Below are 129,853 nucleotides of genomic sequence, written 5' to 3' on the forward strand. Positions count from 1 at the left end.
GTAATGTTGTTACAAAATGGCCGTGAAAAACGTCAGATTTGTGTCAAATTAGAAGGGGAAATTTGTAATTAAGCGTAATTAACACTTACAAGATAAAGATGTATAATTTGGGTATCGATGTTGCCACGGGAACGGTGTGACGTCACATACACCGGAAGTCGTCACGGCATAGTGTCCTCGGCTTTCGCCTCTCAACACTTTAGTTGCCAAAGTGTCCTCGCAATTTTTTTTTACTACAAGATCAATTTAATGCTGGCAGAGTGAGCTCACGACAAACAAGTCAGCGCCCGTCGTGTCTTGTGTGCCTCGTTCTGTCGATTTCGTTTTCGCTATCCATGTAAGCTTGCAGCTCCTTTTCCTAAATTCAATGACACCCAAGGTGGCTCTATCCAGTCGAAGTCACATGTGCTGCAGTTTGTTCGGTGGCCGACTGTAGCGCTCTGCTGCATTAATTCGCGAATTCATTTCTTGGCGCAGAGACTGTGCTTCATATGAAATGTGCTTCGACGATCGAATCACGATAAAATTTGCAGAATTCCGGCTATTCCTGGTTAATATGATGGTATGCTTATAACGCACCTGGTAGCCGATAGTAGCTTTCACATGGGAAGATCTATGCTAGTCATGTCTAACATTCTTGGACAAAAATTTTGAAAATTGGAAAACTGTCATCATCATCATCAGCCTGACTACGCCCACTGCAGTGCAAAGGCCTCTCCCATGCCGCTCCAATTAATCCTGTCCTTTGCCATTTGCGGCCACTGTATCCCCGCAGACTTCTTATCTCATCCGCCCACCTAACTTTCTGCCGCCCCCCCCCCCCCCGCTACGCTTGCCTTCTCTTGGAATCCACTGGAATTTTATTTTATTGTTATTATTTTTGTTTCGTTTTTATTTCTCTTTTATTTTTATTTATTCTTTCTTGCGTGTTTATTTTTATTTAAAATTTTATTTTTGAATTTTTCATTTTTATTTCGTTACATACATGTTACTCAATCAACTTTTACATTTTATTTTATTTACCATACAACTCATGATTGAGAGTTCATGCGGACAACTTCCGTCCACAACTTCCGTCCACGCCACTCAAGAGCCAAAAATGCGTCGTCAGAGGCGAAATTCCCTAATTGGTTGGAGGATAATGACGTCACCAGATCGGAGTATGTCAACTGGCTGGAGGGAATTGACGGCACCAGACCGGAACTGGCGTCATTTCCGGTAAAGGCATCCATAGCTTCTAATAATATAGCAATGCCAACACATAATATAATTAGGTATTCCTGTGAGTTTTTATTTTTGTTTACGATGAAGTGCTTTGTGCAAATGGACTGCCACCTTCCTCTTTCTCCCTCACCAACCGTTCTCTCTGGGATAATCCGGTCCTGACTGAAATCCACGTTAATCCACCATCTTTCACTCTTGCCATTCATACGCCATGAGGTTTTTTCAGCCGCCGAAGTTGTGCGTTGTGCTGATAATTTTCCAGTAGCGAACAAGGTATGCGCACCTAACGATTAAACGGCTGACAAAAAAAAGCGGCAGTAAAAAAAAACATCCTCGCGAGTATTATCCGCCACATGGGACTCTTCCAAACGCGGATCTGGCACGGCGCAGGCAGCGTCTGATCAGCCGACAGCATCGAGCGATCGAACGTCCTTGGCCGACGGCCCTGACAGACTCCTCGGCGAGCCCAGACGGAGAGCGTCTCTCTGCCAAACTCGCCGAAACGTCCCGGCGCTGTGAGTCAGCCAGAGGCGTCTGGGTAGTGCCTCTTGATGTGGGTGCGTCCGGGGTAAGGAGGATGAGATCCCGGGAGCATCAAAGGTTGTTTTTTGTTGCTGTTGTTGCTTCAACTCAGTAAAGCGGACTCAGCCGTCGGTATACGAGCGGGTAATTTTGTTTCGTTACCAGGAAGAACTACGCTAGCGCGCTTCAAAAGGATTTTTTCGTGCTTGGTTGACTACCGCCACGAAGTCGACGTCAGCTAAAAGCTGGAGCCAAAAGCGATGTGGACAGCGAATGGTGTCCCAACTGGAAATACGCGATGCGCATAGCGGAAATTAAGAGGCGGGGTGGCCGCCGTTCCCTCTAAGGTAAGAGTTATGATTAGCTCGTAAATGCGTAGAAACACTTAATCTTGGCTATGCATGACGCGAAGAAGCGGTAGAACGATGCTCGGCGTTCCGTTTACTCTTGACGTCATGTGTACTACGTAGCCCGGAACGAATAACGGTTTAGGAAGGACTTGTTTGCACGCGATCCCGGCGAGAAATACGGAGCGATTATGTCCTGTTCTCTTCGTACCTCCCGTTTCGGAGCTCTCTTTATTGACATAAACTCGCTGGTTTATCGTTCTATGATGACATCGGCAATGTGTTTTTGCACAGAGCGCAAAACTGACCAGTGAGCGACAGATACCCCTCCCTGGGTAAATTGTTAGTATAACTAGTATGCACAAAGCTTGAACGGTTTTCGGCAGAATTTCGCTCTCTTTCTATGAAAATTAACAGGAATTTTGTTAAGCTCGGGCCGTACATGTTTTTACATTCGCGGCATAACCAGTGATCCATTACAACAGGAGATCAGACAACAGATGACCGGAAATGTGATTGGATGCGGCACTTAATCGCGGGGGTTATATACGGGGTTATAAAATTTGCAGGCATGAGGTATACAGGGTGTTTCACTTATGGCATTACACATTTTTTAAAAATAGGCTTTGCTTGATAGATGAGCGAAGAATTAATTTCTAACTATTACTGTTAGGCTTCTTAATTACTGAGAGACGTATAGCCCCCCCCCCCCCCACGTAATGAATGTCCATATCAGTTTTAGAATTTCTAAAACGAGGTTGCTCTGGACGCTGTAGCCTAACAAATGTTGCATACATCGCGACAAAATTCACGCGCTTTAGAGAAGCTTGGAGGCAAAGCAACCTCTCCAGTGCACGTAACTTTTCGAAATAGACAAAATTTGTCGGGTCACAGCACCGTGAGTAACCTCGATTTCGAAATTATAAAAACTGATATGGGTATTAATTACGGTGGGCTACACGCCTGTCACTAATTAAGGAGCCCAACAGTAATAGCTGAAAAGTGAACTATTCATTATTAGTAACCAGCCTGCTAGTTAGCACATCTTAGTTGTATCCTGATGTACTACATCACTGACAATGATATGCCGAAAAAAGCGCTCCTCTTAACTCTAAAAACCTATTTTTTAAAAAATTGTGTAAACTCTTAGGTGAAACACCCTTATAGGCATGAACCAAAGTTAGTCGGGCCGCCGCGGTGGCTCAGTGGTTGTGGCGCTCGGCTGGTGACCTGAAAGACGCGGGTTCGATCCCGGCCGCGGTAGTCAAATTTCGATGGAGGCGAAGTACTTTTCGGCCGTGTACTGCGCGATGTCAGTGTCGGCGTCCCTCATAGCCTGAGTCGCTTTGGGACGTTAAACCCCCTCAAACCATAAACCAAGGTTAGTCGGAGAGCGTTGGCCGAAGTATTTGTCCACCAGTGGACTAAATCCGGCCTATGGTGATGACGGTATCCTCCGTCCGCCTCAACCGGATGTGAGGCAATCCTCAGCCGTACATGCGGCTTGATGCACCATTCACAGCCAGCCCTCTCTCGCGCGCGACAAACGGCCGACAGCTCCGGCGCGACGACCGTCGATATGACGACACAATCACACAATCCTCCTTTTTTTCGCGAATGTCCTCGCTGAAGAACTGTGACAGTGTCCTTTCGCCTCTCACGACGGGCAGGCGTGAACGGACCGCGTTGTTCGGGCGGCGGAAGGTCCTCAGACGTCACGGTCTCGCACGTCGTTAGAGAACGAGACAGCAAAGGCACACAACACGGTGCATGGCTTTCTCGTATGGCTTGCGCGACTGGCTTCTACACTGTAGCGCTCGTTCGGGCGCCTGTCTGCAAGCATTACACCCCATTCTTTCTATTATTTTCTCGACCGCTCTTTATTATACCCCCCCCCCCCCCCCTCCCCAACCTTCCCTTCCCACCACTTGTCTAGTCAGTGAAGGTTTCTTCTAACGAGCTGGACAGTCTGGAAGGAACGTTAACTTCGCGTCGTTCGATTTCAGCTTTATCTGTACATTGAAGAACCTTATGAAACGAACAGTGCTCCATCACGATTAAACTTGTGCGACATTCTGAAACAATTAAGATAAAGTTCTGACAGCATATCCATTCGCGGAGGAAAGGAGGGTCTTGCGACTAGTTCACGCACGTATACGTGGTCTTCCTTGCTTCTTCCTGCAAGCTGGCTTGGGTTTATTTCGAGTCAATCTTTTTTTTTTGTAGTTCTTTCCGAGCCGCGTGCTGCAGTGGTTTCCAGGCCAATTTAGATAACCTTTGGAGCTTTTGAGAGAACATGCATCATCGCCGATCGGAAGTGAGTGATGTATGTAATCCTATCATATCTCAGCGCGTGCGGTCTGCATGCAATTACACACGATCACAGCGCCACCTGTGCCTAAGACATTGCCTCATACGATTCGTATCCTTGGCTATGAAGAAAGCACTCGTTCGGACCACGATATGTCTATTGCATTCGTTCTTTCTTGCCTTCCCACGGCAAGCCCATCAGCGCACATATTGGGAGAGAGTTTATTTTGGTTTCTGTAGAATTAAGTAACCTACCAGGGTAACACAGAAAAAGAAGTGTTACGCGCCGAATACAAAGGCCTGTTCTTTACGATTCGTTAGTCTCCAGATGGCAATGCATCTAACTCTGGACCATTTTAGTACCGAAGCCTTAAACTGTCCTTTTCATTTTCTTCTTGAATTGGAAATGTCTGAACGTGGAACGGGAAAGCGGACATCGTGCCTCGGTCAGCGGTCGCAAGTGAAAGCAGTCGTCGGGTACCAGTTACCTTTCACCCGTTCAGTATCTCGTAACACTTATGCGTAGGGTGAAGCGTCAGGTTACAGTTGTTTCGTCTGAACGCTTTCACTGCATGAAAGAAGAGAAAAATATAATAAGGGAGTAATTACTCATTGACATCCATCCGAGAGCAGCCATACGGCTACAGAGGAAAGCTATACAGCTTTCTCAGAAACTTCGTAGTTAAAGAAAAATTCGTCCTGGTCCGAGAAGCTGTATAGCTTTCCTCTGTAGCCGTATGGCTGCTCTCGGATGGATGTCAATGAGTAATTACTCCCTTATTATAAATCTACTCCACCTTGGGAGATTCCTTTAAACATTTGACCAAGAGAAAAATATGCCTCACTTAGTTACGCTGTTAATTAGGTTACACCGTTACTAATGTATTTTCTGTTGCGAGCACCGTGGTACTATTGTCGGATACAACTGAATATAAAAAGCGGATTTTCCCTCTAAAACGATCCCCTTCCAGCCAATGGCGTCGGCAGATTCTCGTGGACCTACTAGCCTGACAATGCCGGGAGTGGAAGATAAAATCAGATAGTCCTTCCTTTACTATCACGCCACTCCCTGCATTGTCGTGCTAGTTAGGCTAGGAGGTTCATGACAATCGGCCGACGCCATTGGCTGGAAGTGTGTTTTTTTTTACTTCTATACGACTATAGTTAGTCGCTGGTTTACGTACTCGGTTGGTCATCCTTGATAAAATAAGGCATGCCATGGCTTTGTGGTGGATAGTTGAGTGTAAGGCAACATCACGCTGCTGGCCTAGATGTGACGTCCCTAAAACGACCCTACATACATTTATTCTTTTTTTTTAATATGCAAGTCGGCTGGAGCACCTCTGGCGAACCTGAAGGGCACTGAAATGCCATGGAGGGCAGAGCTCACAGACGACGAGTCTCTCTCGCTCAATCTGTAGAGCACGAGCTAAAGCTAAGCTTTGCGCTTTCCCGATCGACACTGCAATCGCGACAGGGATGAGTGCCTGCCTTTGCCCCCCGCCCCCTTTCCCCCTCTGCGAAGCGTTGTTCCCATGTACATAGCGAGGATATGTCACATAAAGCGGATTTTGAAGCAGCTCGGGAAAGCGGCACCATCCATGGGCTCTTCAGGGGCTTCGCCCGACGGTGCCACGTGTTGCGTCACTAGCATGCCTTAAAGTGAACAACTACAAAGGTAAAAATACTGCCCTTTAGCAGAGGACTAGCCCTTGGTGACAGATAGAATGTCTGGAGACCCCGAAATCAGCGCTTCCATGCCGGCGTCTACATACTTCTCTGTCCTTATTTCTTTCCTCTGTGGGAGTGTACTTGCGGGGTGCGTCCGCTTGTTTTGACCGCTCCACTAAGCCATCAAAGCAAGCCTGTGGAACGCCATGCTTCCTGCTTAGGTGAAGGTTCAACCAAGTGCCGTTCCAACGACCCAACGTTCTTATCTTAACTACGCAGACCCCCTGAGGTCAGACACGCGGTGTGGAAGCCAAAGTGGTTTAAACGTCACGTCACTGAATTCCAGAACCGTAGATGATGTTATCTACAATGCCAGCCCGCCCCCTCTATTCCGAAGAATAAATGTTCGTTGAACGTATAGGGCCAGCAAGGCAGTCCGAACGGAAGACACTGTAATTCTGTTCGCCTCTTTCTGAGTCACTGTGCGCCGGTGTGGAATCACGCAAGGTATTCAGCATAACCTCTTAAAAAGCCTAGCACGCAGCCCCCCCCCCCCCCCGCCCCCGCCCTCCACACACACACACACACATCTCGGGGGCAAAACATTAGGCAAAGCATAGGCAGGCAAACAGCGCTATCAGCGAAAACCACGTGTTTTGCCCTCGCTTCGCAACGCGCTTCCAACATGGGGCAACATCCGCCGGCCGCCTCTCCCTACTCTCGCCACCTGCTGTTTTGCTCAAGGAATTATTCACCCTAGTGTCGAAACTGCGTAGTTCTTTGCTCCTTTCAATGTTTGTAATTTATATAGTCTTTCGTGTAGTTCGTATATTTCTGTGCGGAGTATTGAAAAGGAGACATAAATTGGTGCCCTTGCGTCCTTCCCAGGATGCCCCATCGGCAGACGCTTCTCTGAGGCTCCTTCAAGACACTCGCGCTGTTTTGTTGTTTCTGGCACAGAATATACATACCCTCTTCCCCCAGCCAACACTCTGTTAAAGCACTCTCTCTGTCGTTGTTTTCTTGAACGCAATCTTTGCGATCTGCACCGGCGTGTCCTGCCCCCAACACTGCAAACCCATCAGCGGGAGTAGCTCAGTGCATCGCCAAACCCCGTCGCATTCCAGGTCGTTATTTCTGCGGACGACTGGCATCTGTTCGACGGCGGGTCACGGAAGAAGACGAACACGGCTGATCTCAGAGATAGTGCGCGAGGTAATCCCTCTTTAGAGACCTTGCGTGCGAAGCTATGCGTATACCTCGGAGCCACCTGAATATTACATATTTATTTTAGGTAAGGCTGGAGGTAACAGTTTAAATATACGCAGTGCTAAGGATGAATTCTAGAGTGTGAGGAGATTATAATGCTCTTCAACGGCGCCTACCCCAGGCTAGTGTGCAATAGATAGCCCCAAATTTTTTTAAGGAGGCACGGGGGGGGGGGGGGGGGGGGGGGGGGGGGGGGGATGAATAACCTCTTCAGGAAAGGGGGCAATGCTACCATCTAGCAAACGAAATCCCCCCCCCCCCCCCCCCCCCCCGCCAATTTACTCCTGGATAGCTCATTCTATTTCTAAGTGCCCGCATTCGCTGGCAATCTCTCTCTCTCGTTCAACAAAGAAGCGTGCCTGTCAACTGCAAGACTAACCAAGACGAAACGCCTTCCTTTCAATAGACGATATGCGAAATTGCTTGGCGGTCTGGCAACACCGCGCCCACAACTTCCGGTTTCCATCTTGGCTCGGTCGAGCTCGTCGAGCTGGTGCATCGTTTGCTATGCGTTCTTTCTTCATGCGAATGGAATTTCAACAGGCAAGCTTTAGCTGCTGCGTTTTTTTTTCACAGCTGATCTTTGACCAAATGTAGGTGCTTTCAATAGGCGCCAGCTTACTCCTACCGCGTCCTCAGCTTCGCTTGAAGTCTGGCGCTGATGATCGCAATAATCGGCACTCGAAAGTGGGTTGGAAAGTCGAACCGTGACCATGTGCTGTTGTCGTTTTAATGCTCGCATTAAAGCGCCAGTTCAAGCATAACGCATTATTATGGCTATTTTATTCCCAGGTGGACGCGAATTCATCTGGTAGAGTAGCGAGCGGTTATTTTGCGCTGAGTGCACACGTGTGTTGACAAACTTCTGTGACAGTGCGAACTTTTGTTCGCGCCGACGCCAGGAGCTTCGTGCATTGCAGTATAATCACACTAGACCCTCGACCAGCTGCGTAATTCGATTCCTCTACTGTAATGTGCAATGCGCATCCGCGGTTTTCAACGTCACCGTTTCAGAGCCCGGCGTCGGTTGATTTTCGCCACAATTCGTTGAAACCGCGTCCTGCTTAAGACGCAGTCAGTCAGTCGACATTAACAAGAGGAAAGTAGGCATGCACATATAATTCAAAATATTGTTAGCAAAGACGCAGATTTTTTTTTTTTTTTTCAGATAAGAACTGAGCCACCGCGGCGGCTTGATTAGAGAAAGATGCTACAGCTGTAGGTGCATATGCACGGACTCGATACGTTGGTCAAGCTGTGTGTGCAGGGGCGAAATTAGCATGTTCGGTTGCTTCCGAAACTTCCCAAACTTGGACAAATGGCTTTGTTGCGAAGCAAGCTGTTGGAGCTTGCCACAACGATAATAAAATCTGATGGCCTGAAGCGTTTTCAGAACATTGTTGCACGTACTTTCTAGCTTCGAAATGCGTCCCTCCTTCATAATAAAGTAGCTATATTATTCGCTTCTTTTTTTAAAGATTTTTGTCGCCGCAGATATCGAAGGTATAGGAATCCTCAAGAAATAAAGCATTCGCACCTCAATTTTTATTCGTAGGGTGTATTGCTTCACAAAGACTCCTTAACGCGTATAACATATGCGTATGGTCCAGAGGGTTTGCTCGTCCTTCTAAAACTAATTGAACACGGGAAAAACTTGACTGAACACGTAGCAAACTAAGCAGTAATCGGCATATGGTTCTTCGAGTGAACTTAATTCGCCACGGCACGAGCGATTGGCCCGCTCAAAAAAATTGCCTTCTGTATTACGTTGTTCAAGTATGCGTCTAATATATTCACGCCCGACCGGAGAGTTGATAAATGCACGAAATCGGCTTCTAATTTTGATCAGAGACAAAAAAGGTTGTGGTCCCTATCTTAATTTAAACGCAAATCACCTCGAAAGCTTTGTCAAAAATCAGCGCAGAAAGCGAAAGCTGCGCACTGATCCGCGTGCTGACACATGATACCTCGCATGGCGTTTTGTGTTACTAAAACGTTGGGACGGAGTAAAAAAATAGAAAAGCGAAAAGCTTGAACGCACCTAGTTCTGGCAGGCATCGTAGTGTCTTTTCACAGTGGAGAGGGTAGCGCAACACTGCATCGGCATTTTACTTTTCAAACGAAGCGCAGCCGTTTTAACCCAACGCTGGGCAGCAGTTTCGTTTTCTGTACCGAGCCAACATGGAGGACTTAGTTCTCGGAGCGCCGAGAGATGGCGCTGCGCATTTCGCATATCGTCTATTGTCGTTGCTTTACGGCCCCTTGGTTCCCGTTAAAATGTCATGTAGCCGTACACGCGCTAGAGAGAAGGCAGGAATATGGGATCCCTACTACGCAAAACAATGTGAACAATAACTCATGGCCCAAATAGTAGAACTAATCGGCCCAATATTGGAAACGTATCGGCGAACGTCGGTCCAACATAGGCCCAGAGTTGAGAAACCATTCATTTGCAATACTGGGCCGATTGCATGTGCTGCTTTAGGGAGGGGTGGATCAATCCGCTAGCAAACTGCTCGTGGCAAGAGGACTGCGGCTCTCCGTCGATCCTTGTTGGTATAGTGTGAAAGTTTACCGTAGAAGCTGTTTAACGAGGTTTGCAGGATTCGCAGTGTCGCTGGCTGCAATAACCGAGGCCTTTGCCAAAACGCCCATCGCGTGGCCGCCTTGTGTTCATTGACAGCTATATTCTCTTTCTAGCAAAACTGGGCTTAACTTGAGGCAGCACAATATGGCGCTGACGTTAATCATAACAATAGAGTTCCTTCCAGCCAATCAGCGCTTACTATGGGACATCATAACATCACGTCACCCAAGCATGTTACCTTCACCACACTATGCACTTCGTGTAGAAGGTAACACAGCTAATGCTTCAACTCCGCAAAGTGTGGTGGGAAGTCTTGGAGTTTTTAAAAGCGTGGACTGCGTATAAGAGGTATAAACCAAGTTTAAGAATGTTTTCGCACGGAGAAGCCTAAATTGCGCCCCAACCATGTCTCAAGTAATAAATAAATCCTAACCTAGCCCTGCAATCTGAACCACAAATACGTTAGAAATGGCTACACAAACATCAAGAGGTATCGACACTCGTTGTGGTCAGAAGTCGTCGGCAGCTAAACCTCGTTGTGACGGAATGAGCCATTACTAACAAATGAATATAACGAAGGTAATCTAGTTCTCTATGGTGTCTAATGTGGCTATTCCCTATACTAGCTGAGAGAAGCGTGGTGTAACGCAGCTTCGGAGTTAAGTGGAACAAAAACCCTGCGAAAACTTCTTGGGGACACGGGTGTTACACGCACTCCGTGAAAATCCTGTGCTTGTATTTGCATCAGTCTATCAATGCGTGAGAATTAGGGGGGGGGGGGGGGGGGGGGCATGTCGCGGTAATGAGAGTGAAGTCGTAGGAGTGGATCCCTGCGCACCGGATTGTGAAGAAGCTGATCAGCGTGGCAGATGGCTGTTAAATTAATGATTGATCGCTAGAGGTTTCAAGGGAAGAGCAGCCTGGGTTGCACAAGCCCCAGCAATACCAGCACCTGCCATCGCAGGGCAGTGGCGCATCGCTTAACACCGCTGCACCACTGCGCCTGGAGTAGTTTGAGGACTACCAGGGATCTATGAATGTAAAGTAGAGAAAGACAAACTCTGCATATATGGGCATATATGGTAATGACTTTATTCCCGTCGCTTAATATGCACAATGCTGGAGGCCTGCAGAATACGCTGCATTACTTTACAAAGTTAAACAGTTTTATGAGTTTTGTGAGAACGTGTTTCGCTCTGTCTTTATCACGCTCAAAATCAGACTTCCTGGTAGATTACCAGGGTGAGCAGTTTCACTGACGACTTAGAGTGCTTCATCCAACTAATACAGCGTACCAATGGCGGTAGCGAAGCAATCTGAGACCCTTTGGACCACGTTATAAGGCGATTGAACCACACACTGTCACCACTGTCGTCTTCCGAAGCAGCGAAGACAAGGTTTACACGCGGGCCATTGGGTGCAGGTGCTGCCCGAGCTGGTGAGACTTCCGGAGCTTCGTTATTGGGTCAACTTTTTCAGAGCGTAAGCTCTATTGGTCGCGTTTCGAGCCTCCGAGTTGCGGCCCTCATAGAAACGACATTTTAGCCCAGTAGTTGCCATGGTAACCGAGGTGGTTACATAATGGAATAAAATAATAAGCGGCGACAGCGTGATGACCGAGCACAACAACCCGAAACGCAAATATGTCGATCCGGTATCTATATATATATATATATATATATATATATATATATATATATATATATATATCCCTGCCAGGCAGGCGTCAAAGTCTGGCCACCTATTCCCGACATTCGCGTAAAGTTATCGGGCCAACCGATTGCCGCAGAATGTTCCGGATTGGGTCATACGATTCAGCGTTTTGTGCAGCATAAACTCACTAGTTAAGTCAGAAACTAGCTTCCGGCAGGGATTCGAACCGGCGACCTGCGTACCTGCAGTTCGACGTCTTCACGAATCTTCATACGAACATTGCTGCTCAACCGTTCGTTGCACTGTGTTCGGGATGGTGGCATACGATTTGTCGTTTCATGCAGCATAAACTTACTAGTTCAGCAGAGTCTAGCTCACGGCAGGGGCTCGAACCGGCGACCTATGTTAGGAGTGTCAACGCTCGATATTCGATCGCTGCCCCAACGTCGGCTCTTTTTTTTGTTTTGTTTTCATTGTATACCTGCGTTGCGTTTCCGGCACTGCAGCAGGGGGGGCCGCAAAGCATAGAAAGAGAGCCTCAGCAGAACGTATATACCTATCCGAACGGATCTGTAGCTTCGTGTCGACTCGAGCTCTATCGAGCATGACAGAAAGGCCGAATGTGATTCAGTGACGTGGGCCGGTGAGATGAAAGAGCACCGGGCGACGACGGCCCATCGGCTTTCCTCGCCTCGTTTGAAGCGGAGGAGAGAGAGGCCCTCCCTCACTCGCAGGAAGCGTCCCGTAGCTCCGGGCGGCAAATGCGAAGTCACGCGCGACGACGAGATCGGGCGAGAAGTGAAGGTCGTGCCGGGCGAAAACGACCTCCGCGGAAACGAGTGCGCGACGGTTCGGCTCGCGGAAGAAAGCCCCCTCCGGTGTACGGGGTTGAGCGCCGGGCTTCTGTACACGTTTGATTCGTTAGTGGCTATACTGGGTTCTATGGCGAGAGGGCATACACGTGGTTGTCATCACCCTAAAGTAAGAGAGAGAGAAATGAGATAGTAAGGGATGGAGGGAATGGTTTAAAGAACTAACGAAGGGCTCCGGAAATTTCGACCACCTGGCGTTTAAAGAACTCCAGGTGGTCGAAATTTCCGGAGTCCTTCACAACGGCGTCCCTCATAGCCTGAGTTGCTTTCGGGACGTTAAACCCCAATAAACCAATAAAGAACGAACGAATAAGTTAACAGATGCAGGAATCCCGATCTTGCAATAACGATTTGCATGAGTCTACAATAGGTAAGCGTAACTATAGTCGGATACAAGTCAAGAAAGACGGGTTTTTCCCCTTCAGAGGACACCGCATGTCCAATATTCTCTGACAAAAAATTTTGAATATTGGAAAAATCTGATGTGTAACAAAATCTTTCTTTTATAGTGTTTCCATGGATCACATCGAGCAGTTAAGACTGCTCAGCTTCTTATCGTGAAATCTTGCGTTATTTAAAAAGAAAATGCGTTCATAAACTATTTCCCGCTTAAAATTCTGTTTGTCCAGAATTGTTGGGCATGTTCCAGCCAATGGAATATTCCAGTGAATCTGCTATCGTGAGTACTGTGACAATACAAGGAGTGACGTGGTAATGAAGGGAGGGGATTATCCCCTCTCATCTGCCACTCCCTGCATTCTCATGCTATAGACGGGTACAACTCAAGAACACAGCGGCAATTCCCCGTCAAAGAACCCTCTCCCAACCAATGGTGTCGGCTGACTCTCATGAGCTTGCTAGCGTCGCAATGGAGGGACCGGCGCGAGAATGCAGGGAAGGGACTATCCCCTTTCATCTGCCGCTACCTGCATTGTTACTCCGCGCGGTTAATGAGAATCTGCCGACGCCATTGGCTGGAAGAGGGTCCCTTGACAGGGAAAAGCTGCTTTTTTCTTGACTTGTTCCCGATTATAGATGCGCTTACTTATTGCGATGACATGCAAATCGTTGATGCAGGACCGGGACCCTGACATCTGTTAACTTCTCCGTTAGTTCTTTCAGTAAACATTTCCCCCATCCCTTACTATCTCCTTCCCTCTCTCACTTTAGGGTCATGACCACCCCCTGTACGCTCTCTCGCTGTAGAACCCTGCATAGCCGGTAACGAACCAAACGCCGACACTGATAAGACCAATTCAGGAGACTCCATCGCCTGGAGGGCTTCTTTTGAGGGACATTCGCCGCTTCGTTCTTGAGTTGTACCCGACTGTGGTTATCAGCTTGCTCATGTCTGGCATGCTCAGTTTCGGAGATGCCAACAGGTTTAGACTGCTGGCCTGCGCACAATTGTTCTAATAAGAGAGGCTTTCACTTGCTGAGGAAGCGCTTGCTATCCTCAAGGCCACAGGTGATGGACGAGCGAAAACTCGACGCGGCGGCAGCTTTTGAACTCGTTCCTCGCCGACCATCGTTCGGTGCCGCCCGGAAATTAAGAGGGCCATCTCTCCACAGTAGTAGCCGCCTGTAGGCGATCATACAGACCGGACCAGTATAGCAGCCGGTTGTGTCAGATCACAGGGCCGGCCGCATTTCTCCGGGCTTCGGCGAACCACAAGTCCTTTCTGCAGTGCGTTCCAGAATTTCATAAGCGAGCCACCGAAATACCCGCCGCTCGTTTCGAAAGGGTTAAGATGCTGCTATCGTTTCTGCGATGCCCGGCAACCGAGTGCGGAAGGAAGGAAGGATTGCATGAGTCCGAGCGGGGTACAAAACAAAAGCGTATCGAGAGAAGATACCGCTTAGAAAAGAAGAGGAAAAGGGGGGGGGGCAACAAACTCTAAAACTTCAACGGAATGCATATTAAGTGGCCGCTGCGAGGGAATTCCTCAGGGTCGCCGGTGCATTGACTCGAAGAACCTTCCCGATACCAACGTGGCTGCCGCTTCCGTCGGCGGAGCAGCAGGTATACGCAGCCGGCAAAAAACAAACAAACACACAAAAAAGTGAACTTGAGATGGCGGTGGAAGGATAGGGGTGGTTTGTTTTTAGGCGGACAACCAGCATGCAAGTGCACACCACACCACCACGCCACACCAGCGCACAGGGAACACCGCTTCCTCTCCGATACTTATCAGGGACGCATTTGCGGTCTTCTCAGTGGAGGCATGCGGGCTGCGTGTAATTCGAGAATCGCGCCGCCCCGTTCTTCCTCCTCCTGCCCTCCGCGTTCTCTTCCGTTACTCCGAGCCCAGCCCCCCCCCCCCCTCCCTTACCTCCAATCTGCAGTATTGTGGGGTCGAGTGAGAGCGTGCGCATCTTCGCTTGCGTATACGCTAGTTTTATCTGGCGACAAGATCGGTCGCAAAAAGAAAGGAGCTGCTTTCAGCGCCGACCGAGTGTATGGTGACGCTGGCGGTGACCGGAACATCCCGTTTCCCTTCAACCCGTTCCTTCATCTCGCTGGCTTTCTTTAAAATGTTCAGCTTTTTTCTTTTATTTGGAACGGCGCGTGCCCGACAAGAAACTAACTTCGAAGGGTCACCTATAGCGTGGTTCAAGCAGGAAGTGGCGGCGGGAAGTGCATGCGATTGCCGGTGTCGCGTTCCCGGCCGTAACAAGGCTGGGGAGGTAGTGGGCACTTTCGGATTCGTTTTGTGCTAGTTTTGTTATACCATTCGGGCATTTAGAAGGCGAAGAAAAAGATATTGGAGCCTGCTTGAATATTCAATCAACCGTGGGATCTCCGAACGATCTCTTGGCAAATGTAGCTCGAGATTATTCTTGATGGCCAGGATTGGTTTGCAGTAACTGACAGTCCAAGGGGCAACTAACGGTTTGAAGCTATAGGTTTTATTTATGTTTATTCTGCCTGTACGGCCCTGAGCTACGGAGGTAGGAGGGGGGACTGAAAGCTTAAGGGGGCTACTAACGGTTTGAAGCCATACGTTTTATTACTGTTTATTCTACCCCTATGCTCCTGAGCTATGGGAAGAGGGAGGAGAGGACAGGAAAGTGGAAAGCAGGACGATTCTTCTCATAAAGAACAACCAGTGCCCACGTTGAGGTGTCCTGTGGACTGGAGGTCTAAAATATGTACTCGCCCAGTCGAAAACGACAGAACCGCGTCAAAACTACGACAAATCATTTTGTAGTTTATCGTTACGTCAGATCAATCTGTTGTTTGGTAACACCTTTCCGTAGCACTTACGGGTAGTGTGTAGTTTATTTATGTAGCAATTACACAAAATTCTGTGGTTACTACAAATTTTTGGTCAAGAGCATTACAGAAAATCTGTTGTGGCGACTGAAACTTTCCTGCTGTGTTCTTCGACTTGGTCAGTCCTTCACAACCTAGAAAGGTTAAGTCGTGGTTGCGGGTTCGAACCCCAGTTATAAAGGTGGCTGGTTAGTTGTACATCTTAAAGGTATCGGGTTCGCTGTACACATATACTACAAACGGGTTACCGATTTCGCCTCCCTTTCGTTAACCTGTTTGTTTTACGCAGTCGAGAACAATGACAGAACCATGTAAAAAATACGACAAAATGTTTTGCCGTTTAGTCGTAACCATAGATTTTTCTATTGTGTTTTTAGTATTTTCCTGTAGTGGAGTAGTTCCTTCTGTAATCCTTTTCTGCAGTCTGTATTGCTTTTCCGTCGTAATTTTACAAAGTTATGCTGTTAGTAGATGTTCATAAGCAAAAACATTATAGAAAATATAGCCCGCCCGATACATTCCGGTACATGGACGAAATTTTTCTTCGGAAACTTGAGTATGCTCAAAAGCTTCTCGGTAGCCGTATTGCAGCGGTCTGGCGGATTTTAACAGTAAATATTCTCCTCACCTGCAAAACGGCTCACTAAATTACATTGCCTACGCCGCTTCTCCGGAGAGCGAGTGAAAGAGCGAGCCAGCATTATCAGTGCCGTGTTTTACAGCGCCTCAATAAAACGGCCCATTAATCGTTGATCGCTATCGATTTCCACGGATTTCCATCAACTCGGCACTCGCGGAATTGGCAGGCAATCGCTGAAGACGACGACGGCGCCACCTACCGATGAGATTCTTTAAGAGCGCACTGCCTTCAGTCCAATCACCCCTGATACTTTCACAGAGCTCTGCGTGAGGTCGCGCACGTAGCGAAAGATACGAACCTGCCCCTCACCTACGTACAGTGGCCCCAGTGGTTTGGGCTGCGGGAGCACGTCAACCCGTCCGGCGAGGACTTCCTTTTGTTCGTCGCTTTGATTTTTACCCAGCCTCTTCCGGCGAGGGGTTTCCTGAACTGTCCTCACCTCAGGTGAGGAGGAACAGCCGGACGAACCGTTAGTTCGGCTTTCTCTCTCCTAACAGTAAAAGCAAGGTCGTTTAAGGTCTTCGCGGCCCCGTTTTCCTTGTGTAATTTTCTAGCAGAAACTACTTGGTACGGAAGGGTACAGTCAACCGGCCTGACGAACTTCCGGCTCCTGCGGTGGTTAGCGCTCTGCCCAACAACAAGGCTGCTGCCGCAAACACTGCCGGGACTAAACAGCGTTTTGCTGTAACGCGGCGCCGTAAGAAAGATGTGCGCTCGTAAAAAGCAGCGGCGTAGAGAATATAATGGACAAGTTCACGGCCGCGACGGCATCAGTAACGGCGTCGCCCCAAGTAGAGAGCGGTTGTCCTCTCGTAAGGGGACCCATTTGCATGTACACCGTGTCGCGGGGCCTGCCTTCGTTGAGGCTTTCCCTTCGAGCGATGCGCCGTAAATTCTGGAGCCGTCCCGGGTACATGTACGACGTACGGGGAACGCCTGTCTTCGCGAAGGCTACCGGTCGTGTCGTCTTCCGCATTTTGGGCCGGATTCCGCGCACGTCGGGCACGACTCTGAGTGTGTGCGATGCTGGCGTCCCCTGGGAGTCATCAACGTTATTACGCTTTCACCAGTATATATACTTCACTTTGATCTCTGTCTGTATTTACCTCCATTAAGCTTCATGTACAACATTCTCGGACAAAACATTTGAAAATTGGAAAATTGTAAGATACTGCTATAGAAGCATTGAAGGCATTAGTCCATTGTTCTTATATGTAGCAAAATATTTATATTAAAGTGTTTCCATCGATCGCATTGAACAGTGAAGACTGCCAGTGAAGAAGACCAATGGAAAGCGCTTTTAACAGAATAACGTAAATAGAAAAAAAAATCAAGACCGCCGTCGGGTGATCTGCGGATATACTGATTTTTGTCTTACATCTTGCTCTATACCTGTTACTCTATATATCATATATCTTATATTTCTTATAAATCGTACATGATATGAAAAAATTTGGTTTATCAACGGTTTCCCATTCAAAAATTTTTGTTTCGTTTCTAGAACTGTTGGGTATGTACACTGTCATTGGTGTTTTTGGAACTGATCTGGACGTGTAGAAACGTTTATTGTCAATAAAGTGGCAGGGATTTAACGTAGTTAAACCGAGTGGACGTGCGAAAGCACGTGTTTTTAGCCTCTTCGGCTCATGGCCCTTTTTTTACTGGGTCGTCGACAGGTCTGGCGACGATATAAGGCTCAGGTGAAGCTCTGATCGGGATTATGAAGCTCTGATCGGGATTAAGCTGATCCGATCTGTTCGCTCCGCAGATGGAAGTTGATGAAGTCGACGGTGTGCAATGCCCAGAGCGAGAGTGTTTTGCAGTTTAACGCTCCTCTAAAACTGCTAATCTTTTCAACAGTTCACCGCCTCTGTCTTGACCACTCCCCCGTAGTGGGTATGTGCCATTTTACTTGGGGCCAACCAACCAACCAATATTAGGCGTGATCGGCTGCGGCGATAGCACAGTGCTCTCGTGCAGTGACCAGCGAAGTTGATCTGCTCACGCCGCCGCGGGTTCGAATCCCACTCTCAGTGGGTTTGGAATTTCCCTATCTTATCGAGTAACTCTGTTCTAAGACTCCCTATTAGCTCTCTATCGGCGGAGTAGAAATGGTCGAAATTCAATACCCGAAGAATCATACAGCACGGCTTCCCTCGTCGTCTTCGTTTACAGTCAAGCAGAATCCTATAGGCCTCGCTCGACGAGATTGCGGCTCCATTCTCCGGACGCAGCCGCGTGGTCATCGACACTCGATCCGGCGGAGCTAAGCGCGTTACGCATCGTCCCGAGACCGCCACCGTTGGGAACTTCTTCCGGAGCGGCGGCCGAATGCAAAGCAGCTCCGGAAGAATTCCCGCTCCTCGAAACGTGAGCCGCGATGCCCGTGAGCGGCGGAGGCGTGACGTCATGATTGGAGTGACAAGCGTGGCCAGGCGACACTCCGAGGGCGAAGATGACCACCGCGACCTCGGCCGCCGGAGGAGCGTGATGGGAGGCCCCAGCGAGTGGCTGCCACGGGAGTAACGGACCAGACGGTTCCCACCGCCGGCGAGAGGACACCGCGCGCTGCAGTCACGTCTGATTTCGCCGCTACACTGTTTGTGGTTTCCGTTTTGTGTGTACTGCGCTTTGTTCGCCTGGTAGAAACAACTGTGAACGCGCCGCTGCAGGAACGTCACAGTACGTATATCGATACCGTTAGATCAGCTAGGGGATCATTATGGAACGCCAAGTGTAGTCTGACCGCAGTGGCTCAGTGGTTAAGGCGCTCGGCTACTGAGCCGGAGTACCCGGGTTGGAACCCGACCGCGGATGCCCCGTTTCGATGGAGGCGAAACGCAGAAGGCGCCCGTGTGCTGTGCGGTGTCAGTGCACGTTAAAGATCCCCAGGTGGTTGGAATTATTCCGGATCCCTCCACTACGGCACCTCTTCCATCCTTTCTTCTTTCACTCCTTCCTTTATTCCTTCCCTTACAGCGCTGTTCGGGTGTCCACCGAGATATGTGAGACAGTTACTGCGTCATTTCCTTTTCGCAAAACCAATTTTCCAATACAACTCAAGACCGAAGCAACAAATGCCCTTCAAATGAGGCTCTCCAGCCAATGATGGTGACCGGTTGTCGTGACGTCATGATTAATCCGCTTAATACGTGGATAATCCCCTTGCAGCTGCAAGTCCCGCGTTGTCACTGCAAGCGGGTGTCAATGCATGAAGCACGATGTCATGACAGTCGGTCAACGCCATTGCCTGGTAGGTCTACTTTCAGGGGCATTCACGGTTTCGTCACTGAGGTGTATCCGACTGCATTGCGCGAACAGATTTTCGAGGGCCAAATCAAAGGGGGGCGACTATCGCGCACGCCATAGCAGAGGGCGTCGTGGATTAATATAAACACTTAGCCGTATGGCTGCGCTTGGCTGTGTGCCAATGAGCAATTACTTCCTTGTCACAAACAACACAGTTCGCACTTCAAGTTATTGATCGATTCGCTCTCGTCCCACCATATGGTCGCCGTCGCGGTAGAGCGACTGCTCCGGTAAAGCGATGGTTCCGGGTTCTAACCCCGGAAAAGGGTAACATTTTCTGTAACTACGAACTTCCAGTGGAAGCTGTACTTTCATCTGTAGCAGTATGGCTGAGCTTGGGTGGATGCCATTGAGTAGTTACTCGCGTACTTAAAACTAAAATCTACTTGATAGGTAACTCCGGACTGTAATGGATGTTCTATCGAGGTTTAATATTGGCCGGCTAATGCTAGCCACGCATACAAAGCACCCCAATGCGTCCAGTGTCACCTGGTGGCCGGATCCAATCTTCATACTTCGGTATACACAAGCTGGGGGGGTGCTGCGGAGTTCACGGCTATGCGCCAGGTCTCGGCAGTCCTACACAAAGTGACGTATTGACGGGGTCTCCTCACTCCTTAAAGGACAACTGCATCACTTTGTCAGAATTTCGCGATATTCAAGGATTCAAATTTATGTAGGCTGCAGGTGAAGCGTGCTAGCGTTTAAAACAGTGATGTAATCGACGATTGAATTTTGCGCTTCTCCTCAATGCACCGGAGGAATGCAGGAAGTTTCAGTGTGACGTCACGGAACGTATGACTTCAAATTACCGCTGCCGACACCTTCGCATTGCCGTGCCTCGTTTGATGCCGCCAAACAACTGTCGGCAGGCTTTGCCCTCTGTGGTGTTGTATTTTTTCTTTCAAAGCGGGCGTTTATGCGTTGAAAATGTACCGATATCTTCGATAACGTCACCAGCCCCCCCCCCCCCCCCCCCCCCTCCCCTTCCATTCCCTCACCCTCTTGGCGTTGTGTGCTGCGGAGAAGCTTGAAGGCCGTCGCGATTTTAGTCGGCGATTATGCCACCATTTCAAATGCCAGGCCAAAAAGACTTCGCATACTTTTACAAGTTTCACACATTCGAACATTTTAAGCTCGTCGGTTTCTATAACCCATGCAGTTGCCCTTTAAGCATCGTGGGGATGCTTACGGGGTCTATGTAAACTGGTCTTGGTTCTTTATTGTTCACTAAGATACCAGTACATGGGAGGCGTTTTCGCAGTTCGCCCCTATCTAAATGCGGTCTCCGCGGTGGGGATCAAAATCGCAACCTTGTACAAGCTCGGTATAGACCAACACCGATCTGTGACTGTGACGTAAGCAAGATGGAATGGTGCTGCTGTCATCGGGTGGGGGTAACAGCTGGTGGTTACGTCCCATAGGAATGCATGCAAACAAAAGTCTTCAAAGTAGTTTTCTGAATCGCAGTGCGCCTATGGAGGCCGTCCTTTTGTTAACAAAAGCCGAGTACAACCTATAGAACAGAATGTGAAAATAAGGGACGCCAATTTAATGGCGATGTATTTTCAAAACATCACTATACATGCGTGACACAGGCATCCTTGAAAACTAATGCGTGACTCCAGGTGACGGCTTTCACCCACCGAGTTGTGTAGTGCCACAACACTTGACTGATCTGGTCACAAGATCACAAGCGTATGGGTAGCGTATGAAACATGTCTATTGCACCATACACAACGAAGCACAAGATGACGATGAGCCGTCCACAGATAACTATGCACCGGCAGAAAATCTGCTCGGATCAGTTTCCACGTGACACTAAACGCCGAAAGGTTCTCAGTGACAACACAACACAATGCCTTTACAGAAAATCAGTTACAAACACGGTGTACATACTTTCTATTTCTTACCCCCCCCCCCCCCCCCCCCAACGCCTTTTAAGCTTCATTCTTTCATTCTAGTTCTAAGGGTTAGGCCTACTGGGTTGCTGAGTACGTGACTGTAGTGAATGTAGAAATAGGTCGTTTGGCAATCGACAAAGATCTATTTGAGTAAGCCCATGCAGTTTATAATGCTTGTTTACGGGATCCAAACAGAGACGTGACTAACTGTTGACGAGGATCATCTCAGGCATGCACACCATGTACTATACAACTGCTTTTAGCGAGTAAAGTTTCGGAAATAGTCAAACTCTGTGGTGCAAAACTTCCGGCCTTTTCGTAAACCTGCGCCTATCGTCGACCGCGCAAACAGGCATTTCGAAAGTGGCCAAGGTTGTTAAATTCTGTTGGTAACGCCGCACACATGCTGCGTTTAAGATGTTTATCAAAGAAACGCCTTTTTAATCCGCACTTTTTTCTTTCTTCGACGCTGCGTACAAGGCAAAAGGGAGAAAGACTCAAAGGCATCACAATAAAATTAACTTCGTCGCAGGTCCGCGTTCCGCGCACATGAACGACGCGATGAATCAGACGGAAGTTCTGCAACGTACATAATTTCTCTGCCGATGACGTCAACTCCGTCAAGTTTCTCACGCATATACCCATTTGACTTCTTGCCGCCAGTAACAGCGCACAGGTGTTGTTTTCAGCTTGAGGCGCTTATCCGCCAAGATCCTGGGAAGCCTCGCAGTCTTACTGTAGTCGGATAGAAGTCAAGAACGAAGCGGATTTTCCCCGTCAAAGGACCTACTTCCAACCAATGGCGTCGGCTGATTTTCATGAAACTGCTAGGGTGACAATGCAGGGAGTGACAGATGAAAGGGGACAGTCCCCTCCCTGCATTGTCGGGTATAGCCCCTTTCCTGCATTGTCACGCTACTGAGGATAGCAGGTTCGTGAGAATCGGGCGACGCTATTGGCTCGAAAGGATCTTTTGACAAGAAAAAGCCGCTTTTTTCTTGGCTTGTACCTGATTATAGATTCCGTGCAGAATAACGCAGGGACATTTATAACTAGAAACTATTCACGTCATTGCAGCATGAGCACCGTCAACGCATTGCTAAGGTTATCATCGCTTGAACACCGAAGGTCACTATAGTCGGATACAATTCAAGAACGAAGCGACAGATGCCCCACTAAGGGGGAAATCCAGCCAATGGCGTCGACCAGTTTTCATGACGCCACGGTTAGACCGATTAAGCCGTGGTTATACGCATCGTATGCCACCCCCTGTGTTTCACGCTATAGTCGGACATAATTAAAGAAAACAGCTGCCTTTTCCCCGCCAAAGAACCACCTTCCAGCCAATGGCGTCGGCCGATTCTCGTCGATCTGCTAGCCTGAGTAGCAAGGCAATGCAGGGAAAGGAGTGACAATGCAGGGAAGGTACTGCACCTGACAATGCCCGGAGGGTACTGTCCCTTTTCGTCTGCCACTCCCTGCATTGTCACGCTTGCAGGCTCATGGGAATTGGCCGACGACATTAGCTGGAGGGGGTCCTTCCAGCCAGTGGCTGCTTGCTAAAACGCGCCTTCACTGAATGTGGTACTATGGAAAAGTGCTCAGAAATTTGAAGAGAGACTATCATGCCAAAGCGTTGTGAAGCCGTCGGGGGTATGAAAGTGCAATGCCGGACAAGAATACGCACATATATGCTTTTCCGAAGCACGGCAAGCAGCGAGCTTTCTGGGACATACAGCAAACTGTCTTCTCTCGCATGACATCCCGCTGGGGTCCTTTGACTGGTTTGGTCAGAATTAATCAAGACTCCACATCAGCTCTGCCAATTCTGGATAAAAAATAATCTTCAATGAAGTTCTACTCAGAGTGCAATGTCTCGTCAGTGACTGAAGAACAAAAGCAGAGGCCGTAAAACAATGCGTTCGTTATCACTGCAGTAAATTCATGCGCTGGGCATTTGCGTCATTCATATGTCCTGCTGCTGTTTCTACAGACAGCAGCGAGCCGCCAAAACGCCACAACTACAGCGCCCGAGCAGTTCTCAGAGTGCAGGTTTTTACATTGGTTTTACGTTATTTACGGTGAACTAAGCTCAGTGGTGTCTTAATAAGTCGCTGTCCCAAGGCTGTCAAAACTGATCAAGTAAAGCAGTATGCGCAGCTGCTCATCCCCTCAGCATCCTACAGTGCTGCATAGAATATTTTTTTGATCCAACACAAGCATGCACTGCTAGAGGCCCGTGTACAGTACGATGTCAGTGCACGTTAAAGAACCCCAAGTGGTCGAAATTTCCGGAGCCCTTCACTACGGCGTCCCTCATAGCCTGAGTCGCTTTGGGACTTTAAACCCCAATAAACCAAACCAAACCAAGCATGCACTGTTTAAGCTGAAAATTTTTCGGGTACCATGCAGCACATGTCACGATAAAGAGTTGTATACAGGGTGTTTCACCTAAGCCTTTACGCAATTTTTAAAAGTAGGCTTTTTGAGCTACAAAAGCGCTTTTTGGGCACAACATTGTCAGCGGTGTACTATATCAGAATACAGCTAAGATACGCTTACTGGCAGGTTGGTTAACTAATATCGAATAGTTAATCTTTAACTATTACTGTTAGGCTCCTTAATTATTGAGAGGCGTGTAGCCCACCGTAAATAATATCCACATCAGTTTTTAGAATCTCGCAAATCCGTTTACCGTCGGCGCTACGGCCCAAGAGATTTTAGCTACATCGCGGCAAAATACATGCGCTTTCGAGAAGCTTGCAGGCAAAGCAGCCTCTCCAGTTCACGTAACTCGTCGAAATAACTGAAATTTGTTGGACCACAGCGCCGAGGGCAACCGCTGGTTTGGTTTATTGAGGTTCAACGTCCCGAAGCGACTCAGGCTATGAGGGACGCCTTAGTGGAGGGCTCCGGAAATTTCGACCACCTGGGGTTCTTTAACGTGCACTGACATCGCACAGTATACACGGGCCTCTAGAATTTCGCCTCAATCGAAATTCGGCCGCCGCGGCCAGTATCGAACCGGCTTCTTTCTGGTCAGCAGCCGATCGTCATAAACACTGAGCCACCACGGCGGCCTGAAGGTAACCGCCTTTCCAAATGACTGACTCGCCGTCAAGACTGATGATTTAACCCGGCATAGAATCTCTGCAAACTCGGCGCAAATACCAAAGACTGAAAATTCTATCTTTTGCTGAAGAATTTCACGTTGACTACCACTCCTGATTTTAATCTTACACAGCTAACATTCATGTCAACACGAAGAAACCGACGCGCCATCACTAACATCATGCGTTGCGAGAACGAACATCTTCGAATTGTCTGTTATTTTTCTGGTACCATAACTTCATAATAGAGTGGAACCAGCTATCATCGTCTTTTACTATCACTGATTCTTTACAACAGGGCATTAGTTGACTTGCTGTTTTTGTTCATGTTCCGTTTTGTTGTTTTTTTTTTTTGTTAAAAGCGAGAAACCAGCTATCATCGTCTTTTACTAGCACTGATGCTATACTACAGGGCATTTGTTGACTTGCTGTTTTTGTTCTTTTTTGTTTTTTGATAATAGCGAGAAACCAGCTATTATCGTATTTTACTAGCACTGATGCTTTACAACAGGGCATTAGTTGACTTGCTGTTTTTGTTCATGTTCCGCTCTGTTCTTTTTTTTTTTCCTTTTCTCAACGGTGCCTCCCCCCTCCCCCTGTCAGGGTCTTTCACTAGGCCCGCAGTATGTTGTAATAAACAAACAACCATTACTCGTGCATCTCCCAAAGTACTGCTCGCTAAGTATCAAGTACCGAACCGAACATGCAGAGAGACGGGTCACGGAGAGGGGGCTTCCCCGCATCGCCAGCGCCCGCGAGGAAAGGAAGGTCTCGGTCGCCGCGACGAAGGCATTGACCGTCAACCGCGTGACGACGCCGCCGCGTTCGCTTTCAAACCCGCCGCTGCGTTGCGCTCGCGCGAGGAAGTGACCGCGCGGGGGCCAATCGGAAGCGGCAGAGGACCTCCCCTCTCGACCAATCAAATCGCGCGCTCGCAGACGAGAGCGAGGATGAAATTGCGCGGGAGAGAGGGCGCTTGCGCGCGGCGCCTTTTTATAAAACGTGTGCCTTCGGTGGTTCGTCTCCGGAAAAAACGCGGCACCGGAACAGGCCGGGCAACGGTGCGCGCTGTTCGAACACCAAAGGCATCAACCATCATTCGGTCGGTGGCCATGACTCTAGGCGGCTGTTCCTCTCGCTGCTGCATTTGACCCGTGTGTGTGCGCCTGAGTGAAAGAGGTGTGAGTGCAGACGCCAGCTGATCGAACACCGAAAGACACGGGACCACAGAACTTCTGACGTCAGCTGACTGCGAGGCTCTCCGAAACGTCACCGGCGAGCACCAAAGGTTGGTGTCCTTGCCAACCTTGTCGTCATTGCTCTGATTCCTGGGTGTGCGACCGTAGCAGCCATCTTTCCTGGTGTAGGAAAAAATTATCTGGAAATGGGCGATCTTCTATTTGAGTTCATCAATCCTTTTTTCGTATTGTCAAGAACGAAGTTAGGCGCTAATGTTCCTTTAAAACCAAAAGAATGAATTATCAATGCGTCGCAGCAATTACATGCGCAGGACTGAACAAGGCCATTAAGGCCCGGCCACTACGTTCTCCGGATTTCTTTCTTCAAGTGAAAAATTTTGGTAGAAAGATTATTTTTCAGAGAATAATGTGCTCATGGGTTAGAAATACAGTGGCAGTACCTATGGCTGCCGCCTGCAGTTGTGCGCTCAGGGTGGTGAGAACTTTCATCATAGGCGATATTTCGTTATAAGGCAACAAGGTGAAAAACTCAGCTACAAAATCTAGAACAGTCACTGTGTAAATGGCCCCTCATTGGTAGTATGCATGTGGTGAAACCTTTCGATATAACCATGGGTTTGATAAAACTGGATGGTGAAGGTTGCTGAGGCTTCATTTCAAACGCAGTAATATTTTTCAAGCAAAGCAGAAATTATTCCATTGTCAGCAATGCAGTTTCGTTGAGCTGATGAAGTTCGGAATACCCTGCAATTTTCATCAAAAGTAACCATTGTTTACCATGAAAACCGGACTTTAACAATAGTAGTAGAAGACCTTTATTCGGCCAAAATTTACAGGCCGAGCATGTCGACCGCCTGGGCGACCAGAAGTCGCTGTTCTTCCTCCCCTTCAGCGCCAAACCAGTCGAGCCAGGTGGTGATGGATAGAGAGGGTGGGGGGTAGGAACCCGACTGTTGAGCAGCCGGTCAATAGAAAGGTTAGGTTAGGTTAGGTTGTAGTTGTCAATGAATGTCTTCGTCTCAAGGGCACAGGAAAAATTAAGTGGATCCGAAGACGGCTGGATGGTTTAATCTTCGGGAATGAAGGCAGCAAAAAAAAAAAAAGAAAGAAACAGATCCACGGGTCTTCCGAGAAATGGTAACCAGCAGTTTGAAGCTCCTTTCTCGCTCTTAGACACGACTGAGTGAATTGACAGAGCTTTCCGCGACTTCCTTCCACGTTTTTTGTTTTTTTGACGTGGAGACACGTTCCTGCGACGTAGGCTCTGCCGCAATACTTGCTACCGTGTTGCAGAGAACAAGTCACGTCTCTGTCATGCGGGGGTACAAATGACGTTCGAGGAAATTGAGATAACTCGTTTCGATGTCACCTTCCCCGCCTCATCGAACTCCGGTATTGGGAAATCTCACGATGGGCAGTATAGACATCGCGTCCTTGTCACTATTCCTCCATTCTTTTTATTGTCTTATTTTTCTTCAGATATATAATTAAGTGAAACCCCCTGACAATGAACGAACAATGATTTCTTGTAAAGCTTGTCCAAAGGGGTGCTCACCTCTCTAGCAGCCCGTATTTCTCGCGTTCAACGTTCCAGGACAAAAATTTTGAAACTTGGAAAATTGTAAGTTACTGTTATGAAAATATTGAAGGTAATGGTTGAATCTTCCCCCCATATGCAGCAAAACCTTTCTTGTAAAGTGTTCCCATCGATCGCAGCGAACACCAATGGGGAACGCTTTGGACGGTAGCAAAAATGTTTACAGAAAAAAAGTTGCAAGACTGCCATCATCATCGTCATTTATTGTTCTTTAAGGGCCCTGGGTTGAGCGTTACATAAGGGGGGGGGGGGGGGGGGGGGGAGTAACGAGCTAAGTATGCGCGTGGTCATCTAATTATACAGCGACATAAAAAGCTTATCTGCGGATATACTGATTGTTACAGTGAAATCTTGCATTATAAAAACTGCGTTCATAAACGGTTTATTAAGTAAGGGTTTTGAACAGTATACGCCGCAGTAAGTCCGGCTAAACTGAATTATAGCTGACCGAACTGCCATGCGCATGGTTTCCCAGGGAAGCGCTGTGTGGCATTCGATGGCAAAGCGTATTCATTTTGGGATTGTAAATACGTGTCGGGGAAACCGTACGTGCCGTACCGACCGGAGCGCAACAGAGATAATCGATGAGGACGACCTTCGCACTGGTAGAACGCGCCAAACGCCGCTCACCAAGCGTTGACACATTAACGATTCATCAATCAGGAGTGGCAAGGAGGTCGACGCAACGTTGAAAGGGGGTCCTTCCTCGTGGCATTCTGCAGCCAAGCACGAGGTCGCAGGTTCGATACCCGGCAGCATCGCGTGGCCGCATTTTCATTGATGCGAGGAGCAAAAAAAACCTTGTACTGAGATCTCAGTGCACGGTAAAGCGGTAAACTCCAGCGGTAAAGTTAGATTTTAAAAGAGGGCCTTCGACCGATGACACCGACCAGTTCTCTCTCATGATTTCGCAGTTAATCCCCAAGCGTTAAATCGCTGGTGACTGGCAGGTGCCTCCGTGACATGGGATTGACCTCGTCATGACAATCGGCCGACGCCGTTCACTGGAGGCTCTCTTTCGAAGGGTGTTTGCCGCTGCGTTCTGGAGTTGTATCCCACTGCAGTCGAAAACAATCGGAAGACCTTAACTAAGGAGTGAGGCACATCTGACATTATTTTAGGATTATATATATATATATATATATATATATATATATATATATATATATATATATATATATATATATATATATATATATATATATATATATGAACGTGGGTGGCGCTGATGAACACTCTCAAGGTTAGGTTACTTGCAAACATAAATACCCCCGAAAGCAGAAGATTTGACAGCTGTCTGCGTAGCTCAGAGGTAGAGCACCGGACGCGTAATTCGGAGGTCGTGGGTTCGGATCCCACCGGCAGCATATGGTTGTTTTTCTTCTGCTTTTCTAATCAATTAGCTTTAAGCGATAACATATTTAGTAATATTCAAATTGATCAACGCCCCAAAATAAGTAAATAAATATCCCCTGTCTCCCTTGGTTTCTGTGGCTGTTGGCTTCTGTCACACATATATATATATATATATATATATATATATATATATATATATATATATATATATATATATATATATATATATATATATATATATATATATATATATATATATTATCCTTGACTGTACAGCCTATACTTCATAAGCCCTCGGCTATGGTAGCACGCTGAGTGCCACAGAATAGCCGCAGTTGATGTTGATTGTTAAATGAGTGTTACTACTTAATCGTGACAACGCAATAACGTGATGATTTGACATTACATTGGCGCGCTATGCTTTCTCGCTCAGAGAGCCAAGGATAAACACCATCACGAAGGGTTTCACTCGGGGAATTAAAAAAAGTGCGCACCATTCCACGTGGAAATAATCTGGACACGCGCCCAGTCCGTATACACTGCGGCTTCCTCTCTCAGCGGTCTGGTTGTGTGCTTGGCCGTGCCTCGCGCCTCTTTTTCTCCCCGGGCATTGTTCGAGGCGTCCGAGAAATTCTCTCGTAGCGGCTGACCTTACGGCGGCTGCCTTGAGGAACTCGCGGGACGCTTCGTATAAACACCGCTAACGTAATCACTTCCCGGCCGCCGCGGGTCACACTCGCACGCGACTTACCGGCGCGCGCAGAGTTTCCGAGGCGGTCGCCGTATAGTCAGAGAGGAACCGTGCTTGGAAGCCAGACACTATACCGTTCCCTGCGCGAGGTGCCGTAATTGCGGTAGCTTCTGTAGGAACGGCCGGCAAGGCGTACTGCAGTGTCAGGTCGTATTGGCAACAATAACCCTGTTGTCTTTACAGCATGCGGCATAATTTTTCTTGTAATATTGTGTGTTTGTACTTTATTCGCATTGTATTCCTGTTTAACGATGCTGCATTTTATCACATGCCAATCTTTGTTCCTAGAAAGAATCACGCGTGTACTTGCTCAGTGAAAATCTTATATTTGTATACCTTACTTCACCTTATCTGTTACTCATTCTGTTTTTCATTTCTGTGTGCCCCACCTTTAATGTAGTACCCTCTAACGAGGGTCTTTAAGGTATTAAAGTAAAGTGAAGTATAACGATGCTGCTTAATATTTTCATATGCTACATGCGTTGCTCCTGCGATTCCAATAACCTGTTGCAAAGCCTTGATCAAAAATATACAACTCAAATAGTTTGTTCCTAAGCCGTACAGCGGTGCTTTCTAGCGCAATTTGGAAGTCCTATAAGCTTGGGAGGGTTGAGGCATTGCCTCCTAAAGGAGGTGTTGGTTGAGGACGCGTGTCCCTTCTGTCTCTTGTAGTCAGATACAACTCGAGAAAAAAGCGCCATTTCCCCGTCAGAAGCCCCCTTCAAGCCAATGGCGTCGGTCGACTGTCATGAATCTGTTATCGTGACAATGCAGGAATTGGTAGATGAAAGGGGATATCAACTCTCTGCATTACTGTCACGCCATTCCCTACATTGTCGAGCTGCAATCGCAAGGAGGTTAATGAGAATCAGCCGACGCAATTGGCTGGAAAGGGTTTCTTTGATGTGGAATATCCGCTTTTTTCTTGACTTGTGTCCGACTATAGAGATTAGGGTCTCTCGGGATGCAAAACAAACCACGCCGCAGAGCTCGGAAGCAAAAACCTTGCGCTCTACATTTTTGACGAAGGTTGTACATTGTTCTTATCTGTTATATCGTAAATGCTCCCTCCCATCTTCAATGACTTCTGGGCCACGATGGAACATGAATATAAATTAATTAACTAAATGAACACGCATGTCAGTGAGCAACGTACGAACTAACTCGTTGGACTTGTAAAAAAAGCGCGGAAAATATGAGGACAACTGAAAGTACAATTACGGACAAGGTAGGCGCTGAACTTTAATAACAGGCTGGCGTGTCTTTCAAAAGTAAACAGCTTCGGGCACCGACCAAGAACTCAATTTTTATTTGATAGTTTCTGCATTGAGTGCAAGCGCTTGGATGCTTCTGCGCATGCGCTGTGGCCAGGTGGGAAAGCCCACCTACCATGGCGCACGAATAGCGCAGTTGGCCCGTCTCTCGCTACTGTTGTTTAGGATCAGGAACTTTGTTCCTCTTAGGCAGAAACGCCGGTAGGAATCAAACTCTCGGTCCGCTCACAAAGCCGTATTTCTCAACTATACAACTCTCCCCGACCGTGTGGGGGTGCTGCCGCCAAGCTGTCGATTACAGTCACAGGCTGACGTTTCGGTGTCCTTATACGGAAACTTTGATAGCATTACTTGTCGTCTTCATGGGTTACGGATCATGGGATGATGTCTTTAGTATACGCGCCGTAGTGATTTTGCACAGGCATCATGACTGGCGTTCCTTGAGCCAAGGGGGATTTACAGTCGAACTTCGTTATAACTAAAGAGTTTTTAACGAAGTAACGGATATAACGAAGGAATGACGATTCCCATTGGAAGCTCGGTAAACATGGGCTATAACGAAGGTACGGCTATAACAAACTAATCGGCGGACCTCTTCAACTTCGTTATAACAAGGTTCATCTGTATACAGTTTTAACATTTGGAACGTGCTTTGTTGCCTCGTCGCTGTGTATGAGTCCCGAAAAAGAAAAAAAAAACAGAGGGGCCTTTAATTTCCGGTAATTTTGCGCAAGTTATAAAACTTTTGAAGCAACTTTTGCAGCATACTAAACGCCTCAAGAAGTTCGTGACGAAATGCTGCGTTAAACACAACCGGTTTCCTGAAAAGTTTAAGGAGATAAAGATTTAAACGCGTTAAACACAGGCTCGAATTTCGATGGAGGCGAAACTCTAGAGGCCTGTGTACTGTGCGATGCCAGTGCACGTTAAAGAATCCCAGGCGGTCGAAATTTCCGGAGCCCTTCACTACAGCGTCCTTCATAGCCTGGGTCACTTTGTGACGTTAAGCCCCCATAAACCAAACCACGCAATATAAACGACGCATCCTTCTTTCGTGTTTACGTGAATCAGTGAACGTCCCGCAAAAGGAATTGAAAAAAAAAATAAGAAAGTGGCCATTCGGTAAAGCACAGCTGCGACACAAATGAATGCCTGCACGCGGAAACCAGGCGAATATTGATCGCCGCACTTCAGTGCAGGGTAATCAAACTTGCTAGCGTATACGCTATCCTCCGGCTGATGTATCACCATTCGGAGATGGACCGAGCCTCTCGGGCCAACCTCGCGTCGTTTGTGTTGGGGCTTACGTGCGCCCGCTCATTACAATCCCGTCTCGAGCCAAAAGTTGGACTATAGCCCAAGAGGAGGCATAGGTTCCGCTTACGCCGCTGGCATCCTTTGACAGAGCGAGCGCGGACAGTAGTACGATGCTAAATCGGTAGAGTGCAGTTTACCTCGTCCGGTGAGTAATTTACTCCATCAGCGAGTATTTGACAGTTACTAACGGGTTCTTTTATAGCGAGGTCGTCTTCTTATGGATTGCTATAGGCACGACTCCAGGGAAAGAGGCTTTAGCCACGCCGTGCTCAGGTGATATATACCGCTTGCGTTTGGCGTTGTAGCCGCTGCCAGATTGTACTTTCGAGCAGCAAGGATTATGCATAATACACAAGACATTGTTCCGTCGCATTGATTTTTTTCGTCTTTTCTTTTCGTAAGGACGGACGCATATTCCTCGTTATTCTCGAAATGAAATAGGCGATTGACGAATTTGAAGAAAGGAGTGGCGAGAGAGAAAGTAGCCTGCACTACTTCAGTAGAAGGACGGTCGTTGTGGGGAAAAACACAATATGGGAGTATTGCAATATGGGCGTATTACAGTAAGTGGTTACAGCGGACAGAAGTGGAAGTCAATCATTTGAAACACTGACCCCAAGTAGACAAGTGGGATCAGCTGAAGGAAGAAGCGTTTAGAACTTCGGAAGCTTACATAGTCAAATCCGGAAATGCTCAAATATCCGTACGTATGCTAACATTGATTCCTTGAAGCATTACAGCATGAATAGCTCTTTTAAAAAAACAGAAAAGTTATGCTTTCGTGCGTAAGTTTGCGGGGATATGATGGCTGCAGCTGGCAAAGGACAGGGTTAATTAAAAGGAGGGACATGGGAGAGGCCTTTGCCCTGCAGTGGGCGTAGTCAGGCTGAATATGATGATGAAATATCAGCGAGGTCATAGATTACGCACTATAATATGCCACATACAATTCAGCTGTCCATAGCTATATTTGCTGAACTCAAGTATAGTTCAGTATGGTCCTTCCCAAATTTCTCGCGGCAATTCTCTGATATATAATTGCACTACTTAGCTAATACCGGATACAACTCAAGAACGTATCGGCTTTTCCCCGTGAAAGGATTCGCTTCCAGCCAATGGCGTCGGCCGATTCTCATGAACCTGCTAGCGTGACAATGCAGGGAGTGACAGATGAAAGGGGATAGTCACCTCCCTCCATGGTCGGGTATAGTCCCCTTCTTGCACTGTCACACTAACAAGGTCATGAGAATCGCCCGACGCCATTGGCTGGAAGGTGGTCCTTTGACGGGGAAAGGCCGCTTCGTTCTTGAGTTGTGTCCAACAACAGACGGGCCGCCCTCTTTTCGGTGTGGTTCACTACAAATGGAGTTGACTCGTCGGCGTGTGTACGTCAGCAGCAGAAATGCTTACAGAGCGTGATGAATGAGAAAAGGCTTCCGCACGCGATCCGCACATCACTCGACTCTCAAGTGGCGGCGACGCTTGTTTATTTGTATCTACTCCATGTAAACAACAAATCCAGTCCAGCGGGAAGCCATGTCTTCACGCTCTTCTGAACGCACAGCACGTGTGTAGTCACCCGCCCCAACGTACGTACCATCTCCGTAAAAATGAACACCCGACATCCGCATTTTCGTGAATGACCCCATCGGCCGTGTTGTGTAAATATGCCTACCTCCGCTACTGCTTCCTCTTTAACTCCCAAAATTTGCATCCGTGATATCAGCACCCGAGCGGTAAGTCAGGTACTACGTAATGCTTCATGCTGGCTAGCTCTTATGCACGACTGCGCTAGGAAATAAAATGAGCGCCGCGTAGACTGGAAGCTGACGTCGTCCTGCTCACGTGACCGGTTGAAATTAATCAAAACAGCGAAAGGAACCAGGCAAGTTTACTCACATTTGTGAATAAACTGCGGGCGGTTGACAAAATGAAAGTTCTAGACGGAAGAAAAAAAAAGTTTCCCGCATCGCTTCAGGGGATGGCAGATTCAGCGGGAATCCTTGTTCCTTACCGCAGCGCTCTGGGGTCACTGAATGTTTTTGTGTGCAGCACAGCCGAGCCTAGCTTTTTTTTTCCCCCGACAACACATCCCATCGACAGACAGACGAAGAAAACGCGCGATTTTCGTCAACTCGGCAGTGGAATTGTGTGAGCGTCGTGTAGAGGCGGGGGTCATCGAAACGAAAACAAACAAAAAAAAACGAAAAGAAGAAACGGCTGTGAGCTCCACTCGAGTCCACGGGAATCTTTTTTTTTTTTTTGTCTCCCTCGCAATATTCCGGGCGCTTCGCTCAGCTCCGACGAGCAGAAGGCTTGCGGCAGCGGTGGTCGTCTGCACTTTCGCTCGCTACGTCCGAAAGAAGCAAAAAGAAGCAAAGGTCTTTCTTCCTCGGCTGAGGAAAACCGCAGGAGCCCGTCCTCCTCTCTCTCTCCCCACCCCCTCTTACTGCGACGAGCGGCGGACGTGGTCGACGTCGAGTGTGCATAAGAGACGCGGCCAGTAATCCCCGAGGCGCGAGGCAGCTAGCCGAGCGCTGTCCTGATGCCGCCTATTGCGGTACGATTATTCCTGTCATCTTGTCCGCCGCTCTCTCACCTCTCTCTCCCCCTCGGAGAGAGAGAGCGAATAAATGCGAAAGAGAGAGAGAGCGAAAGAGCAGCGCTTCTCCGTCCGCTTTCTTTCATTTCCTTTTCTTTGCTTTCTTTCCTTCTTTCTTTACTTTTCTCTTCTGTGACTTCGCCCCGCGGCCCCGTCGTTTGCATCGGGCCAAAAGCGCGTCGGGATGCGCCGTCGCCGCTCGCGAGCTTTTCCTCGGAGGCGCGTCTTTTATTTTCTGCGCTCTCGGCTAATGTGTCTTCGCTGGAAGGGGAGGCTACAGCAGTACGCGCGGCTGTACGACGCCGCCATCGCTAAGGAAAGGCTTCTTCTGACCACGGGAGGAGAGAGTTGTGCAGTATACAGCGTGGAGACAGCGGCAGCGCAAACAGTAGCGGCGGAGGCAAGAATGGAACGAGTTGTAGCCAGCGCTCGGAGGGGGAGGTATATAAGTGGGCGTGGCTGGCGGCAATGGTCATCCGCTCAGCACACCTTTTGCTCGCCCGGGCAATAACGCAGCGTTCATTAAGGAACGGAATGCCCGGGCGGCCTTCATTTTCAGTGTATGCAACTGTGTAGAGAGCCTGAGGTCGCAGAGTGCGTTGCGTTGCCGGCATTTTTTGCGCTGAGATATTCAAAGAAAATTCAGGGAGGCACTTTGTTGACTTAAAGTGCGGTGAGGCGAAAGCCTTTAGCGCGGTGTTGCTGCTTGTGTCACCGATATATGGTTGAGAGGTTAAGTAAACAATTGTTTCTGAATCTTAAATGCTGGAGACACTGGAGGGCGTTTGGAGCCATCCGTCTGATTCGACGCCTTTCTGCAAATACTATCCAGCGTCCTAGACAAGGAGAACTACGTATGCGTTGGCAGGAAGTAGCGTAGCCATTAGCACGCTCGGCTGCGGAACAGAAGGATGGTGGTTCGAATCCCATCGTGTCCGAAGATTTTCTTTCTGGTCTGACTAGAAAAAGCGTGACACCTCTGCTGACAACCTTCTGTCGACAACGATGAGGCATTAAAGGCTTTCGCCTTAAAACGTGGACTGTGTATGCGTGTGTGTTCTGGTCAACTCGGTACCGTGAAGCCCTGGTCACTCCTACGGGGCCAGGCTATAATGCTGTGTAACGTTGCCTGAAGTAACGACTTGTGTAGACGTGGACGTACAGAACTGGGAAGCGATCATGCCGACGGGGAACTGCATTGTAAGCTGCAATAATACCTTAGACGCTTCAGACGCAGACATCCTGGCAGGCGTGCAAATCGCTAAACAAAGAAGGCCTAAAGTATATATTATATATAAAGTACAGGGTCTGTTCTGAAAGTAGTAGGACTGGATTTTTTTTTGGGCGAACGGGCGGACGAGAGGTGGTCTGCGCGTGCAGGATCGTTGAAGGGGGATATTGGGAATGTTGGGGAAAATCGGCAGTCGGCTCTCGGCCGTTGATGAGAGGAGGTCGCTTGTACTGTGAACCCCTGTCGAAACGTCTCGTCACGCAGAATCATCGAGCGTTTACTAGATCAGCGATAAGCGATAAAATTTTGAGTAAATCTTGGTAAAACGGGCAAAGAGACTCACAACATGATTAAGGAGGCCTACGGTGACGCTTCCATGGGTAGATCAGGTGTTTTTTGAGTGGCACAAGCTGTTACGAGAAGGTAAGGAAAAAGTGGAGGAAGACGACCGCTCCAGACGCCCTTCGACCAGCAAGACCAACGAAAATGTGTAGCGAGGGAAACATTTACTTAACAGTGATCGTAGAATGAGTATCAGAATGATTGCTGATGACTTGAGCATTCCTCAAACCCAAGTTTTTGAGATCGTGACGGAAAACTTATCCATGAGGAAAGCGTGCGCGAAGTTGGTGCCGGGAGTGTTGTCAGAGGAGGAAAAGGCCAACCGGTAGGATCTTCTTCATCAGTTGAATGAGGACCCCGATTTTTTGCCCAGCAAAAGGCGGCAACGCTGCCTCAGCCCCCTTACAGTCTCGACTTGGCCCCGCCAGACTTTTTTCAATTCCCGAGAATAAAATCGACGCTCAAGGAGAAACATCACGGATCGGTAGAGGTGGTTCAACAGGCCGTGACAAGGGAGCTACACAGCATTCCGGTCCAGGCGTTCCTGGAGGCGTACGAAAACTGTAAAACTCATTGGCAGCAGCGTGTAGGCGCGGAAGGGTGCTACCTTGAAAAATTGTAATCGTTTGTACTATTCTCTTGAATAAATTTTGTTTAAAAAAATGAGTCCTACTACTTTCAGAACAGACCATGTATATAGCAACCTAGCTGGAGGCTTTACGTGCCACCCGCAAGAGAATATATTAAGGCACATTTAGCGAAAATAAACACCAATGCACAACTTTATCTGGTTTGGTTAGGCTATGAGGGACGCCGTAGTGAAAGGCTCCGGAAATTTTGACCACCTGGTGTTCTTTAACGTGCACTGACATCGCACAGTACACGGGCCTCTAGAATTTCGCCTCCATCAAAATTCGACCGCCGCGGCCGGGATCGAACCCGCGTCTTTCGGGTCAGCAGCCGAGCGCCGTAGCACAACTTTATCTGTTATGCCCAGAGTGACATCCAATAAAAGAGGAAAAAATAGTTTTGTTTACTGTTTGTTGTAAAGAACGAACATTTTGCTCTCATTTCTGCAAGTCGCACCGAAAACAAACGTCTCTTGTTTGTCTTCGTTTTTTTTCTTTTCTGAAACTTTAGAAATCAGAGCAGTCGGTTGAATGAAAACGCGGCATGAATGTCTTCTGAGGCGAGTGGCCAAATCAGCAACATACTTGATTGAGAGCCTTGCAGTACTGTGCTAATCGTGGGAGGCCCCGCAGGGAGCGTTTCTCCCTCATTCTTTTTCCGCCGTCTCAGGCACGAATCTTATCCTTGACTTCATTCTGAGCTTCCTCATTGCCGCATGATCGGTGAGCTACCGACCGCGAGGTGCTTATGCGAAGGATACGCGACTGTCTCCGTGTCTACACGCAGATAGCTGTTTCCACATAAAAAAAAAAAAAACAGTGACGCTTCTTCTCGTGTGGTTTACTTGCGTCCTGCCTTCAGCCTGCAAATAACGTTGATTGGACCTTGGTCGTAACATTATAGAATCATCGAGTTGAGCGGCTGTTCTGCTAATTATAAAGTATGTACTAGTAATCACTGTAACCATACCTTGACTGAGATAGGTTTCTAGCATATTATGAAGACGGCGATTGCTTAAGTTGTTTTAAAACTCATCTAAGGAAGAAAAAATAAAACGATGTGGTTTCTCTGCGTTTAGAAGAGAGTCGTCCCAAAAGAAGGGGAAGAACGTTTTCACAACGTACCCTCTCTGGCATTTGTGTTGTAACATTAGCGTCTGGTATAAGAGAGCCTGAATTCGATATCTTTAGATGCCTGCATTAGCGGGGTCGCATCACTGGGAACAGTGGTCTGCGGGCCATCTAGCCTCTGCTTAATTGGAACTATGCGGACTTAATTGGAACGATGCGAACTAAGACTCTTCGCGTCATCCTAATTTTCAAAGTGAAAGTGGCGACAGATCCAGTTCAGTGTGGGATGGACCCTTTCATCTTTCACTGCCACTCTTACAAAACTGGATGTCGAGTTTATTTTGAAAATGTATAGGCAGCCTAATGATTCTAAACGACCTCTATAGGAACTAGCTGCCTGTCGAGCCAGCTCATTAAGTACCTAGTCTATTTACTCTTTAACGAGACCTAGCTATGCAATTTAGCTCTGTACGCAGTCAAAACAGATTCTGCAGAATTGGCTCTGTAAGATTTCATAATGAGGGAATTTTATAGAGCTTGCTTTATGCCTTCTCTCGAAGAACTCTCTCTGTTCTAAATCAAAAAAGATTCTATAGAACAAGCTCCGCAAGATTTCAAAATGAGTCGAATTTTATAGAGCTTGCTTTGTGCTTTCTAAATGTGAACTCGATCTGTTCGCAGTAAAAGCAAATTCTATAGAATTGACTCGGTAAGACTTCATAATGAGTCTGCTTTATGAAGCTTGTTTCGTACCTTCGCTAAATGAATCCGCTCCGTTCGCAGTAAAAACAGAATCTATTGATTTCTCTCGGTAGGACTTCATAATGAGGCAATTTTTATAGAGATAGTTCCCTTTCTTCGTTATACCAATTCGCTCAGTTCGCGGCAAAAACGCGGCCGTCCTCTTGCTCACGTTGGCTCTGAGAATCTTGCCAACTTTGCGCCGAAACTTCCTCTCACATATTTTCATATCTGCCGAGCCGTATTCTAGACAACGCTGGCATGTGCAGTCTCTGTTAAAAATATGCAGGCCAAAGGGCTTCCCACAAAACCGTGAATGGGGGCAATCCTGGGTTCCTGATGGTACAGGACGAGATTTCTTCTCATATATTAGAGGAGTGCTGGCAAGGCATAACTAGTCACATTGCATAGTCCGAAAAGCAATTTCGCTGGGCCGCATATTTTTCACGGAACCTGCACGTTAACTGCCCAACTGGTTAACATGTGCCGGTTGCCAGGTCGACAGTTTAGTTGCGCAAGTCGGCTTTCCAATATTTGCGGAACACCCCCGTTCCCAGTTTGGCACGTCAGCTGGCATCTGTATTTTACTGAAAGTTATGTATTCAATATTTAAGAATTCCGCCGGTCAGCGCTGAGTAGCCCGGTAGCAGCGTTACGCGTCCCTTATAAAAATGGTCTGTAGACAGTCTATAGAATTCTTATAGATTCTATTGCCTTCCTATAGATATTTCTTCTTGTCTCTTCATAGTGTACAGACTCTGTACACAAAAGTCGACTAAACCTGCATGGCCATAAATCTACAGATTGCCTACAGGCTCTCATAGCATTTGTACTGCCTAAGACGGTTCTCTAGGATATCTATAGACTTCTTATAGACTCTATTGCCTTCCTATAGATATTTCCTTTTGTCTGTTCATAGTCGACAGACTCTCTATAGACAAGTCTACTAAACGTGTATGGCCATAAATTTGTAGATTGTCTATAGACTGTCTATAGTATTTGTATTGCCTGTAGTCAGTTCTCTAAGATTTGTCTATAGAGTATCTATAGACTTTATAGACAGAAGTGCATGGACAGTCTATAGACAGTCTATAAGAATGTTTGTAAGTGCGTATACGTAGAAGCCGTCACGAGTCCTATTTTATGTTCACCGGTAGGAGATGACATACGAGAGACGTCTATCGCTCTTTGAGCTAACACGATTTCCACACGGGTCCGTTGATGCCCACAGAGTGAAACCCTGTCGTAATTTCGACCCACTGTCGGCGACGAGACAGACAGGCTATTTCCTTCTATCAATATCCGCTGTACGGGTTCAGGGAAATCAGAACCGGTGACGAAGTAGAGATGAATCTTGGTCGTCATCGTCATTCCACGTTTTGAAAGCCACTTTGTTGCCAGGCTCCGGGATTGGCCCGTTTTTAACCGCTGAGCAGGTTCTTCGGCACATGACTCAATGCCGCAGAAGCTTCGCCGATGCTACTACCCCCCCCCCTCCCCCCTTTCCCTCTAGGGCCCGGATGCATGGGGCGAAGGGTTTGTGAGATTCATGACGAAAAAAAAAGGAAAGAAATGGAAGAAAACCCTTGCATTGGGCGACCGGAATTACCGCGGCACGCGGCGAGCGTACGGGTCTCTCCGTCTCGATTACGGGTCCCGCCGTCGTGCGCTAGCAGATCCGCCTCGAGAGGCACTCGCGTCTCTTCGCTGGCGGCGGCGGGGGACAGTCTGTCACGGTCTGTCCCAGGAAGCAGAGTTTCCCAATGCCATGTGCCACTCAGTCTCACGCACATGATGGGCGGGAGACGGCACGATCGGTGTGTGTGTGCGTATGTGCATACGGCACAGTCGTCTCTATACGCTTTCTGATTCTGCGTGTACGGGGACCTAAACGGTACCGTCGCCGACGCTGGCGTCAGTCGCGTCTTGGGCTCCTCCACGTCAGCGGACGATTGCCGTTCGTTTTCAAGGGATCCAGTATTGCTGGCCCGCGCGCACAATAACCGACGCTTTCTTTGTTCGGAGATCGTTTTCAGGGGCGAGACGAAGCTGTGCCGCTAGGCGGAATAGTACGTCTTTCTGTACAGATCCCTCCAATATTAAAGGGATTACCTACTTTGCTCAAAAAGGCGCATTTTTTAGTTATTTCTCTGCTAAAGTTGAAAATTACTTTTCGATGATACACGTTTAGTTAGATGGGCGGATGAGATTAAGAAGTTTGCGGGGATACGGTGGCCGCAGCTGGCAAAAGGCAGGGTTAATTGGAGAGACATGGGAGAGGCCTTTGCCCCGCAGTGGGCGTAGTCAGGTTGATGATGATGATGACGTCAAGAGGAAAACTGCAGTCGGATACAGGTCAAGAAACAAGTGGCTTTTCCGCGTCAAATCATCTCTTTCCAGCCAATGGCGCCGGCCGACTGTCATGATCATGGTTAAAGAATGCAGCGCGAAAAGACAAGGACAAACGAAGAAGTGGACAGGACTGGCGCTGACTATACCCAGTCAGTCAGCTACTACCCAGTCTACTGCCCAGGACTGGCGCTGACTACCCAGTCAGCGCCAGTCCTTTCCATTTCTTCGTTTTTCCTTGTCTTTTCGCGCTGCATTCTTTAGCCATGATCACTGACCAACAAGCCCACACAGCTACTTTTAGTTCATCAGACTGTCATGAACCTGTTAGCCTGTTTAGCTTGGCAATGCAAGAAGTGGCGTGACAATGAAGGGATGGGACTATCCCCGGCAATACAGGGAAGGGACTTTCCCACTCCATCTGCCACTCTCTGAATTGCCAGGCTAGCAGGTTCGTGAGGATCGGCCGGCGCCATTGGCTGGAAAGGGGCTCTTTGTGGGGGAAAAGCCGCTTTTTTCTTGAGTTGAATCCGACTGTAGTTAGAAAACAGAAAATATTATTCTTGTTACACATAATTATTGAGTGACCACTAATTCAATGCTCAAAACTTGTTGCCTTTCATATTAGAGGGACCTGTAGTTCATCGGCTCGAAAACGCGGGCGGGCTATGCAGGAACATGGGCGAACCAAATGACCTCCATATGCTTGGCGAGGTCAAAAAGAGAAGCGAAAGCCACAACTGCAAATGCAGTGAGCTGCTAGCGGGCACGTCGATTCATGCCCAGAATAATAAACCGCGCAAATAACAAACAACAAAGGAAGAAAGAAAGACAGGCGGAAACTGCACCGAGAGCTCAAACATCTAGCTGTTTATTGATGGGGAACGAAATCATAGGCAATATGTGAAAACAAAAATTCTAACATCCTGCAATATACCCAATGGTTAGGCGATTTTTTTTGCATATATTTCCTGCGATTTCGCTTCTTGTGAATAAACAGCTGGAAATAGTTCTTGGTGTCGTTTCCACGTGCCTTTCTTTGGTGCAGTTGTCCAGAGCGCTCTTTACGAGAACTAGGGCTCGGACTTTGACCTTACCATGGCATGCGCATTCCTATGGAGCGCATTTAACTCACAATGATTTCAAAAGCTGTAATGGGCCCGCTATGCAGCGGCAACGGTCATAAATTGACTTTACCTTATCATGCATGGCGGAAGCCAACAGCCAGCGAAACCAAGGAAAGCATAGGGGATGTATTTGTTTTTAATTTGTAGTTTTTCACCACTGGGAGGTTAATAAAAGCAGAAGAAAAAAAACAACCACATGCCGTCGGTGGGATACGAACCCCCGACCTCATGTATGCCATAACGAGCACCTCTTTTTCCTTCACTTGTATGCTTGACCTTATCATGGCATGCGCGTTCCTATGGTTCCTATTTAACTCATCAAGCCTACAAAAGCTATACCTGACCAGCCAAGCAGCGACGGCTGTCATAAATGCACAACAGAGACGCCATTGAAGCGCTTTAAATAAGTATGCGGACAGCTGTACTTGTCTATTGCGCCGTTCACTTTCATAGGAAATTCAGGGTGTTATGCGCAGGATGCAAAGGAATAAGTTGTCGGCTAAACATAGACGAACGCAAGCAGAACGTGAGTGGCCAGGAAACAGCTTGCACCTATGCGAGAGAAAAGTGCATGACCGGCAACACCTTCGCCAATTTACAGAGAAAGACTCCCAAGCCTGGCACGTGGTTGCACTGAGTTTCAGTGTAATGCGCCCCTGATGTGCAGCACGAGAACGGAAAGGCAGAACTGAATTCGTTGCCCCTATTGAAAGCGGCGCATCTAGATGTTCTTCTGTATATTCGAACGTACGTATTCCATCCGATAAATACTAAGCTATGAACAAGTCAGCAGCAATCCCTTACGAAAATTTCTTTAGACAGCCCATAGACTGTCCATAGACTTTTGTCTGTGAAGTCTATAAAGTTTCTATAGACAAATCCTATAGACTAGTCTATAGACAATAAAAATTCTGTAGGAAGTTATGGATTTATCGCCGCACACTTCAGTAGACTTTTGTCTATGAGTAATCTATACACTATGAATAGACAAAATGAAATATCTATAGGAAGGCGATACAGTCTATAAGAAATCTACAGAAAGTCTATAGACCATGTTTATAAGGGAAACGGCTTGCGGTTTGAATCGGTTCGTGCAACAATCAGGCAGCGATGTATAAATATATAATCTAAATCATTAATATCATTAATATATAATATGTATTCTATATCATCGATATCAAGTTCAACGCTGAAATGCTATGCCCCTTGATATCGATGATATAGAGATACACCCGGAACGCAGTTAAATAAAACTGCGAAAGGTTGTTCCGGCATCTTCGCTGAATAGTTTAGCGCTGTTTCGCACGCGTGATTGATTTGAGAGGTTTTGGGGCTTCCAGATCCTCACTACAACTCGATGCACTGCTTTATGATTGAGCACGTCGGATATCCTCGCTCGTCTTGAGGGTACTATTGAGGCGTCCCACTATTCAGTGATGGCATCTACATCTCCACTAAGCTCCGTGACCTTTGACCCGAAGCGTTAGAAGATGGCTCCACTGTCAATGACCGCTCGCACCTTTTCGGCGCCCATGCCCATCATAGAATTGTCCCGGAAGTAGAACGATGCATCCGTCCGCAGAGCTCCTGCATAAACGCACAGCGTCTATTGCACAACACCCGTAATCGACACTCGTCTGCAAAGACATGACTGGGTGGCGTGACTTTGGCGTTTTCTGTCTATCAGGTCCGGCTCGCCGATCCTGTCAAAGATATAGGCTTCGTGACCTGGATTCTAAGACGCATCTTCTAGTCGAAATTTCGAACCTGGCACACGCCTAAGTAGAACAGGTAATCAGCCCAATATCGGAAACGTATTGGCAAAAGGCTCGTCTAACAAAAGACCAGAGTGAAGACATTGAAGGCACCCATTTGCAAATATTGGGCCGGTTGCCTACGCCGCTTGGGACTGTTTTCTTGAAAATAGTATTGAAATAGCGGCGTTGTTACGGGTGCCTACTAGCAGATCAACAAAGCAGGATGTGACAGGAAGACGAGCGAATGTGTTCGGCGAGACTATAGTCATATCTGCGAGAAGACTGTCGTACTTGGTTTTGTGCGTAGTTCCGGTTTCGCCAACGGAAGGCTGGCGAAGGTGTAACGCGTGGACGGGCTTGTTTGTGCTCGAGGCGTGAGGACGTTCGACGCGTAGCAGCTGTCGGCGGCGCACGCCTGATCGAGCATCCTCCGTGATTGGTTTCGGCGCGGGTCACGGATGCAGCCGCCCTCGACAACGGCGAAATGGATGGCGCCAAACCGCGAGGTAGTAAGTGAACTAGGATTTTCGTGATGGTGAAAGTGAATTCTCAAGCGAAATCGAAAGTCCTCTACGCTTGTTCCTACTTGACTGTTAACTATCACCAGCAACACAACTAATTGGCACAATATTGGAAATGGCTAAGGCCGATCCTATAAAGGGCCAGAATGAAACCAACCATTTCCAATACTGGTCAATCCATAGAGTTTCTTACTCTTACCTAGAGGGAAAGCTGGCGGCGCTGCACTTCAGCCACCATGGACGCTCAAGGCATCATGGGACGGTGAGCCACTTGTTGCGGGACAGTCGTATTTTTTCGGGAACACGGAGTGGCACTACTGAGATGTTTCATTCCGAAAACGCTGTTCGTGTGTGCGCAGACGACTTTCGCGCGAACGCAGTGTGCAAAAGCCATAGTAGTACAAACGCAACAGCACACGACGCCAATAAAAGGTTTGACCTTTCTGAAATGCAATTAAAAACCTCTTAAAGCATTTAAGCAGCAACATTTTTTTAAAAACATTTACTTTTAAAAGTGCGCCTGTTAATTACGAAATATTAGCTTTTATAATGTTCAATACTTGGCCAATAGGAGAGCGAGTCGTCTCTTATTTTGGGCGAACTTTGCACTTAAATGCTTTTCTGCTCATTTGTTGCAATTTACAGACAGGATATGGAATGTTAGGACATTCGTATTTATCGAACAGCTTTATTTCTGCATTATTTTTTTGGCCAAAAGTTGAAGTTCTGCAGTCGGTAGCTCACCGCCCCATGATGCTTTGAGCGCCCATGGTGGCTGAAGTGGTCTCGAGGGGCCTCCATGCAAACTCCCATAGACGGGTTGGCAGCTTTCCCTTTAGGTAATGGTAAGAAACTCTATGGGCCAATCCCCTGCGCTGCTTGGGATGTTTACAATGGAAGTTCAGTACGGCGTTAGTTGAACCGGCAGCGACCTTCATACTGCACTCATATCCAGCAATTCTGGACAAGCGGAAAACCGTTTATGACCGCAATTCTTTTTTTTTTTTCATATGAAATATCACTATGACAGCCAGTATATACCGCAGATCACCCGACCGAAGTTTTGAATTTTTTTTTCTATCACCGTTTTTTTCTACCCTCGAAAGAGCTCACCATTGCTTTTCAGGCAGTCTTAACTGTTCGATGCGATCGATGGAAACACTTTAAAAGAAAGATTTTCTAAGATATCAGAGGAATTGGCCATCACCTTCAAAATTTCCATAAAAGTATATTACAATTTGCCAACTTTCAAATTTTTTCTCCGAGAATGCGGGACATGAGTGTAAACACGCGAAGCGGTATCGGAAAAACTGCTCCCAGCGAGTAAGCCAAATATGCTTGCACTGGATTGTCTTGACTCGGTGTGATGTTAAGCTGCGGAGAAAGCAAAGCGCGAAACTTGCGCTGATATTGCAAATCAACATCTGAAGTGTGGTTTTCATGCTTCAGATTACAAGTACCCAAAAGCAAGCATGTTATTATTCCTAAACCGCTGGTACTTCGAAAACTCACGTGAACCACAGGTCGAACTGGTTGAACTGAATTTCGCGAAACGCGCCGTGACACTGCAGCCTACTGCCGTTAGGTTCAGCGTTGTTCGACGTCAGACGGGAAGCTGCGCAGCTGTTCAGCTGAATGGCATTTGAAACTGGCCTTGTAACAAGGGTGGGTAAAGGATTATGTGACGCTCGTAACTTCGATGTAGCACGTAAAGGAACTTGTTTTTTTTGGACGGAAACTCGAGGGTAGCGTATGACATGTAAGCAACAATGAAGAAAAAATTAGGTTGTTTATCTGTCTCGCATGTCCAAACGGTGCCATTTGCCAGGCTTCGTCACCTGCTTCTATGAGGGAAACCTTAACGATGGAATATAACGTTGAAAACTGCACTATTGTGGGCATGCTTGAGGACGCAGCGTATACATGCACTAGAACGAAGGAATTCCCCCAGAAGTAAAGCTATATTGCATATATTGCCTTCGAAGCCCACTTGCAAGGCATCGTATACCCATGCTACTCAAGGAACCAGAAAAGTCCTGAAGGTTGGCTATGCTTCTCAAGGTGTTTATTGCTGTCGCGGTAGCTTACGAAGCTAAGACTGGCTTTGCCTGAATGATCGTGACAACGGAAAACACCTTGCACTGCGGGTTTTTGCCACGGAAGCAGAGCTCGAGGACTGAAGACGCCAACTATCGTTTTCTCCCCTCTACTTAAACGGGCTAAAGAGTCATTCATTCATTCATTCATTCATTCATTCATTCATTCATTCATTCATTCATTCATTCATTCATTCATTCATTGACGAGAGATCGTAAAAATGACGCTGATTCTTTGTTGCGATTTTACTTCATTTCACTTCATAAATTACACGACAAGGGTCACGGCAAAGCTGCACGGAGAATACTTACGTGCTCACCATTGCTGATTGCACAAGGTGGCATTAGCATTAGCATTCTTTGCAAGTACAAATTTACGAAACATGTCCAACATTCCCGAACAAATATTTTGAATATGAGAAAATTGTAAGGTACTGTTACGGAAATATTGAAGGTAATGGTCATTCTTCCTATGTGTAGCAAAATATTTCTTTTTAAGTGTTTCCATAGATCGCTAGCAGTTAAGACTGCCGTAGAAAACTAATGGGGAAAGCTTTTGACGATAGCAAAAAAGTTAATAGCAAAAAAATATATATAAGTCTGTCGACTGGAGATCTACGGATATATTGATTGTTATAGTGAAATCTTACACTACGTGAAAAAAAAATCGCATTCATAAACTCTTTCCAATTCACGATTGATTTTGCCCAGAATTGAATTGCGATGGAGGCGAAATTCTAGAGGCCCGTCTACTGTGCGATGTCAGTGCACGTTAAAGAACCCCAGGTGGTCGAAATTTCCGGAGCCCTCCACTACGGCGTCCCTCATGGCCTGAGTCGCTTTAGGACGGTAAACCCCATAAACCAAACCAAACCAGAATTGTTGGGTGTGAACATACCCAGCAATTGTGGACAAAAGCATTTTTGAACAGGGAAAAAGTATATGAGCGCATTTTTTTCATATGTTGTAAGCGTTCACTATAACATTCAATATATCAGCAGATCTCCCGTCCGTAGGCTCGCGTTTGTTTGCTATTAACGTTTTTTATGAAGTCGAAAGCGTTCCCCATCGGTTTTCTATGGCAGTTTTAGCTGCTCCATGCGAAGCGATGAAAACACTGTAAAAGAAAGATTTGGATACACATATGAAGAATGGACCATCGGCTTCAATATTTCTGTACCAGTGTCTTATTGTTTTTCAATTTTTCGTCCACGAATGTTGTACATGTTACAGACACGAGAAAGAACTGTCATCTGCAAACTAGCTTAAAACAGAGCAAACAAAATGCGAAGCGGCGGTCCCAAACAAACTCAGCTGCGCCACCTCGAAACGCGCTCTCTGATTCGGGCGCACGCACCTGACCCGGCGTAAGAGAGCGAGGAGGATCAGCACCGGCATGTTCCTCCGATGCGGGGTCCTTGGAAGGCCGCCACGGTGAAAGCAGTGGGGGAGAAGACACGCTAACGGCCTTGGCTTCCCCTCCTCCTCCTCTCTCCGCTCACGAGGAAGGAACGCGCGCTCGTTTGCTCTCCGCACAAAAGATGCCTCCTCTCACTCTCTCTTTCCCTTCCTCCTCTCAACTGTCTTCGCCGCGGCATCGATGCCGCACGCGCCCGATCGAGCCGCGGCCGGCAAGGCCGCACTTTTCTGTTGGCTTCCCGCGGTAGTTTTCGACGCGCCTTTATGAAAGCAGTGGAAAGGGCCCTCATCGCAGCGCATGCAGTCACCGTCTTCAGTGCCTCGAAGATTCGTGTCATCGTGTCATTGGATCAGATGAGCAGCTAAATGCGTCGACGGTGGATAAGAAACGATGCAGCACCCTGTGCCTTTCATATCTGCTTTTCAATTTCCGGCCGAAGCCGGGCCATGTCATGAAGTTCGCTGATTGGTCGAGAGAGGTCGCGTGACCTTGTGACGTTATCACAACCTGCCATGGTGCGCCATCCTGATTGGAGAGGAAAAACTGTGACACTCCGAACAAAGACTGATTGGACAACTTTTCAGCGCCAACTCGGCGCCTTCTTCAAGTTTGATTAGGTGGAATTCGCCTACCGACCAGTTCACTCCTCAAAACGTTCACTTTGCATCCTGATTGGTCGAGAGAGGTGATGTTACCTTCTGACATCATCACAAACTGCCCATCGTGGAAGGTGGAAATTAAATTAATGATTGGTAGAAAGAGGTGGTACAAAAGAAGGCTATAAGAATAATCGCAAATAAACCACGATATGAACACACTGCACTTATTTTTCAGAAATGTAAGATATTGACAGTTTTCAGCATGTTTCGGTCCAGCGTCGCTATGCAGGTGTATCACGTGTTAAATCTGTTGGTTTAACATTTCTTGAATTCTATAGGCTCCAGAATTATGCTTATAATTTACCTGAAGGCAAATATGTCAAAAAAAGAGCGCGAACATCGTAGGCAACACAGCTAGCTGGCCATCAAATTCCCGAAAAGCTCAATACATACCCTCAGCTAGTCGACGCCCTATTCGAGTCAAATTCATCATCTGGGTTTACGAAACGGGTGAAACCCCTCCTTCTCAGTGTACAGTGTGCATAGGAAATGAATCTGTCTAGCTGTGTGTAGTGCATACCTACGCTGTGCATTCATGTTTGAAATAATGCTACCCATAGTTCCCGCAAAATTATGATCTTCATAATGTTATTGTATTAGTGTTATTCTTCATAGTGTTATTGTAGTGTTATTGCACTTGTAATTGTAAGGTCATTGCATGCATTCTCTGTGCAGACCACTTGTGTGTACCCTTATATTTTGGTCGTTTCGCTTTTGTTAGTGCGTGCACATCGTTTAATATTGTACTTAGTTCAATACAACCTTTTTGCTTTTGTTTCCTTTTATGCTTTCTTGCTTCTTCTCCCCATCAGTGCAGTGTTACCTTTGATCGTCGCGCCGTTGTCTGAGGCATGTGTGCAATAAAGGTTCCGAGCCCCGTCAGGCATTTGAATACGCCTTTTGCCTCGGTTATCCAGACAGGAAAATTAAATATGTATAAGCATATACACTGTACCGGTTTCTGCCAAAAATGAATGAATGAATGAATGAATGAATGAATGAATGAATGAATGAATGAATGAATGAATGAATGAATGAATGAATGAATGAATGAATGAATGAATGGTCGCGTGACACTGTGACGTCAACACAACTTGCCCACCGTGCAAGGAGGAAATTAATGATGGTCCGAGAGAGGTCACATGAGGTCATGGTTTATAACGAAGTAACGGACACGACGAAGTAACGGATACAAAGAAGTAAGTGATAAAACGAAATAACGGATATAACGAAGAAATGGCGGTTCCCCTTGGAAGTTCGGTCAACACGGGCTATAACGAAACTACGGCTATAGCGAAGTAATCGTCGGGCCTCCTCAACTTCGTTATAACGAGGCTGAACTGCATTACGGAAGGAATATCTGAGTACGGCGCCTGCTCCGGCTTGTTCCGCTGTCACAACGCTCGAAGCGCGGAAGCATGGACGTGGCGCGATTTTAAAACATTTAAGCCGAGCTCGTCCTTGGGCTCTACAATCACGATGTCCAAGAAAAACTTGAGCACAAATCAAACTGAGCGCTGGTCGCGTACCAGCATCAATGCCGGTAGCCAGGTCATGCTCGACTGGCCGCTGAGTTGCCTTTGTAGAGCGCTGTGAGGTCGGCACGAGTTATAATTAGTTATGTGTGAGCTTTATCCGTGACAGGACGAGGTGAGAATATTGGATCATGCGCAAGACAAAAGAACCAAAATTCAACTTTTCTAAGGAGTATCCTTTTGAGCTCATAAGCAATGCCACAAACTTCTGCCTGTTCAAACGATAAACGATAAAAACTGTATGTTGGTCTGCCTCAAAAGCTGCAGGAGAGAGAGGAACAACTTTATTAACTTGATAGCATTAGGAGCCCCGCAGGGTCAAAATACGTAGTCATCGTAAAATTCACCAACTGACTACAGGGAAGTCACGTGACGTCCGGTAAATGCATCAATAGCTCCTAATCTCTGCTGAAGAAAGTTGTATGATGCAATAACCTCATACAGGCTTCCTTATACAAATGTCATACGATTTGTATGATATCGTTTGACATATTCATGACGAATGGACGATTTTGTAAAAATAAATGAAATTTGTATGATAATTTCGTGTGATTTGCATGATAATTGTATGACGTTTGTATGACAAACTGCACGAGTTTATTACATTATACAACTTTTTTCAGCAGGGATGCTATTGCACTGCCAGCACATACTGAAATTAGGTGTCCGTGTGAATTATTTTAGGACGCAGCATTAAGGGTCCCGTATATGCTGCGCCAGCGTCACCAAAACCAGTTGGTCTTTCAGCCGGTCTGAGGCTATAGCCAGGCCCACCTCGCTAGACTGGAGGGATATGTCTAACGGGGAAATTGAATGGCAACGAGGCAGGAGAACAGGGAATGTTCTAGGTTAGCACAGGGTGATACCGACATTTGAGCTAATTGGCAGAGCATCTTGGGAACCATCTTGGAGGGGACAGAACGGGCAGAGGAGGTTAGGAGTGTATTCAAGTGGATGCGTCGGACGAATGCTTAGTTGTAGGGGGGGAGAGATTTGTCAGGAACAGGTAGGTGAACATTGTAAATCGCGGTGTTGCGGCCCATTACGACACATGAGCTACGAGGCACACCGTAGTGAAGGACTCCTCCCGACTAATTCAAACCACCTGGGGTTCTTTAATGTGCGGTGACGTCACACAGTACAGCACATAGGGGCCGTTTTCGTTCCGCCTCTGCAGAAACGCGGCCGCCGCGCGTCCTCCGGCTCAGTACCACAGTCGGATACAACTCAAGAAAGAAGCGGCTTTTCCCCGCTCAAAGGACCCCCCCTTCCAGCCAATGGCGTCGGCCGATTCTCATGACCCTGCTAGCTTTACGATGCAGGGAGTGGTAGATGAAAGAGGATAGTCTCCTCCTTCTATGGTCAGAGATAGTCTCCTTCCTGCATTGTTCTGCTATCAGGTTCAGGAGAATCCGCCGACGCCATTGGCTGGAAGCGGATTTTTTGCCGAAGAAAACCCGCTTCGTTCTTGAATTGCATCCGACTACAGAGCGCCCGACCAGCGCGGCAAAGCAGGAGAAAGAAGGGTGCGGAGATTTCTCCAATGCTGTCAAGATTTATATAGTGTTTACTTTGGTATGGTTTATTAGGGTTTAACGTCCCAAAGCGACTCAGGCTATGAGGGACGCCGTAGTGAAGGGCTCTGGAAATTTCGACCACATGGGTTTCTTTAACGTGCACTGACATCGCAGAGTACACGGGCCTCTTAGAATTTCGCCTCCATCGAAATTCCACCGCCGCAGCCGGGTTCGAACCCGCGTCTTTCGGGCCAGCAGCCGAGCGCCATAACCATTATTTAGTGTTTGTATTGGAGTATTGCCCCATGTTGATGGATAGTGTACCACACTGGCGAGGCGATGCATCACCTCATGGGATCCCAGCCTGAACAGGAATCCACTCGTTTACCTGCGACAACTAGGCTATGCAAGTGCTCTCACGGCGGACGCAGGTCTCCTAATGATGACGTCACAGTTGGCAGCCCGCAGGCCTTGTGGGTGGAGCTGTGTGTGTCCTCCTAATTCTCGCGCGGTGCCCTCGCCTCTCGCTGCTCGGCGCTGGCGGCGGCGTGTAATTTGCGGCTTCGCAGGGGTGTGATTACCGCCCCCTCTCTCGGCCGCCGCGTGCCCTTCCCCCACTTTCTATACAGGCCAATGTTAGCCGGCGACCGCGATGTGATGTGCAGGGTTACACGCGAAGCCGGAAAAACACCGAAATTGCCGCAGATGTAGCCTCGCGAGAACCGAAAAAAGAAGAAACAATCTCCGCGCTGTTGGTGGCATATTTGGCATGCTGCTTCCTAATTTCCGCACCGAAACTTCAGCGATTTCCATAGAGCTTCCGCCTTTTCAATCAATTCTCCATTTATTTTCTCCTTTTTGAAGATGAAGTAATTAACTTTTCGCCTTCCTCATCTGTCTGCCTCCTGCGATTTTGACAAGGTCGATCTTCTATACTCTTTTTTGTTTGTCATCTAATGGAGGAGCATGAAAGAGCCGTATAGTCAACCCCGGTATAGCAACGCTGTTCAAGCAGTTCCCTTTAGAAACAAAAGAGTTACTTTTCATGACAAACGTTCAATCGGTTCTCGAATATGCCTGCGCTGTATGGGACCCTTGGCATAAAACGGATATAGATAAACTTGAGAGGGTACAAAACTTGGGTATCCGATATGTGTTTAACAACTATACCAGGAACTTTAGCGTTTCGCGTGCAAAAAACTCGCTGGGATGGAAGACGCTTGAAAAACGTAGGTATTGTTTGAGGTTAAAATTTTTTCATAGTATTTACTATTCCAATACTGGCATAAACCGTGACCTGTACATCCATTCACCAAACTATATTTCGCTACGCCGTGACCATCGGTTAAAAGTTAAGGAAATTAACTGTAAATCAGAGATGTACAAATATGCTTTTTTCCTAGGTCTATAAGAGATTGGAACCGGCTCTCTGAAGAGGTGGTATTAATTACGTCAGGTGATTTATTCTCTTCATCTCTGTGAATGCTGTTTTTAGGCTGTATTGGTTGGTTTGGTTTATGGGGTTTAACGTCCCAAAGCGACTAAGGCTATGAGAGACGCCGTAGTGGAGGGCTCCGGAAATTTCGACCACCTGGGGTTCTTTAACGTGCACTGACATCGCACAGTACACGGGCCTCGAATTTCTCCTCCAAAGAAATTCAGCCGCCGAGGCCGGGATCGAACCCGCGTCTTTCGGGCCAGCAGCCGAGCACCATAGCCACTGAGCCACCGCGGCGGCTTTAGGCTGTATTAATATTGCATCATGGTTGCATTGTATGTGCTGCACTCTGTTACCTTTTTTTTTCGTTTGTATGATGTGTTATTCCCCCCCCCACACACACTGTAATGCCACTTGTGGCGCTGTGAATATTACAATAAACAATAAACAAAGCCTTGCAAGCAATCAGCTAAGAAGGGAAAAAAAGAGAAAAATGTCATTTTCGGCGTGGATAAGCATGCATGTTTGTGAAACCAACTTGAGAACATCGATCCGTTTACTTTCACAGCGCACGTGTCTTCTTCATCGGTGAAGCAGTCTCGGTCAGGCACGGCGCAATTGTTTGGGGCCAAAATACTTTACAAGGAGCACTGCAGTCGGACACAATTCAGAAAGAGGCAGCAGATGCCCCTGAAAAGATGGCCCCTATATAACGAGGACGACCTATTCTCATAATGCCGCGGTTAATCTTATTGAGCCGAGGGGTATACTGCACTTTTCTGTGGGTAGCAATAGAACCGTATTTTTTAATTTGACGTGAAGACTGCGGTTTTGGATTTCATTTCCGTTTCATCCAATTCTTATGTGGTGATAAATTACATGGGAAGGGACGTGGAAAAGGCTGCATGGGGCATCTCGACATAATCGCCGCCACCGATAGATGTGAAGGAAGTGCGGCATAGGCGGATATACGATCAGCCTGTTACTTAGTCCGCGCATTTGCACTAAAATGCATTCTGTGGAGATCCTAATCAAGAGATTGCGATGAGTCTAAAAATGTTTCTGTTTCTTATATGTTCGCAAATTTATACCGCAGCTTCGCCACTTCTTCATTTTGTCTCTGCAAAGAACTTTTATCCCCCAGAGACGCGCTCTTATACTGCGTCCAGACTGCTTGTATTAGGTTCGGACAGATAAATATAAAATAAAGGCACGCTGAATTGTTTATCCTGTAGCCAACCTGTACAATTCGCCAAGCACGCCCTCTGAACAGGAACAGAATGTACGACGAATGGAGTTCATCAAACGAAACGCCTTTCTGTGGAGACAGTCGAAGCTATAGACCTTTTGTCTCACACAATGTGGCCTGCGTTTCTGGAAAGCCCCGGCTATCTCCCTCTTTGCAAGGAGCACCCCGTTTCCTTTATGTATTCTATCTCTATTCCCCGTGCACTGCAGGCGGTCAGTCAGTGCACGGTAGGCAAAAAGCTTCGCCGTCTGTAGGTCCTGCCCTCTGTCTGAAAAGTGACAATCGTCTTGTCTCGGCTACCGGAGTTTCGCAGCAACGACAACACAACAAAACCCAGCATGTGTCGTGAGGCGTCGCTTCTGAGTCCTGCTGAGCGTCTTGGCATACTTCCCCCCTTTCTCATAATCCCGAGGAGCCAGCAGGAATACCGGCCTGCTGCCTCGGGTAGCACGCTGGGAGTGCATGCATGCCCTTTTACTCAGCAGTGCGCTCAAGTACCGGCCGACAAAGACGTTCTAATGCAGGCGCTGTGGATTGCAACGCAGTCAGCAGCAGCACCTGTGAGGAATGCGCACCGAACAAGTGAGACTCTTCTTAGGACCCCAATGTCCAGGAGGTCTGAGGTCCAGGAACTCAGGACCTCATGGGGAGAAAGCCGCGGGGGTGGCGAGACAGAAGAGAAGTTTAAGAGGTTTGGGGGGGGGGGGGGGGGCACACAAAGCGAGAATTCGCCAGAAAAGAGAAAGCACTGCTTGAGCTCGAACCTCTTCCATCAGTGCTAACCAGTTGCCCCAGTCAGCGTGACCAGTAGACAAGACACTGTAAGTCCGAGTTGCAGTCTTCACGAGTTGACGTGAATCGCGAGGTTGTATTTTGTTCACATCGGTCCGAAGCCGCCTCTGCGTTCTATTCTTAGATTAGTCAGCCATACGGTGCTGCTAGTAAAGGACATGTTGGAGATCCCATCGAAACTCGATTAATCTAAGGCCCGATCCGTCATATGACTTCGACCCAGACGGCACCGCCTATTTCACGCGTACTCCTGAAGAGAGGTAATCGGCGTTAAGCGGCTGCTGAACTTTCAAGCGGTCCTCCTCTCTCACAGCCACGGCTTAAACACAGGGCAAAGCAGTGAGAATCTGCATTTGTGAAGACCGCACGCCTGAGCCTTACAGCAGCGGCAATAGCCGCAATACGTTGATGCTTGCTGGAAAAACCCGCAAGACATATGGCTGCAGGAAAAACCTAGCAGGTATGCGGTTACGAGGTGCAAAGCTCCATCGAAATGACGCATGTCGTCATCCCTCTGTTATGCAAAATATATAGGTCCCTGATGGTGTCACTATATCGAAACCTTGAACCTTTGATCAAGACAGACTCGTGAACTCGGGGATGTCCGATTGTCGATTAACGTAACAGATAGTGCTCCTCAGATGTTGTTTCGTTCTAACTCCATTGAACCTGCTATTTAAGGAAGGTGGGGAGACAGAAGACTTAATAGAAATGGGGCGGGCATTGCAGTTTTTAATGTAGTAGCGTTAAAGGCCTCGTTCACCAGAAAATCCGATGTCGGCGTTGTAATAGAAGAATCACGGGTATGGTTCTGCAGGTGGTCGCCAGGTAGCAGCCTATAGAGGCAAATAGCCCACCTAAATCACGTGACCTTGCGGAAATTTATGATTGGTCACTCTGGAAGAGCAACCTGGGCCGCACAAGGCCCACCTCTGGGAGCACCTTCCATCGCAGGGCAGTGGCGCATCGCTTAACCGCTGCACCGCTGCGCCAGGAGGGGTATGAGGACTCCCAGGGATCTATGAATGTCAAGCGTATGGAATACATACATTCCATGTATGTATTCTGCATACATGGAATTTAACCCATTACGCTATCATGTCATACCCATAAGGCGGAGCTTAAGTGTTCCCTGTAGTTTTTCGTGTTGCTCATGAGTGAATGCATGCATCCTGTTATGTTTGAGTGTTGCACGGAGAATGTCGTGCCTTGCGGAGCCTGAATACCTACAGAAGCAGCATAGGCGGCGTTTGTTCGTGAACAAAACAAAAGTTTGGTAGATTTAGATAATTTACTGGCGCACTGATTAGCTTCAGTATTCTAATTGCAAGAACTGGTGACTTCAGCGGAGGCAGGTTACGTAGGGTGTCCCGCGTAACATTGGTGAAAGGCGGTTTTAAGGAAAGCGGAGCCTATTCCCGAGTACGAAGCTAAAGCCGTAGTTCTGCCGGTTATTGCCTTGAGAATGTGAAAGCGTTTCTTGCTTTCTTGCTATCGCCTTGCCAAGAATAATAACATTATAGTTACTGTTATGCTTAATATGTTAGAAAAAATTACTTTACTGACTGCGGCAGCTTATTTGGACACTGTATACAGATTCTCACAGCGCTGTGTCGGCTTTGGCTAAACTCTACTACAGGTCAAGGGCGAGGGATAGAGGACACATATCGCACTGCACGTAATTTGACCTGCAATCTTCCCGTACGCTTCTTCGTGACACTTTCTGCAAAGTGAACGCGCCGTGACCACATCACGCACACGTCTTCGTGCTCCGCCACGTCTCCGATGCAGTGTTGAATTAACCTTGAAGTAACCGAACAAGGGGACAAGAACAGAAGCTTGGTTTCGGTAGCCGTCGTGACGCCGTCGTCAGGAGCTTAGTCAGGTGGCTCGTCAGTGCTGCCGCCTGCAGACCCCTAAACCCCCATTTGGAAGCGGTCCTGGTACGGGCGCTCGGTGGGGTTCCAGCTCAGACAGTTGCTGGCCGGCATCTTCGCCTCTCTTTATGTCCGCCGACGGAGCTCGACAGCGTACTCCACGGGGTTCCTCTCACCGTCGCTAGGAGGCGCTCCCCCGCTGACTGACGAGAAGAGGGTACCCCACTTTCTTTCCTCCCTTCCTGGGACCAGAAGGCGCCCGCTGGGTTTGTGACTCAGTGGGGCTTTCGGTCGAACGGGTTGTGTGTACCCGCGATGTATCAGTGCATGCCCCCGCGTTGCGTGACCACGAATGGCCGTGTTGTCGGAGGATAGAGCCGGCGGGAAACAGCGCGACGACACGCAGACGAGCGGTGCGTAGAAGACGGTCCAGCGCTGCAGTGACAACTAGTGGGAATTCCATACTGACAGCGGTGACTACGCCTAGACTAAGGTTGTGGCAGACCCATGGTGTGCGGTACTAATAGACAGAACGAAGCCCGAACAGCAACTGTTGGAATGTTTCGATTGGGTAAAAATTGATGACGATACCGCTTTGCAGCGATACCCTGCAATTTTGGACAAAACTATTTTTGAGCGCGAAACCGTGTATGAACGCAATTTTTTCATATAATGTAAGATTTCACATTAACAATTGAAATGTATTTAGCTGTTTTTTAGGCTGTATTATTGTTGCATCATGGTTGCATTGTATGTGCTGCACTTTGATACCTTTTTTTTTCGTTTGTATGATGTGTTAATCCCCCCCCCCCCCACTGTAATGCCACTTGTGGCGCTGTGGGTATTACAATAAACAATTCCCGAAGATCACCCGACGGTAGTCTTGTATTCTTTTTTTCCATTAACGTTTTTGCTCATGATCGTCAAAAGCGTTACCCATCGCTTTTCCATGGCAGTCTTAAGTGCTCAATGCGATTTATGGAAACACTTTAAAAGAAAGATTTTGCCACCTTCAATATTTTCATAACAGTATCTTACAATTTTCCAATTTTTAACATTTGTATCCGAGAATGTTGGGCATGAAGTAGCTATCTCAGCGTTAAGCACGCTTAATAGAGAAAACGGAACTTTCAGCTGTCATTTCAGTGCTGGATCTATGTGCCACTCAGCAACGGCCTTTCGACGTCCACGGCTAGAGAGGATCAGGCGATAACAACAACAAAAAAAATGGCTACCACTGAATTTTGAATTCTCTTCCCTGGATCTCGCATTCAGTGTCTTAATCGATTTGGCAGTGGCACAGATTTTTCTGTACTTGCGCGAGAAAAAAAGGGGGAAGGGGGGCAAGCGTGGCTTCTATCAATCATAGACAGAACGTTTTTTTAGAGAGCAGTTAGGTAGCAGTCCGACTATAAAGCCACAGACTTCTCCCTGCGTCCCGGGTGCCTACATAAAGATGTATAATTTCAACTGGATTGGATGCGTCGGGAGTAGGTTATACTCTAGTGAGGAGGTACTTTACGGCAGTTAAATCAATTCAACGAAGTTCTTTCGAATGGCACGACGGCTGGCATAAGATACTGAAGTTGTATAAAATACAATGCCTTTTTTATTTTGTTTTCTTTTGTGATATCGCGTTCATTGGGTCCTCCGCTCAATAATTTTGAACCATCACCGCGTAAAATCCAAGGCGACTACAAGCTCCTTACCTTTCATAAAGGCCCTTCTTCCTCCCTTCCTTCTTAGCACGAACGTGACCTGCCAGTCGCTAATACCTGCAATTATATCTCAAATGTACACGGGGCGCGATTTCCAGGAGCGCCAATCAGCTATCGATTACCATCGTCTCACGCCTCGGCAAATTAACCTCGCCCCTGTTGTCGCCCAGCGGCTCCAAATTGCCGCCGCTGCCAAGAACTACCCCTCACCACGCACCCACGGGTCATCGGACCATCGCAGTGCCACAGGCACTCTCGAAACCCGCTGCCGAGCATCTCTCTCGGCGAAAACCGGCGGTGATTCATTCCACCGAACACGTCCCGCGATTCCTGCTTCGATGCAGCGGGGACTTTCGAAAGAACTGCGCATTCCACCGGTTGTCTCTTAAATAAGTGGCGGGCGAACGCCATAACAGGAAGCCAGGTGGAGTTGCGTTGTAGTAGTCACGTGCCGTCTGTGCGTGTAAAACGTTCAGAGTCCGCGGAGAAAGTTGCGCGTGGCTCGCTGCGGGCAGCGGCGGCGGCGGGAGGACTGCGTCTTCTTCCAAGATAGTGCACTGGGTCAACGACCGGCTCGGCGTCTTTCCTTTCGCACGTAGTACACCGGAGGCGAGCGTTGTTGACATAATCGACGAGTCGCCGCCGCTCCCGGCATTCGGGTCACGTTCGCGTCCTCCGCGCCCTCTCTCCACCATCCCCCTCATCGCGTCTGACGGTGGCCGGTACACTTTCGCCACTATGTTCGCCCCGCAACAACAAGTCTGCTGCCGCCTCCGCCATCTATGGACGCCGCCGTGTTCCCTTCCTCGCCCTTGCTCTGATCACTGCCTTCCGTGCGTTGCGGCGAGTGCGCTTCGCTCCGAGAAGCCAGTAGGGCTCTGTACACAGTGCGCATCTCACCTCGCGGTCGAGATGCTGTGTAGCATGTACCACTGCCTCACGCTAGTGGGCGCTTTGGTCGCCAAAAGGAAGACGTCACAGTCAATGGCGCACGCTAGATCCGGAGCGACGCACACAAGGCAGAGTATAAGGCTTATCTAAACAGAGTAAAAAATTGCTAGGTGTTAACAGTCGCAGTTGTGCGCGTTGTTCTACGAGGCACGAAAACGACTCTTGAGCAGGTTGGTGGGCAGGTTGGGATGACACCACGAGGTCACGTGACCTATGTGGCCGACCTAGCTTGCTTCTCCATGGATTTTCCGCCCGATTTTCAGCGGAACTGGAGCCTCAACGCAATCGCTTTAATACCAAAGCATCCTTGCGTGGTTATAGGATGTTTTATTACCACACGCTCACTACGAGAGGTTATGGCGGAGCAGCGGCTAACGGTATGCGCTTCCAGCGGGAATAGCCAGCCTCTCACAGAGAACCGGGGGGAAGAGACGCACGCGACACCACTCTGAATCTGCTCTGCTGCACCGAACACGTTCTGGTTTGGTTTGGTTTATGGGGTTTAACGTCCCAAAGCGACTCAGGCTATGAGAGACGCCGTAGTGGGGGGCTCCGGAAATTTCGACCGCCTGGGGTTATTTCTGTGCTGCGCTTTGCTTGAAACACGCCTCGGGGTGTTTTAGCACGGAGCACTTATCCTTAGCCGCTGGCTCAGATAGAAAGTTAGTTAAATCGATAATAACAATCAGCAGGGTGCTGCCATTAGTCCCTGCAGTCTCATATATACTTCGGTCTTTGCAATAGATGCGCTCAGTAAGAAGTCTTCGCGGTGAGGAGATTTCAAATCGATCGATCGATCGATCGATCGATCAATCAATCAATCAATCAATCAATCAATCGTTCTTCAAAGAGAACTCGTGAACTTTTGCCCCTTTTTAAGCGAGGCTTGTTTACACTCCTTATAACTTTCTTTCCCTTTTACATTATGCCTAATGACAAACATCTCGAATAAAAAAAAACTCGTTCTGTGCTGAGCTTCGGTTGAAACACGCCTTGGGGTGTTTTAGCACGGTGCACTTCTCCTTAGCCGCTGGATCAGATAGAAAGGTAAAGTTAAATCGATAATAACAATGAGCAGGGTGCTGCCATTAGCCCCTGCAGCCTCATATATACTTCGGTTGTTGTGACAGATGCGCTCAGTAAGAAGTCTTTGCGGTGAGATTTCAGATCAATCAATCAATCAATCAATCAATCAATCAATCAATCAATCAATCAATCAATCGGTCTTGAAAGAGAACCGGCAGGGAATTCAGTCGCTTGCTGCCTCTTGCAATTCTGTGTCTGCTCCGCTGCACAGAACTCGCGTGCCTGAAACCGTACTCTACTTTCTATTTCTGTCTTTCTGCGCATGGTCCGTCGCCTCCCTCCCTTCCGCCCTTTTTGTTTGCCTCTTTTTTTCCGCGCGTTTCCAGATTCCTTGGCGATAGTAGCTAGTAACCTCGAACTTGTCCGTCGAAGCAGGGCGCTGCGCGTGTTGTCAGTCCGGCTGAAAGCCACTTCCGCCTCCGCCTCCCCGTGGAGGAACCAACGGTATCTCTGCTCCGGCGGCAGTTCTCCACCGGGAGACGAGAGATGCCAGTGGGCGATAGGCGAGGCTGGACGCTTTTAGCGGTGCCGAGCGAGACGAGAGGTCAGTCGCCCTTGGGTGACTCCCAGACGAGCGACGCGGCGACTGTGTATACCTTCAGGCTCCGTTGACTCGTCTTTTTGTTGTGTGGAGGGGGGAGGGGGATAATTAGATGTTAAGTCGACAGTTTAATTTGATGTCCTGCCAAAGTGATTCTGACAGTGAAAAGGACGACCTTGTTTAGTGTGCATCGTTTGGTTATTGAGCGCGATTTTGTGGATTCGCATTTTCATGGAGACGAAATCCAAAAAAACGCCCGTGAGATCGGACTTCGGTGCGGGCCCAGGAGTGCCAGGCGACTGAAAATAAAACCGAAACCCTCCACTACGACGTCCATCATAGGCTACAAAGTTTTGCTTAGGAAAACAAAACTTCAGCAATTAACTATGCCTGTGTCCGGTTCACAAGCAGGCACCATACTGTGGTTTGCAGCTCTTGCAAAGTGATAAGATTAGATAGTTGTTATTGTTTTCTTCGTAATTATCTGCAGCACACCTCTGAGAAGACTAAGAGGTAGGCAGGAAGACAAGCGCGTCATGCATGGGTTCGGCAACCTCTGCCATAATCTCCTGATGTAGTGCCAGCCATTTCTTCCAAGAAATGTTAGCCAAAAAAGACAGAATCGGGGTACCGTTTTTCTAGCAGGACAGTCACACCAGAGATTTTCCCACGTCTTCTGCAGAGGAGTGCAGATAATACCAGAACTTAGTAAATTAAGGCGGTAACCGAATTAGCCTAACAAAAACTGTAGGTCCCGTAGTGTATACTACTTTAACACAACGATACCTAGCTGGCGGCAGAACAGCAAGCAAACGAGGAAGAGGTCTAGAAATGCCTCACGCTTGGATCCAGGACTATAGTTGACACTTTCTGTCTGTGTCTACCGCAACTTTTTACCCGAGCACGCGGAGAATAAAACAAGTGTGCATGATTAGTAAGCAATTTTTCATTCAAGAGAACGAATTGGGGACCATGCCCGATAGATGTTTAATCCTCACATTTGGCGTTTCTTAAACCACTGCCCTTTTCTTCATATAACTGTAGTAGAGGTAGTAGAAGTAGTAGAAGTAGTAGAAGTATGTAGCAGTAGTTTATTTAAAATAATAACAAAAGAAAGGAAAACATTTTTGTGAGCCCCGGCATCTGGCATCGCTATGGGAAGCACCTCAGCTGGGGCAACAGGAAATAAAGGGATGGCAGGCAGACTGGAGAGATGAAATGAAAGAGGTAAAGGTACAGGCTGAAAGGGTAGGGTAGAGGGAGAGAGGTACAATGTACAAGTAACCTATTTACACTATAACATATGTACCGGACACATATGTTATAGCGTAAATGGAGTACTTGTATATTGTAGTATGCGTTTTTTCTTTAGTTTTCATTTTGCATCAGTCCTAAACTTCTCTTTGCGGCACAAGTCCGTGCAACAGTCGCAAGTGGTCCCCTTGACCCCTTCCGACCCCGCCGCCATCCTTCCCCGTTGCCGCAGTGGCGATTCGACTCGGCGATATTCGGACGGTACACTGGACAGGCAAGGTGACGTATGCGAAGGTTTCAAAACACACTACCACGCCACGCACCGGTCGTTTTAATTACCCTGTCTTTACGCGAGCCGGCGTTCAATGCCAAGAACTGCAGGCCTTTAGGTACGCAGCGTTGTTCGTTTTGTATGCAGCGCGTTTCATCCGTGTCCTTCGAACTGCGCTTAGCGCAGCTGCTTGCTTCATTTCTTCTCTCTCTGTCAAACTGCCTCAACTTGTTGGACACCGGGTTAGAGGATTACACAGGCTAAATAGAGGTAAAAGTATAAAGGAGTGGAGGTACGACGCCGACACCGCGTTAGGGCTTCCTCGCCTTGGGGCATCCATCATCACAGTCCACAGTGACAGTCTTTCCAACATACATGAGAAAGAGGAACCCATGGACTACTCTTTCATCATATTGAATAAGATGACCCGCAGCTCACTTACAGTGTATCTGGGGCGTAAAGTCACAATCGGGATACACACGATTTGCATGGCTTTCAACATTAGATGCTGAGGTGATTCCTGTACTCCAGGTCAGTGCTTTACTATTATTACGTTACCATCGAACAAACGGCTACGTGCATGAGTACAAGGTGCATGCAGTCTGCAGCCTGTTTCACCTTTCCGCTCGCTGTGTACCGTTGTTTATTCGATGGTCACGTGATACCGTTAAAGAACTAGCCAGGTGTACAATATGTCTCATACTTAGAGGGAAAACGACGGATGGCTAAACCAGCTATTAACGCGGAGAAAATTAGGTTTCACCGCAAAGCAGGAGCACGGCCTCAGGTTCCTTCTCTGCAACTCTCTGTGCCTCATTCTCGATTTGCGGTGAAACATACTTTTCTCGATTTAAGAGCCGGCTTAGACAGTTGTGTTCTCTCTAAGTATGACCCGTGTTGTACGTTGATCAAATGTTTAGGGGATTCCCCCAAGGTGGAGTAGATTTGTAATAAGGGAGTAATTACTCATTGACATCCACCCGAGCGCAGCCATATGGCTACAAAGGAAAGCTATACTGCTTTCTCAGAAACTTCGCAGTTCAAGAAAAATTCGTCCTGGTCCGGGGTTCGAACCCGGGACCACCGCTTCACCGGAGCAGTCGCTCTACCAATTGAGCTAACCGGGACGGCAAGCTTATCGTAGGGCGAGAGTGAAATGATCAATAACTCGAAGTGGAACAGTGTTGGTCAAATATTTAGGGGAATCCCCCAAGGTGGAGTAGATTTGTAGTAAGTTTCTGAGAAGTTAAGTTTCTTAATAAGTGTAATAAGTTTCTTTAATTGCGAAGTTTCTGATAAAGCTGTATAGCTTTCCTTTGTAGCCGTATGGCTGCGCTTGGGTGGATGTCAATAAGTAATTACTCCCTTATTACAGATCTACTCCACCTTGGGGTGTTCCCTTAAACATTTGACCAACACTGTTCCCACTTCGAGTTATTGATCGTTTCGCTCTCGCCATACCATAAGCTTGCCGTCCCGGTTAGCTCATTTGGTAGAGCGACTGCCCCGGTGAAGCGGTGGTCCCGGGTTCGAACCCCGTTCCAGGACGATTTTTTCTTGAACTGCGAAGTTACTGAGAAAGCTGTATAGCTTTCCTCTGTAGCCGTATGGCGGCGTTTGGGTGGATGTCAATGAATAATTACTCCCTTATGTTGTACATTGTACTCAGTTATAGCACTGTTCATCCGCGCTTCGTAACTGTCCGGATAGCGCAAATGCGTTACACGAGCGATTAAACACGTTGACAGTTTATCCGCTTCGCCACTTTGCTCCCCTGAGGGTGATTAGAAACATGACCCGTGATCCAGAACTATCCGCTCGGCTGCCCACGAAGTACTTACTCCAATGCTCATACTATTCGCGTATTCATGAATCTGCGTTGTGGTCCTGCTTATTCCGTTTTAAGTGTTAACGACGATGCTTACTGCAATTTGATCCTGACACTGGCACGCGCCTTTCACTCAAAATTATTTTATATTCCTCTTCCTGATGTCGTTTATTTTTCGCGGTTACCAGATTTGCCCCACCGCAAAGACACATTTTGTCAGGGCCTCTCTACCAGTCCCCGGAGTAAACCTTAATTCGGGCCATATCAGTGGTGCTGTTTATTGATTTTCGATACAAGGAACAAGTATGCTATAAAGAAGGCTGCCAATATTTTGCTAGCAAAGCGTATAGCCAATCCACGTAGTTACATAACCACACCGATAAGGGTATACAATAAGGCATGCTAACTATATGTCGTAACGGGACGGTTCCTTTCGCGTAGTCGTGCTGAGTTTTCTCTCCCACCTGCGGAAAATTTCTTTCTCCATACAGAATGCAAATAATTAACTAAGCCCACACACACTCGCCTGCTTCACTCAGTTGGGACAGCCTGCAAAAATAGTTAGTTAGTTATATGGAGTTTTATGGCGCATAAGCAACTTTGGCTATCATGCGCCAAACACAAGGTTAGATGATGTTACATTAAGTGTATAGATGTTACATTACAGCCTGCAAAAAGTGCGAGTTCTACCTAACGATGCCCTTTCCCGCTTTAAGTATATTTTTTGTTTTTCTCATTTATAACACCTGCCTTGATTAACTAGCCAGTCTATCCTTTATTATTTGCCCCTACTCTTTACATATATATTCATGAAAACTGTAGTTCACGCTAACTATGGTCAAGTAAAACTCTAGTTTGGGCGAGTTGGTTCATGATAAAATAAAAACTGGTATGGCGCAAGAAACGCGGACACCGAGGGCACACAAAACACAGGACTGACGCCAACGGGTTTTTGTTGGTCATCTTTTTTCACGTGGTTTTATCTCACAGTCGGTCGATTTTTTGCTCTTTTTCGCCTTCATCACGCGTTTCATAATTCGTTAGTGTGGACTTGTCATGCCCCAGTGCCTTGTTTCTTTTTTCTTTTTTGCCTTGGTTGATGTGTTTCTGCTGGCCAGAAAATAAGTTGGCTTCCCAAGCTCAGTTTAGATTAGATTCTGTAATGATCAGCGTTACTTTATTGCCAATTGGTCGCATGAATTGCCGTTTTATATGTACAACGTTTACGCTTTCGTTGATATGGCTTGGTTGTGGTATAAAAGGCAGGCTTGGTGCAATAAACCCCAGTTGCAAGTTGGCGTCAGTCCTGTGTTTTGTGTGCCTTCGGTGTCCCCGTTTCTTGCGCCATACCAGTTTTTATTTCACGCTAACTATAACTCTGTTTATTGCGTCAAAAGTGCCCTGGATATATAATTGTGTTCACGGCGATGGCGAAAGCTAAGCAGCACAGGTATAATCGGCCCAATCATGCAAATCAATGGTTTCACAATGGTCCTTTGCAGGACCGGCATTTGTCAATACGTTTACAATATTGGGCCGATAACTAGTGCTGCTTGGTTGTGCTCAACCGTGCACTGAGTGCGTTGTTGGAGCATTGCGGATTCTGGTAGAATGAAAAGCAATGGAACCAAAATGATCAGAAAGATATGAAAGAAAGGTTTACAGAATGTACATGCTTCAAGCTACCGGAATTTATCGTTTTTCCCAAAGAAACACAAAGGTAGGCGAACGTTGCACATCGACGAAAAAAAATTGGAGAAGACGAAGGAGTCAGCAGCATCAAAGACAGTTCATTCGAAGCACTCAAGCAAACAGTAGTTGTTACAGGACAGGGTAAAGAAAAGAAAATAAAAAACTGCTGCTGAAGAAGACGCTCCAAGAGTATGAAACAAGGAACCGGGCCTTCCGGCCACTCGGGCAGCAGACGAGACTTCCAGTGTCAGTAGGAACCGCCCAAATAACATACACGGGAAGACGTCGCCGCAGATCCAAACAATGCCCTCGCCTCGGCGTAGCAACTTCGCAGGATTAAGTTAGCCGCGGAAAAGGAGGGAACAGTGGGAACAACAGCTCTTCGTTTTACCCCCCCCCCCCCCTCCCCCTTCCTAAGTAACAAACGGGGGGGAAGACCAGAAAGAACAACAAGGCGGATGCGGTGGAACGTGGAACTACTACGTACACTCGATGCAAACCCGCGCCGACCGCCTGGCAGCCGAAAAGATGAGTTCGTTGCTTGCCAGCTTGCCCCGGCCACTGCGCACACAACACACACACGAGAGACATTCGCGAATGAAATCAACGGGCGCAGCTTGCGTAAGGTGTTCCCATCGAGCAACGGCTTCCGTACGTCGTCCTGAGACTTCTCCTTGAGGGTAGGTCTTCCATCACCGCAACCGCACGCGCGGGCAGTCCCTCGGAGACGGCGCAGATTAAAAGGGCCGATTGGGTCGGCCACAAGGCGAGAAGCATGCAATAGCGACAGAGCTCTCTGCGGTTCCAATCGGGGAAAAGAAAGAAAGGGCCTCGGGGGGCGTCGAAGTTCTTGGCAGGCGTCGAACGGAGGAAGACGGAATCGGTACGAAGCGGAGCTTTGCCGCTTTGTCGGTTGTTGGAGAGAGGAGGTGGACGGAGCACCTAATGGTGCTTACGCAAGGTGGTCCAGGGTGTTTCGAAGGGCTGCGGACAGCGACGGCTTGTAGCGGAAGTTTTTTTTGTTTGTTCATTTGCTATCGTTGTATTCACTAGCTATTGGTGGGGAAGTTTGCGCAGCACGACCTTTTGTAATAATTAGTGTGTACTGTATATACGATGCCTGAAGCTATTTTTTGTTGGCTAAAACGCTTACAAAAAAAGTTTTCGACAGTATATATAGAGTGTCTATAAACTTCTGTCTATAAGAAGTCTATAGACTGTCTATAGACAAATCCTATAGAACAATCTATAGGCAATACAAATGCCTAAGGCAATCTATAGACAATCTATAGATTTATGGCCCTACACTTTTATCAGACTTTTGCCTATAGACTATGAATAGATATAAAGCAATATCTATAGGAAGTCACTAGAGTCAATAAGAAGTCTATAGACTGTCTATAGACCATTTTTATTACAGAAGCTCTTAGGAGCACCTGAACTTGGCCGAGAAACACAGTTTTGTTACAAGCGATAATGGGGTGTAACTATTGTTAGCCTTTTTTTTTTATTATTGAACTTAGAAAACTCTTTGCTACAACCTTCCACCTCTCACTCCTACAACAGCGCCTGGGTGGCAGGAGGTGTAAAAATAAATGAAAAAAAAAACCTATTGCTAGACTGGGGAAGATTAAGACTTCAATGAGATTAAATTGAGCCTGAAGATTAGAGTAATACTGGACTAAACAGTTTTGTGCAAGCGGGCCTTGTACTTAGAGGCTCGCATTTGTCAAGCGGCCCCTGATGTAATAGTAGAAAAGAAAGAGCATCTGTGATATACTACTCAGGGTTACATAAAAGTACTGTGCAACCTGCCAATACGACATTTCTTTTAGAAATAAAATAAAACAACGGAAAACTGTTGGACGTGCATCATGCCACCAAAACGAGCAGGGTTGTTTCCGGCATATACATCTGTGGCGTCAATCTGCAGGTTTTTGGCGGTTTGTAGCTGGAGAACCGCTTTGTCTCAAATAACATTTGTCTACATTATTTCTCTCTAGTTTTGCGAACTGATCCCGACGATGGCGTTTTCTGCTCCATGACGGCAAAAACGTGCCTTAACCGCTGGCGATGCTAACGCCTCAGAGGTGAGGATGAAACGAAGTGATCGATCATAATGCGTGGAGAGCTATTCACCAAACCCTACAGGCATCTCGCTTCAATTGGATGCGGATTTGAAGGATAGAGTTTTATACTAAACATGGTACAGGACAATTTGATGCTTGTTAGTATATCCAGCATGGGAATGACGGAAAGTAGAAGGATCTCGGAATAGTTGGCTTCGAATATCATTATAGGTTATCATGTGCTTCTATATGTATTTAAAGGATCCCTTGGACCACGAAGCCCATGCACATGATTCTCCTCAGGCACTCCAAGACGCCAACGCAGTCTTATGAACGAAAAACCTACTACCATTTTATAAAAATCTACTTCATCTATACGTGGTAATAAACTACTCTCCCCGCATGTCGCTTTGTTTAGGTAATATTGTTATCGTGCTTCTAACAAAAGGTGCTGTCTCTTGATCGTTTATTTGAATGGTAAAGATGTTTAACGCCCTGCAGCTGACAATCTCTGAGAGATGCAGCAAATACTCCGGATTAATCTCGACTACCTGAGATTCTTTAACGTGCAATGACATAGGACAGAACGCGGGAGTCTTCATCTCCATCGAAATGCCGCCGCCACAGCTTAGATTCGACTTCGCGTCTATTGGGCTCAGAAGCCGAAGCCACTAAGACACTGTGGCGGGTTGGTCTTCTATTAAAACCATTAAAAATCTCTTGCGAGATTAGCAGGCTTAAATAAATTATGGATGAGTAAATTCAATTAAATACGGTCAAGTATATAGGGTGGCCGCAACTGGCAAATGACAGGGTTAATTGGAGAGACATGGGAGAGGCCTCTGCCCTGCAGTGGGCGTAGTCGGGCTGATGATGATGATGATGATGTGTAGGTTACGATGAGAAACTATGCATACAAAGTCCAATGGCTGCCATGCTGGAAGAGCACCCATAGAGGCACGCTGCTGCCGACAGTAGCGCCACGTTTGCCTCAAGCGTACTTTGCCCAAAAAACTCAGTGCTTTGAAGCGAGCAATGTGTAAACAGCAAGAGCCTCTTAACGAGCCGCACGATGCGTTGTAAATGAAAAGCAAAGCGCGCTCATTGCTAAGCGGCGACGTCGTCCAATAAGGCTTCTCTTTCAATAGCGAAGGGGGGGGGGGGGCATAGGCGGTATGCATCAACGCATTGGAGAAGGCGTCCGTCAGCGGCCCGGATGTCCCGAGTCAAAACGGGCTTAGGCGCGCCGCACGACGTTCCGTGATGAAAGATTGGATTGTGTGCCGATTCCGAATGGGCGCGCAGAACGTGAGTGCAAACAGTGTCTGCGCGCGGCTCGCAGGAAGCGTCGTCAGTGGAAGCCAAGGTTGCGCGGGATTGCGAGCGAAGACTCCGGTGTCGCTAATTCCGTGCAGCGACCTGGAAGCTGTAGCTACTGTCGACAGCTGTTAAGTCTCGTTGTGGCAGATTTGTAAGTGGCGCTGGAATTGGTCTTTTACATTTCTCGTCATACCCTTAGCGAATGGCGCTAAGTTACAGCTGGGCGCATGTTGTCAGTGCGTCAGAAGAAGGAAAAGACAGACTGGACGAACGTCTCGTTTTGCGTGCACGTTGTGAGCACACACACACACACACATACACACTCACGCACGCACACACGCTCGCACATTGAAAGAGCATAAAGCAGAGACACACAGGACGGATGCGAGGGAACGTAGATGAATAAACGCGCTTGAGTTCCTTCCCCAACTCTGCATTTTCTAATGCACTAACAACTTTGCTATTATCTCTTCACCAACTAATCCACCCACTCCCCTCCCTTTACCCCCTGTGCTTTGAAAACACTGAACGAAGTTAAAGTAGCCGGTTCATTCGCTTTCTTCGTTATACTGAAGACTTCGTTATAAAGACGTTCAACAATGCATAACTGTCAACACTTTTGAGAACACGGTTGGTGCTTGGCCAGAGCTCCATCCGCTGACCTATCGCAGCAGAGAGATACAAGACGGTCAAAGCGCCAGCCAATCGCGAGCCGAACTTCTGGATATTCGAGACGCTTCCGACTGCATAAATATCCTCCACAACACTGCATCGTTTTACGGAGGCGTAGCATATATACGCAGCTTCGCGCGGGACGTTCCTTTAGCGGAGTCGTTTTCTGCGAAGATTCCTCGCGCAAATCAAAAACCGCGCGGCTCCCGAAGCGGAGACAGAGTTATCAAAATTCCAACCTTCAGAAAACGTTAATTTCTCCCCTCTTTTTTTATTTTCAGCCCCTTCTGTGCCTTGTCAGCGCGAGCTACTCACCGAGAACGATGAACGTGAATGGCGCGCGCATAAAACTCGCATGCACCTTAGGAGTGACCTCCCGTGTAACTCGGGAAAAACACGAGTGGTTTCTTCGAGACTGGCGACGTGGCTGCTAACGCCTGCCGCGTCTGTGCTAAACTCTTCTAGAGGTCCGCGTAGAACGCGCATGAGAGCATGCTCTAAACACAAATATGCCTATATGGGTGTAATGGCAAATTACTTAGGGAATAAGAGTTAATGGAGAATAAGTAAGTAATTTGCGATTCGCTGATGACATTGCCTTGTTAAGTCACTCAGGATATGAGCTGCAAAACATGATCAATGAGTTAGACAGGCAGAGCAGAACGGTAGGTCTTAAAATTAACATGCAGGAAACCGAAATAATGTTCAACAGTTTCACAAGGGAACAGCAGTTCACAATTAGTAGCGAGGTGCTGGAAATGGTAAGGTGATACGTCTACTTACGGCAGGTAGTGACCGCAGATCCCGATCATGAAAGGAAGCAAGTCGAAGAATAAGAATGGGGTGGAGCGCACATGGCAGGTTCTCTCAGACCATGAATGGCAGTTTACCAATATCCCCCAAGAGAAAAGTATACAACAGCTGTATCCTACCGGTACTCACCTATGGGGCAGAAACGTGGAGGCTAACAAAGAGGGTTCAGCTTAAGTTAAGGACAACGCAGCGAGCTTGGAAAGGAAAATGATAGGTGTGACGTTAAGAGATCGAAAGAGGGCGGAGCGGGTGAGGGAACAAACGCGGGCTAATGACGTCCTAGTTGAGATCAAGAGGAAGAAATGGGCTTGGGCAGGGCTTGTAATGCGAAGGCAAGATAACCGGTGGTCCTCAAGGGCAACGGAATGGATTCCAAGAGAAGGCAAGCGTAGCTGGGGGCGGCCGAAAGTTAGGTGGGCGGATGAGATTTAGAAGTTTGCTGGGATACGGTGGCCGCAACTGGCAAATGACAGGGTTAACAGGAGAGATATGGGAGAAGTTTTTGCCCTGCAGTGTGCATAGTCAGGCTGATGATGATGATGAGCTGTCCTCTAGTGCACTTCCTTTTAGCACTCCCTTCATAAAAGTTACCTTAGCTATACCGTTTTCATCGTACGATGGAGCTAAAACTCTCTATTTTTTTAGCCACTCCCTATCAAAATGACGGATATTGGAATGCACAAATTGTTACTTCGTGATTTCAACATGTGAGAAAGGTTTGATGAGTGGGACAGCTCGCAAGGTAAGCTGATTAGAGGTCGCTTCGTGTCTCCAGCTGGGTCTCGCTGCTACGCCCGCAACTATACGACATATGACTCGTTTAGTTTTCGTTGCCTTCGTTTCCTGCAGCTAAAATCCCTACGAAGTATTTTCGAGGCAAGGGTAAAAGGGTGCCGGTATGCATGATATCATAAGCGCCAAATGACAGCCACAAATGCTTTCTTAACTTAGCCTCCCGAGGACAAATAAAGGCCACATTCTCTTGGTTATCATCGAAAATGGCTGCATATGAGGAAATGAACGACCGAAGAAACATCGTCCCCATGCCTGAAGTACAAACTAATTGACATTTTATTTTTATGCTCTTGTCAGTTAAGGAATTGTTGACAGCTGCTGTCAGACTGAACATTGAGAAGACCTATGCGTCGCTTGCGTGAGTTATAATAATCATAAGTACATCCTGGAACTACAATCGCCCCCACCGTTCACAGTGCCTTACTTTATGCTGCCCCCACTTCGTTCAGTCCTTGACTATTACTAGTCAGCTGTAATCTACCCGTCGTTTCACCCGTCAAACACACAATCATACCGGAAACGCATACGCGGCAAGCGCACGCACAATCGCCTGTTTCGCGACTCAAAAAGAAAATGACTCCGAAACCACAAGAACAACGTTTCGTTTTCGACGAATGCCTCATCCTTCGCCTCCTCGGCACTCTCCGAGCTTTCGGAACCCACACCTCTGACGAACGCCGTCTCCAGTTGGGAGGAGAGAGGTGTTTGTCAACGCGCATCCTTGACGCGACGCTGATAGCGTTCGCTTTTAGCGCACGCTGCGCTGAGCGCGCCGCGTTACGATACTAGCGCAGACACGGCAGACACTCTCGCGCCAGCGAATCTCCTTCAAACGCCCAAAAACCCACAGCGGCGTGCCTATAACGCGCGAAGAAAAAATAAACAGAAACATAGAAGCAGAGGGAGGTATTCGAAGCTCAGCTTGAGGAGAGGAGGATCCGAGTAGTGTAGGGAAGACGGCTACGGCCTTCGGTGCTCTTTCTGAGCGGCCACGCGACGCTGCGAATAAACACACGTCGTCGTCGTCTCGGGAGAGTGACGGCGCCCATCACCGTTGAACGAGGACGGGTTGCCCGTCTAGCGGCGCGCACGCCCAGATGACGAATCGGACGCAAAACAGAGACGGCGACGAGGCGCGATCGGGACGAAACAAAAGAAGCCGTGTGCGGACCTTGTGTCGTGTGTATACGCCGGCTTGCGCGGGGATGTGTGTAGTTTACACACCAACACCACGGACCGCATCAGCAGCGGGGACCCGACGGTAGATGCGCGGTGCAGACCGTGCAGACGGCGTCGCGTCAGCGACTCGCGCGCGCTCCGCCCTGCGGCCTGCTTGCGGCAACGACGATGTACGGCCTCGAAGGCGATGCCAGCGTCGACGACAGAACAGCCGCATCGCCATCGCAGTGGCCTCGCTTTCGTGTGCGCCAATAAAACAACAAAAGAAAAAATCAAACAAACAAAACAGCAGGGCTACACGGAGAGTTCAGTAAGACACGCTAAGGGGCCAAGTTGAGTCATCGTACTTAAAGCATAGAAATGTGCTGCCGAAAAAGGGACGACACACAACGGGACTCTCTCACGTCATCGTGTATTCTGTTCCCCGTCTCCTCGTTTTTTTTTTTTTTTTTGCATCCCTGCATTTGTAAGATGTGTATGCAAAGTCAGTTTAAACAAGGCACAGTCGAGGGTATACTGTCTTCTCTTCACCGTCCTTGTAGCTGCGCTGGTTGGTTTTACTATGCATGCGACATAATTGCAACTAGCCCAGTTTCGAGCCTTAATTGTACAGGAGGCAAGTTAAAGGAGGCAGTTCAATCAACTAGCCCAGTTGCAAGCCTTGATCTTACAGGATGCGGCTAAAAGGAGGCAGTTCAACTAGCCCAGTTTCGTGCCTTAAATGTACAGGAAGCGAGTAAAAGGAGGTAGCTCAACCAACTAGCCCAGTCGCAAGCCTTAATTGTAAAGGAGGCGGCTAAAAGGAAGCAGTTCAGTTTCAAGGTTCGGACTTGAGCTGAAAAACAAAAAGTTATATCTCTAACTCTCTCGGGTTCAGGAGAGGAAAGTTGGTGCAGATGTGCCATACACGGTAACCGAACATGTTGGCCGCAGAAAAAGGTGCTTGTTGTTGCAGGCTTCGGTCGACAAACGATGACTTCCAGAAGTTGGCGGGCCTCTTGAAATGCTGTGTACTACAAGAAAAGCCGAGCATTTCGGTTGGCCTGCTCTTGCACTTGAGGCATAGATGACTAGGCTGTAAGCCACAAGCCGTGCGATCACATTGAAACGGACTGTCGTTTTTAAAAGAACTTGTTCATTCGAACCACGCTGTATACTGCATCACAATGTTCTGTAATGCTGCCACGCTGTTTCTAGTATCGACACCTTTATCAAGATACTGTTTACATGAAAACTTTTCGCCAGAACACTATTAATTTCGTTAAAATGAGAGTCCTCAGTGTATGATCCGGCCAATTATGCTATGCTCAAAGAACTCGCTTGTACTTGCCGAAGAAGAACCCTTGCCGACAAGGATACAAGTTTCACGGCTCCACGCTCGATCGGTGACAACATGGCTCCTTTAGTGGTGCTAGTGATGGGGATATGGGGCGTTCCTGGCACATCAAGTCTGGCGGTCTTCCGTCATACATCGTGCTGCAGTCCTCACTGGAACTCATCTTGGACCGAGTGGTTCACACTCCAAGGTGTCGGTTCTTCCTCCGTGAACCCTTCATCCGCTGCTGCCGCTGGTGCTAATGGATGGACTGCCCCTCCCCTAGCTCATCTCCGCCTCGCGCTTAATTAAAAGCCACAAATTAACTGCGGCCGCTTTGTACTCCACTCGTAGTCCAGAGGAAAAGGGAGGCGGGCCACCACTGTTCAACTTAAGGCAAGGTTCAAGATTTGTGAGTGGTAGAGGACGCCGGCGTGCACCGCGTCCGACAACGAGGTGTTTTTCAAGTTCGACTGATTACAGTGCTTCGATATTCATCACGTCACTTCCACTGCGCTAACCGTCAACCTAGCTGTGGGTAATTAACATTCATTAACGCAGCGTGGTCTTCTTTGTTGTTGCGGATATTCCCTGGGAGATTTATTCCGTGGGTCTCCCCGCCGAAGCGAGGAGGTGCAGACGTTAGGCCTAGCTGAGCTATGCATATGTTGTCTTTCGGTAAGCTGGAGGGTGCCTGTTCGTATGGAAGGTAGTGTAGCATTCCTACAACGTCTATAGTCGGCTACAACTCAAGAACAAAGCGGCTTTTTTCTCTCAAAGAATCTCCTTCCAGCCAACAGCATCGGCAGGTTCTCATGCATTTTACTAGCGCGACAATGCAAGAAGCCGTGACAATACAGAGAAGGGACACGTCATCTGCCACTCCCTGCATTGTAAGGCTAGCAGGTTCATGAGAATCGGCCGACGCCATTGGCTGGAATGGGGATCCCCTTTTAAGGGAACAGCCGCTTCGCTCTTGAGTTGTATCCGACTAGTAAGGCACTGCCTTTCGAAACCGAGTTAGTCGATAAGACGGCACGGAGCTCGAGGCTGTGCCAGCTGCAGACTGTTATCCATTCTGCACACTTTTCTTCAAGGACGAAATGACACCTTGTAGTTCGTAACAACTGACAGAAATGCTGCGCGCTTCTTTCTCTACATGCCAACGCACTGCTTTGACCGACAGAACTAGTCTCCGCATAATCATCACCTCTACTGCGACAGATAAGAAACAAATTTATCGTGTTAAACTAGCAATGGCAATAACAAGAAACGACTGCGGTCTTGCGCTTTTCACGAAAAGCCGTTGCATTGGCCAATCAATAATTAAGGCTTATGGGACCGTTCTATAAGGAACACGTGTATCCTGCCTCAAGCAAAAACGGAGCAGTACTGAACTGGTCTCCGCACAATCATCATCTGTACTGCGACAGATAAGAACACATGCATCGTGATAAACTAGCAATAAAAATAACAAGTTACGACTGCGGTCTTCCGCTTTTTACATAAAGCCGTTGTATTGACCAATCAATAATTAAGGCTTATGGGACCGTTCTATAAGGAACACGTGTATCCTGCCTCAAGCAAAAACGGACCAGTACTGAACTGGTCTCCGCACAATCATCATCTGTACTGCGACAGATAAGAACACATGCATCGTGATAAACTAGCAATAAAAATAACAAGTTACGACTGCGGTCTTCCGCTTTTTACATAAAGCCGTTGTATTGACCAATCAATAATTAAGGCTTATAGGGCCGTTCTATAAGGAACATGTGTATCCTGCCTCAAGCAAAAACGGAGCAGTGCTGAACTGGTCTCCGCTGTACTGCGACAGATAAGAACAAATGCATCGTGTCAAACTAGCAATAAAAATAACAAGTTACGACTGCGGTCTTTCGCTTTCTACATAAAGCCGTTGCATTGACCAATCAATAATTAAGGCTAATAGGAACGTTCTATAAGGAACATTACTCTATCCTGCTTCAAGAAAAAACGGAGCGATGCTGTGCAAGTGTTGTGGAGACAGGGATGATGGTGGTTATGAAGAATGGAAAGGCAGAGCAACTTTCTCCTCGGGGGGGTTGGGGGTGGGGGGTTGAGCAGCAACGCAGTGAGTGAAGGGATGAGCGAGGTGGAAGTGACCACCTACGCTGAAATCTCGAAGCCGCTTCCAGGTAAAAACTATCCGTGACTGGCCGTCGCCGGGGCCATGATTGAGCACGGAAGCATGCAAGCAAGGCCACCCAGGGCACCGGTCAATTACCGATCGTTCTTAAAGGAACAAATGAAGGCTTGCTTCGTTCTCTGAGTTGCCTGCTAATGCCCGCTTCTCTCCACAATGATGCACAGTTTTAACGAGCTGGAGGATAAAAGAGCTCCATATCTCGGTGCAATCAACTGACATCGTCAGCATGGCTACGAATTACTGAATCAGGAACCGGCTAACGCGTAGGCAAGCACGGGCCTATCATGACTAGTATTCCTAAACACTCAAAGATGGAATCGTCATATACCTCAAATCAACCCTGTCATGTGCCAGATACGGCCATGCTACCCGCTCAAGTTACCTAAACTTGCTTGCCTTCTCTTGGAATCCAGTCAGTTACTATGAACGACCATCGGTTATCTTGCCTTCGCATTATACGCGCTGTCCCTGTCCATTTCTTCTTCCTGGCTCCAAAAAGAACATCACTGACTCGGGTTTGTTCTTTGACCCACTTGTGGTTTCTTCTAGAACTATACATCTATCGTTTTCCTTTCCATAGCTCGCTGTGTTGTCATCAATTTAAATTCAACCCATTTCGTTAGCCTCCACGTTTCTACTACATAGGTTAGCACCGGTACTATAGAGCTGTTGTACGCTTTCTTCTTGGGTAATACTGGCAAACTACTATTCATGATCTCATAGCGCCTGCCAAATGCACACCACCCCATTCTTATCTTCCTAGTTATTTCATTTCACTCGCGTGGTCAGGATCTGCGGTCAACATCAGCCCTAATTAGATCCCTGCACGAAATCACTAGCTGCTCTTACCCTGACGACTGGGTCAAGGGACCCAGCCAGGTACAGGTTTGGTACCTTTTGTTCCCGGCCCTTAGTTTTCTGTACTGAGAACTAAATTGTTAATAAACTCAAACTTCCATCTCTTCGCTGTTTATAGCAACCTGCTGAAAGTGAAAGGTACCAAGCTCTACGCAACTAATCCCGCCGTCCGGAAAGCCGCTACGTCGGTACAAAACACACAAATTTGCTTTTTGGATCCACCCCGAATATCATGCTCCTTGCGGATATGAACGAACATGAGGGGGCGCTGTCCTGTCCGCCGGACAGAGCATATAAATATAGAGCTGCTGAGGACACATCATTTTCTTCCATCAATTGTTATTGTGTGCCCTTCAGACGTTCATACTGGCATCAGCGCTGTAAAGTCCCCATGCCTTTGATGTTTTACGAACAATGTTACTAAATAAAGCCCAAATCCGCTTGTTCCTCAAACTAGCCCGTTTAAACATCCTGTTGCTAATCGTTTCTTATTTCATGGGCTCGTCCTCTCCTTCCCAGCAATATGTCCTTTCCTAGGCCTCGAATAACGTTCATCTTGGCACCGCGCATCTGACTGGCCCCGTTAAGAAAGCTGCCACGCAACTTTCCGACGATCACCACCGCACCTCTGGAATACCGGAAGGCGCAGAAACGCTCCGCTCTGCGTAATCTCCTCTATCCCCTGAGGGCTCACACACAACCCGCCGAAGCGGTAAAAATATACGCGCTTTCCCTCTCTTTATTCTTTATAAATAGGCGCCGGAAAATACGGCATAATCGGCAGCCAAGAGCAAACCGCGGCCATCAGAACTCTTTCGCCTTGACCGCTGGATGATACGGTTACAGGGAGCCGTTGGTCGGTCGGCGCATGCAAATGGCCATTAGCGCGCGTTGTTGCCTCTCCGGCTGGCGACTTTCCAGAGATGACCGGTCTCGAACTGCGCCTGACCCCCGGCGGCCGGCCTGTCTTCCTACTCACCAGGAGGAGGCGGTCGCGGGAGGTCATCGCGTTGTTCGCCCAAGGTTCAAGGTTGAGCTCAGCACCCCAGCGGCTCGCTTCCAAAGCCGTTCACTTGTTCGGAGAAGGACAACGTCCCCTCCTCAGCGACTCCGCACTCTTGTCCTTTGCAAAAAGAGAAGAAGAAAAAGAAAAAGGCCATTTGCCCTCAGAGGCGGGACGACGGCGATTCCCGGAACCGCCGCGCTCGGGTCCTGCTCGGACTGCAGTAAAACGGACGACCCGTCGTCATTTCGCTGGCTCCTGCTGCTGCTTCTTCTTGGGCGGTGTCATGTACGGAGAGGTTCGTTTGTGTTTTCTCCCGTCGCAGCTCTTACCCCTATCGCTACCTACACCCCGAGGGTCCCTCCCTAGTCTCTGCTGCCGCACCATGCATGGCTGCTTATTCTTTCGTGTTCACCCCCCCGGAAGACGGACATTTTGTATACTTTTTCTCTTTTCTTTTTCGCTTTTCCTTCCACTTACGAGCGCTTTTCTGGAGACGCAGGCTTCTGAAGACGGTTAATCTTTGTCAGGTGGCAGGAAAGCGGGGAACGGAGGTATGTTGGCAGAGAATGCGAAAACGGTGGGGGTTGTTGTGCGTTCGTTGAACGGTTGTGCTCGAGCCGTGTAAACGGCTGCAACAATTTTCGAGTGTGCTGCTCGGTTTGTCCACAGTTGTATGGAGGCCTTTTCAGGGAGAACGCTCACAAATGTGTGCTTTAGAGTTAGGCTAACCCGAGTACAGTGCAGAAGTAGAAGGCATTTCGAAGGGTACGGTAAACTCCAGAAGGCATATCCTGCTTTCGAAAAATTTCTTTTGATGCTGTCAAGTACATTTAACCTGTCTTCCGGTGTCAGTTTCAACTTGCTGCGTCAGTGTGTAGTAACCGCGTGTGAACTCGAATGTACTTGCTTTTATAGCTAAAGTTTGGCTCGAATTTTCAATGTGCAGCGCAATATGTGCAATACAGCAGCTCGTGAAAACATCGTGAAGAAATTACTTGTACAGAGCAAGTGCTTGTAGGTGTGTTCAAAAGTGGTGTTTATTATCCTCCATAAAAGCGCAATAATTGGTCATTCCGCGGAATGGTGGCAGGTTGGTTTCATGAGATTGAGCTTACATAAAATTTAGAAACAGTAAATGAATTGCAAGATTTATGTTCAGTTCATTTCACTTATACATTATTAGGTTTCGCTTGGTATACGCAGCTCCTTGTCATGTAATACGCCCATCTTCAATCTACTTTTGTGTGTTAGTTATCAACAGTTAGAGCACCCTATGCAGTGGCACTCAGAATTAAGCCGCACGTTTATCTCGTACAGAAAACTTTTCCGGAGGTAGTTACGTTACAACAAGTCTACCTAAAATAAACAAAGCCTTTAACGTATTTTGATGATGGTTCTCTATACACTCTGCGCTTCGCGAAGAGTTCTGTTCGCATGAATAAAGGTACTACAGTTATTATAAAATGCAGGAAGTCTTTCAATCACAATGACATAATAACGCGCAACAAAATAATTTATGAGGAACGAAGAAAAGCACGCTGGTTTAATTTAAATGCCGAATTACGGGGGCCGTATCCAGAAGTAATGCAAAAGTTGGTATAATTTTTTATTAACTGACATACGTCGTTTCAACTCCACATGACTGTAGAGCAACTCTTTCCCTATAGAAAAGTACTATTCAGCGTATTCTCCATCACAAGCGATACTATTGAACTAATCACACTTGACATTCTCCCACTATGTGGTCTATAGCTTGAGGGCTGTTAATCCTTGTATAAACTTCTTAATCCATCAAGCACACTGCTCTTGTCCGTGGAGTAATCTTCGTAAAAAAATTTCAGTAGCCTTCTGTGAACATCGGACAGCCTACATCCTTCATTGTCAAAAACTCTATGAGAGTTCGTTTCTTCAGCTTTGAATCCATCACCTAAGCGCTGTTAAAAACATCCATTACTTACGTGAAAAAATTCCATCGGTTGCCCGCAAAAAACGAATGGTTTGATAGAAGAAAAGTTATTCTACCAACACGTAGAATGTGAACAGTGTACATCAGATAAAAAAGAGGTTATATCAACTTTTGAATTACTTTCGGTACACCCCTCATATCAAGTAATGCAGAAGAACTTCTTGCTGGGCGAGTTGATGCATAGCTTTCTTGGGATAGCTTATCGCTCTTTCTGTCTTCTGCTCTTTCCTGTGTGCGTTTTTTTTTTTTCGTGTGCTCAACGCCATCCCAAGATCCCACATATCGGTCTCTTCGCTGTGTATGGAAGTTCCCAAGGAAGTTGCAGCGTAATGTGTTATCTCCTACCAATGGATGTGAACTTACTCTCGACGTGTTCTTCCCTTCGTCGTCCTTGTTGACTTTAGACCGAGCGGCTTGGGAACAGGGACCGCAGAGCGGAACGAGCAGCAAATTGCCGCTTCCTCTGCGAGGGGCGGAATAAAACAAAAGGAGCGCGAGTAAACACCTGCGGAGTAGACAGGTAAACACAGACCCGTACGCCACCACGCACTCCGCGTGCCAACGAAGGAAACGCACCGTGGTGCACGATGAATTGTTGCGGACGCGTCGCGGCGGTTCCGCTCCTCAGGGGTTGCCTCCTTTGTTCCGAGGCGGCTGGGCGCGCAATCAACGTGCAATTCCTTTTGACGCCGACGACGCGCCTTCGGTTGTCGCGCGGACCTCGAAGGCCAGGGTCGACGCGTGATCCGCCCGCCGCTGGGCGGAGTTGGGTGCAGTGCGTTCGAAGGCTACCGCATTCGCGATGGCGGTATACATCGTAAGCTACTTTCCTGCTGTGGTCGTGTTCGGGATAACAGAGACGTTTAGAATAAGGGTACCCTATCGATTAGGGGCATTAGGGTAAAGCAGGGCGCCAGTGTGCATGAGCGAGATGGGCGTTATTGTTCTACGCATGCGCACTGGCGTCCCGCTTTACCCTAATGCCCCTAATCGATACGGTCCTATGCCCCTATACCCCTAATCGATAGGATCCCCCTATTCTATATGCCTCTAACGCGCCGAATGAGCTGGCTATATTTTCACGCAGAAGGGTGGTAGATCAGGCTAGTTGGTTCGGTTTGGTTCGGTTTATGGGGTTTAAAGGGCAGCTGCACCACTTTTTTGAGAATTTCGCGATATTCAAGGATTAAAATCTATGTAGGCTGTAGGTAAAGCATGCCAAGTGTTTTTGCACTAGCATTTAAAATAGTGACGTAATCGACGATTGAAATTTGCGCTTCTCCTCAAAGCACCGGAGAAGTGCAGGAAAACTCAGCGTGACGTCATGGAAGGTATGATTTCAAATTACCGTTGTCGTCAGCCACACCCTGCCATGACGCGTTAGACGCTACCAAACAACTCTCGGCAGGGTTCGCCTTCGATGGCGTTGGTTTTTTTCCTTCAAAGCAGGCGTTTGTGCATTGGAAATGTACCGATACCTTCGATGACGTCATCATGCGCCCCCAACTTGGCGTTGTGCGCTGCGGAGAAGCTTGAAGGGGTTCCGGATTTTAATCGGCGATTACTTCACTATTTCAAGTGCTAGCCCAAAAAGAATTCGCATGCTTTACCTCCAAGTTTCACACATTCGACCCTCTTAAGCTCGTTGATTTCTAAAACCTATGCAGTTTCCCTTTAACGTCCCAAAGCGACTCAGGCTATGAGTGACGCCGTAGTGGAGGGCTCCGGAAATTTCCACCACCTGGGGTTCTTTAACGTGCCCTGACATCGCACAGTACACGGGCCTCGAGAATTTCGCCTCTATCGAAATTCAACCCCCGCGGCCGAGATCGAACCCGCGTCTTTTGGGTCAGCAGCCGAGCACCATAACCACTGAGCCACCGCGGCGGCTATCAGGCTAGTTGGTGAGTGAGTGTGTAACAACATTATTTATCCCAAATGGGTGACATTTGTCACCTCTATACAGACTCGGCTAGTTGGTGTGTATAGTATACGTCATTTCGGAAGCGCTGGAAATTCACACGGAGACAGCGAGGCAGACATGAACAAGTTCACGTCCATGTCTGTCGCCTTTTGTGCGTGTGAAATTTCAGCGCTTCCGAAATGAGTTTTAAGTTCTTCAAAAATCCCGTGCTCCAAGTTTTTCACTTGAAAAATTCTGACGACTCGATAAAAAAAAAACGCTCAGGAACAGACAATCCGTACAGCCAAGACTGCAATATGATTCGCACTTTTGGCAAAAATTAGTGAAAGTTCGTCACATCCACTAAAAAAAACAAAGAAGTGCCAGATTATTGCGATTACGGTCTATGGCGGTTTAACGTCCCGAAGAGACCCAGGCTATGAGGGACGCCGTAGTGAAGGGCACCGGAAATTTCCACCACCTGGGGTTCTTTGACGTGCACTGACATCGCGCTGTACACGGACCCCAAGAATATCGCCTCCATCGAAATGCGACCGCCGCGGCCGGGATCGAACCCGCGTCTTTCGGGCCAGCAGTCGAGCGCCATAACCACTGAGCCACCGTGGCGTGGACGGCTACTGCAATTACGTGCGACCGATGTGACCAGAGATATTCATTGGAATTCGATTAACGTAGCCTTAGAACCTCGCTGATTATCAAAATGGCTACGGTGCCCTGCGGATAAGGTGTATAGGAGTTGGCTCGTGCATAGGTAGATTGGCTTATCGGTGTTTAACCAACGTCCCAAAGCTACTCAGGCTATGAGGGACGCTGTAGTGGAGGGCTCCGGAAATTTCGACCACCTGGGGTTCTTTAACACGCACCGACATCCTCCATCAAAATTCGGCCGCCGCGGCCGGAATCGAACCCGCGTCCTTCGGGTAAGCAGCCACCACTGAGCCACCGGGGCCGGGCCGTGCACAGGTAGAGCTGATGAACTGCACAGGCAGCGCTGAACGGAACAGGCGGCGTCCCGCTGGTCACGCGACGTTGCCGCGGCTGTCCGATTCGGCGTCGTCGTCTTTTCCGTCGCGCTTCGCGTGTAACGAGGGTTCACCGGGGGCGACGCTTAGCGGCAAGGACGACGCGGCATCCTTGCACCCCGCGTCACCGCTTGTGTCACGCTCCTAAATACTGGCCGCTTTGTGCGTATCTCGCCGCTTCTCTCCGGTCTTTATACGCCCGGTCAGCGGCGACGGTGATGGAAGGGCGAGGAGAAAGCTGAATGCGTCTTTGTATACACTCGGCACGGCGGTCACGACTCTGCCGTTCTCTGCAACGAGGATGCAGCCTATCGGCCTGCCTTTGCAGCACGATCAGATTTTAAAGGTAAACTGCATAGGTTTTAGAAATCAACGAGCTTAAGAGGGCAACTGCAGCACTTTTTTGAGAATTTTGCGATATTCAAGGATTCAAATCTGTATAGACTGTAGGTAAAGCATGCCAAGTGTTTTTGCACTAGCATTTAAAATGATGACGTAACTGACGATTGAAATTTGTGCTTCTCCTCAATGCACCAGAGAAGTGCAGGAAAACTCAGCGTGACGTCAAGGAAGGTATGATTTAAAATTACCGCTGCCGTCAACCACACCCTGCCCTGATGAGTTACACGCTGCCAAACAACTCTCGGCAGGGTTCGCCTTCGGTGGCGTTGGTTTTTTTCCTTCAAAGCAGGCGTATTTGCGTTGGAAATGTACCGATACCTTCGATGATGTCATCATGCGCCCGCCACTTGTCGTTGTGCGCTGCGGAAAAGCTTGAAGGGCGTCCGGATTTTAATCGGCGATTACTTCACTATTTCAAGTGCTAGCCCGAAAAGACTTCGCATGCTTTACGTGCAAGTTTCACACATTCGACCCTCTTAAGCTCGTTGATTTCTAAAACCTACGCAGTTGCCCTTGAAGAGGGTCGAATGTGTGAAACTTGCAGGTAAAGCAAGCGAAGTCTCTTTGGGCTAGCGCTTGAAATAGTGAAGTAATCGCCGATTAAAATCGGGACGCCCTTCAAGCTTCTCCGCAGCGCACAACGCCAAGTGGGGGGTCCATGATGACGTCATCGAAGGTATCGGTGCATTTCCAATGCACGAACGCCTTCTTTGAAGGAAAAAAAACAACGCCACCGAAGGCGAACCCTGCCGAGAATTGTTTGGCAGCGTCTAACGCGTCAGAGCTGGGTGTGGCTGACGACAGCGGTAGTTTGAAATCATACCTGCCGTGACGTCACCCTGAGTTTTCCTGCACTCGTCCGGTGCATTGAGAAGCGCAAAATTCAATCGTCGATTACGTCACTATTTAAAATGCTAGTGCAAAAACACTTGGCATGCTTTACCTACGGCCTACATAGATTTGAATCATTGAATATTACGAAATTCTCAAAAAAGTGCTGCAGTTGCCCTTTAAGGTGAAAGCCTTTAATGGCTCACACTGTCGTCCGTTAGCAGAGGGTGTCACACCTTTGGCAGCGTGTTAACTCGGGAACTAAAAAAGATAGGAGAAACCGAATGGTTGCTTCAGATAGAGGAGGAAAAAATGAACCTAGAAGCAGAGTTTTATGACTGTAGGTTATTTAGCTAATTAACAATAGGCAGAAATGTCGTAATTGCATCGAAATAGCGCGGACGTCGATATAGCCACGGGAACGGTGTGACGTCACATCCACCGGAAGTCGTCACGCCATAGTGAAAATTATTACAGAATGGTCAGAAAAACGTCGAACTTGTGTCAAATTTGATGGAAAAATGTGTAATTAAGCGTAATTAACACTTAATATCTCCGAAAGATGTATAATTTTGGTATCGATATAGCCTCCGGAACGGTGTGACATCACTTCCATCGGAAGTAGCCACGGCATGGTGTCCTCGGCTTCCACCTCTCACCATTCCGGTTGCCACAGTGTCTTCGCAATTTTTTGGCCTTCTGCGAAAAGGGGAACTTCTGGCTTCCCTGTCAACTAAACTAATTGTTTTTTTTCTTTAACTTACAATTCATGAACAAAACATTACCACAGTCAGCCCATAATCAAAACTGAACCGTAAATCCTTGAACAAAACATTACAGGAGTCAGCCCACAATCTCCCTTAATCAACAACGGACAGAATGACTAATTTTGCAATTTAAAGAATTTTTTTTTTACTTGCCCAGTTAAAGAAGCATCGACACCTATTTTCTTGGTGGCATGTTTCCTTCTCCACAATGATGCGGAAGACACTATAATGCATGAATCACCACGTGATATTCGCCTACGACCGCTTATTAATTTATAATCGAACTTTTCTCTCAAGCTGCTTCGGTTTCAACAGCCGAACGATTACTGTGACGTCAAAGAGAGGTTATAGGTAACGTGAGGCATGAAGAGACTGCAATATAATCTCTGTTTCTACATTGGTTGTCATTCCGTCCCTTGAGGCAGCCTGGGTTTAGTGTTGCAGCGATTTGAAACCACGAAAAAACGATTATATCCCTGTCTCTTCATGATGGGGCGAGCTCGAAGTATAGTGCCTAGAGTATATTCTAGGCACTATATAGCTCTTCTGCCCACTGACGTCATCGGGGTAGGCGACGTGCGGAGGGTTCGTCGCCCTAATCGGTATCGAGCTATACTGCGAGCGCAGTTTTTTTAAAATTATTTCTAAATTACAGGGTGCACGCAGAGCTTTCAAATTTGACTCAAATATCAACAAAGACCACATCTACCGATACGTTTCACTAGAATATGTCCATAAAAATTATTTCAGGGGCCCTTCAAAGAGGCCGCAGGAACAAATCTGCAACGCTGCATGCTTTCAACAGCCCCTATATAGAGCGAAGTGACTAACGTCTCTTTTTGATGAGGTGCAGTCTTGGTCAAAAGTCTTAAGGTCAAAGGCTTTTCGCTTTAGCCCCATAATAGAGCCATTACGGCACTATTAAAGACCGAATGACCTTGAAATGCTAGCAGAAGGTTTCTACTGGATGTAGAGAAGCTTTCTGTTTAACTTTTGTTTTGATTGGTCCGCTACATGGAGCATTCTAGGGCCATTCACTTCGCTGCAGGTGAATGCTGTGGCCTTAAGACTTTTGACAAATACTGTACCTCTCCTTAGGCACTTCAGAAGCAATCCTGGACTCCCTAATCGGTGTTTAATATATATCCCCATTTCTCTGGCAGGCTGGTGCACGATGCGGCTACCGCGGCCGACGCAAGGGGCGCTGCTGGCCGCCGCCGCAGTCTTGGCGGTTTCCCTGGCCACCGCACAATCACAGGGTGAGTATCCGCTGCTCGACATATATATCCCCAGCAGCACAAATAAGCGACCCAGTATTGGAAACCTATTGGCAAATGCCAGTCCCACAAAGGACCAGAGTGAAACCATCCATTTCCAATATTAAGGCGAAAGCCTTTAATGGTTCATACTGTCTTCCGTCAACAAAGCGTGTCACACACGTTTAACTCAGGAACTAAAATAGATAGAAGGAACCCAACGGCTGCTTCAGATAGAGGAGGAAAAAATGAACCTAGAAGCCAATTTTGATGACTGTAGATTAATTAGTTAATTATTATAGGCAAAAATGGCTAAATTGCGTCGAAATAGCGCGGACGTCGATACAGCCGCGGAAACGGTGTGACGTCAAATCCATTGGAAGTCGTCACGGCATAGTGTCCTCGGCTTTCGCCTCTAAACACTTTGGTTGCCAAAGTATCCTCGTAATTTTTTTGGCCAATTACATGTGCTGCTCGCCATACAGCTGTTTGTTAGCCCTTGCATATTCTCACTGGCCACTCGAACAACCAATCGAATTGAAAAAAAAAACACTACTATGTGGGGTTTACAACCACGATGCTGTACCGATGGGGTACCATGTACGCCGTATAGTGGAGAGCTTTGTGTTAATTTTGAGCACAAGACACGGGCGATTTTGCATTTCGCAACAAACAAAGTGTGGCCTCCTTCGAAGGTTCGTCTCCATCAAATAATTCCATAGTCAGTGAGCAACAGTGGCGAAAATTGAGAGGAAACCACGATCAAATCATCCTCTGTGCTCTCAGTCTTAATACATCGATCTGTGAATAACGTTCTCTGGCTTGGCTGGAGGGGCTGTTAATCCCTGTCTTTAGCGAGTCCAGATTGCCTACAGGTTACTTTTCCAAAAGAACTGAGCGGCATTCAGTGTCATAGTCACTATTCAGGTGTTTAGAGAACGCTGGCATTATGGAAAAGTGGTAGAGATGTAATCATTTAAAACAGTGACTCAGGCGGAAGATTTGCTGACTGGTCACTGTAAGGCTAATCCTGCCTGTACATTCCCACCACCACCACCTCCCGGGTCACTTTTCAAGAATGCCAAATATCTAAGGTTTCTTTTTTGGTTTTTTTCAACACAAGAAACGATGAAACGCGGTAACTCGCCATGTTCTTCTCTGGACTACAACAGATGACAGTTTTCAGACGAGAAAGCTGCGTCTAACACTTTGTTTCTCAGGAATGGAATGACAAAAAGCGCGAAGTAACGAGATAATTAGCTACTTGGAAATCTCATTCCGAGTACGTGAGGGGATAATCAAGTGTAAAGCACTACAATCACGAAAACGCCGATATAAAAAAGGAAACCGAACGCCATATGGTACGACCACTCATACACGAAATGCAAATTTGATCGAAAAGAAAAAAAAAAACAACTCCGTGCCGAACACAGGCGGAGATGGTGTTCGAGTGAACTAAACTGTTTAGTTACAGAGTCGAGACTACTGCGTTCTGCCCCTTTAATGAGCGGGCTACACTTTTGGGTGTACACTTCTTGCCGTATCTGAGTCCATGACCCAGGACATCCTTCGGTCTTCCTCTGTGCTATGTCTCTTCGTGCTCCAGTTTGAGTAAACTTTTTTCTAGTAACACTCTATAGACTATGAATAGACACAAGGAATTGTCTATAGGAAGGGAATATAAGAAGTCTAAGAAGTCTACAAGAAGTCTAAGAAAGGCTATAGACCATTTTTATAACGGTGTATGCCATACCCTGTCTCCTATAGTCTGACAAGGAGCGGTCGAAATCCAGTGCACGTCCTCTGTGAATGCACACGTCGTGCTTGGACATTTGCGGCAGGCGTCAGGCGTCAGGCACCCTGTAAGCGAGAGTTGTGAGCGCTAGGCAGCGGCGGCGGCTGTTGACCGAGGACTGTCCGCATGTCGCGCTCGCTGCAAGCTTCCACTTGGATTTCCGAGAGACGGAAACCAGCGCGATCGCCGCGTGCCGTGCAACTTTCCAGCTCGTCGTAGTCTGCGATGGGCTTTCAAGCAATGCCTCTTACGTATGGTGTCACACGAGGGTCGGCAGTTCACAGAAATCAGTAAGCCCATCGTCATCGCTATCAGTCGAGTCAAATTCAAGGTAAAGGCCCCTTCTATATAATGACCTCCACACCGTGCCTGACAAGGCTCTCCATTTAATGTCCGGGATTGACGTCACGTGATTTGTTTCTTTATGCGAGCAAATGCACAAGGCCCTCCAATATTAAAGGGAACTAAATGTGGGCGTTAAATTAGCGGTTGCTCCTTAATTATGCGTGATACGCACTTTATGTTTTCTAACTTGTTTTCCTCATGTATCACACTTAGAAGTCACTTCGAGCTTAAACATATAGAAACCAGTGAAAAAAACGGGAACACAAGAAGAAGAAGCACACAGGAGAGCACTGTCCTATGTACTTCGTGTTATTGTGTTCCCGTTTTTGTCGCTGGGCTGATTATGTTTGATACACATCAACTAGCCCGCATGGTTGCCTTGCTTCATTTCCAACTTTAGTAGAGAAACAACAAAAAAAGATTTGTGTTTTCTTTTTTTTTTGGAGGGGGGGAAGGGAGAGGGAACCAGTTGTTCCCTTTCATATTGGAAGGACCTGTACATACAAACGAAATGAACCGTTGGAGGCAAAACTACAAAACAGTACGCTATGCTACCAAAAACATGGGACGTCGCGGGTTGTTTGCCAACAAGCCCCGCGCGATAGCGGCGTTCCTTGCGTGTATAGCTGTCGCCTCAGTTGGTGGGGCGTCACTAGCAGAGAAAGTGTTCTTCGAAGGCCGTCCGACACTAGGCAGTTTGTAAAAAAAGCGTGGAAGGTCACGCGTATCAACCCAAACTCCGGCACCGTGCCTATACACTCGCTGACGCCAGAGACGAAAGTGCACGCGATCTTCCAAGCTGCCGTGGGGCTAAGCACCTCCGGCACGTTTGTGCGATGACGGAGGGCACTGTCACGTGGTCGTATCGGACCACCTCCAGGCACGGTCTTAGAGCTGGAGGAAGGAAGGGGTCAGGACAGGAGCTGACGTCAGCATTAAAGCGAAGCCGGAAGCGGGAGTACCTCCGTCTTGACAACAGAGCTCCTCCCTCAGCCTCTTTTTTTCTTGTTATTATTTTCGCTCTGATCCCAGCTTTGCTTTTCTCTGATTACGCCCCATCCGCCTTCCCGTCCGCAAGGCTGTGAGGTTTGAACAACCACAGAGCTGTAACTGAAACCGAAATTGTGACCGAGTGGGGCGTGAATGTGGTATAATAGGCCACGGCGCAAAACCGATAACTTTGATAGTCAACGGCATTTGCAAACAAGGTTTCCGTGTGATGGGAGCCAAATATCGCTTCTTTTGAGCAATTCTACCTTCTTGAACCGCACTGTGATGGCTGCAAGGGCCATGAAAAGTCGGGAAGCAGCGACGCAAAGGTGTGGTCTATCCTCTCTGCTGTTCCGTTCTTATAGCCGTCTTCGTATGTATGGGCAGCTTGTCAGCACCGTTTTCAATGCGAAAATAGGCCCATGCGACCTCTGTCGCACTTACGTTTATGGATGCGACATAAACAGGGCTGATCCTAACATTCTCCTTTTCCTCGTTTCAAGAACAAAGCCATAGTTAGCAATACGGTAGTAATCTTTTGATAGCATCCACCCAAGCGCAGCCATACGGCTACAATTGGAAGTTAGTTATACACCTATGTTAGAAACATAGTAGTTGAAGAAAAATCACCCTGGTCCGGAGTCTCCTCCAACTGCAATTTTTCAACTATGAATTTTTTTAGAAATTTGTATAGCTTTCCTTTGTAGGCGCATGGTTACGCTTCAGTGGATGCTTATGAGTAATTACTTCCTCATCACAAATCTACTCCACCATGGGGGAGTCCCCTTAACTTTGGACCAACACCGTTCCCACTTGGAGTTGCTTTTCAATTCGCTCTCGACAAACCGTCTCCTAACCAGGACTCAGTTGGTTAGCTCATTTGGTAGAGCGACTACACCGGACAGGTGGTGGTCCCGGGTTCGAACCCCGGACCATGAGGAATTTTTATTCCACTATGAAGTTTCTATGAAAGGTGCACGGCTTCCTTTGTGGTCGTATGGCTCACTTGAGTAGATGCTAATGAGCAATTACTCCCTTATTACAAAACTACTCCACCTTGGGGTATTTACTAAACAGTGGACGAAAGCCACAATTAACGATATTTTCGTGGACTTTATCGTTCGCGAAGCAGGCAGGCCCGTTCCCCTCTTCCACAGTTTCACGCAGTGGTACGCTGAGCACGCACACTCTTTGTCAAAAACACGCTATAAAAGAGGTTTGCTTCAGAGCCGTGCAGCGGGGCTTTTTAGCATATTTTACATTCCTAAGCTTGGGAGGGTTGAAGACATGAGTTCCTCCCACTTTCGTGAGATTAGGTTCCCAAGTATGCAAGGGGAGCCGAGATGCAGGGCTCAGAAGCAGAAACCTTGGGCTGTATACTTTTGACAAAGACTGTACATCAGGCATTAGAGCAAGAACAAAGTAAAGTGGACGTAAAGTTTGACTTAATTAGGCCAACCATGATGAAGCCCACTCACGGGAAATGACTCACTGAAGGGCATCGCGAGCTGGAAGGGCGCATGTTATCTGCTTGGCGGAACTGGCACGCTGCCAGACAATTGTTTTTGAGTAAGCGCGAATTTCGCCTCGCAGCGTTCATTTCTATCAAATGCTTACTGAAGGCAAGAACAAGTTACATAACATGTTACGCCAAGACATTTTTCTCGCCAAATACGGGGGAAAATTTTCTCGCTACATGTACGCGATTGTGGCAAAAACGCTAAAATTAGGTCCTTAAGGAAAGTAAGTGCTTTGAAATACCTCCATGGCGGTGAAGCACATTCCCCCCCACCCCTCCCCACCATATCATACCCATATTTTAGCTTGAAATGGAATGCGATGGTTGGCACTGGATCTGATTGAACACCATCGCTTTTGTCGCGGACGCCTCGCAAGGAATTCGAGACTTCGTAGAGGCATTAAGTCAATTAGATACATTGATTAGCCTCCCCTTTGTATTGGGGTGGTGACACGTGTCATCTAGCCATTAATTCCTGGCATCCTCAGTATCTTCGAATTAACTGCCAATTTTCTTCCAATTTCTAAACTTCTCTCGACATTTCTCCACCAAACCTCTTGTTGTCTCTTACTTGTTTCTACTTTCCGGAAACTGAGCATGTCCTGGCTATTCTGAAACCCTAGTGATTCGCTGATTCCTGAAGCGGCATCGCGCACTGACGGTTGGGGGTCTTACACAGGATAAGGATGTGTTCTATCGTTTCCCTTTCTTGCATGCAGCAGCAAACGCCATCCGTGGTGTCGCATTTTTGTTGCTAACACCTCGTCCTCAAGCACCCAGCCCTGGCCTCGAAAAGTAAACCACTCCCTTTGGAATCGTCAAAAAAAGTTATCCCTTTTAATCTTGGATTTAGCCGTCATAGAGAGCTCCACCGTCTGCTTATGCAGCATTTTCTTTTGCCAGTCACTTTTGTGCAGAGTTCCTGAACGACTCAAGTTTTTGAAGTTAGCCGCGGCATCTGGTGGCAGACACGTGAACTAGTGGCCCGTAAGGAATTCCCCCGCCTTCCTCCGGCGCCAGCAGCTGAGGGTGCGAAATCAGCTCGCTCTCGACGCCGGCTCGCGCTTCGTAGGGGAAGGAAAAGCTGGCCGGAGGTCACGCCAAGCGGCCTGTCCCCGCGATGGCGCTGGCGGCGGAGGTCAGCGCGCCGAACACGCCCAGCCGAGAGTTGACGACGCGCGTTGCATAATAATGACGCCAGCGGCACCGTTAGGGCGCGCCGCGACGATTATAGCGCGGACGCCGCCGCCTTTTTCTTCCTCCGCCGCAAGTCATCGGCCGCGAGAGGGGCGAATCTGCCGCGAAGACGGGTGCCCCTACGAAGGCGGGACATGGTTAGCTTGACTGAATTACACGTACTCAGTTACATCGACTTGTAATGGGTACGTATAAAGCAGGGTAGAGACAACCAGTGTCCTGTTAGGGTAATGGAGTGGATTCCAGGCGAAGGGGAACGTATAGGAAGGGGCGGGGTCAGATTCGGGCGCAGACGGAGGACTAGGAAATTTTGTGCCAAAGGCGGCTAAAGATCACCGGGAATACCGAAAGATTACTGAAGAAGGTCTCTGTCGATCAGTGGACGTAATGGAAGGTAACGGATGATCGTTAAGGGCAACGGAGTGGATTCCAGGGGGAGGCGGAAAGTCAGGTGGGCGGAAGATGTTCGAAAACTTGTTCGGACAAGGTGACCTCAGCTGACGTAGGGCAGGGTTAATGGAGGTGAGCATGAGATGCCTCTGTCCTGCGCTGGGTGCAGTTCGGCTGATGGTGGTGATAAGGATGATGAAAGTAATCTGGATGCCGGTGTTGATGATGGTGGCAGTGGCTAGCGAGATTAGAAATAGACTTGGATAAGAAACGCAATGGGCGGAGCAGATGACAGGTGCTTGGTTAGTTATATATGATAACAAAATGCAAAGGGAAGGGAAACGTAGCTGGGTATGTGATTGTCCCGTGGGGAGATAAATAAACAAACTGAGGGCCGCGTCTAACGCAGGATAGGGATGACTGGAGCAGGGCAGAATGGTGGGCCTGTTGGTAAGGCATGTCAAGGGAGAAAACCAGCCAAAGCACCACTTCACTAACAGTCCTGTAATAGCCGATGTCTGTCTAAAGCCTCTCAGATACCTGCAGAAATAAAATAAATATTGCCGCGAAGTAAGAAAGAAAGTAGCACGACTTCAAGGTGGAACTTAAGTGCACCTCTTATTTTTTGTTATTGCTGATTATAAGATTATTTGTCAAGAAGCGGAAATCAAATTTCGCACTTCGTTCGGCCACGCACTTAGTTCGAAAAGGCAATTACTTTTGGCGCTGTGGCTCGACAAAATTTGGCTTTTTTTTCACTATAGTTACGTGCACTGGAAAGGTTGCTTTATACCTACATGCGTTTCGAAAGGATATGTATATTGACACGATGTAGCCAAATTTTGTCGAGCCACGGCGCCGAGAACAATCGCGTTTTCGAAATGCTAAAAGCTGATATGGCTATCACTAACGACCGACTACAAATATCTATTTGCAATCAGTTGCCTAGCTATGATAGTTAAAAAGTTAATTATCAGAAATTAGTTAAAGGGAAGCTGAAATGGGTTTTTGAGAATTCGAGGTCATTCGAATCTAGGAAGGTTCTAACTAAATTGATCTCGTAATCGTCGATTAAAACCGCGGCGATGTTCAGGCTTCTCCTCAATGCATTGGAGAATGCAGGGAGACTCGTAGTGACGTCATTGTCGCTGAAATTTCAGATGTCCGCTGCCTTCGCCTGCATGCTGTTGCATGTCGTCCGATGCCGCCAAACAATGCTTCCTGAGCTTCACCTTCGATGACTTTCGTTTTCTTCCTTGAAACAACCGTTTCTTCGCTGGAAACGTAACGCCGCCGTATGTGAAGTCATTATCGGGGCCTCTGCCCGTCGCTGTTGACTGCAGAGAAGCCTGAACGCTGACGCCGCTTTATTCGGCAATGTCAGTCCACTCTACAACCACCGCCAGTTAATATCGCTCGCTATTGGTACTAGACCGCATTCAAGCTTCGCCTTCACGACCCGTTTCAAATGACCTTGCACTCTCAGTGTGGAAGATGATACACTTAGAATGTGTTCACGTCATGCTATGACGTCACATAGTGCTCGTTCGCTTGCGCTATCGACGCTCCAAAGTCCGGGGGGGCCTCCTTTATGCAACTGCCTCCGGAAAAGTATAGATAAAGAAAATTTTGGACGCCTAATATGGCTGAGACGTGGCACGCACTGGCCCTGGAAAAACGTGAGCTCCATGAGCGGTGTACATGTTGGTGTTTAGCGCATGTTGACGGCTGTTGAACGCGTAGAGTTGCCGCGCGGTCACTCGGGGCGGCGCGACTTTCCGGGTACACGTCGCAGTCGCGTCGTCACCGCGCGCGACGGACAGTTCCGTGACTCGCGTTACCCCGACTGTGCGACGTAGCCTTGAGAGCGGCTCCTCACCGCGCGCGACCTCTTGCATCGGGGTATAGGTACCGTATCGACGCGTATTTAATCCCCTCTCTCCCCAGTCAGCCCACCCTTTTTAAGGCGGAAGCCTTTAATGCCTCACCGTTGTCGACAAACTGTTGTCAGCAGAGGTGTCACGCTTTTCGGTTGGTCGAAATGGTTATGACGCCAGAGTGCGCGGATTCGAAGTAATGAGGTAACCCACGGATGCCTGACGCCCTCTTTTGGAGCAGACGACAACTAATAAAATAGTTGGCGTCCGCTCCGACAGAGGACGTAAGACGTCCGCGGGTGACCACATTACATACCTTATTACTGCGAACAGAGCCATGGATACAACCGAACGCATCAAAGCAGAGAGAGAGTCGCGCTAAAGAAGCAGTCAAAGTGAGTAATTGTAATGTGTAGTCAAAGTGTGTAGTCAAATAAAGCACTAGTACAGCACAAACAGTCTCGCAGTCAATGCCAAACAGTGCGCCAGGAAGGGCTTTCGCCTTGCAGAACTTTAGAGAGCCAAAGTGCCCCCTGAATTTTTTTCGTAGGAAACTATTGGCCACCAAACTACAGAAGAATCGAGGTGTGTTTGTGTTCATAGATTCGTAGCAGATGTCTCGTTATTTGGTCGAATGCAATCTACTGCACGTCACATATACTCCGTTAATCCTAACGGCTACATCACGGCAAGCAATTATGCGACGACTACTAAGAGCAAAATGCAAAATATGTCGCAAGCGAATCTTTTCGTGAAGCGATTACGCTACGACTGCTAGGGGTAGAATGCAAAACCGGTCGCAGGCGAACCTTTTCGCCAGTTAAGCCAACTACGAAGCTCTCTAGAAGAGAGGCGGCACATTATTCTGGAAGCACAAGCTTGAATAGGGACAGGAAGGGAAGTTCACTTACCAAGATTTCGACAGGAGGATCTGTCCGCATCTGTGCAACTGCCGGAATATCGTACTTCTCGTCGTATACTTGTGGTAGAACTTGCTCGAAGTATCGGACCTGTCAAAACGCTGGTCAGCAAGCTTCGGATACCACCCTTCTTCGAGCCTGCAGTTACGAAAGTGTGTTTACGGACATAGCTAACTCCGGGGGAGATGTCAAAAGCTAGTTTAAGTGCGTGCCACCTGTAGGCTGTGGGATCAGGTAGCGGTGCCCTTCAACTTTCCTTTCGCGTAACACCGCAACCGTTCACTGCACAGCGCTAGGTATCGCGATAATCTGCAGTACGGGTACTGCGCATATCTCTGCTACTGCTGCGCTGTGCTGTTACTAAGACCAGAATCGGCTCAGATGACTGACTAGCAAAAACACGATGATAAACAAAGAGGAATAATGCCGGCTCATCGCCCTCTTTAATTTCACTCTGTTCTGACAGATTTTTTTTTTTTTTTTTACTTAAAGGTTGCCCGATTCCGCATCATGTTTCTTCTTGTTTGCAGTATCACCTGCAGTGATATGAAAGGTCACTGTCACGGTCATTCCCTTTCAACCAACGAAAAAAACTGAAATTTGCCGCCACAATCCATATCAATCGTAACTCACCCCGTGGATTTAAATATTGCATTAACTTGCTTTTGTTGTGTAGTAGCCTAGTCATTTTGGAGAAAGAAATTGAGAGCAGTGTTTAAGGACAGCTTACAATGTGTTGCCCCAGATAGCTTCGTAAAAATTTCTTAACAAGTTATAACAAATTGCTAGCCGATTTCGCGTGCTAAGATGTATTGTGCTTATCGGCCGAACTTAAGAAGATATTATTATTGTTTTCCTTTCATACATGGCTCGCTTCCCTTTAGGGACATTTCTGCGTTTTCACCAAAGAAGGACACCGCGAAATCAAATGAGCAGGCTGACAAGCCTGAAGATAAAAATGGTCATCTACTTCCCTGTCCCGATAGAGGGCGCTGCCTGGAATCGCGTGGCACGGCGATGCAATCCAACCGAAGCTCGCGTGGTATGCATTGTTTTTGATCTCGACTGTAAGTCAAAATCGACATGGAAATGATCCCTTTAAGATTAGTTTACTCAGGAAAAGTGTTACATGACACCTTTTTTTTTTTTGCAAGAAGGCTGAACAAAATACGCATTAGCATAGATGAGCCCGTATGCCTACCGGCGCCATTCTGGAGGGCAGGTGACTATCGCACCAGGAAATATTTACTGAATTTGTTCAGCCCAAAAAAAATCTGTCACCTGGTAATTTATTGTGAATGCATACATGTATCCTGAACGCTTTATCAAGCAATAGATTAACGGAGTCCTTAACCGAACACTGAAAACAACGTAATCCAATTATTGTTCTCAATAAAAAAAACGTTTATGAATCTCACTGGCTATGCTTATGTTTGTTCGGCAGCTAAAAACGCATTTACTGCTAAGAAATCTGGATTTAAAAATTTCCTGGTACACGATTCAAACTTGTGACAAGTCGCCGCGGTGGCTCAGTGGTTATGGTGCTCGGCTGCTGACCCGAAACACGCGGGTTCGATCCCGGCCGCGGCGGTCGAATTTCGATGGAGGCGAAATTCTAGAGGCCCGTGTACTGTGCGATGTCAGTGCACGTTAAAGAGCCCCGGGTGGTCGAACTTTCCGGAGCCCTTCACTACGGCGTCTCTCATAGCCTGAGTCGCTTTGGGACGTTAAACTCCATAAACCAAATCAAACTTGTGACAAAAAAAATAACTCCGTGGTCTCCGTTTTGAAGTGAATAGCGATGTAGACTAGCCTCACGGATCCGTGACACAAAAAAACTATCGCGACGCCACTGTGGTTTGCTTGTGAAAATTGCCGATGGTGGCAACACCTACATTTCGTTTTTCGAACTTTTCTAGCTAATAAAATATCCGTCTTCAGTGAAAGTAAGTAGCCTCTTTGTCGTAGAATGCGGTACTCTGTCGATACAGGCCAACTTCAGTATGATCTCAATGTTCATTTGGAAAACGAAAACAACAACAGACTAGTAGACGATCCACGGTTAAAAAAAAAAGGAAAACGATTAGGCGATTCTCGGTATCGGTGCAACGTTTAAGGCTTTAGCAGCCAAATGTTCATTACATCCGAGGCTCACACACTAAAGTTCGATATATCAGAGGCGGTTCACTCAAGCCGCATACATGTCAATTGCCCTTTTTCGACCAGCCGAATACAACCACCTTTTTCGTAATACTCTACAACGCTCGAAAACAGCCTGCCGAATGTACCATTAGGTTTGTTATATCCGAGGTCAACACGTTAAATTCGTTATATCCGAGGATAACACACGAAAGTTCGTTATATCCGAAATGGCACTCTTAAGTTCGGTATATCCAGGGTTCCATACGTCATGCCGGAGGTAGTATCTACAAAAATTCGTTATATCCGAGGATAACACATGAAAGTTCGTTATATCCGAGGTGCCATACTTAAGTTCGGTATAAGGTGCCACACGCCATATCCGAGGTAGTATCTAAAAGTTCTTGATAGCCTTTCCACTGTCTACTAACAGACGGCGGTCGCCATTTTCGCTTCCACACGCCCTTCTAACGTTAACGCGTTAAAAGAGCAGGGAGTGCACGCATAATTGCACGAGGCTTAAATCCACGCTGATGCGGTACTCTATACCGGGTGGCTGATGCGCGGCCGCGTCGTTGCTTTCACGGCGCCGCCTCTCAACGCGCAGTGTCACGGCCTGTCGCCGCTCGCCCCTGTCGGGAACAACACGCTGCCTCGGACAAATGACGGCCCGCGCGTACGCCCCTCTGACGTCACCTCGTAGTGGGATTAATTCCAAGATTCGTCTTCAATCCCCCCCGTCCTCTGCGAGAATTGCGGGGTTTCATATCCGAAGCTGTCTTCGTACACACATTCACTTCAAGGCAGAGAGGCGCTGTGCGGTTCCCTTCAAGGTTTTCGCTTGTACGCAGTGGCGGACTCGCTAAGGTGGAGATCTAACGAGAAATCAAGCGCGGATTGCAGCTCAGGTTGAAGTTTAATTCCTACAAGCAAAGTCTATGTGTACAGTCTTGTTCAAAAGTATTCGGGCCACACGACCTGCTTTTGAGCTGCACAGTGGAGCCCTCATGCGGCACCCTTAAAAACCAAACGGCCTTGAAAACCTAGCACTACTGTTCTTGTCGCCTTAGAGGAGGTTACAGCTTGACGGGTGTCTTGACTGCTCGACTACAAGGAAACCATTGCTTTTTGCTGATAAAGAAAAGCCCAAGGACTTCTTATGAGGGCTGTGCGTGGGGTTAGGGCATCATGCAGGCCGATTTTATTTCAAAAACAAGAAAAAATGTTGTGTCTGGACGACGGTATAACAAGAAAAAATTCAGGGGCACTTTGGCTCTCTAAAGTGCTCCGAGGCGAAAGCGTTTCCTGACCCACTGTTTGTTTTTATTTATTTTTGTATTTTTCATATTTAGTTTTTTCTCTTTTTCGTTTTTATTGTTTTTATTTTTATTGTCATATATTATTTTTATTTTGTTTTTATTTTTGCTTATTTCCTTATTTTTATTTTTCCTTTACTTCACTTTATTCCTTTTGTCTTATTTATGAAACCCATGCATTCACTAGATGCGCCTTTATTGATGCTCGAACCTTGAGCCTTCGTGGCAGAGTGGTAGCGTCTCCTCCGCTTCAAATGCCACAGGCCCTGGTTCGATTCCCACCCTCGGCGCAGTTTCTTTTTAAGCAGTGACGCCGAAAGGCGGACAAATCTGCCGACGCGTCTGTCGACACGGCTGACGACCGCGTCTGCTAACGACAGTATGAGGCATTAAAGACTTTCGCCTTAATAGCAGTCAATAAAAGCGTTAAAATATCATCTCTGCGAACATCAGCCAGGACTTGTAGTAGTAGTAGTAGTAGTAGTAGTAGTAGTAGTAGTAGTAGTAGTAGTAGTAGTAGTAGTAGTAGTAGTAGTAGTAGTAGTAGTAGTAGTAGTAGTAGTAGTAGTAGTAGTAGTAGTAGTAGTAGTAGTAGTAGTAGTAGTAGTAGTAGTAGTAGTAGTAGTAGTAGTAGTAGTAGTAGTAGTAGTAGTAGTAGTAGTAGTAGTAGTAGTAGTAGTAGTAGTAGTAGTAGTAGTAGTAGTAGTAGTAGTAGTAGTAGTAGTAGTAGTAGTAGTAGTAGTAGTAGTAGTAGTAGTAGTAGTAGTAGTAGTAGTAGTAGTAGTAGTAGTAGTAGTAGTAGTAGTAGTAGTAGTAGTAGTAGTAGTAGTAGTAGTAGTAGTAGTAGTAGTAGTAGTAGTAGTAGTAGTAGTAGTAGTAGTAGTAGTAGTAGTAGTAGTAGTAGTAGTAGTAGTAGTAGTAGTAGTAGTAGTAGTAGTAGTAGTAGTAGTAGTAGTAGTAGTAGTAGTAGTAGTAGTAGTAGTAGTAGTAGTAGTAGTAGTAGTAGTAGTAGTAGTAGTAGTAGTAGTAGTAGTAGTAGTAGTAGTAGTAGTAGTAGTAGTAGTAGTAGTAGTAGTAGTAGTAGTAGTAGTAGTAGTAGTAGTAGTAGTAGTAGTAGTAGTAGTAGTAGTAGTAGTAGTAGTAGTAGTAGTAGTAGTAGTAGTAGTAGTAGTAGTAGTAGTAGTAGTAGTAGTAGTAGTAGTAGTAGTAGTAGTAGTAGTAGTAGTAGTAGTAGTAGTAGTAGTAGTAGTAGTAGTAGTAGTAGTAGTAGTAGTAGTAGTAGTAGTAGTAGTAGTAGTAGTAGTAGTAGTAGTAGTAGTAGTAGTAGTAGTAGTAGTAGTAGTAGTAGTAGTAGTAGTAGTAGTAGTAGTAGTAGTAGTAGTAGTAGTAGTAGTAGTAGTAGTAGTAGTAGTAGTAGTAGTAGTAGTAGTAGTAGTAGTAGTAGTAGTAGTAGTAGTAGTAGTAGTAGTAGTAGTAGTAGTAGTAGTAGTAGTAGTAGTAGTAGTAGTAGTAGTAGTAGTAGTAGTAGTAGTAGTAGTAGTAGTAGTAGTAGTAGTAGTAGTAGTAGTAGTAGTAGTAGTAGTAGTAGTAGTAGTAGTAGTAGTAGTAGTAGTAGTAGTAGTAGTAGTAGTAGTAGTAGTAGTAGTAGTAGTAGTAGTAGTAGTAGTAGTAGTAGTAGTAGTAGTAGTAGTAGTAGTAGTAGTAGTAGTAGTAGTAGTAGTAGTAGTAGTAGTAGTAGTAGTAGTAGTAGTAGTAGTAGTAGTAGTAGTAGTAGTAGTAGTAGTAGTAGTAGTAGTAGTAGTAGTAGTAGTAGTAGTAGTAGTAGTAGTAGTAGTAGTAGTAGTAGTAGTAGTAGTAGTAGTAGTAGTAGTAGTAGTAGTAGTAGTAGTAGTAGTAGTAGTAGTAGTAGTAGTAGTAGTAGTAGTAGTAGTAGTAGTAGTAGTAGTAGTAGTAGTAGTAGTAGTAGTAGTAGTAGTAGTAGTAGTAGTAGTAGTAGTAGTAGTAGTAGTAGTAGTAGTAGTAGTAGTAGTAGTAGTAGTAGTAGTAGTAGTAGTAGTAGTAGTAGTAGTAGTAGTAGTAGTAGTAGTAGTAGTAGTAGTAGGTTTATTTGGCCATATTATATACAATATGCCCTCGAGGTGAGGCTAAAGGAGGTAGACCAAGCTTGCCTCCTGACAAGGCCTACACCCCGATCACACATCATGGAAACGGGGGCCGAATGGACAAAAGATAAAAAAAACAATGAGCAAACATGATCACAATAGAAAATAGTTAATGATAGACAATAATAAATATCAATTAACAATAAACAAAACATTTCATAATATGCACATTCAAAAAAAAAGGCAGAACACAAACACACACTCAAAAAAAAAAAACAACTAAGTATACAGAATTAGCTGAAATTTAACCGGGGGGGGAAAGAATCGTTAGTTTTTTCTTGAATACAGACACACTATAACTTTCTAAAGCAATCTGAATAAGAGACTGGTAGGTATTACACAATGTTATAATTTGATAATCGGTTGTTTGTTTACCATAATTTGTTCTGGGTCTTGCAGTAGATAGGGCAACGGAACGTAGACCATACGCAACGTTTCTTGAATTATAAGTGTTAGAGAAAGAGCTAAAGTCATGCTTGACTTTATAAAAAATATGAAGAGCCAAACTAAAATTGTATGAATGAAAGAAATTGCGCACATGAAATGTTTCGAAAAGATTTGTTTCAACAGATGAACTTGAACTTAATAAACGTAGAGCTCTTTTCTGGAGAGAAAGCAATTTGTATGAATCCGTTTTGTTGCATGTACCCCACACTAGGTTGCAATACACCAGGTGAGAATGAACAAGGGCAAAATATAGCTGTTTTTTAACTTGTAGTGGGAGGAGATGTCTAACACGATAAATAACATAAATAGATCTGGCCATTTTTAGTCTAATGTAGTTTATATGATCAGTCCAACCCAAATCGCTACGAAAAAACACACCAAGGAACCGGCAACTATGAACTTGCTCGATGTTAAAGTCATTAAAAAATAGTTTGATGTGATGATCTAATGGTTTGTTTTTTGGATGGAAGAGCATAAACTTTGTTTTGTTTACGTTTAATTGAAGTTGATTAACATAGAGCCAAACCGCTAACTCCTCAAGCCAGGCATTACATTGGTGTTCAATTACTTGGAGACTGGAGCCGGAAAAAAAGACATTAGTATCGTCGGCATACATCATGATATTAGGAGTTAATGGAATGTTTACAATGTCATTAATATAGAGAGTAAATAAAAGTGGTCCCAAAATTGAACCCTGAGGAACACCGAATTTTATCATACCAAAACTGGATTTTACATCATGAATCTGAGTGTACTGTATCCGTGCAGTTAGATAACTTTCCAAAAGTGAATTTGCCACTCCACGGATCCCATAAGTCTCTAATTTATGGAGTAGTATTGTATGTTGCACAGAATCGAAAGCTTTGCGCAGATCAAGAAAAATTCCAACTGAAAAAAGCTTAGTTTCTAAATTGTTAATTATAGAGTTCTTAATATCTAACAGAGCAGATTCTGTTGATTTACCGGCCTGAAAGCCATACTGTTGGGGGCAGATAAGATGTTTAGCTTGTAAGAAATTGTTTAGTCGCCTATAGAGTACACGCTCAGCTAACTTCGAAAACAAAGGCAATACCGAAATAGGACGGTAATTATTTGGGTCATTTTTGTTGCCTCCTTTGAATAAAACGGTAACTCGTGCGACTTTTAATTTGCTAGGGAATACACCAGAAAGTAGCATTCTGTTACAAATATGCGTAAGAGGGCCAGCAATAATATTTACAGCACATTTTATAGGAAAAGCAGCAACTTCGTCATCTCCAGGTGAGCAGGTGTTCCTAAAAGAATTAATGATAGAAATAACTTCATCCTCTGAAGTAGGGGACAAAAATATAGATTCAGTACTGCAAGAGGGTAAGTATGAGTCTACAGTCCGAGTTGAATGACAGCTAGCAGAGGGTCGGTATGCTCCGGCAGCTAAAAAGTGTTCATTCAGCATATTGGCAAGTGAAACTCCAGCATAATTCACCCCATTGACTTTCAGCTCAGAGGGAAGACAATTCTTCCTGTTCCCTATAATAACGTTAATACCTTGCCAAAGTAATTTAGGATTGTGTAAGATTGACGAAAACTTATTAATATAGAAAAAAGATTTAGCTTTCTTTAGATTTGAGTTTAATTTATTTCGAAACTTCTTAAACTTAACTAAATCATCCGGGCAACGCGTTTCCAAAAAACGAGAGAACATTTTGTTCTTTTCTTTAATTTGTTTCAAAAGTGCTCCTGTCATCCATTCTTTTCTAGCCTTTCTATGTTTTTTTATAGTTTGAGTTGGGAACGCAGCGTAATAGCATTCAAGCAGCTTCTGAATAAATATATCATAAGCACGGGACGAGTCATTTTCACCATATACATCTACCCAGTTAATTGTAGACAACAAGTGACAAAATCTGGAGATGCTCTTTTCATCAATAACTCTACGAGCGTGAACGGGTTTGTTCAATTTGGTCGTGTCAGGAAAAAGTGAAAAGAAAGGCAAGTGATCACTAATCCCAGAAGAAAAAACACCGGATATGCAACTATGAGGTGGGAAATTAGTGAAGCACAAATCAATTAATGTTTCAGAGTGCAAGGATATGCGAGTAGGCAATTCAATAGTGTTGTCACAACCATTAGACAGCATTATTTCATTTAAATTAATCTTCAGAGCGTTGTCCTCCAAAAAGTTGATATTGAAGTCACCTAGCACAATGATACGCCAGTTGTTTTGGTTTGCAAACTTCAGAAAACAATCAATGAAGCGAAAAAAATTGTCAGAATTTCCTCGAGGGGGGCGATACACAACCATAATAGCAACTCTATGAAAAGCAATGCAGACAGTTTCAAAATCAGTACAAACAAGTGAATAATCCGACAAGACCTCGAAGCACAAATAATTTTGCACATATAAAGATACACCACCACCACGCTTTCCATCTCGAAATACTGAAATAGGTTTGTAACCAGGAAACTCATTGACATCTGCATTTGAGGTAAACCATGTTTCAGTGAAGGCAATAAGGTCAAAATTAAAATTCAGTTTAGTTAATTCAGCTTCTACTTCTTCTGATTTATTTTTTAGGCTTTGACAATTCAAGTGGTAAAGAGATAGTGTGTTGCGAGGATTGTAAGCACCGTCCTTTAGAAAGTCGGTGAATGACTCGGCAGTAAAATAAGCCATTGTTGAGCAGGTGTACTGCGCAGTCTCGCAGCAACAGTGATTAAACCATCTTATCAATGTCCTCCTCACAAGCTATCCTGATGGCTCGTGCACCAGGTTGCTTTCGAGCGTAGATCTTTCCTTCCTTTGACCAGACGAAAGCGTACTTCATTTCCTTAGCCTTCATTTTAGCGAGCCACAGTAAATTCCTGCTAGAAGCCGTCAGGTTATCAAAGAATCGAATGTCATCTTCGCATTCTTTGCGCTTTGAAATCCAGTCTGTTTTTGTGGATCGGTTGGCAAAACGGATCAAAACCACAGGCACCTTGTCAGGTTGAGATGGAAGGCGGTGTAGCCCTTCAATGTCCTTTGCTACAAGTGTGGGCAAGTCAAGCTTCACAGCAAGGCTGTTTACTTTGCTCAGTAAATCTTCACCATCTGTCACAGGCATTCCATGTATTTCCATGTTTTGCCGCCTACTGTACTGGCTCAGGTCGTTCAATTCCTGACGCAGTTTTCGAATTTGCTGCTCGTCCTGGTTTGCCTCAATGTCGTCAACTCTCTTACGTAGGAGCTCGATTTCCTTGTCATGCCTATTAGATACTTCGAGCAATTTGTCATACGTGTCAGACATATGTTGTACAGACATTTCAATGCTTGAAACGGTTTCCTTCAAAGATGTCAGATCATCCACTTTGGCTGTGAGATTTGCCAAAGACCTACTAATCTCAGCAAGCTGTTTGCATAAGACAGCAGAAGATGCATTACTGCTACTATCATGACTGCGAGACGCCGAAGATCGACATGTCAAGCATTTCAGGGCTTTTCTTAATTCAGCATTTTTTGCTTTGAAACTCCGCTCCCCAACCCCTGCACACTTCCCTATATGAAACCTTTGACAGCAATCCGCACAAGTCATAAATTCTTCACCATCTATAATGTCTTCGTAGCATGCAGAACAAGGATCAAAATTTTCAGATGACATTGCAAGCAAGACACTAGACCATGGGCAGCAGTGGCAGCAGTGGCGGCAGTATGCACTGGCAGCTTAACAACACTAAGAAAAGACAACTGACCTGCAAATTCAAAACAGTTGTTTGAGCACTCTTGTGCAGCAACGTGCCACCGCCACCGCTGCCCGATGTGTGAAGGCTCTCGACGACTTGCGCAGCTTTATAGCCAGAAGGAAGGGGCGTATCTTCACGTGATGACAGCACGATAGGCAGCCGCACACGGTGCGTCAACGAAGCCAGCAGAATGCAGATCGCGCTTGATACGGAAATTCTTGCAGACGGACAGCAGCGAAGGAACTGCAAATTCAAAACAGTTGTTTGAGCACTCTTGTGCAGCAACGTGCCACCGCCACCGCTGCCCGATGTGTGAAGGCTCTCGACGACTTGCGCAGCTTTATAGCCAGAAGGAAGGGGCGTATCTTCACGTGATGACAGCACGATAGGCAGCCGCACACGGTGCGTCAACGAAGCCAGCAGAATGCAGATCGCGCTTGATACGGAAATTCTTGCAGACGGACAGCAGCGAAGGAACTGCAAATTCAAAACAGTTGTTTGAGCACTCTTGTGCAGCAACGTGCCACCGCCACCGCTGCCCGATGTGTGTAACCACCATACCGCCTCAAGCCACTGACTTGAAAGAGGGACCCGGAACCTGGGTGGTAAAATAATGTCTCCTCTCTCTCAAAACAGTACACTCACTTAAATTTTCGTTTCATTCATTCTTTCTTTTTTTTTACTTCAAGGGTGTCGCGTTGCATTTTCTTGGACTCGAGGATATGAACTGAAGTCCTTCGCTAGGTATGGCATTTTATAGCTCGTTACAGCACGCGTGTACAATGTGCAGTGGTTAGACGACGGTGCGATGAGTAGCTGTCTGTGTGATATGATGGCATGTAAGAAGATCATAAATTTGCGTCGCCAAAGGCTTAGGAGGTTAATTGCGGTGTAGCTGATAGGTGGATCGGTATCGGAAGCGGGCAGAGTGGGTGAGGGAGCAAACGTGGGTTAATGGCATCCGAGTCTAAGTGGGCTTGGGCAGGGCATGTGATGCGAAGGCAAGATAACCGCTGGTCCTTATTAAGGGTAACGGAGTGGATTCCAAGAGAAGGCAAGCGTAGCAGGGGGCGGCAGAAAGTTATGTGGGCGGATGAGATTAGGAAGTCTGCGGGGATACAGTGACAGCAGCTTGCAATGAACACGGTTAAATGGAGAGACATGGGAAAGGTCTATGCCCTGCAGCGGGCGTAGCTAGGCTGATGATGATGATGAGATGATTTCTTTTAGCAAGGAGACTTACTTTTTGCCTTTTTGATCCAGTACGATTGTGACGATAAGTCATATATAACTGTAATGTTTAACGAAACGGCCTTTAATGCAATGTTTTACTATTTACAATGAATCAGTCGGGGCAGTCATACTTTGTTGGCTATTAAACAGACTTCCAAAGTAGAGCTACTTGAAAGTGTGCTTCTCTGCAGTGCTTCGGGAGGTGGCATTCATTTTTTTTTTTCTCATTCATCCTTGTTCTGAACGGCAGCGCATCTTGGAAATTCAAGGACTTCACACAAAATTTAAGTGCTCCGCGTCCACATTAAAGCTCAGCAAGCCGGCCCGAACGCCACATTATTTCACGATAAAAGACAATATAGTAATGTACAATTTGCAAACTTTGTCGATACGACTTAGTTCACTTCATTTTGCAATAAATGTCAATCATCGCCATCATCATCACCATCCGCCTGGCTACGCCCATTGCAAGACAAAAATGTCTCGGCCACATCTCTCAAAAACCCTGTCCTTTGACAGTTGCGGCCATTTTATCCCCACAAACTTCTTGATCTCATCAACCCACATACCTTTCTGCTGCCCACTACTGCGTTAAATATAAATAGGGATAAGCAAAAACTTACAAAACGTGCTTCCTTAAAATAGCAATCTTCGTCTTTATGTGGTGCTACTTGATCTTTTAGCGTAGTTTCACCAGTGTCAGTACGTGTCAAGCTCTTCGCCACAACACACTCTTTTCATGCGGCAAAGCTTGAGATAAAGGCCGCAGGTTGTTGTGAACCTCAGCTTTGCCGCCGCCAGTCAAAACTCATCGAATACTCCGGCATAAGTGCAATTCCTGCAGGTATTTGCGAATGTCACTTATAAACTCAGGGGAAGTATCGGTCGCCATTTGCAAAAATCACGTAACTCAGTGGGTCTATTTTAAATAGTCGAAGGCCCAGGCAGTACATAACATTCCAGCCGCAGTACATGTGAATAAGACAGACAGTCACAGGAGTGTTCAGGGGTATGAATGCATTTATTCAGAAATGGAAATCATATCAGGACAGGACTAAGGAAATTTGCAGACTACGTAAAAGCACCCCTTTTGATCGCTGTACGGACTACACTACATGCTCCACTTTTTCTCCCGGCATTGTACTATCAGCAACGAATGAAACGCGAACAAGAAAACTGAGGTGGCAACACAAAAACACCATCATATTAGCTCCTAGAGAGGAACTACAAGCGAGATTGATTAACATTTCTCAAGAAGACTGTTTGCGCTTTCGAAATTCAAATAACCTGAGCTTGTATCGAGCTTCCCGTGGCTAAGAGCTTTTTATTTTGCTGTCTCTGGCTCAGTTGTCTTGTTCGCGTTTCATTTCTTGCTGATAGTACGTGCGGTGGGGTAAGCATGTCGCCACCAGTCTCTCTGTTCTCACCTGGTTGCTATGCCCGTGCACACGCAGGCTACCCGTGCTACCAGGAGGGCTTCTACCGGGACCCGAACCACTGCGGCCGCTTCTACCGGTGCGCGCCGGTGCGCAGCCGGCAGGGCGTCTACACCCTCTACACGTACGGCTGCCCCGAGGGCACCGCGTTCGACGAGTTCCAGCGGCTGTGCCTGGTGCCGCACGGCGACGACCCCTGCTACAACCAGGTTGCCCGGGGCCCCGCCTACGACGTCCGCCTGAGGCCCCCGCTGCAGCCGCTACGGGCTCCCGTGCGTTCCAGCTTCCGGGAGGGACAGCCACTCCCCTGCCGAGGCGACGGCTTCCACGCGCACCCCTACGACTGCAACAGGTCGGTTGCACTCTGTCGTACACTCCCGGCGACAAATTTTATTTATTTATTTATTCAAAATACCCCCAAAGGCCCTCATTTGAGGGTATTACTTGGGGGAGGGGGGGAGTAAGTACAAAGCATAGGAACATGGTTAAAATATTACCAATAACTTTAAATATTCTTTCTTTCCACGAACTATAGAAGATTGGAACAACCTACCCCCTCATGTGTTTGTATCCGAAAATGTGCTTTCCGCCAATGAACAAGTACTTGACCGTTAAATATTGTCTGTTGTTTGTTGCGACTGGTTTTATTTTCATGCTCCGTATTTACTACATCCGTTCTACTGAATTCTGCTGTTGGCGTCGTCTTCTGCTGGTCGTCGGAGTTCCCTGTATGTTTATCCCACTCCTGCTTGGGCCTTACCAGCCTGCAGTATTCTATAAATAAATAAATAAATAAATAAATAAATAAATAAATAAATAAATAAATAAATAAATAAATAAATAAATAAATAAATATTGCACTGAAATAAAATAGAAATCACAAAATATTAATCAAAAATAGGCATCCACAAAAAGAGTCGCAACAATGCACATAGTAGGAAAATTTGAGAAATAAATAACATCACCCCAAGAAAAAGACGATACGGAAAAAGTGCGAAATAAAAATCAAAAATTTAAAATTAAAAGAATACAAGGCGGAAGAAAGAACACTGAAAAAAAAATCTTGTTGAAACATCAGCGAATAAGGTGTTGGAACTTATTTAGGTCAGATTCTGTGGCAATGTGTGATGGTAAAGCGTTCCATTCGGTTATTGTGCGCGGTAAAAAAGAATAAGCATAATGGGATGACTGGCAGTTCATGCGTTTAACTTTGTAAGGATGATCGCGAGGTGGGAAGATAACTGCAGGTAGCTGAAAGAATTCACCATGAAGGGAAGTATGGTGATAAAGCTTGTGGAAAAGTGATAGGTGGGAAATTTTACGGCGCAGTGCTAAGTTATCTAGCTCGGCTTTAGACTTCAATGACGTGACGCTGGTATAACATGAAGAATCAGAAAAGATGAATCGGGCAGCACGGTTTTGCAGGGCTTCGATGTTACTGATGATACAAGATTGATGGGGATCCCAAATAGCAGACGCGTATTCGAGTTTCGGACGGATTAAGGTAGTATACGCTAAATGCTATCGCGTTAAAGAAACATAAGAAGGCGGCAGAACTTTACTGGAATCCACGAATATATAACCAACTGGTGCAGTCCCGTAGCCTCGACGTAGATAGTGCGAGTCGGGAGCGCCCTATTCGGTGATTATTTAATATTTGTTTTTGTTAAGTCATAGAAACCACTTGAATTGTGCCCCAACGCGCTCTGAAAGCTCCACTTCTAAAATTCTCGCAGGTTCTACCGATGCGTGCGGTACGAGCAAGACTCCTTCTACAGCATCTATGAGTTCAACTGCCCTGCAACTCTCGTCTTCGACGAAGGCACGGGCACCTGCAACTACCCCGAGTACAGCTACTCAGAGTGCGTCACGAATCAACAACAAGCGACTAGAAACAATAGCTGGAGCCAAGGCAGACCAAGTGGCACTGGTTCTTCGGGCTGGTCACGAGCTGATGCCGTTCCCGAGGACAGCCAGACGCAAGGCGGAAGCACCCACGAAAGCATCCAACAGGGTCAGCCCGGAAGCAGTGGTACCCAGAGTGACACCATCGCATCCCCAATCGAAGGTCAGGAGTCCGTGCAACACGGTCAAGCTCAAGGCCAGCCCCAAGGTCCCGGAAGTAGCCAAGGTGTCCCCAAGTGCACAAGGGAAGGTTTCTTCGGCCACCCAGACGACTGCAACAAGTTTTACCGATGCGTTTCGGGCGGCGCGGACTCCTTCGTCGTGTACGTTTTCAGCTGCGGGGAGTCACTAGTCTGGGATGAAGCACAAAACACGTGCAACTACCCGTATGCCGTGGAGGGACCGTGCAGGAACGCAAAGCCCGGCCCATCGGAACAGCCTACTTTCCCGACACAGCCTCAGGGGCCGCCGCAGCAGGGTGGTGGAGGTGGTCAGCCTGGAGGAACCGGTGGCCGACCGTTCCCGGGTGACGCGCGGCCATGCGACAACCAAACCACCGGACAACAGGGCGGACCAAGTTCTGGACAACAGGGCGGACCAAGTTCTGGACAAGCAGCACCTTCGAACCAGAATTTACCATGTCCCAGGGAAGGGTTCTACCGCAATCCGTACAACTGCTACCGATTTTATCGATGCGTAAGGCGCGAAGGCGGAAATGGCTTTGACGTCTATGAGTTCAACTGTCCCGAGGGACTCGTGTTTGACGAAAGGTATAGCGTTTGCAACTGGCCATACCAGGCACCTCCCTGTGAAAGTCAATCGGCCGCTATTGTACAACCAGGACAGGGTGGCCAATCTGGTCAAGGGGGCAGGCCAGGTCAAGGTGGGTCACCTGGACAAGGTGGGTCACCTGGACAAGGTGGGTCTCCCGGACAGGGCGGCAGACCTGGTCAGGGAGGTACGCCAGGACAAGGAGGCACACCTGGTCGACCAGGCAGTCCAGGACAAGGAGGCACGCCGGGTCGGCCAGGCAGTCCAGGGCAAGGAGGCACACCTGGTCGGCCAGGCAGTCCGGGACAAGGTGGTTCACCGGGTACACCAGGCAGCCCAGGGCAAGGAGGTACACCTGGTCGGCCAGGAAGTCCAGGACAAGGTGGCTCACCGGGTACACCAGGCAGCCCAGGGCAAGGAGGCACACCTGGTCAGCCAGGCAGTCCAGGACAAGGAGGCACGCCGGGTACACCAGGCAGCCCAGGGCAAGGAGGCACACCTGGTCGGCCAGGCAGTCCAGGACAACCAGGACAGGGACCTACACCAGGTCAGCCAGGCAGCCCAGCCCAACCAGGACAAGGACCTACATCAGGCCAACCAGGCAGTCCAGCACGACCAGGACAGGGGCCTACACCAGGTCAGCCAGGCAGCCCAGGCCAACCAGGACAAGGGCCTATGCCAGGTCAGCCAGGCAGTCCCGCACAACCAGGACAGGGGCCTACACCAGGTCAGCCAGGCAGCCCCGGCCAACCAGGACAAGGGCCTACACCTGGGCAGCCGGGAAGTCCAGCTCAACCAGGACAAGGGCCTACACCTGGGCAGCCAGGCAGTCCAGAGCAGCCAGGACAGGGAGGAACACCCGGCCAGCCAGGACAAGGGGGAAGGCCAAGTCAGCCGGCACAGCCAGGTCAAGGAGGAATACCAGGGCAGCCAGGCGCTGGAGGGCGGCCAGGACAGCCGGGACAGCCACCTTTGCCAGGGCAGCCAGTGCCAGCAGGACAACCTGGTCAAGGAGGCACACCAACTCAGCCAGGCCAGGGAGGACAGCCTACGCCTGGTGGTGCTAGCCCAAGTCACCCCTCCGGAGATGAAGGTGGCCGAGATCAGCAACCGTCGTGCCCTAGAGAAGGCTTCTTCAGACACCCGCAAAGTTGCTACCGGTTCTATCGCTGCGTTAGTGGGAGCAGCCCAAGTAATTTTGTAATCTACGAATTTAATTGCCCAGAGGGGCTTGTGTTCGATGAACGCTACAGTACATGCAACTGGCCATACGATGCGCCGCCGTGCGATGGTGCTGCACCTCCACCAGTAGGTCAAGCCCCACAGGCACCTAGTCAGCCAAGTCCTCCAGTAACGCCCAGTCAGCCGGGACAACCTGGCCAACCAGGACCAGCACAACCAGGTCAAGGACGACCTAGTCAGCCAGGGCAGCCGCGTCCACCAGACCGACTGCCCGGTCAGCCCCTACCAGGAACACCAGGGCAAGGACAACCAAGCCAGCCAGGGCAACCAGGGGGGCAGCCCGCACCATTCCCGCCTGGCCAAGGGCAGCCAAGCCAGCCAGGTCAACCAGGACCCGCACAACCAGGTCAAGTACCACCGGGACAGCCGGGCCAACCTGGTCCTAGCCAGCCCGGAGGACCCAGTAGATTGCCGTGCCCTCAGGAAGGCTTTTTCAGGCACCCCGACAACTGTCATCGGTTCTACCGCTGCGTTGACACCGGCAACGGTTTTGTCGCGTACGAATTTAATTGCCCCGAAGGGCTCGTGTTTGACGAGCGCTACAGCACATGCAACTGGGCAGATGCTGCTCCTCCTTGCGACCAAAGACCACCTCTCGGCATGCCTGCACCGGGCGGAAGTCCCGGTGGAGGACAACCAGCACCGCCGCCCCCACCACCGCCTGCTCCTGCACAGCCTCCAGCTCCCAGGCCACCTAGTCCCGGGCAACCAGCGCCCGGCCCCGCACCTCCACCCGCACCTCAACCGGCACCTCAACCGGCCCCTCAACCGGCCCCTCAACCGGCACCTCAACCGGCCCCTCAACCGGCACCTACTCCTTCCCAGACTCCGGCTCCCCCAGTGAGCCCACCTCAAACTCCTAGTACCCCAAGTGGCACTACCGGTACAGTGACCGAAACCATGCCTACCACTCCTGGAACTGGCAGCCCTGCTACCGATAGCACAGGAACTACTCCGACAGAACCAGCAAGCACACCTACAGACAGCACAGCATCAACGCCTTCGGTGACAACAGGTTCCGATACCACTGGCACGACACCAACGCCGGGAAGCACCGCGCCCACTTCACCCCAGCCTCAGCCCCAACCACAGCCTCAGCCCCAACCACAACCACAGCCCCAGCCCCAACCTCAGCCACAGCCCCAGCCACAGCCCCAGCCTCAGCCCCAACCACAGCCTCAGCCCCAACCACAGCCTCAGCCACAACCACAGCCTCAGCCACAACCCCAGCCACAGCCTCAGCCCCAACCTCAGCCTCAGCCCCAACCACAGCCTCAGCCACAACCCCAGCCACAGCCTGGGGCCACGCCAGGCGCGAGAGACCCGAATGGTCAGCCATCAGCTTTGAGTTGTCCCAGGACGGGCTTCTTCAGAGACCCGAGCGACTGCAAAAAGTTCTACCGCTGCGTCGACTTTTACATGACCGGCCGAAATTACGTGGTCTACAGGTTCGACTGTCCAGAAGGAACTGTGTTCGACGAGAGGTATAGCGTTTGCAACTGGCCTGATCAGGCGGCGCCTTGTGACCAAGCTGCAGGTCCACAGCCGGGGCAAGGTGAGGGTCCTGCGGGAGCGCCAGCGCCGCCACCAGCCGGACAGCCAGCTGTGCCGCCAGGTAATCATTTTGCAAACACACTCTTCAAGGCTGCGCTTGAAAACATAGGGATAATTCAAACGCGGTTGGGGAGAGGGTGGGGGGAGGTAGAGTAAGTGCCGGAAGCTTGAAACGCGGCAAGTGGAAAAAGTTACGCATCGCGAGGGGTATTGGGAAATTAGTGATGCACTTACTTCATGAAAATTAATTTTTTTTAGGAAAGGAAGTGGCTCAGTAACTGTCTCACATATCACGTTGGACACCCGAACTTTGCCGACATGGGTGAAAATAAAATTCGTAACAAAGTAAAAGGAAAGCAACCCTATACCGCTAGTGGCATCCGAACCCGCGATCTCCGTATATCGCGTACGTTTATCTACCAACCGAGCTATGGCGGCGGCTGCCCACTCTTACTTTTGAGGGCTATTTACGTTGCGTGTAAGCTAACCTTGACAATGTTCAGCAGCGCCAGCTTTGTCCAAAGCGGCGGACATAGAATGGTCTGTATTACCGTTAGTGTCCCGTGGAACTAGATCAAATGGTGAGGGCCGTGGGTGGCGCTAGTGAACACTTTCAAGGATAGGTTACACGCTACATAAATGTCTCCGAAAAGTATAAGATTGGCAGCCGTCAACCGTAGCTCAGTTGGAAAAGCACCGTACGCGACAAACGGAGGTCGTGGATTTGATTCCCACTGGCGGAATGTATTTTATTTCTACTATTGATCAACATCACAGTCATCAACCCCGTAAATTAAAAACGACCCTCTATGCTTTCCTTGGTTTCGTTCAGTATTGGCTACCTCAATATCTATGCCATTACGAGAACCTCATTTACCCCTGCAGCACAGGTAATTGGCCAGTATTGCATGGCTTCACTCTGGTCCTTTGTAGGAATGGCCTTTGCCAATACGTTTCCAATATTGGACAGTTACCTGTACGGCTTGGGTATCTAACCTACCTGCTCAATACTGTTACAAGCGCACTGCAAAACGCTAGCGACGTGCGGCGCTATCAGTTCTGTTTAAAGCGATGATCTCCACAGAATGCATTTTTCCCCTTGTGCGATTGGTCAGTTTGTTTCATAAGTTTTTGTGATTACTGAAGAAATGTTGACATTAATAAATACTGGCTTAAGCATGTACTCGTATTTTAGCTCCTTCAGTCACAGCGTATGTACATGACTCGTTTTATGTCGGCTTCGGTTACCGCCGGGATATAATGCGTCGCGAATGGCTGCAGCTCATATTTTGAGCCATCTGCGGTACGCCACGTAGAATCATTTTAAGGCAGGCATACAAAATGAGCTCAGAAACCCCTCACTTTAATATTTATGCCTGAACAAAGCAATTCCTTAGTTTTTTAATTGAAAACACCAATTTTTTTACGTGCCCAGCCAATTTTTTATTTATAAATTGTCAAAATATGCAAAAATTTATTAAAGGACCAGTATTTATGACATTTGTATTCTAGGGATCGTGGAATCATTTTTGTTGTGAAGATGCTAATGACGCAAGACACCGAAAAAGATTTAGTAATGGTGGCTAAATCCGCCAAGAAGACAATGGCGGAAAGCGTGCTACCAAGCTGTTTTGCTAAATATTCTTTGCTGCACAATTTAATTGACCAAAAAACGTCCCGTTTGCGAGATAAGCCACGCTAAATTGGCCTGAAGCGACGAAATTACTGCTACCTGAAGCGCACTCTGAGAAAAAGCGGCGAATTCGCACCTTAAATGCTTAACCTTAATATGTTTACATGCGGTCACCAGCCTCTGCAAAACTGTCTCGCACAGAATGGTCATCTTAAATCAAGGACAACACAGCGAGCTATGAAAATAAAAATGATAGGTGTAACGTTAAGAGATTGGAAGCGGGCGGAGTGGGTGAGGGAACAAATGGCGTTTAATGACATCCTAGTCGAAATCAAAAGGAAGAAATGGGCTTGGGCAGGGCATGTAATGCGAAGGCAAGATAACCGCGGGGCCTTAAGGGATTCCAAGACAAGGCAAGCGTAGCAGGGGGCGCCAGAAACAGGGCAGGGGGAGGGAGCAGATGACTTTAAGACGTTTGCGGGGATACAGTGGCTGCAGCTGGCAAAGAACAGGGTTAATTGGAGAGACATGGGTGAAGCCCTTGCCCTGCAGTGGGCGTAGTCAGACTGCTGATGATGATTCTATAATCTACGTTGCTCTTTCTGTGACACAACGTCTCACATATCATTTCTATTTTGATTTTGCTCGTACAGCATGCACAAACTAAAATTGGCAACTGTTTTAATTTCTCAGGATCGCAGCCACCGCAAGGTCCTCCACCCGGTCAGCCTGGAGCCCAGCCACCACCGGGTCCACCAGCCGAACAACCGCAAGGACCAGGTCCCGCGCCGCCAGCCACAGACGTGACTTCGCCTCGAGAGCCCACAACACCTGACGCTTCGGGACTGCCTTGTCCTGCCGCCGGATTTTACAGACATCCTCAAGACTGCCACCGATTCTACCGGTGCGTCGACCAATCTGGAAATGGGCAGTACGTCGTTTATGAATTCAACTGTCCAGCTGGGCTTGTCTTTGACGAGAGGATCAGCGTCTGCAATTGGCCACAAGATGCACCTCCCTGTGAAGGCGGCCAAGGGCCGACCGTAGGTGCTGCCCCTGCTCCACCAAGCCGACCCCCAAGCCAACCCCCTAGCCAGCCCCCAAGTCAACCACCCAGCCAGCCCCCGAGCCAGCCGCCAAGCCAACCGCCAAGCCAACCGCCAAGTCAACCGCCAAGCCAACCGCCAAGCCAACCGCCAAGCCAACCGCCAAGCCAACCGCCAAGCCAACCGCCAAGCCAGCCACCGAGCCAACCACCGAGCCAACCGCCAAGTCAGCCGCCAAGCCAGCCACCGAGCCAGCCGCCTAGCCAGCCACCGAGCCAGCCACCGAGCCAACCGCCAAGCCAGCCACCGAGCCAACCGCCAAGCCAGCCGCCAAGCCAACCACCAAGCCAACCGCCAAGCCAACCGCCAAGCCAACCGCCAAGCCAACCGCCAAGCCAACCGCCTAGCCAACCTCCAAGCCAGCCGCCAAGCCAACCGCCAAGCCAACCGCCAAGCCAGCCACCAAGCCAGCCACCGAGCCAGCCTCCCAGCCAGCCACCCAGTCAACCACCCAGTCAACCTCCAAGCCAGCCACCCAGTCAGCCTCCTACAGGAGAGGCCTGCAGGCCACAGTGCAGCAGGACTGGATTTTTCCGCGACCCAAGGGACTGCACTAAGTTCTACCGATGCGTAGACTTCTACCAGAATGCAACTTACGTCGTCTTTAACTTCGACTGCCCCGAGGGTCTGGTATTCGATGAGCGCTACAGCGTTTGCAACTGGCCTCACGATGCACCCGCCTGTGACGGCTCTTCAGACCCAAGCGCGGCCGGCAGCTGTGCCCCATCGCCTGGTCCCGCGCCGCCACAGCCGCCCGGTCCTCCTCAGCAGCCACCGCCCGGCCCTCCACAGCAGCCACAGCCCAGGCCGCCACAGCCACGGCCACCTCCGTCGCATCCTATGCCTCCACCTCGCCCGGCCGACTCATCAGTATGCACAAGAGAAGGATTCTTCCGGGACCCCGCTGACTGCCACAAATTTTACCGTTGTGTTGACACTTACCAAGACGGCAGGCTGTCAGCAGTCCACTTTGACTGTCCCGCGGGACTCGTATTCGACGAGCGCTACAGCGTTTGCAACTGGCCTCACGACGCTCCACCATGCGATGCACAGCCTCAGCCCCAACCACAACCGCAACCGCAACCACAACCCCAACCGCAGCCGCAACCACAACCACAGCCACAGCCGTCGCCTCGCCCAGAACCCATAGAGGCGACAACGGCACCCTGCGACAAGACGACTTCTCCGGCGTCTGAAACGACTCCACAGGTGACGACACCGTCTGAAGCCACGATGCCTTCAGAAGCAACCACGCCGTCCGAAGCAACAACACCCTCCCAAGCTACTACGCCGTCAGAAGCAACAACGCCCTCCGAAGCTACGACTCCCGAGGCGAGCACGCCGTCTACGATGGAACCGACCACCGTGGCTTCAACTCCAGCCGCGACGACCGAAGCGCCGACAACACCAGCCGCCAGTACGATGGAGCCTACAACGACGCCCTCTAGTCGCCAGCCCAAGAAGCTCGAGGACATTATCCTGTGTGACAAGGACGGCAACTTTGCCTTCGAAGGCGACTGCGAACACTTCTACCGTTGCACGGGTGGCAAGTCCCAGAAGGCCGAGCTGTTCAAGTGCCCCAACAAATATTACTTCGACACCAAAATCGGCTTCTGTCGCAGGAAGAGGAAGAACTACAAGTGTGACAAAACGCCTTCGCCAGATCTGATGGCCCGTCTTCCAGCAGACTTCATGCAGTCTGCCATTGTTGCCGGACCTGGATTCCTGTGGGACTAATCGATAGGACTCTTAGCACAACCGCGGAGCAAGATATACAGGGTGCCGAACACGATGATCCACAACGCGTGGGCTGTTTCGTACAACAGCCGCTAACGCATACAGCCGTCCGCAGCAGTGTTTTTCACCGCCGGTTAACGTGGCTTTCTTGGCATCGCGGCTGCTCGTGGCCTACCGAATCACATGTGAATAACAAAAAACACTGTCGCGCGATAGGAGTAAGCCGTACATGTCAAACTGCTTGGTCACACGCTCGGTCATCTTAGGAGATGACTGTTAATGGCAGCTCACCACGGTTCTATGGATAGGCTCAGCAGGCGCCATTTTGTATATCTTTCTCCGCACTACCACGGGTTGCCTTGAAGTATCGTCACCTGCCCTAGAACTTCTAGGATCTCCGCCGTGCCTTTAAAATGAGTTTTCCGCGGTAGCAGGGCTCAGGCCTTCATGCACTTGTTTTTGTCGCCGCATTTGCCAACTTACAGTTCTCTTTCGTGAGCTGAGTGATAAACTGCAGGCGTTCTCTCAAATGTTTTCCATAAACGCTAGCGTTTCGTTGTCGGTATGGCTTTCTCTCTTTTACTGGCATTGTTATCGTGCTGGAAGGTATGCAATGCCCGCTGGACTCCCTGCCACTTCCGCGATTCGCCGTGACGTGGCGCCGTCAAAGCAGGTCGCTTATTAATGTAAATCAGGGTGTAGACATGAACGCCATTTTGGGGCATAAACGCTATGTTGTAGCATTACGCGATGCAGGATCCGCTACTGTGATTCGCTTCCGCGGGCCTCCACTGCGTACGCGCTGATTGGTTCCGACGCGGCAGGCGCGCACGCAGCTGACGGGAACGTGGCGCCATCTGTCGCCCCCATGGTATTCTGCGCAGTTATTTAAGCTAGCAGTTTGAAAGCTTGGCGTTCACAATCGTGTTCGCGCAACAAAAGTTGGAACCAAAATGGCATCTCTTAGCCAGAGAGTGTAAAAAACTTTTTGAACCAAAATGGCGTCTTTTGACCAGAGAGCGTAACAAAACTTTTTGAACCAAAATGGCGTCTCTTGGCCAGAGAGTGAAACAAAACTTTTTGAACCAAAATGGCATCTCTTGGCCACAGAGTAACAAAACAGTTGGAACCAAAATGGCGTCTCTTGGTCAGAGAGTGTAACAAAACTGTTTCAACCAAAATTGCGTCTTTTTACCAGAGAGTGTCTTCACCATGGAAGAAAATGGTCTCCACCCTCAATGGCGGAGCCGGCGTTAAGGCACAGGCGCAGCCGACACCCTGCGCAAACACAGGGACATCCACCGCTCGACGTAACAGTCCATGTCCACTGCTGTCGTACTAAAAGAGAGTGTGCGCGTGACAAATTGCTGAACGAATAATCTCTTCTGACCGCTGAACTCGCACTGTCGGAAGGAAGCGCAGGATAAGTTGCTGGACAGGATGAAGCGCACACTTGCCTCCTCTGTGACGTCATATCAAGCTTCTCAGCGGTTTCTTGCTTCCTTTGCTCTGCGCTTCGTTCTGTCAGCATCGCAGGGCGCTTGTCGCTTCTTCCGACTTCAATGCTGCTTTGTCTAGAGAGAACCCTTGGTATGCGGCCTGCCTTTTTCCACTGCCCAGACGTGTCTGTTGCTCTGTTTCTCTAAGGAATCTCAAGCACCCGGCGTATCTTGAGCCTTCCAGTGCCAACTTCATGCCGCGTTTGCTACTCTCGTTTTGTCACAACTTTCTGAAGTGCGACTGCTCCTTAAGGCGTTATTAAAGTTCGAGGAATCATCGTTTTTCTTTTCCTAATAAAGTGAAACCAACATATGGCGTCCAACGCAGGCGAGGCATGCAGGCCGCAGCTGCAGTCGACGACAAGTTGACGTTTGTTTAGTATTTATTACGTAGCGCTTGCTTGGTTGTGAGTATCTACAATAGGTTGCATGTTGCTTGCCGTCGTTTAGCAAAAGTTACGGGCTGGAAACAGTGCAGAAAAAGTATGCTGTAGGAAGTTCTGAATCTACAGAGAGAAGCTATGGTCTAATCATGAAAAAAAAAATAATAACCAAGATAAAAGATTACAGAAGAAACTTTTTCGCGGGACATTCGGTTTTTGTAACAAACGGCGTTGATAGACATTGCGTCCTTGTTTCGGACTGCCCTCTTGTTTTTGGACAAGAAAATAAGATTCTTTTCATAATTTGACGTACCAAGCCACGCCACAGGGGCAACCTACCCATGACTGAGGCATTGAGGTCGCCTACTTATGCTTCGGTAAACTGTGCTATAGATTTGCCTTACATGTGAGAAAATGGAGTCTCTCCCACCGCCCAACTCATCACAATGGAAAAACAGCATTATCTAAAACAGAAGAAACGGTTTATGCCAGACTATAAATCAATCTCTTTTCTTGTCCCACAATGCGGTTTCAGTCGTTTGATATACTGTACCTATCTGCAAGACAACGCGTCGGTGATGAAGACTTGGCGGCTTTTTTGGTCAAACTGCCACATTCCGTTAAGTGTCAATCCTGCTCACTTCATGCTGTATGGACGCTCACGCTACTGGCAAGCTGTGAGAATGTTCACGCGGGACATCCAGGTCACAATGTCAGTTGAGATACAAGCGAACAAGGTCACCGTAACTTCACAGTTCAATGAACTCAAACCACCCGCCATTTGTGTGCCTGCCAAAGTGCTCTCTATGATTGTCCATTAATGTTGCAATGCAGTAGATGTATTGTATCCCATAGTATGCAGTGCAGTATATTGTCTTCGGCTTGAAAAGGTATTTGCTGTCTTTAATACAGTGTCGTGTGTACATACATGTGAACGCAGGACAATCAAACTACTGCGGGGGTTTCCATTTGTACAAGGGGCTAGTGACGTGCTTAGTTGGCAAGCAGCCTGCGTCGTTTATTATTTTTTTTTCCAGAGACCAACTTTTTTCGTGATGAACTTTGCCTTACGACGACAAGCGTTTGCCCTGAAATGACTCACCGAATAAAGTGCGAACGTCTGTTGGTCAAAGCCATCTTGTCTGTTGTTTCATTTCAATCAGCAAATCTGAGGAGAATGTTCAACGAGAAATCACCAATTAGAATTAAAAGTGACGAGTTCTTGACATCGTCTTAGTAGGTAATACTAAATACAAAATTTGAGCTTCCTTCCGAGGGTCTCCGTCTCTCGGGCAGCTACGATGTGGCGGCGAACACTTAAAATTCCTACGATACTAGATAGATACAGAGAAGGGGGAAAGGCAGGGATGTTAACTAATTTTTAAAAAAAATGGAGGGACACTTAAGCTCCGCCTTAAGGGTATGACGCGGTAGCGTATTGGGTTGATTCCCATATACGCAGAAGGTCTATCTGCTTTACATTCATAGAACCGTGGGAGTCCTCCCCTAACAAATTTTTTTAGACAGTCTATAGACTGTCCATAAACTTCTGTCTATAAAGTCTATAGAATCTCTATGCACAAATCTTAGGGAACAGTCTATAGGCAATAAAAATGATACAGACATTCTATAGACAATCTATAGATTTACGGCCATACATGTTTAGTAGACTTTTGTCTATAAACTGTCAATAGACTATGAATAGAAAAAGAAATATATATAGGAAGGCAATAAAGTCTATAAGAGGTCTATAGACTGTCTTTAGACCATTTCTATAGGGGTCGTACACCTCCTTGCGCAGTGGTGCAGCGTTTAAGCGATGCGCCCCTGACCTACGATGGCAGGTGGGCCTTTTGAGGACCAGGTTTATTAAGGCGGAAGCCTTTGATGCCTCATCGTTGTAAGCAGGAGCTGTCGACAGAAATGTCACGCTTTTCAGTTGGTCGAAACGGTCGTGACGTCACAGTGCGCGAATTTCAAACGGGGCCAATTGTACTTTGGCTACTAATCATGCAATCAATTAAAAGGGATCGTATAGTGATGCTCCAAGTAAGTTTGACCGAGTTTAGTTAATTGCTTACTTTAGTCCAATTAATCTTGCTAGTCAGACCAGATAAATGAATAAAAACGAGTGAGAAATTGGCCGAGCTTGGGAATCGAACCCCGGTCTCCGGAGTGCGAGTCCAGCACCCTACCACTCCGCCATGCCAGGTCGATGGTTTGGAATGAACAAAGGTGCGTCTAGTGAATACGGTGTCTTCGTTCACTCCCATCTTCCTCCCTTCCCGTTACGGCGAGGTTTAGGTGTCCACCGAGATATGAGAGACAGATACATTCCCTTTCCTCAAAAACCAATTTACCGACGAGCAAGGCGTATTTGTCCGCGTTTCAGATTGGTCCAAATTGTCGTGACGTCACCACGCGCGCATTTTGACGGGTGTCCACCGAAATAGGTGAGACAATTACTGCGCAACTTCCTTTACTCAAATACAATATTCGACTAGTGTCTACTGAGATATGTGAGACAGTTAATGCGTAATTTCCTTTCCTCAAATACAATTTCCACTTTCTTCACTACGGCACCTCTTTCTTCTTTCACGCACACTTCCTCCCTTCCTGTACGGTGCGGTTCAGGTGTCCACCGAGACGACAGAGAATTACAACCCCATTTCCTTTCCTTAAAAAGCGTTGCGTTCAAAGGGCAACGCATCGCGCCGAACGGATGGTGGCGTTCCGTGTACTCCCTGGCAGCGCTACAACACGCTGTGGCGTTCCACTCCTAAAGGCGAAGCTTAAGCGTCATTAATTGGCAGTTAATTAATGCACCAACAAAATGTGAAGTGAACAATCGCGTAGCAGAATGCAGCACTCAGGCTTTCGCCTTTCACAACTTTAGCCGCTAAAGTTAATTCCTCGTAATTTTTGTTCCAAGTGACCAGTCATTAACTGCAACCTGCCACGGTGGGCAGGTTGTGATGACGCGGCAGGTCAAGTGACCTAGGTAGAGCACTGGCCTCCTAGGTTGCTCTCTGGGCACCACCCGCCGTAGTCATGCTCGCGCTATTTCGCTCACAACGCCGACGTCGGGTTTTCTGCGTAGGGGGGGGGGGGGGGGGGGGGGGGGGGCTATAACGCTGTCTACAGCTCCGCAGGGTGAAATGACGACGTCAACTCAAAATGGCCAGACACGCTTCTTATGCTATTGTATAAAATGGGTAATGGATCCTCATATATACGGCCCCACGGCGTCGAAATTTATCCTGATCCTTCCCACTGCGGCACTTATTTCTCTTCCTTCCTTTATTCCCTCCTGCGTCACTTCTTTCACGGCGCGGTTCAGGAGATCATTGAACGCTTGATGTTAGCCCCTACAACTGCGCGTAGGCCGAGAACCGTTGGCCTAAGCGGAACAGCTCTCTAAAAGCCTGCACCAGGTCGGGATTCGAAACCATGCCACATTCATCCGCGGTTCCTCAGGTAATAAAACATTAGGAGAGTAAGCTGCCAGGCTAGTTGGTGTTGCATGCTCTGAAGAAGTCAGAGCGAAAACTAGACGAGTCTTCTTGTCTTGTCTTTTCACCTGTACCTCACCCAGTTTACGCGCTGATTCTTCACAACAACAAAAATTAAGCAGCGATGACACCCATCCCCTGTCCTTTCTTCCTATCTCTCCCCTCTCTACTTCTCCTCGCTATCCTCTCTCTTTCACTTCCCCTGGCTGCAGATCGGGTGCTAAAGATATTACACAGCAATTGCCGCAGCCGGCAACATTCTTTTCCTTAACTTTTTTTAATAAACTACTACCACCACCATGACACCCATGACATTGTAATGTGGATCCTCATCGCTAGCTGCTGCGTTGCCTTGCGCCTTTCGAAAGCTTGCCTAGCACTGATGTGGTCTTGAAGTCACCGACGTCGGGTGGCTAAAGCACCCCGAGTCAGCAGATCGGGTGCTAAAGATATTACACAGCAATTGCCGCAGCCGGCAACATTCTTTTCCTTAACTTTTTTTAATAAACTACTACCACCACCATGACACCCATGACATTGTAATGTGGATCCTCATCGCTAGCTGCTGCGTTGCCTTGCGCCTTTCGAAAGCTTGCCTAGCACTGATGTGGTCTTGAAGTCACCGACGTCGGGTGGCTAAAGCACCCCGAGTCAGCAGATCGGGTGCTAAAGATATTATACAGCAATTGCCGCAGCCGGCAACATTCTTTTCCTTAACTTTTTTTAATAAGCTACTACCACCACCATGACACCCATGATATTGTAATGTGGATCTTCATCGCTAGCTGCTGCGTTGCCTTGCGCCTTTCGAAAGCTCGCCTAGCACTGATGTGGTCTTGAAGTCACCGACGTCGGGTGGCTAAAACACCCCGAGTCAGCACCTCGAGGTCTTGGCGTCTCTCCCGACCTCACACAACGTCCCGAGACCGCGCTGCGGCGTTTTGGGTTCTGTATAATCCTGTTTTATCGCCGGTTTCCGAGCCGCACCTCGGGAAGCGCGCCAACCGTTGGTACTCAGCAATTCCGCTCCTCTTGAGTACGATGCGAAAGTTCTATATCAAAGGTCCCTGCTCCTCCTCGGCTTGTGGACGCTTCCACGCCCACGCACCACATCGCGAGAACAAGCTTCCACATGACGTTGTTCTTCTTCATCCATGGCCCTGCTGTTAGGGCGTCTCATCAACCACCTCGACATTCAGGAGCTGCCTGCCACGTCAGTGCCGCTCTGTCGCTTCTGCTTCGGCACTCTATCTGGTCCGCTGTGTCGCTTTCCGCTTCGGCGCCTATCGCCGCCGCAGACGCATTCAATGTCACGTTCTCCTCCTCTTGGACTTCTTTTCCGTGCAGCGCATGCGCTCTGTCCTTCGCGAATGCGTGATGTTGACGAGGCTGAGAGCGGATGCACGCGCACCTTACTACAACAGCTATACACCGCCTCGCATGCGGGCTGTGCGGTATTGGATCCATAGTGCATGCCGTTGCGTAGCACCAGTTTTTCCACTGGGTAAAACGTTTCCCCTAGCCTGGTGCTCCCCTTACCGCGGTAAAATGCTCGGAAAATGGGTCTCTGACCCCACCTTGTGTATAGGGAAAAAAAATGGATCTGGTTTAGCTGTGGTTAAACCTGGAGTGTCGCGAGAGCTCCGCCGAGCCGCCTACTTGTACTGCTGCGACACCTCTCTCCCTCTCTACTCACCCCTCTCCTACTTGACACGGCGCATGCGCACAGCTGTTGCAGCTCGGTTTCGCCGGCGCGCCGCGCCTCCGGCAGCAGCAGCTGCTCCGCACCACGAGACCAAACGGCTCAAGGCCACGGAGCTCAAGTGTGCCACGCTGAAGGCTCGAGCAGCTGGCGTAGTGTAGCTGTCGCTACAAAAATCGCTGCAGCTCTTAGGCGCAATATTTGACCGAGAGCCCTCATGCTCAGCAACACCGACCAAGATTATGTGCGATCTTTTGCCGTTGCCTCGCAACGCGAATTACTACGCGACTCACTGGAGTTTGCTCGGAAGGAGCAACATTGGTCGCAGAATCTCTACCGGTGGGTGTGATTTAAACAGCCACCTGTCAGTGCGGTGGCGAGTCTCAACCGCTGCGCACTGCGCTGGTAGTAAGTAGTATGAGGACCCGCCGCCATCTATGGATGGTACATAGAGAATGACCAAACGGAGCTTAATGCCCCCCCCCCTCCCCCCAACCCCAACATAATAATAAGCACCTCCTTTCGCGCTTCTACTCGGTTTAACTACGTTAAACCCCTACCAACTTTTTTTTCGTTTGGTCCACTAGTCAACTAAACAATCATCTTACTATGACAGCTATCGCGTTAAAAATAGAATACCCGAGACGTGTGCAAGCTATAGACAAGAATCGAAGAGCGAGAAACAAACTCAGACACTGCCGAGAGTGTTCCATAGAACTGTGGGCTGCTTGTACTGGGGTGTCGTCTGCTAGACTTCTTGATGACACCTCGTCCAGAGCCGGACATCGCCGTGGACCACATGTATTAATGCGACAGCGTTAAAGCCTCGTTGTCCAGAAAATGTCATCTCTGCGTTGTGGACGTTGTCAGCGAAAAAGCACGAGCATGACTGGCAGGTGGTCACCAGAGAGCAACCTATAGGAGGCAGGTAGGACACCTAGGTCACGTGGCTTTGTGACGTCATCACAGCCTGCCCACCGGATAGTGAGCAAACCCACCGCGGTGGCTCAGTGGTTATGGTGCTCGGCTGCTGACCCGAAACACGCGGGTTCGATCCCGCCGCGGCGGTCGAATTTCGATGGAGGCGAAATTCTAGAGGCCCGTGTACGGTGCGATGTCAGTGCACGTTAAAGAGCCCCGGGTGGTCGAAATTTCCGGAGCCCTCCACTACGGCGTCCCTCATAGCCTGAGTCGCTTTGGGACGTTAAACCCCATAAACCAAACCAAACCAAACCATAGTGAGCAAACTGCCACTGTGGTAGGTGGCAGTCAAATTAGTGATTGGTCGCTCGGGAAGAGCAACCTTGGCCGAACAAGGGCCCCTCCTCTCCCCCCGCTGGGAGCACCTACCATCGCAAAGCAGTGGCGCATCCCTTAACCGCTGCACCACTGCGTCAGGAGGAGTATGAGGATTCCCAGGGACCTATGATTGTAAAGTAGAGAGACCTTCTGCATATTCGAGGGAATTAACCTAATACGCCATCGCTTCATACCCTTAAGGCCAAGCTTAAGTGTCTCCTCCAATTTTGTCCGTCCGCTTTCCGTCCGTCCAAAGCCTTAACTCTAAGACCTCTGTGAGGGGCCTCGGCAATGTCAGCAGCCCGTACAGTCAATGCCAAAAGTAACCAGGGTTTAGGCTTTTCTGCTCTGTCGTATATGGTGCTACCCTCGAACTCTTAATCTTTTTAAGGTGAGAAGAACCACCTTTCTTTCCTTTCAAGACCTTTTTATCCTTAAGGAAGCCGTAAGGTCTCCACTATACACAACCGAGCAGCAAATCATGCGGCCTGGTTAGTTTTGGCAAAGACGACAGGTCGCTTGCATGGCAACAGAATTGCGTGAACACGGCAGCGGGAACACTCCGCAGCTGAACAAAATGATGATGATGATGTCCTCAGGCTTAATGGCACATACCCACGGAGGGGGACTGGCCACCAGAAATTCTCTGATCACGTCATCTTCTAACACTTTATCGTGTGCTTGAGGAGCAACTCGTGAATACTTTTTTCTTTCTATGTTTTGCTATTCACACCAGGAATTAGTATTTTTTTATTATTATTCACTGCTCCTCGGCTACTGGCATGCCTGTTAGGTAAACGATGTAGGACTTCTACATTGCCATTGCCTATGATTTTGTAATTTTCATTTAGAGCTTACTCTCACATTCACTGAAGAAGAAGTAAACAATGCGCCAATAGTGAGCGCCACCTGTCGTGTCGGCATCAAAATGCGGGTGCAAAACTATAATCATTCAAGCCCGAGCTGGTTCATGTATCTTTAAGAAAGTATTCTCTGACGGAACCAATTGCTGTTCTGTTCCCTTTGTTTGGTGTCAATTTCTTCTCCCCTGACATGTTCTTAATGGTAGCTACAAAATACGAACCCTATGGCACAAGCTCTCACCGCAGCCGTGGCCTCGTGGTAGAGCGCCCGCCTCGGCTTCGGGAGGTGGTGGGTTCGACTCCCGCCACCGGCCGGGTACCCACCGGTTTTCTCAAAATGGGTACAAGCTATGCCCCGGCCTGGTGCTCGGCTTCTCAGGGTGCATGGCTTGGGAAAGGAGCCCGCGCCTTCAAATCCCAACATTGTGAGCCTTCACAGGCATTCTGCGGACAACTTCGTCGTCAGTCTTCTCGAGTCGTCGTTAATCGCGGGGTTCAAGGATTGGGCGTGCTCACAACCAATCCCTCCCCATCCTACGCGTGGCTGATGTGTCTAGTTGGGTAGCACATCATGGGGCTCCTTTTTTGCTTCTTTATCGTACAATTCGACGTCATGGTTTCAGGCCCGTCTCGATGGCGTCATTTTTTTTTTTCTAAATTTTCAAATCACTATATAAGCGAAGTGCCTTAGTTGTCACATGCAACGCACAGCCGCTGAAACATGGAAGCGAGAGCGACCACACGGTCAGAACAGAGCAGTGCATGGGCTCGGGCTTAAGCTAGGGCTCGGGTCTGACTCCTATGAAAAGCATGTGTAAAAGTATAGGCAGACTGCGCTATATATGAAATTACAATTTCACCGGTCGTCCGATACATCGAGCTGCGCACTTGGAGAAAAAAAAAGAACTCTTCGAACACTTTTGGGGCATGGACGGGTCAGCACCGTGGATTGGACAACCGCTGGTAGAGCTAGCGCGCTGCGAAAGCGCGTGACGAGATGAACGTGGAGTGTGCTTTAGGGTGGCCTTCGGGATCTTGTACTCATTTTCCACGCCACATCTATGTCAAGCGGTGAAGCCAAACTAACTGTAAAACCAGCGGGCGGTGACTCTCGCGTAGCGGTAAGATAACTTGCTGTATAGTTTTCTCCTGAGGGATATTGGTAAACTGCCATCCGTGATCTGAGAGAACCTGCCGTATGCGTTTCACCCCATTCTTATAAGTGCGAAAGCGCCATTCCAGACGTACCAACTCCGAGCAAGAATCTTGTCTGGCGCTCCGAACTAACCCGAGCTTGCCCGAGCTAGTCTGGTTAAGTTGGGTAAGTTGAGAGGAGCATCATGCAATCTGCAGCCAATGGGAGGAAGCTCGGGAAAGTTCGGAGGAGCGTCGCGCCAGCTGTAGCCTATGGGAGGAGGGCGTCGCGCCACCTAGTTCGTGTAACCTCGAGGCGTAATCACAGCCTGCCCCGCGGATTGTGAGCAAACCTGCGGATGGCAGTTAAATTAATGATGGGTCGCGAGAGGCCGCTCGGGAACAGCAACGTAGGTTGCACACAATCCCTGCTGGTGGCTGTGATAGAAACAAACACCTGCCAGTGCAGTGGCGCATCGCTTAACCGCTGCGCCACAGGGCCAGGAATGGTATGAGGACTCCCATGGATCTATGAACGTTAAGTAGAGAATGACCGATTCTGTCCACAAAACTACTAAAGCCCTTAAGGCGGAGCTTAACTGTCCCCTGCTTTCGCACGTGTACTTGGTTTAACCACGTTAAACCCCCACCGCTTTTTTTTTTCTTCCAGTTATTTCCCTGTCACGATCGGGATGTGCGGTCACTACCTGCCTTAAGTATACGCATTCCCTTACTACTTCCAGCCCCTCGCTACAGCGTAGTAGTTTGAGCATGGTTTTCGCAAATTCTTCTCGTGTGAAACGCAGTTAATGATTTTCACTAACGACTTGCATGTTTCTTTAGACTCTGGACTCATTACTGATTGCTTATTCTTAGATTTTTCAAAAGCCTTCGATAAAGTCAGTCATTCTCTTTTACTTTTAAAACTGAGCCAACTTAACATTGACCCTAATGTACTCAATTGGATTCGTGCCTTTCTTAGTAACCGTACTCAGTTCGTCTTCGCCAATAACCACGACTCATCACCAGTGCCAGTACATTCAGGTGTGCCCCAGGGGTCGGTTCTTGGCCCGTTATTATTTCTAATATACATCAATGACTTACCTTTAAAGATTTCATCTAACATGTGCTTGTTTGCTGACGACTGCGTAATTTACAGAGTAATTAATAACACTGATG

The 129,853-nt window shown here is 47.8% G+C and overlaps 2 protein-coding genes across 2 annotated transcripts; both read left to right on the forward strand.

The window, feature by feature from the left end:
- Positions 1–25,732: 25,732 nt before the first annotated feature.
- LOC149358067 (uncharacterized) lies at positions 25,733–121,300 on the forward strand. The gene is made up of 5 exons (XM_089585040.1): positions 25,733–25,983; positions 86,774–86,869; positions 108,353–108,686; positions 110,071–113,867; positions 116,133–121,300. The coding sequence occupies exons 2-5, from the start codon at positions 86,785–86,787 to the stop codon at positions 118,280–118,282; spliced, it is 6,366 nt and encodes a 2,121-aa protein (XP_089441166.1). The 5' UTR covers positions 25,733–25,983; positions 86,774–86,784; the 3' UTR covers positions 118,283–121,300.
- Positions 100,083–104,659, forward strand: LOC149358068 (uncharacterized; the record flags this gene model as incomplete). Its single annotated transcript, XM_089575398.1, has 3 exons — positions 100,083–100,677; positions 100,897–101,451; positions 104,643–104,659. Coding segments are annotated over 3 exons (1,167 nt in total), but the record flags the coding sequence as incomplete, so codon positions are not given.
- Positions 121,301–129,853: the final 8,553 nt, after the last annotated feature.

The sequence above is a fragment of the Amblyomma mixtum genome, chromosome 3, assembly GCF_055824585.1.
Source record: "Amblyomma mixtum isolate Tamu chromosome 3, ASM5582458v1, whole genome shotgun sequence".
Taxonomy (NCBI): domain Eukaryota; kingdom Metazoa; phylum Arthropoda; class Arachnida; order Ixodida; family Ixodidae; genus Amblyomma; species Amblyomma mixtum.

Coding starts and splice junctions, on each gene's coding strand:
- LOC149358067 (XM_089585040.1), top strand. CDS start 86,785: ATGCGGCTACCGCGGCCGACGCAAGGGGCGCTGCTGGCCGCCGCCGCA. Junction 86,870..108,352: donor GGCCACCGCACAATCACAGG/GTGAGTATCCGC, acceptor GTGCACACGCAG/GCTACCCGTGCTACCAGGAG. Junction 108,687..110,070: donor CACCCCTACGACTGCAACAG/GTCGGTTGCACT, acceptor AAATTCTCGCAG/GTTCTACCGATGCGTGCGGT.